Genomic DNA, 142,591 nt, shown 5'->3' on the forward strand with positions numbered 1-142,591 from the left:
CATGACCTGTGGCTTTGTGGCATGGCAAGGTGAATTATCTTCCCCAGAAGTCAATACCAGTCCCTGCTGCACCCAGAGCCCAATTGCACCTTTTCCCCCCATAATAAAATATAAGGTCTACTGTCCACTGCTCACTCCCAAATCCTGGAGTCAGTTTTGCCCAGAGTGGGTAGAGGAACTTATCCTCACTGGAAGAACAAGCGCAGGGCTAGCCGAAGGATCTAATTGGGTGGGGGTCGGGGGGCGGGTGCTGGTAGCTTGCGCACAGGGCACTTGGTGGGAAATGAGCAATCAGCAGCTGGGGCATGAGTAGGGGGTGGGAGGGCACCCTCCAGGGCAGCGGGCACCACTAGATCAACAGCATCGCCTGCTGGCCACGGGATGCCATACCACCCTCCTCCCAGTCTAGACCCCAGGCAGCCTCAGTGGGCACAAAGACCTAGAGGAGCCCCCTCCTTAGAATGCGAGGAGTCCTGGGCCCAGCAGGTCCTCAGGGGAGCCCCTCTTTGAAGCTCGTAGAGCCAGGACTCTGATTCTCCCTTGAAAATGTGCAGACCCCACCCTGACCAAACGTGAATCTCCGACAGCACACCACCCGCACCTACACTGGCTCCCAGATATTTTTATTTTTCCTAAATGTTTGTCTGTGGTTCCCCAGCATCTTCAGAGGCCCTCATAATCTTTCTCCTTCCAGTATAAGCTCTTAGAGGGCGGAGACTATTTCCTTCTGGACTGAATAGGTCACCGACTCACATTACGAAAGGCTTATGGGAGGGTTTTAGGAAAGTGAAGACCCACAGCCAGCCGTCATTGTTGCTGGAAAGGGCTGTGCTGTGGCTGGTGCCTCCTCCCGGTATAGGAACCCTCATAGCTACCCAGCACTGAGGGTCTACCAAGTGGCGGGCATGCGATGCCCTGTCTTCAGGGATACTACCTCACTTGATCTTCACCAGGACTCCAGGACACAGAATCCCAGAGAGGTTAAGCCATTTGCTAAAGATCTCACAGCCGCTAAGTGGTAAAGCCAGGATCCCAGCCCGGGCAATCCGAAGCTGGAACCCGTCTTAGCAGTTAGGCCACACTGCCTCCCAGGAGCCCGCAGGTGCACACCCGCTGCTAGTGAGTGCGTCCTCCTTGCTGAAAGCAGCACCCCCGGCTGCTCGCTCAGCCTTGCCGCCGCCTCCTTCTCAAGCAGAGGCTGCTGTGCCTGCCCTTCTCCCCCTAATCCTGCTCAGGTACCAGGCTTCCCTTGCATGACCCGCTCAGCCTTCATTTTCGGGACCTCTGGGCCTGCCTGTCCACAAACAGGTGCCTATGAGGACACAGAGAACGAGGGTCCTGAGAGGGCAGAGGAGGCAGAGAACCGATGTGAGCACTAACGGCAGCAAGGGCCCAGCCGGTCCTCCACTCCTTCCGCAAACGTTCACTGGGCACCGCTGTCCCGCACTGCGTCTGGGGCGCGGGGGAGCCGCAGGCGGTGAAGGAGGAGGCGGTTCCAGCAGCCGCGACGGTAGGCAGAGCGCGGCGGGCGAGTGAGCACGGACAGCGGCCGCGCGCAGGGGAGGCTGCCCCGTGGATCTTCTCCGCCCGCCGCCCGGCCGCGCCAAGTTCTGCCCTGTCCTCCGCACCCCGATCAAACCCACCGGCTGGGGACCTTCGGGCTGTGAACCCGGGGTCCCGACACCCTGAGAACGAGCTCGAAGGAGGCGGGCGGGGGAGGGCAGGGGCTCCGGGAGCGAGCGGGGAAGGGCGCGGGGCCGGGACGGGGGCGCGGGGCTGGGGGTGGAGAGTAGGGCGCGGGGGAGGAGCTGGGAGCGGGGCCTGGGACTGGGGAGGGGCGGCGGGAGAGGCTCGGGCCGCAGGTGCGGGAGCGTCGCAGAGGGGGAGGGGGAGGGGGAAGGGGGAAGGGCTGGGGCGGGTGGGGGAGGGGTGGGGGAGGGGCGGGGGAAGGGTGGGGACCCCGGGCCGCCCCGGGCCCCCTCCGGTTCCCGCTGGCTGCGGCAGTTTCCCAACTCGCCGAGAGCAGCTGCTGCCTCCTCTTGTCTTTGTTTTTCGCCCTCTCAGTTTGGAAAATGAATTTCGAGCATCGCTGCGGAGCCTGCCAAGTAATTGGAAACCATGTCCAACACCGCGTCTGGCTGCTCGGCGGAGGCGGGGTGGCCTCCTCTGTCCAGGTCCCCGGGCCCTTGCGGCGGGTCGGGCCGCGCCCTCCCCAGGCCTGCCCGCGAAGGGAGACCCCGCAGCCGCCGCTGGGCGCGGACCCGCGTGTGAACTGGGTCGGTGGCCGAGCGCTGCAGCCGCCGCAGAGTCCGCCGGCGGTGTGGACGCCGCGCCGCGCTGGCCGCTCAGCCCCGAGAGGGCCTGGGCTCCCGTGGGCCGCCTGCTGCGCGGCCGCGCGGCGCCCCGATCGGGGGTCTCAGGCCCCGCTGGAGCCCGGGGCGTCCCTGCCCTCTCCACTCCTTCCGCCACCCACCACCGCGCTCCACCTGCCTCTACTCTGCTGGGCCCCCGCCGGGCAGCCTCGTGCTGGGCGCCCTCTCCTGCATCTGAGACCACCCGCCTGGTTTTCAGGTCCGGGTTTGGCTGGGTGCCTAACCTCCTCCTCTAGGAATGGAACAGAGCCCCACCCCACCTCGGTGGGCATCCCAGGACAGTGGCTTGTTCTTCACAACACTGGGTGCGGTTCATGGAGCAGCACCTCGCAGCTCCCTGCAGTGACCCACGCAGGAGGCGCCTGCCCTGGTGGACGTGGGCACACCCTCCCTGTCTCCCTGGTTGCCTCTGCCTGGAGGAGTCTGTCTCAGAGGAGACCCTCCTGTCTCCGTCCAGAATTAACAAGGTCCTGTTAGGAAGTGACCCGCATGAAAGGACAGGCCAGCGCCGCACATTGCCACCACCACCAAGTAGTCCCTTGATAGACCTCCACCTGTGGCCTCCTGGAATGGCTCCCCGTGCACCCCCCCACCCCCCGCTGTCACCCCTCCCCCCAAAGGATCCATGACCCACAAAGCCTTGATTAGCTCTTTCAGCTCCATTTAACTACACAAATGGCTTGGTCACAGCTGACTGGTCCCAAATTTGCCAGTGATTTTCTTTTAATTTACGGTAGCTCAGTCCCCCTGTAATACAGGTAGAGGAGGCATATTTGTTCCCAAACTCCCCTCCTGGGGTTAATCATGCACAGAACAAAACTCCATTTGAGCCACATAATGATTTCATTTCCACCCTAGGTTTGAAGGAGCTGTGGCTATAATACTAACATGGGTCCCTCTCTCCCCAAACTCCAGATGCGCATGAGAGAGACAGAGTGAGAGCCTGTGGGCTCCTTCAGGAAATGTGCTTTTGTGTGGAAAGAGCACCATCTGGTGGTGTCCAGGGAAACAGCCTCTCAGCCGCAATAGTGGAGAGAAAGGACTCCCTCCCCTCGCTTGCCTCCCACAGCCACCAGGTTCAGAGAAAGGTGTTTCCTGCAGCAGCACCATGGGCTCCGTCAAGCCAAGCACCTGCCTTCGCAAGAAGCCCGAGTGAGCGTTTGGAGGGGGCCCAGCCACCCTGAGGGCTCTGAGGAAGGCTGGCTCACCTCCTCTCCAGCCGTCCGCTAACATCCAGGCTGCAGAACTCCCGAGCAGGCTGGACCCCCTTGCCAGCAGCCTGGACTTGTGCCACTTCTCCGCCTTCAGTGTTTCCCAAGCTTCCGCCTGGACCCGTGCCTGCTAGCAGAGCCCTGGGTGTCCATCACCAATGGGACAGCCTATGGGGACCCAAACTCAGGACCCAAGTTGAACTAATCTCCGCAACTTAGGCCCACCCACCTAAGCTAATGGCAGCACCATTCCCCAGCGGTGCTCCCCAGGACCTTTCTTCTCCCCCACTCCAGGAGCATGTATCCCCAGGTCGCCACTCCCATCTCACACGCACCTGCCACTGCCCAGTGGACCCTTTCTGGGCTCTCTGCTCTGATCCTTTGCCACATCTGTCTCCATAAAACCACTTTCTGCTTTAACATTCCTGCACATCCTGTTTCCTTCCTCTGCTAGGATGAGGCAGGATCCTTAACAAGGTTTCCACACCTCACATGGCCCACCCGGCCTCTGGACAGCCTCCCCCGTGGCCCCTCTCACTCCATCTCTCCCCCAGCCGGAGTAGCCTTTTGGTATGCCCATGAAGCCAGGCAGGCTTCTCTCCCCTCTCAGAGCCCTCTCACTTGCTGCTGCCCAGGGCTGGCTGCTCTCTGCCCCTCGTTAACTCCTACTCATCCTCTACCCCACTGGAGCACGCAGGCAGAGGGAAGCTGGGAGGGAAATGTGGTAGGGAGAGAAAGTCCAGGTGTCTTGGCCCCTAGGAAAAGTGGGGCAGAAGAGGAACCTCAGCCTCTCTCCCTTCCTTGTGCAGTGTCTGGTGGGTAAAGCTCACCATCAACAACAACCAAAGCGATCCTTCACCCAGCTCTGCTAGAGAGGGCAGAGGTCAAGGGCACTGGCTCTGACATGAGACCACTTGGATTCAAACTCTGGCCATGCCGTTTCACGGCTGGGTGACATCGGGAAAACTATTTAGCCTCTCTGAACTGCTATCCCTCCTCTGTAAAATGAGATGATGATTTTAATATAAAAAAGAAAGCTAGGTTTTCTTCTCTGAGTAAGGCAAGTTCCCATTATATGTAGGACTTCGCCTTTAGAGTAGTTATGGAAATTGTGACTCACAAATAACGAATTTGTGTGAAATTAATCTCCCCCATCAAAATGAAAGTTCTCCCAGGGCAGGGACCAGGTGGATCTTATTTACTGCTGTCTTCCCAAGGCTTGCCTGGGGCCCACGCACAGCATAACAAAGTGGTCAAGAAAGCCAGGCTGGGGTTCTAGCAATTCCCAGTCCCCAAAGTTACTCTGATCAAGGTACTTAACCTAAGCCTGGTGTTATCGCCTCTCTAATAATAATAATACTATCTATGCCAAAGGCTACTTGGCTTAGTGCTTGCATACATTTCAAGTGCTTAGATAGGACCAGGCATATAGAAAATGCTCAGTGAACATCAGTGGTTGTTCTTGTGAACACTTGATAAATACCTCAATAAGACTTCCGGGTTCTAGTCTCACATGTAAAGAGCTTGGAAGTCATCACTCCCATCCTAACAATAAGAAAAGCTGAATAAATTGAAAATCAACAATTCTTCTTCTTAGATCCATCAGAGAATTAAGCTCAGAAGGCAAACCACTAGCTTGAAGATTGGAGAGGCAGAAAGGTGGATACGGAGCATCACAACTTACTGGACAGAAGCCCAGGTGCAGAAACTCCACAGGAACCAGTGCTAGGCGGGAAAACCAAAACTACCTAAACTGTAACTGACAAATTGCTGGAGGCCAAGTAAGGACAAAGTTGACAATTTAAAAGTCCAGGGCCCAATCAAGTGTGGGGATCACACTTTCATGAGTTTGGCTTTTAGGAGCTCTACCAACTCCTCACAATGAAGACTGAAGAAAATCCCCTCATGTTTCCCAGGGCTGAAGGGGAAAGTAGCCATTTTTAAATATGTCCAAAGCATTCTGTTCTCCTTAACAAAAGCCCACCCTCAAGGTAAACTATTTTGCCAGGGCCAAGCCAGCCTGGGAAAAAGGAAATACCCAAATCCAGACTCTCCCATCCAGCCTTCCTGCCTTTCCTAAGGTCAGTGAGGAGAAGCTGAGAATCACACATAAAGGTCACAGCCCAGAGGCAAAGGCTCACTAAACACAGAGAACTAATCTTGCAACTATAGAACACTTCTCCTCCCACACACTTATCACAATATAGGGTCCCTGTATTGTGTTAGCATATTGTGTAATTATGTAATTTCTGGTTATATAACAACAGAGGATTACAACAGAAATAACTGTAAGCCTCAGACTCTATTTAAGAAGGAGCCCCTAGGGAAACCCCAAGACAACAAGAAAGACAAAGATGCCAGAGGAAACCTTAGTATCTGACACACTACAAAACTGTAAACACAGCCTCCTAGTCAGGTAAACATACAGCCTCACACTAATGGCCTATTTACCACAGCTCCTGTTCGTAATACATCATGTCTGGCTAAAAATAAATATACATAGCTTGAGACAAAGCAAGTATAGAAACCAGACAGACATGCTGGAATTATTAGACTGGGAATTTAAAACAGGTATGGAAAATATGCTAAGGGCTTTAATGGGGAAAGTGGACAACATGCAAAACAGAAGGGTAATGTAAACAGAGAGATGGAAACTCTAAGAAAAAAAAAGTCTAAAGAAAATGCCAGTAATCAAAAACACTATATAGAAATAAAGAATGTTGTTGAAGGACCCATCAGTAGACTGGCAAGGCTGGGGAAAGAATTGGAGCTTCAAGAAATGTCAGTAGAATTTACCCAAACTGCAAGGCAAAGAGAAAAATAGAAGAATGGGGGGAAAAAGTGAAACATTTTCCAAAAGCTGTGGGACAATCACCAAATGTGTAACATATGTGTAATGGGGAGACCAGAAAGAGAATAAAAAGAGAGAGGAATACACACAGAATTTTGAATAATAGTTGATAATTTGCCAAAATTAATGACAGACACCAAACAACAGATCCTGGAATCTCAGAGAATACTAAGCAAGATAAATGAAAAATATAAATAAATAATAATGAGAGGATCCAAGATGGCCAAATAGGAACAGCTCCAAGTGCAGTTCCCAGCAAGAACAATGCAGAGGGTGAGTGCTCACCACATTTCCAAACAAGTTTTCACTGCCCACAGACCAGGAGATTCCCGGGCCAAAAAGCACCTTGAGTTTTCAGCATGGTTGGTGCCACAGGTGGCACAGGGAAACTCACACAAATCTGGGTGGCCATTTCAACTGGTGCCTGAAATGTCTGGGAGACAGAGTCACCCATTCAACTGAAAAGAAGAGTGCTGAGACAGGGAACCAGGTACCACTGCCACAAAACAAGCAATCTGAAATGCTCTGGATTGAGAGTTTTGCAGCAAATGCAGCTGGACCTGGGACGATCCAGCTCAGTGGGGGGAAGGGCATATGCCACTACTGAGGCAGTCCGCAAATACCGAGGCAGTTCACATAGCAGTTGGGCAGAGCCTGCAGTCGCTCAGCAATACCTCTGCTGGCAGACCGTGACTAGACTACTCCATGAGGGGCAGGGCAGCTCTGAAAAAAGGCAGTGGCATGTCAGGAACTTATAAATAAAGCTGACTTTCCTAAATCAGAGCACCTGGGAAAAAAATCGGTTATAATTTCCACTGCAGCAGACTTAAGGGTACCTGCCCAGCAGCTCTGCACAGAACAATGGAGCTCTCAGCACAGCATTTAAGTTCCTGGAAGGGATAGACTGTCTCCTCGAGCAGCTCCTTGACCCCCATATACCTAAAGAGACACATCATAAAGGAGAGCTCAGGCCAACATCTGGCAGGTACCCTTCTGGGACAAAGATAACTGAAGAAGAAACGGGCAGCAATCCTTACTATTCTGCAGCCTCCACGGGTGATCCCTAGGCAAGCAGGGTCTAGAGTGGACCTCCAGCAGTTCTGCAGTAGAGGGGCCTGACTGTTAGAAGGAAAACTAAGAAACAGAAAAAAATAGCTTCAACGTCAACAAAAAGGACATCCACTCAGAGACCCTATCCAAAAGTCACCAACTACAAAAACCACAGGTAGATAAAGCCATGAAGATGGGAAAAAAACCAGCACAAAAAGGATGAAAACACCAAAAGACAGAACATCTCTCCTCCTCCAAGGGATCACAACTCCTCACCAGCTAGGGATCAAAGATGGATGGATGGAGAATCTGATGAATTGACAGAAACAGGCTTCAGAAAGTGGGTAATAACAAACTTCTCTGAGCTAAAAGAAAATGTGCTAACCCAGTGCAAAGAAACTTAAGAACCTAGAAAAAAAGTTTACATGAGCTGCTAACTAGAATAAACAGCTTAGAGAAGAATATAAACAACTTGATGGAGCTGAAAAAAAAACAGCACAAGAACTTTGCAAAGCATACACAAGTTTCAATAGCCGAATTGACCAACAGAAGAAAGGATATCAGAGATTGAAGATCAACTCAATGAAATAAAACAAGAAGGCAATATTAGAGGGAAAAATAAGAGTGAAAAGAAATGAACAAAGCCTCCAAGAAATATAGGATTATGTGAAAAGACCTAATCTATATTTGATAGGTGTACCTGAATGTAATGGATAGAATGAATTCAAGCTGGAAAGCACTCTTTGGGATATTATCCAGGAGAACTTCCCCAAACTAGCAAGTCAGGTCAACATTCAGGTACAGGAAATTAAGAGAACACAACAAAGATATTTCTCAAGAAGAGCAACCCCAAGACACATAATTTTCAGATTCATCAGGGTTGAAATGAAGGAAAAAATGCTAAGGGCAGCCAGAGAGAAAGATCGGGTTACCCACAAAGGGAAGCCCATCAGACTCACAGCAGATCTCTCCACAGAAACCCTACAAGCCAGAAGACAGTGGGGGCCAATATTCAACATCCTTAATGAAAAGAACTTTCGACCTAGAATTTCATATCAAGCCAAACTAAGCTTCGTAAGTGAAGGAGAAATAAAATCCTTTATGGACAAGCAATTGCTGAGAGATTTCATCACCATCAGGCCTTCCTTAAAAGAGCTCCTGAAAGAAGCACTAAACAAAAAAAGGAACAATTACCAGCCACTCAAAAAAAGTACCAAATGGTAAAGACCACTGACACAATGAAGAAAATGCATCAACTAACAGGCAAAACATCCAGCTAGCATCAAAATGGCAGGATCAAATTAACAAATAACAATATTAACCTTAAATATAAATGGGCTAAATGCTTCAATCAAAAGACACAGACTGGCAAATTGAATAAAAAGTCAAGACCCATTGGTGTGCTGTATCCAGGAAACCCATCTCACATGCAAGGACACACATAGGCTCAAAATAAAGGGATGGAAGAAGATTTATCAAGCAAATGGAGAGCAAAACAAAGCAGGAGTTGCAATCCTAGTCTCTGATAAAATGGACTTTAAACCAACAAAGATCAAAAGAGACTAAGAAGGGCACTACATAATGGTAAAAGGATCAACGAATCAAAAAGAGCTAATAATCCTAAATATATAAACTCCCAACACAGGAGTACCCAGGTACATAAAGCAAGTTCTTAATGACCTACAAAGAGACTTAGACTCCCACACAATAATAGTGGGAGACTTTAACACTCCACTGTCAATATCAGACGGATCAACAAGACAGAAAATTAACAAGGATATACAGGACTGGAACTCAGATCTGGACCAAGCAGACCTAGTAGACATCTACAGACCTTGCCACCTCAAATCCACAGAATATACCTTCTTCTCAGCACCACATTGCACCTACTCTAAAATCGACCACATAATTGGAAGTAAATCACTCCTCAGCAGAAGCAAAAGAATGGAAATCATAACAAACAGTCTCTCAGACCACAGGGCAATCAAATTAGAACCCAGGATTAAGAAACTTAACTCAGAACAGCACAACTTCATGAAAACTGAACAGCCTGCTCCTGAATGTCAACTGCATAAACAATGAAATGAAGGCAGAAATAAAGATGTTCTTTGAAACCAACGAGAACAAAGACACAATGTACCAGAATCTCTGGGACACATTTAAAGCAGTGTCTAGAGGGAAATTTACAGCAATAAATGCCCATATGAGAAGCAAGGAAAGATCTAAAATCGACACGCTATCATCAAAATTGAAAGAGCTACGGAACAAGATCAAAAAAATTCAAAAACTAGCAGAAGACAGGAAATAACTAAGATCAGAGCAGAACTGAAGGAGATAGAGACACATAAAACCCTTCAAAAAATCAATAAATCCAGGAGCTGGCTTTTTGAAAAGATCAACAAAATACACTACTAGCCAGACTAATCAAAAAGAAAAGGGAGAAGAATCAAATAGATGAAATAAAAAACAAAAAAAAGGGGATATCACCACCAATTCCACAGAAATACAAACTACCATCAGAGATTACTATGAGCAACTCCATGCACATAAACCAGTAAACCTGGAAGAAATGGATAAATTCCTGGACATTTGCACCCTCCCAAGCCTAAACCAGGAAGAAGTTGAAACCTTGAACAGGCCAACAACAAGGGCTGAAGTTGAGGCAGCAATTAATAGCCTACAAACCAAAAGAAGTTCAGGTCTGGAGGGGTCCACAGCTGAATTCTATCAGAAGTAGAAAAAGGAGCTGGTACCATTCCTTCTGAAACTATTCCAAACAATACAGAAAGAGGGAATCCTTCCCGAAACATTTTATGAGATGAACATAATACTGATACCAAAATCCAGCAGAGATTCAACAAAAAAAGAAAACTTCAGGCCCACATCCCTGATGAACATCGATGCAAAAATCTTCAATAAAATACTGGCAAACCTATTGCAACAGCACATCAAAAAGCTTATCCATCACAATCAAGTAGGCTTTATCCTGGGGATGCAAGGCTGGTTCAACATACACAGTCTATAAAGGTAATCCACCACATAAACAGAACCAAAGACAAAAACCACATGATTATCTCAATAGATGCAGAGAAGGCCTTCGACAAAATTCAATAGCCCTTTGTGCTAACAACTCTCAATAAACTAGATATCAAAGAAACATATCTCAAAATAATGAAAGCTATTTACCACAAATCTACAGCCAATATCATACTGAATGGGCAAAAACTGCAAATATTCCCTTTGAAATTTGGCACTAGACAAGGATGCCCTCTCTTACCACTCCTATTCAGTATAGTATTGGAAGTTCTAGCCAGAGCAATCAGGCAAGAAAAAGAAATAAAGGATATTCAATTTGGAAAGGAGAAAGTCAAATTGCCTCTATTTGCAGATGACATGATTGTATATTTAGATAATCCTATCATCTCAGCCCAAAATCTCCGTAAACTGATAAGCAACTTCAGCAAAGTCTCAGGATACAAAATTGATGTGCAGAAATCACAAGCATTTCTATACACCAATAACAGACTAACAGAGAGCCAAATCATGAGTAAACTGCCATTCACAACTGCTACAAAGAGACTAAAATACCTGGGAATACAACTAACAAAGGATCTAAAGGACCTCTTCAAGGAGAACTACAAGCCACTGCTCAGGGAAATAAGAGAAGATACAAACAAATGGAGAAACATTCCATGCTCATGATTAGAAAGAATCAGTATTGTGAAAATGGCCATACTGCCCAAAGTAATTTATAGATTCAACACTATCCCCATCAAGCTACCGATGACCTTCTTCACAGAACTGGGAAAAACCACCTTAAACTTCATATGGAACCAAAACAGAGCCCACATAGCCAAGACAATCCTAAGCAAAAAGAACAAAGCCGGGGCATCACACTACCTGATTTCAAACTATACTAAAAGTCTACAGTAATCAAAACAGCATGGTACTCAGACCAAAATAGAGGTATAGACCAATGGAACAGAACAAAGGCCTCAGAAGTAACACTACGCATCTACAACCATCTGATCTTTGACAAACCTGACAAAAACAAGCAATGGGGAAAGGATTCCATGTTCAATAAATGGTGTTGGGAAAACTGGCTAGCCATGTGCAGAAAGCAGAAACTGGACCCCTTCCTGACACCTTACACTAAAATTAACTCCAGATGGATTAAAGACTTAAACATAAGACCTAACACCATAAAAACCCTAGAAGAAAACCTGGCAAAACCATTCAGGACATAGGCGTAGGCAAGGACTTCATGACTAAAACACCAAAAGCATTGGCAACAAAAGCCAAAATAGACTAATGGGACCTAATTAAACTCCACAGCTTCTGTAAAGCAAAAGAAACAATCTTTAGAGTGAACCAGCAACCAACAGAATGGGAAAAAATTTTTGCAATCTACCCATCTGACAAAGGGCTAATATCCAGAATCTACAAAGAACTAAAACAGATTTACAAGAAAAAAACAAACAAACCCATCCAAAAGTGGGTGAAGGATGTGAACAGTCACTTTTCTAAAGAAGACATATATGAGGCCAACAAACACATGAAAAAATGCTCATCATCACTGATTATCAGAAAAATGCAAATCAAAACTACATTGAGATACCACCTCATGCCAGTTAGAATAGCAATCATTAAAAAATCTGAAGACAACAGATTCTGGAGAGGATGTGGAGAAATAGAAACACTTTTACACTGTTGGTGGGAATGTAAACTGGTTCAACCATTGTGGAAGACAGTATGGCACTTCCTCAGGGACCTAGAAATAGAAATTCCATTTGACCCAGCAATCCCATTACTGGGTACATACCCAAAGGATTATAAATAGTTCTATCATAAAGACACATGTACACGTATGTTCATCATGGCACTGTTTACAATAGCAAAGACCAGAAACCAACCCAAATGCCCATCAATGATAGACTGGACAAGGAAAATGTGGCATATATACACCACGGAATACTATGTAGCCATAAAAAATGATGAGTTCATGTCCTTTGTAGGGACATGGATGAATCTGGAAACCATCATTCTCAGCAAACTGACACAAGAATAGAAAATCAAACACTGCATGTTCTCACTCCTAGGCGAATGTTGAACAATGAGCACACAACGACACAGGGAGGGGAGCATCACACATTGGGATCTGTTTTTGGGGGGCCAAGGGAGGGACAGCAGAGGGGTAGGGCGGTCAGGGAGGGATAACATGGGGAGAAATGCCAGATGTAGGTGACGGGGGAATGGAGTCAGCAAACCACATGGCCATGTGTGTACCTATGCAACAATCCTGCAAGATCTGCACATGTACCCCAGAACCTAAAGTGCAATTAAAAAAAAAACACACAACAAAACAAAGTGTAAAAAAATAAAATAAATATAAATATAAATAAATAAATAATAAATAAATAATGACTTTACCTAGTCATATCATTTTCAAACTGCAGAAAATCAAAGACAAAATTTCTTGAAAGGAAAAACACCTTATCTATAGAGGAACAAGGATAGAAATTATATCCAGCTTCTCCTCGGATACCATACAAACAAAATGGAAGTGAAGTAAAATATTTAAGTGTTGAAAGAAAAAAGATTGCCAGACTAGAATTCTGTATCTTGCAAAATTACCCTTCAAAAGAGGGAGAAATAAAGACTTTCTCCAACCATCACAAATTGAGGGAAATTGTCACTAGTATACCTACCTTGCAAGAAATGTTAAAAGAAGTTCTTCAAAGAGAAGGAAAAGGATATAGGTCAGAAACTCAAATCTACATTAAAAAGGAAGAGTGCTAGAGAAGGAATAAGTAGGTCACATAAATGTCTGAAACGAACCAGCACACTTCCCTCAAAAAGTTCTCCATGCCTCAGCCACACAGCATTCCTTCTTATGTTCCAGGAGCACCCACATCGCCATTGTCACATTGCCGGAATGGCTGCTGTCTTCCTCAAGGCTACAGCCAGGTCTGTGAGGTGCTCAGTGTCTGATGAATGAATAAATGAATGACAGAGCACCCCAACCAGCAACTGGGTGGGTTATTAAATAGCATGTCTCTTTATTTGCAGTTCAGCAAGAAGACTCCGGTGCTGATACTGTTGCGTGAAGAGCTCACCTGCTGGACTCTTTCTGCCCAGGTCTGGCCCTTCTTCAGGTCAAGCAGGAGATGGATGTTCTTCTGACACAGGTTGCTCCTGGACCCTGAAGGACTTCCATCTAGGAGGTAGAGAAATGCCCAAGGGACACCACAGGGAGATGTGGCTGGCCAAGGGGTAGGGCTGAAGATGACTCCCTGTAACCCCACTGCTCTCCATGTTCCCAGAGCTCCATCTAGAGAGCAGAAACCCATGGAAGAACAGGCAGTGGTGCCTCGGGCAGCTGGGATTGAAGCCTGAGTCTGTTTCTCCCAACTCAGAAGCCCCCGCTAACAGTTCTTCATCTCTAGTCATATGGGCAAACAACTGATGTGGCATTTATCATGTGCTGGACACCATCACCCCCAAGACAACCCTCCAAAGTAGACACTTCCGTTGCAATAGGAAATTGAGGCACAGAGGCATTATGTAACTTGCCCATGGTGGAGCCGAATTGGAACCCAGCTTCTGCTCCTGAGTTTGGCTTCAGTTCTGCCTTCTGTATCACGGGCACAAACAGTGCCTCTTCTTAAGGTTGTTTTTGGATCAAATGAAAAACGCTGACAAACTACCTTGTGCAGAAACTGGCATACAGTGAGTGCTCAATAAATGCCCGTACTGCACTCCAACAGTCTTCCTGTAAGCAGGCTGAGGTGGCTGTGCCTGAATCTCTCCCTTAGCCCCAGGATGGTCGGCACAGCTGTTCACCACAGACAGGCTCAGGGGCTGCATCCTGGATAGCTCCCATGGTGGTTTCATCCTACCATCAGCCCTCCACCTGCCACGGCCACATAAACAGCCCCTGTGTGACCACTGGGCCAAGCACAAGGGAAAGAGACCATGGGACCCAAAGTCACATCCCAAGTTGGTGGCAGGTCTAAAACCTACACAGCATCACTCCTTATACTGCCATCTGTGACTGAAGGTAAGGTCAGCAGACCAGCAGTGACAATGCCCAGAAAGTGTCAGAAATGCGAAATTGCAGGCTCCACCACAATCTAAACACAGGAGCCCAGGCCCATGCATGACGGAGAGGCAGTGCTCTCTGACACCACAGAGTCAGGGAAGCCAATATGAAACCTGACTTCAAGTCCTTCCACAAACTTAAGAGAAGCCCTGCAGGAGTCCAAGACAGCCAGCCCCCCTCCACCCGCCTCTACCGGCCCTTCCCCAATAGGGAAAGGCTAAGTCTCTTTCCCAAGTGCCCCACTGCAGTGCCCCTTTCCACTGTCCAGGATAACCATCTTCTCTGCCCAGTCCCTCATCCGTCAACTCTCTCACCTGTTGCTCTTAGCAGTCCCAGTAGGAGGGTCTCGTACTGGAGTCCTGAGCTGAGCAATCTGTAAGATGTGATATGCTGCAAGGAATAGAGAAGAAGGGCCAGGTGGAGGGAAGCTGCCTGATAGCAGAGCCTTCCCAGACCACGGCACAGGGGCTGGGGTGGGAGGGCAGGCCACGCCTGGGCCGTGGCTGCAGTGGGCCTGGGAGAAGAGTCATATGAACAGGCCCTCAGCCTGGAGCCCTTCTGTGCACTGGCAGACAGCATGAAAGGCTGGCAAAGCCCTGTCATGTGAAGCACAGAAGACAGGACACAGCCCTGTGAACTGCATGCCCCTGCTCTCGATGTCGGCCAACCAGAGAGAGCATTGCTGGGTGTGGGCAGGAAACCCGGCAGTCACACCCGTCTACCTGCCCCCAGTCAGGAACACAGATCAACCAGTCCCAAACAGCTTACCTTCGTCTCACCTGCTCTATTCGATCTCGCATGACGTCCTCTGTCATCTCACTTGGCACTTGGAAGATACGAGTGTGGCTGCAAAAGGCCATTCATACATTGGCATGTGGGATCTGAGTTTCTTGCTTACCAGGCATAGAGAACGGCTGGAGTTGGGATCCTGAGAACAATGGCTCTTGCCCTGACACCATGAACTTTCGAGGTGGTCTCTTCCCCTTCTTGACTCATGAGCACAAAGCTTTTTTTTTACTAACCAGGTACCCTTGAGCCCCCAGCAATGCCGAACAGGTAGCAGACCGTCCCAGGGAGAGGCAGGAACACAGTTGGGCGCCCTTACTGAAAACAGTAGGCAGTGGTCTCGTGAGCCATGGAATTCACTCTTCTGAATTCACCCTTCTGAATTCCTCTTCAATTTATCGTCAGCTCTTGATGACCTGCATCACTCCAAACCCACTGTGGTTCAGAGATGATTCTAGAAAACCCTATGGCAAGGAAGCTGCGGGGCCTCCCGGGGAGCCTCCTCGCTTTGTTTCACTGTGCTGCCTCCACCTTCCTGCCTCTGGCCCACTTCACCTCCCTTCCCGCCATTCCCCTCATGAGGCCCCCCCTCTTTCCACCGAACACCCTAGTTCTGTCTCTGTAGGCAGCGCTCTCGCGGTAGTGCTAGGGACTTTTGAGAGTGATGACAGCATGAATGCTGCAGCAGTGACCACAGCCAATGGGGAGGTAAGGTGGGCTCATGAATGTTGCTCCTGCATGGCAGAGCCAGGTCTTTGGCCTGAGAGGAAGATAAAGAATGCAGGGATCCCAGAGGAGGCAGGGAGCCCCATCCTAAGAGGAAAGGGGAAGGGGTCAGAGAAGAAGGGGCAGTAGCGCTGGGCCTGGAGGCCATGTGGGATTGGCCAGCTTGCCCAGGCTCCTGTGCTGTAAAGTTCCAGACACCCTTCCAGCTGCTGTTTCTCCAGTTCCTGCCCAGGTCACCAGTTCCAGGTACAGTTCCAGCAAACAATCCACTAGCAGTCTTTCCTGAGTGCCCCGGGCAGTAGGACCCAGCACTTCTCTGACCTGGGTCGCCCACACTACACTCTCCACGATACTCCGCAGGGCTTCCCTCTAACTAGCACACACCTTATCCACGCAGCTAACTTCTAACTCTTTGAAACTCTTTGAAAACTATTCTTTTCTCTCTTTTTCCAAAAGTCTAGCAAACACCAGGTGATCAGTACATGCCTTTCAAACAAATGAATATTCAACAATGCTTCATAAAGGGATATATTTCCTGACTACATACTTATTTCAATAAGAGGGGGACACCAACACGAGTGGGCTGTGGAGGAAGGCAGGCAGAGGCTTTCGGTTTAAAATCTTTGTAGAAAATCCAGAGTGGAAAAATTATAAGTAGATAATTGACTGATTCCTGCAGGCTGTCTCAAAAGCTTAAACCTAGTCTTGTTATACAGCCAAGATTTGTTAAATATTGGCAGATGATGTGTGTGTTATCCAAATCAAGAGCACAATGTCTGCAGTTCCATAGCACACCCACGTCAGGCACAGAAAAGCCTGGATTATAACCAACAACATTTATGGTTTTAGGGGCCTCAGAAGGTTTCCCATCCAAAAAAAACTGTTTCCCAGGGAGGTCTCAAATCCCGCCATGTTATTCCTTTCGGTTATGTAATTACGGTGCATTTGAATCTTTTTTTTTTTTTTTTTTTTTTGAGACGGAGTTTCGCTCTTGTTACCCAGGCTGGAGTGCAATGGCGCGATCTCGGCTCACCGCAACCTCCGCCTCCTGGGTTCAGGCAATTCTCCTGCCTCAGCCTCCTGAGTAGCTGGGATTACAGGCACGTGCCACCATGCCCAGCTAATTTTTTGTATTTTTAGTAGAGACGGGGTTTCACCATGTTGACCAGGATGGTCTCGATCTCTCGACCTCGTGATCCACCCGCCTCGGCCTCCCAAAGTGCTGAGATTACAGGCTTGAGCCACCGCGCCCGGCCCCTTGAATCTTCTTAAAAGGCAGATGCCACTGAAAAGGGTAAGCACATGAAAACCCTTTCTTGAGAAATGGAGCCTCCTTGATACAAGAGATCAATGCCAATGATAAGGCGAGGAGAGGGATCCCTCAGTTTCCTGGAGGACCAGTCTAAGCCCTTAGTCCCTCTCCTGGGAAGGGTGGCTGATGTGCTCCAGAGACCCCCGGTAAATACAGGTGCAGGAAAGGAAATAGGAAAGCCTCCCCCCAGAAGAGTGATGGCTTCAGGACAGCTCCCTGGGCCTCGTGACTCAGCATCTGCAGAGCCAGCAGAGGCGGTGGGGACGGCTGCGCACTGGCAGGCACCCGAGAGGCTGGTAAAGCCACCATAACCGAGCACAGAATTCTAGCCCCGGGCGCTGGGAAGCCTCCACACACCTCAGTTGCAGATGACAACTTTGGCTTCTGCATTTTAAGAGCTTATTTTCGTTTAGCTCTTTAAAGTGCAGCCACTTCTGAGCAGCTCAAGTGCAAAAAGAACAGAAGTCTGAAATGTATTCAGAAGCATTTAAGAAACGGAGTGCAAGCCCAGTTTTCCAACCCCTCAAGTCATTTAAAAATGTAGAAATGAGTTGAGCTTTCAAGACAGCAAGAATATTCCCTTAAGACCCCAAAGCAAGGCTGAGAAATTTGTCAGCCAAAGACAACATCTCCAGAGAAGAGCATCTGTGGGTTTGTGAGGACAGGGGCTCGCACATGTCTCCCCGTCCTTCTCCCTCTCCCCGCTTCACCCAAGGAAAATGGGACGCTTTACCTCCATCTTATGAACTGGATTCGTGTTCTCTCCTCCAAGACCTCCTGGCTCTGATTTGCCGACAGATCAGACTTAGAGAGGTGGTGCTTCACCTGGGAAATCCAAAGGGGTCCATGTGATTCCTGCCCAGTGTGGTCCCCAGCTTGGCTGGCACAGAGCCCAGACAAGCACCTCACTCTTGCCCAGAATCACTATGGTGTACCTCCTGCCTCTCCCTTCTCCCTCACCCCCACTCCCAGCCAACATCTCAAACTCTTAGTTACCACATCTCTGGTCACATGGATGTCCTGGCCATGGGTGGGAGGGGAGTCGATGGACATCTTCTCCCTTAAGCCCTGGGAAGGGTAGTTGGCAGACAGCTTTTCCTTTATGCCCTGAGAAGCCTCTTCTTCTGTCTGCAAGGTGAGCAATTCCCTCTGAAAATGTCACTCTGCATCCAACCCTGAGTCTTCTTCTCCTCTTCCTTCCTGTTTATTCCTTCTCCATCACAACTCTCACACCACATATTCACACACACACACACACACACACACACACACTCCTTACCTCACTGTTCCTGCAATAAGCTACTTTCCTGTGACATCCTTGGAACTCCCTAAGTCCCCGGCCCTATCCCAAGCTGTTCCTGAGATACCCTTGAGCTGGAAAGGACGCAGGTGAAACCCTCAAGTCAGAATGCTTGAGAAGCAGGATGGCGTTAGTGGCAGTGCTAACACATTTCCTACCAGGACACAAGCCACAGGGTCCTCCAGGACATGTGAAGAAATTAGACTCAAATCTAGGGAGGGCGTCTGCCAATGAACTTGAGTTCCAGTTCCATGAAGAAGGAAGTCCAGATCCTCACACCCACTGAGACCAGCTCTTTAGGATTTTGGATACCCTGAGTCATAGAGGAATCTTACTCACTTTTTTCAACCAGTGCTGTACTACAGATACAGCCTCGCTTTCCACAACGTCAATGTCCTGGAACAAATTGGCAAGTTGGTGACCTCAGAAAACCTAGAAACCCAGCTCCACCCACCCACCCCCACCACTGTTACTCAAAATTATTTGTAAGATCTCTCTCAAGTGCAGCAGGACCCCAGAGGGGGAGATGATATATGAGAAATTGTGACTACCACCAAGCTGCTTACCGAACTGGTTACTGGTAGGAAGGGAAGCCCTACACCTTTCCGAGCAAGAATATACACAATCCAGGTTGTAATTATCATCTCTGAATTTATACCAGGCCCCCTTCTTGGCTCCCTCCTTCCATTGAAGCTGCCTGAGAACTCCTATGGGACAGGGAGGTCATTGAAGGGAGGTGTCCCCCTGATTGGCTGACCCGTGATGATGTGACAATGGCCTCCCTTTGAAAGTGGTGTATGTGAGTATAAATGCAGTTGCCAGGAGACCCTGCCTGCATTTTAGGCTCTGGGTGCAATGCCTGTGAGTTACCGTCCTTCAAAGAGCAGAACCATTCAATAAAAGACGGCTTTCTAACACCACTGGCTGGCCCTTGAATTCTTCTCTTGGGAAAGCTCTAATTTGAGAATTCACCTTGAGGCAGGAGGATAGGGTCTGGAGGCAGGAAACTTAAAGCCGATTCACTCTGACTTCTTAGAACTAAATCAAAAGGAAAACCCCAACTTTCCATGCCCAAGTAACAAAAGGACCAGATGCTACTCCCTTTGCAACCCTCCCCTCTTCTGCATGGCAGATGAAAAGCCGAAAGCACCTCTGATTGGTCCCCTACCACAACCAATCAGGCTGGTCATGGGCCAGGTCTTCATTTGCATAGAAGTATATAACTTTGTAACTTCACTTCGACCTCTGATTGGTCACTTTCCACAACAAATCAGACGCTGGCATAGGGTGTAATGTTGTAACTTCACTTCAGCCTCTGATTGGTCACTTTCTGCAACCAATCAGACTGATCACAAGCCACTACTTCATTTAATAGGGTGTATACCAAGTAACCAATGGGAAACCTCTAGAGGATATTTAAACCCAAGAAAATTCTGTAACCAGACTACTCCTACCCTGTGGCGTGTACTTTCATTTTCATTAAATCTCTGTCTTTGTTGCTTCAGTCTTTCTTTGCTTGGTTTGTGCATTTTGTCCAATTCTTTGTTCAAGACGCCAAGAATCTGGACACCCTCCACCCATAACAACCTGTTTGGTAACAACTTGTTATGTGCTCTTGACCTAATCATTAGTCCTTCTGGTCTGAGTTTCTTTGTCTTATACTGAAAGGGATAAAGTTGTGTCTCGTTGTGTCTCTAGTTTTCTTCTAACTGTAACATTCCATCAATTTTCCCATGTTTATTCTTCTCAGGACTGTAGAAAACCGTTTGTCATGTTCTCTGCTTCCCCTGATACAACCACTACACCTCTTTCCTCTCAACAATTTGCCTCAATTTTGTGTCATCCCTGACATAGTCAGAATAGACTAGGCTCTGCTGAGGACTAAGGCAACAAACCAACCTCCCAATCAAAAATGTTTATTTCTCACTTCAAAACTCTAGTGCAAGTTGGGAAACTTCCGAGCAATTGTGATTGTGACCCCCATGACTGCTAAATCAGGGAAGGAATCAGGTCAGTGTTCCAGGTTTCAGCCCAGAGGCTCCTACTTAGAGCCTTTGAGCTAGAAATAGTCCTATGGCCTCAACTATCTCCAAGAAAGACTGGAAATTGTAAAATAACAGATGAAATTACCTGTCAACATCTCTGTTTCTGCTGCTATCCCCTAAAATTTATGTTTTCAGTCTTACTGATGGAATTTTATTTTTGAATATTTAAAATATTAATGTGATTTAGAAATCAAAACTACATGAAGAGATATATTTAAGGAAGTTTCATCTCTTCCCCATACCTTCAAACTTGTTCTAACTCACTTCAGGAGTAAAATTTTCATTCGTTTCTGAACTACGCATCCTGTTTATGTTGACAAAATGAAGCTGATGCATAAATCTATTTGCTTTTTGATTACTATTTGATAAAATGCATACAGTAAAATGTACAAATATATGTACAGCTGAGAAATATTTTTACACACACACTCTCTCTCTGTCTCTCTTTCACCTGTTTAACCACGGCCCAGATCAAGATAGAAAACATTTTTAGTAGGCCATTTGTATTACATTTTATTTGATACTATTTAAAATAATGCTGCTGGCCAGGCGCGGTGGCTCAAGCCTGTAATCCCAGCACTTTGGGAGGCCGAGGCGGGTGGATCACGAGGTCAAGAGATCGAGACCATCCCGGTCAACACAGTGAAACCCCGTCTCTACTAAAAATACAAAACATTAGCTGGGCATGGTGGCACATACCTGTAATCCCAGCTACTCAGGAGGCTGAGGCAGGAGAATTGCCTGAACCCAGGAGGCGGAGGTTGCGGTGAGCCGAGATTGCGCCATTGCACTCCAACCTGGGTAACAAGAGCGAAACTCTATCTCAAAAAATAAAATAAAATAAGGCGGGCGCGGTGGCTCAAGCCTGTAATCCCAGCACTTTGGGAGGCCGAGGCGGGTGGATCACAAGGTCGAGAGATCGAGACCAACCTGGTCAACATGGTGAAACCCCGTCTCTACTAAAAATGCAAAAAATTAGCTGGGCATGGTGGCGCGTGCCTGTAATCCCAGCTACTCAGGAGGCTGAGGCAGGAGAATTGCCTGAACCCAGGAGGCGGAGGTTGCGGTGAGCCGAGATCGCGCCATTGCACTCCAGCCTGGGTAACAAGAGTGAAACTCTGTCTCAAAAAAATAAAAAAATAAAAAAATAAATAAAATAAAATAAAATAAAATAATAAAATAATGCTGCTATGAAATTTTTATATTGTGCTTATCTTTTGGTTGCCATAAGCACTAAATCTTCTGAGCATATACCAAAGATTGTTCCTAGGTCATAGGCTTGTGATCCTTTGGAGGAGAAGAGGCATTCTAGTTTTTGGGATTTTCAGCATTTTTGGGCTCTTTTTTCCTCATCTTTGTGGATTTATCTACCTTTGATCTTTGATGCTAATGACCTTTGGATGAGGTTTTTGCATGGGTGTCCTTTCTGTTGATGTTGATGTTGGTGCTTTCTGTTTGTTAGTTTTCCTTCTAATGGTCAGGCCCCTCTGCTGTTGCAGGTCTGCTGGAGTTTGCTGTAGGTCCGCTCCAGACCCTGTTTGCTTAGGTATGACCAGCGGAGGCTGCAGAACAGCAAAGATTGCTGCCTGCTCCTTCCTCTGGAAGCTCTGTCCCAGAGGAGCACCCACCAGATGTCAGATAGAGCTCTTCTGTATGAGTTGTCTCTGGACCCCTGCTGGAAGGTGTCTCCCAGTCAGGAGGCAAGGGGGTCAGGGACCCACTTGAGGAGGCAGTCTGTCCCTTAGCAGAACTCGAGTGTTGTGCTGCTCTCTTCAGAGCTGGCAGGCAGAAATATTTCTGTTGAAGCTGCACCCACAACTCTCCCTTCCCCCAGGTGCTCTGTCTTAGGAAGATGGGAGTTTTATCTATAAGCCCCTGACTGGGGCTGCTGCCTTTCTTTCAGCGATATCCAGTCCAGAGAGGAGGAATCTAGAGAGGCAGTCTGGCTACAGTGGCTTTGCCACACTGTGGTGGGTCACACCTAGTCCAAACTTTCTGGTGGCTTTGTTTACACCATGAGGGCTAAACTGCCTACTTGAGCCTTCGTAATGGTGGATGCCCCTCCCCACACCAAGCTCCATTGTCCCAGGTCAACTTCAGACTGCTGTGCTGACAGTGAGAATTTCAAGCCAGCGGATCTTAACTTGCTGGGCTCCATGGGGGTGGGACCTGCTGAGCAAGACCATTTGGCTCCCTGGCTTCAGCCCCCTTTCCAGGGGAGTGAATGGTTCTGTCATGCTACAGTTCCAAGTGCCACTGAGGTATGAAAAAAACACCTGCAGCTAGGTTGGTGTCTGCCCAAATGGCCACCCAGTTTTGTGCTTGAAACCCAGGGCCCTGGTGGTATAGGCACCCAAAGGAATTTCCTGGTCTGCAGGTTGCAAAAACAGTGGGAAAGCATAGTATCTAAGCCGGATAGCGGCACAGTCCCTCATGGCTTCCCTCGGCTAGAGGAGGGAGTTCCTCTGACCCTTGCACTTCCCAGGTGAGGCAACGACCTACCCTGCTTCTGCTCGCCCTCCGTGGGCTGCACCCACTGTCTAATCAGTCCCAGTGAGATGAACCAGGTATCACAGATATGCAGAAGTCACCTGCCTTCTGCGTTGGTCTCTCTGGGAACTGCAGACAGGAGCTGTTTCTATTCAGCCATCTTGCCCCCTCTCAAATTTTCCTGATTTTATGAAGTCAAATTTATTAATCTTTCTACATTGCATCTGGATTTTTAGTCATAGTCAAAAGATTTTTTTCCCACACCCCAAATTATATAGGAATTTACCCATACTTTCCTATAGTGCTTACATGGGTACAGATTTTTACACTTAGGTCTTCACTTCTTTGGGAATTTAATAAAAATATCAGTTTACCCTGTGCATCAGTGATTGATTGCCTCAATAATGCTGTATTAGAAAACTATAAAATGCCAGTGGCATATAACAATAAGTGTTTATTACTCATAAATGCTTGAAATCATAAACACTTGGAAATATGGGATTCCACCTCAGGCATCAGCTGGGTGTCAGCTAGGTATCTCTCCCGATCTTGACTGGGCTCACCTACATAACTGAGGATCAGCTGATCAACACTGGCTTCTCACATAGGCTGGTTCAAATTGGAGCAATTACGGCAATGTGGCTGTGCTCTCCCAGCAAGCTGCCATAGGCACATTCTCGTGGCAGTGGCACAAGCACAACAGAGCAAGCTCCAAAGCATGGCCCTATTTCAAGCCTTTGCTTGTATATCACTTGCTGACTCCCCACTGATCGAGCCCGATCAAGCCCAGAGTAGAGAGGGGAGACACCAGAAAGCTGTACAGCAAAGACTTTGAATACAGGAAGGGGTAAAGGAATGAGGGCATCTTTGCAATATACTACATCCTGCAGTCTCCTAGATCTAGCTCATCCGAGATTTCTCCTTATCATCTCAGGCTTCTTAAGAGTCTTTGTCATTCATTATCTTCCCTGTAAGTCAGTCCACTGCAATTTGGCTTTCTGTCCTGATTATTCTACTACACCCGTTTTCAACAAGGTTGCCAGTGGGTTCTAAACTGCCAATCTAATGTGCATTTTTTGGTTCTTATTTTTTGTGACAGAACATGTTATTTGAGCATCATCCTGTCAAACATTCTGTAAGCAGGTCATATTTGTGCCGGGTAGCCTCTGTTCATCAATATCCACTCTCTAGTCCTCCCTCCCTGTTCTGGACCACATCAGTGCAGTCCTGTGCCTTCTGGATACTGGTTAGCCGGTGGAAACCCTTGGCAGGAGATTGGAGGGCAAAAGGAAAATAAGCCCCAGGTATCTGCTCCCTTGGCTCCACACCTGTGAGGTTATATGGGGCTGTCTATAGCCCTGGTCACTACTATTCTCAAGGCCACCTGCTCCATGTGACGTCTTCTTGTTCCCAATTATGATGGCCTCTCCTTACCAGCCAGCCACTAACTGTCTGGATTCCTGCACCACTCACATGGTCTTCCTACACCCTCCCACACCTATGAAAACATCCCTTTATAAACACATCTTCCTCCCATTATGAAACCCCAGCTGATCCAGTGTGGCATCATTCATTGCTCCCCTCTCCCTCCCAGGTACATCCACTTGCATTTAGGACTTGGATGTTATTCCTTCTACTCATCTAACCAAATCCAAAAAAAAATTTATGGAGGCAAATGGGAAGAAAATGGAGAGAGACTGTGATCTCTACCCTTTGAGATTCTAGGAACTGGGTGTCCTGACAGGAAACGAAAACAAGCACACAGACAGAGCTAAGACTTTACATAAGCAGTGTGTGGTTCTCCCTGGCCTTCGGAGCACAGCACTGGAATTTAAATCCTTCCACCTCCGGACACATGGTCTCTACCCACGCGGGCACTAGCAGCAGCAAGAGCAGCAGACATCCGAAGACGCAAGGTCCACCATCCCAGACTCCTTTGAGCTGAATACAAACTCTTGAGTTTCTATTCCTACCTGCAAGCAGTGAAGATATCCTGGATTGATTCTGGAATTCATGCAAACACTCCAAAGATTCTGAGAAATGTAAGAATAAGGGACCCTGGGAAAATTGGCCTTCCTGTTTATGTGGCAAATGAGACAGAGTCATTGAAAAGTATAGTTCCAATGGAAAGTTAACTCAGTTTTCATCCCAGCCTGGAAGACATTTAGGTGATATTTACATGACCTTTCTCTTATACTTGACCCTAGTGACCACTTCCTCCTTCTTGGGTCCCCATTTCTCTGCTCGTTCCTTAAACATTGGTGAGCCCATGATGCTCTTTTCGGCCACTGCCCATTCCACCTGCTCTGTGCCCCCGTAAGTAACTTCAACTACTTTCATGATTTAGCCTGAGGCTCCATTTTTTTTTCCTCTGCAACACATTGGCTTAGGGACATATGTGAAAAAATCCCAGGGCCAGATGAGGAACTTGGTGGCTCCAGGAAAAAGTTTAGTGTGCAGAGATAGGTAAACCTCAGGGAAAGACAATAATAGCCCACGGGACTGTGCCGGTTCTCTCTGACCTCCACGGAGCTGAGAAAGAGCTGAGCAAGAGACTCCTATGCTTTTAATGCCTTGAAAGAGGGTTGAAAACCGCCTGCTGCTGCTGCTGCTGCTGCCATACTGCTGACACCAGAAGCCAAAAATGATATTTGTAGAAATGCATGGTCCAGAGATTATAGCACCTATGAACCTACCTAACAAAGACTTTACTCTCAAAAGAAATCCAAACACAAACAAAAGATGATGGAGAAAAGGAAGCGGTGAGTAATAAATATACACAAATCCATATATATGTACCTATATGCACTCAGAGAAATTTTATATATGCATGTAAGTACATATATATTGAAAATTAGCATCTAAAAATAAGTAATCCAAAAATAAAGATCTTAAATAAAAGAGACCTACTTACTGAAAGACAAATTATAATAATAGCTTAGAATAAATGTACCAAGGCCGGGCGCGGTGGCTCAAGCTTGTAATCCCAGCACTTTGGGAGGCCGAGGCGGGTGGATCACGAGGTCGAGAGATCGAGACCATCCTGGTCAACATGGTGAAACCCCGTCTCTACTAAAAATACAAAACATTAGCTGGGCATGGTGGCTCGTGCCTGTAATCCCAGCTACTCAGGAGGCTGAGGCAGGAGAATTGCTTGAACCCAGAAGGCGGAGGTTGCGGTGAGCCGAGATCGCGCCATTGCACTCCAGCCTGGGTAACAAGAGCGAAACTCTGTCTCAAAAAAAAAAAAAAAAGAATAAATGGACCAAACTCAGCAAAGCCTGGGTATTAAGATAGTGAGACATCAATAAAAATGTTCAAAGGTATCATTCAGGTTGAGGAAGAGAAAAGTCGAGAAGTAAAAATGTCCTAAAGTTTCACCTGACGCAAGGTGGAGAGAACAGCCAGATAACTGAGTGTCTTCATGGAGAAAAAGGTTGACATTTGCTACCATTTAATAGTGATGAAAATATGAATGTGAGTACTTAGAAATGGAACATTATCATTAATGGAATGGAAAATGATAGTTGAACTCCCAAATTTAATAAGGGAGTTAAAAAGCAGTAAATAACACCTGAAAAATAAATAGCAACCAGCAAACACAAGGAAAAAGATGATTGGGAAACCAGAAAGTAAAATGAATTTTAAAATACAAAATAAGGTAGAATGCTATATAAAGTATAACAGTCATTACTCAATGTGAATGAACTGAATGATCCTCTGAAAAACAGGCACCATCTGATTAAGAAATATTTTTACCAATACGCAATCTAGAAAAGTAAAAACAGTGTACTTTGAACAGACAAAGAAAAGATGGAGGTTTTCATTGTTGGTAACAAGGCTAACCAGATAGCTTAAAAAGCCTCCACCCCTTGGACGGGCGCGGAGGTTCCAGTCTGTAATCCCAGCACTTTGGGAGGCCGAGGCAGGTGGATCACGAAGTCAAGAGATCGAGACCATCCTGGTCAACATAGTGAAACCCCGTCTCTACTAAAAATACAAAAAATTAGCTGGGCATGGTGGCGTGTGCCTGTAATCCCAGCTACTTAGGAGGCTGAGGCAGGAGAATTGCTTGAGTCCGGGAGGTGGAGGTTGCGGTGAGCTGAGATCGCGCCATTGCACTCCAGCCTGGGTAACAACAGCGAAACTCCGTCTCAAGAAAAAAAAAAAAAGCATCCCCACCAAAATCTGGAATCCTGGATAGGATGTAGCAAGAATGCCTCTGAATGTATAGCTGAGTTGATAACTTCTTTACCCAAAAGTGAAGAGAGAATTAGAAACCAAAGCCCTAAGCATGGGCTGATGCTCCAGTTGATCTGACACAGAGAGAGGTAGGCAAGAGGGGAAGGGTCCGATCTCTAAGAAAAGAACAGGGAGTTGGCTCCTGGAGAGAGGAAGCCTGTGTAAGGCAAACTATCAGTCCTAACAGAAACCCAGGCCCTTCGGGGGACCACGTCCTCAGAAAAAGGACCCACACAGGGAGAAAGGGATACTCATCTGTCTTAATCGAGGTCCATGTTATTTTAGGGCTTCTCTTGTCTCTCAGTGAAATCTTAGCATTTCGCTCATAAAGGTCTTGCCCATTGTTTTCTCTTGTGTTGCTGTTGTCGTCGCTGTTACAAAGGTGCCTTTTAACACACCTCTTTTGGTTGCTGGTATAAAGAACTCCATCCACCTTGGTTTCAGCAGCCTTGCTTGGTTCTCTTAGTATTTACAATGGTTTTTCCATAGATTCTCACAGATTTTCCGTATATATATTCATCTCACTTGAAGATAATCAATGTTTTGTTTTACTTTCTTTTATCCTTTTATTAATTTACTTTTTAACCACATCAGTTGGATTTTCAGCACAATATTTCATGATGCCATTGATGCCATTTCTTTTCTTATTCTGGGCTTCAGAGGGACTGCTGCTCACGATTCCCCACGAATCATGACAGCTTCTGTAGGCTGTCAGTACACACCCAGTTCTGTATCAGCAAATGGAGCATGAGCCGCAGCCTCCCGAGGACAGCTGTGCTGAGCCACTCATCCGTGCTGGGACCCTCTCACCAACCCATCCTTTATCTCCCTGGTGAATGGAGACTCCTGAAGCCCAATCAAAAAGCACAGGCAGCTGGTGGGTCTTCTAGTTTTCTAGAGTAGGTCCTTTCTAGCGTTCCTACTTTCTTACGCCTTCAATCCCTTCAGCTGAGATCTGCAAGAGAGTTCTGACACATCTATTTCATCTCATGTGGGCCATCCCTCTTGGCAAGCCTCAAGAAACCACTCAGCAGCCATAAGAATTGCCTTCTGGGGCCCTGGCAAGATTATTAAATCTCATTTCACGGGTGGGTGCCCCGATATTAACAAACTCTCCCTTGAAGATCTCTCCAGTGTGGCTCCCTTGGCCCAGCACCCTCAGGATTCACCTCAAGTACACTGCCTGGTCTCTGCCCAGCACATACTAGCCAGACCCTTCCGTTCCGTGAAGAAATCCCTCTCCTCTCTTAGCAGACCCAATGCTTGCCTAGGGGGATATGCTGGGCCTTGACTTTTTTCAAGGTCTAAGTGATAAGAAGGGACAAATGGGACAGCTATGGATGGGAAAGCTGCTGAGGAAGTCACAAACTTCTTGTACGATACCTGCCTCATTCGAAGCATCTGCCTGTTCTTCAAGCAAGGAGGGGTTTCTGTCTTCCAGAAAGGGAGAAAGACCACTTCCATAGGACCAGAGGTTTTGGGGGTCTGGAGGCTCAAATTCGTCCAACACATTTCTCTCTCTGTTTCCATCCCAGGTCGTGGGCCTCAGTTCTTTCCTATTAGATCCTGACTTTGGTGTATGAGGCTCAAAGATTCAGCCTGCTCCAGAATTCTGCTTCTCTAACAATTAAGTCCCGGGTCCGGTCTTCAGCTTGGTCTGCCCTTCTGCTGCATATGGGAGTCTCCTTAAGGCCACCAAGGAGGCATGCTGACTCTCCTTTGCTTTAAATTGGAGATTGGCTGCCCTGATGCAGCCTCTTCTCTCTTCAAAGCCTCAAGGGCATCCAGCCGCTGCATCCCACAGTTCCCATCAGTACTCTTTCTTCAGAACCTCTCAAATGTAAGATGTTCTATGAACCAGTATATCCCTTTTCCCCGTACCTTGCCTCGGTTCCACATAGGTGACAATCTTAGCAATTGCTCTGTTAGCACACACCAGCGACTGCTAATACCGTACCGACCACTCTGATGGAGTCCTTTTGCCTGCCAGTAGTGAGTGACCTAACTCCTGAGTTCCAACCTCAGAGTCCCCTGGCACCCAGTCTTAGAAGGGGTTTTCCAGGTGCAAAGCCTAAGCCAGGCAATGGGATGGGGGTGTTTCATTGTGGAAACACCCAAGAAAAACATAAAGAAGTAAAGAAAGCTAGACAGGCCTGGGGAAAGAAGACATAAAGGATGTCATCTCAGGTGAATTCTAACCATGGCCTGATCCTGGAAAGCACCATAGAGATGCCTCCTCTTTAAGTCAAGCAGGTGGCCTTTTGTATCCCTGTGCGAGCCATTGGCTGAGGATCACTCCCGGGAGAGGAGCTTGTCATTTCTTGGGCAAGGGAGCTCCTATCAGCCAAGGGCACTCCCCAGTGATGGGCAGGGTGGGGAGCACCTGTGAGCTATGGGCCACCAACGTGCAAAGAAGCCAGGGTATGGGCACACCCATCAGTAGAGGGAAACTGAATGGGACACTTTAGCACCCACGGTGCTCCTGAGCCCGAGAGCTATGATGTCCTGGGAAACTTGCATCCAGCAATCAGCAAATGTCCCTGTGCTGTCAGAACATCCCCTCTGCCTCCCAGCTCAAGATTTGTCAACAGTCACTGTCTCCACTTTCTCCTCAACCCACTCCCATGGGGCATCTGTCCCCACCATGCCACTGACGCCACCCTCGTCAACATCGTTAATTACCTGCCTCTATGCTACACTCAGCGGCTTGTATGCCTGCCTTCTCTTCTCTGTCTCCCCCTCTCCTCCTAGGATTTAAATACCGTCTCTCCGAGGACAGTTCCCTAACTTGTATCTCCACTGCCAGGCTCCCTCTGGAACCCCAGGCCCACACATCTAGTGGCATCTGACTCGACACCTCCAAAGGGAAGTTTAATGACACTTTCAGACCTTACGGCTCTTGATGTCTGTCCCCTTTCACACCCCCTCCTCTCTCAGCCCTCTTTCTCGGTTGCTCAGGTCAAAAGCTGGACTCATCCTTGATTCCTCCCCTTTTCCTTATTCTCGTGGCAAGCCTTTCGGCAAGGTTGTCACCTCTTCCTCCCACACAGATCCAAACTAGCCTCCTTCTCTCCACCTCTGCTGTGGCTGTCCTGGTCTAAACGCCCCTCGGCTGGGACTGTAGATGGCATTGGCATCTCTCTGCTCCCTCTGCACTCACCCGCCTACAGTCCGCTCTCCAGCAGCAGTCAGGGAGGTCTTTCCAATACATAAAGCAGATCAAGCCTTTGCCCAGCTTAAAACTCTCTGGTGACTTCCCAGCACCCTAAGAATACCATCCAATCACTGATCCTGCTCTCCCGCCGCCCTCCCCTTCCCACTCACGACTTACTCTATTCCTCAAACAGAACGAATGAAGTCCTACCTTCAGATCTGAAGAAACAGCGCCTCTGCCTGGAAGGCTTTCCTCTGCTGAGCTGTACCTGACTGGCCCCTTCTCAGCAGTGTGACCAGGCTGAAATGTGACTTTGAGGCTGTCTTCCCTAGCTACCCAACCTAAAAGCCTCCCGCCCATCTCTCCACACCATCCAACTCGGTTCCCTTTATAATGCCCGTGACACTTTCACAGTTGTTGATTGGGTGACTGGCTGGACCCCCACAGCAGAACGTGGTCTGTGGGAACGCCGGGCCTCTGCTGGTTCAGGTCATTTCTCCCTCCTCACACTGCTCCTTTGAGACGTGTACCTTTGGGGTTTGCCGCCTCCCCTCTCATTGCTGACATCCCCGATCCTCAAGAGGCTCTCATTTGCTGAAAATGTTAGCCCCTGCCCCGGTCTTCCCCCTTCCAAGGCCAGTCATTTTTCCCAGGATGGACCCTCCCTGCAGGAAATCTGCACTCTACCCTGGCCTCTTCCCTCTGAGCACGTCTTCAGTGAACTCTACCCTACCTGAGCCAACCACTCCCAGTCACACACGGGCCCGCTCATTACCAGATGCTCTTCCTTTAAATGATGAGCACCAGGATTCGCCTGCAAACCCCCATTCTTCAAGCACAGAGACCCCACACTGCCCACAACACAGTAGCTAGTCATCACGTCTCGGATCCACTGGCCCCATCACTGTATTTGCACCTATGCCTCTCGTCCTGTCTCATGTACTCACCAACCTTGGACTCCATGGTTTCTCATGAGTTTTTTTTTTTTTTTTTTTTTTTTTTTTTTTTTTATAAAGAAGAGGAAGAAAGAGAAAGAGGAAGAGGGAGAGAGGATGGGGGTATTGCTTTATTGCCCAGGCTAGAATGCAGTCTAAATATGGGTATGCCTACAATTGTCCTCAATAATGGAGACATGAAAGAAAATGAGGGAAGAGAATAACAAACAAGGAGCCACCCAAGATTTCATTTAAACCTCTAAATTGATATGATGTGGTACTGATGAGAGTGTATATTTTGTATATTTAAAGTGGAGAGTTCTATAAATGTTAATTACATTTACTTGTTCCAGATCTGAGTTCAAGACCTGAATATCGTTGTTAATTTTCTGTCTCATTGATCTGTCTAATATTAATGTTGAAGTCTCCCACTATTATTATGTGGGAGTCTAAGTCTCTTTATAAGTCCTGTATGTCTAGGTATTCCTGTATTGGGTGCGTATATATTTAGGATCTTTAGCTCTTCTTGTTGTTGCATTGATCCTTTTATCATTATGTAATGTCCTTCTTTGCTTCTTTTGATCTTTGTTGCTTAATTGTAACTTCTGTTTTTTATTTATTTATTTTAGCTCTCTGTTTGGTTGGTAAATCTTTCTCCATCCCTTGTTTAGAGTCTTTGTGTATCCTTGAATGTGAGATGGATCTGGATGCAGCATACTGATGGGTTTTAGTTTTTCATTCAAATTGCCTGTCTTTGGATTGGGGGATTTAGTCAATTTAAATTTGGAATTAATAATAATATATGTGAGTTTAATACTGTCATTAGCTGGCTATTTTGTCCATTAGTTGATATAAATTCTTCATTATATTGATGCTCTTTTTGATAATTTTTTTAGAAAGGCTGATACTGTTTGTTCCTTTCATATGTGTAGTGGTTCTTTCAGAAGCTCTTGCAAAGCAGGCCTGGTGGTGATGAAATCTCTGAGTGCTTGCTTATTCACAAAAAACTTTATTTTTCCTTCGCATGTGAAGCTTAGCTTGGCTGGATGTGAAATTCTGGGTTGAAAGTTCTTTTCTTTAAGGATGTTGAATATTGGCCCCCACTCTCTTCTGGCTTGTAGGGTTTCTGCTGAGAGATCTGCTGTAAGTCTGATAGGCTTCCCTTTGTGGGTAACCTGACCTTTCTCTCTGGCTGCCCTTAGTATTTTCTCCTTCATTTCAACCCTGGTGAATCTGACGATTATGTGCCTTGGAGTTGCTCTTCTTAAGGAATATCTCTGTGGTGTTCTCTGTATTACCTGGAGTTGAATATTATCCTGCCTTACTAGGCTGGGAAAATTTTCCTGAATAATGTCCTGAAGCGTATTTTCCAGCTTGGATTCATTCTCTTCGTCACATTCAGGTACACCTATCAAGTGTAGATTAGGTCTTTTCACATAGTCCCATATTTCTTGGAGACTTTGCTCATTCCTTTTTATCCTTTTTTCTCTCGTCTTGTCTTCTTGTTTTATTTCATTGAGTTGATCTTCGACCTCTGATATCCTTTCTTCTGCTTGATCAATTCGGCTGTTAAAACTTGTGCATACTTCACGTAGTTCTCGTATTGTGTTTTTCAGCTCCATCAATTCACTTATTTTCCTCTCTAAATTTTGTATTCTTGTTGACATTTCGTCAAACCTTTTTTCAAAGTTCTTAGTTTCTTTAGATTGTGTTATAACAAGTTCTTTTAATTCACTGAAGTTTCTTATTATCCACGTTTTGAAGCCTGCTTCTGTAATTGGAACCCACTCGTTCTCCATCAAGCCTTGTTTCGTTGCTGATGAGGAACTGGGATCCCCTGCTGAGGAAGAGGCGTTCTGATCTTGGGTATTCTCAGCCTTTTTTGACCGTTTTCTTCCCTTCGTTGTAGATTCATCCATCTGTAGTCTTTATAATCACCGTCTTTGTAATTGGGTTTCTGAGTGGACGTCCAAGTTACTGATTCTCAGCGCCGAAATCTGAGCAACCCACTGCACCGACTAAATCAGCGGCGTTAAGATTGAGGGTGCTTTTCCGACTCTGCACCGAGAACCGACGCTCCGAGGCGCCGGCAAAACCGCCTCGCCGGTCACAAGAGTCGCGCTGGCGACCCGTGGGGCTCCTCCGCTGGGAATCTCCTGGTGCGTGAGCAACAAGAATTCACGTGAAGGTGTGGCGTCCTCTCCTTCTTTGTGCTTTCAGTGGGAGCTACAATCCCGAGCTGCTAGTGATCAGCCATCTTGGATCTCTCTCATGAGTATTATTTCACCCTTTCCCTCCACTGCCTTGCCCCACTCCCTCCATCACACTTTCCTAGAAAATCCACAACTCTGGATAAACCACCGCACATTCATAATCACCAACCCCAAACTGACCCCGCAGCCAGCAATCCTCAGCGCCTCCCCAGCAGGTTTCTTCCACACTCCTATGGCCCCTCTGTCTTCCTGCTGACCCCTGCTTCTCACTTACCGGGAAATGCAGGCCATGGCAGGAGAGCTCCCTGCTGGCCCCTGGCTGCCCAGTGCCTTCCCCTGCAGGCCAGTCCTGCTCCTCTCTGCTCTTTCTCAGGGACCTTGTTCCTTTGCTGAGCGCCTTTCCCTCTGGTATCTTTGGTCTCTTCTGTGGGATCATTCCAGAAGCATGGAAGCATGTGTTAATCCCTTCCAACCAAAGCTGAGGCAATGCCCACCTGTAATCCATACCCTGCCAGCTGCCATCCTGTTTCTCTGCCCCTGTTGCTATGTGGTATATGAACTCTGTCTTTAGTTTCTGTCTTCTGATACTTGGGAATCTGAGGACTTGCTGATCCTGGAGGGACTGCCCCTTCCAGATTAGCCAGTTCCTAGAGCCAGTATTTGTTAAATACAAACCCACCAAACCCAGAGCCCACACCCTACAACCTCCTCCACGGGTCCTAGACTCCTGCCCTAATCACCCAGGGCCTGGCACTAGACATCTAGGCTGCCAGTGCCCCGGAGGCCACTACCACCATTGAAATGAAACAATCCTGAGCCTGCTCACCCTACCTCGCCCATTCTTCGCAGGGAAACCACAGTGAAGGCCCCACCCGCAGCGTTCGGGTCCCCCGCCTCCCGGCTGACTCCAGTGCTTCCCCAAGTGGGCCCGTGGTATGGCGTGGTGTGCCGCTTCCTCTCGGGAACTGTAACAAACTGTCTTTTCAGTGACAACTGTCTTCTGATGTGCGGGCATTGCTGTGCCTCAAATACCCTATGAATAACAGGGTTAACACAACGTAGTTTAAGGCACTCGGTGTCTGAAGTGTCGTCTGCATAACAGTCCCCCGTGGTCTGCGCCCACTCCTCCGTGAGCTCCCCGCCGGCCGCTGCTCCCATCACACCACTGAAGCTGCTCTCCCAAGGGCACCAACAACCTCCAAATTAAATAACGCCAAAGATCATAGGCATTTTTCTGACCAGTCATTCATTCTGTCAATAAATATTAAGTCTCTCTTTTATGGCAGCCGCTGGGGCTCCAACAGCAAAAAGGACTGATGGGGGCCCCACACCAAGGGGCTTCCGCACTAGTGAGGCGGACACGCAAGGAGCCAGTGAGACCAAGTGCAGAGAAAGGCTTTATTTAGGTCGAGGAACTGCCACTGCCCAGACCCACACCCATGATAGGACGGACGCAAGGGGCCTCAGGTGTGAAAGGGCACTTCCTGTTGTCATTTGGTGATTAGGGCCCCAAACTGAGGACCCACAGGAGCTAAGCGCCCCTCTCCGTCCAGAGCACTGGTTACCACCCCCATCCAGAGCACTGGTTCCCTCCCCCCACCATCCAGAGCACTGGTTCCCTCCCCCCCATCCAGAGAGCTGGTTACCTCCCAGTCCAGAACACTGGCTCCCCCCCAACTCCCCATCCAGAGAGCTGGTTACCTCCCCCCACATCCAGAGTGCTGGTTACCTCCCTGTCCAGAGCGCTGGTTCCCGCCCCCCCCCCATCCAGAGCGCTGGTTCCCCGCCCCCTGCCCCACCCCGTCCAGAGGCGGCACAGCTGACTCTAGCGCCACCCAGGACGGCGGCGGGAAAGAGAAGGTTCCAGCCCAGTCGCTGGCCGCCTGAGGAGCGCCTGGAAGCGCTAAGAGGTGTTTCCCTCCCCCGCACGTGGGTGGAAAGGATGTGCTTCCCCGTCAAAGCCAAGTGAGATAATGCCCCACAATCATCTGGTAGAGAGAGGGGGTTTGCCAGCAAGAAGGAGCAAGTGGCCTTTCTGCTCGGAGGCCGCCGCTGGGCCGCACATCCCTGCGCTCAGCCTGTGCCGCGAAGGCGTCCCCAAGAGCTGGGCAGGCACCCTCTGCGTCTGTCCAGACGCGAAGAACGCGTGCCTCCTGCCGACGAGGCTGGCTCCCTCAGAAAGGCCAAGGGACTTCCCCAAGGTCACCCCTTTCTCAATGGCAGAACCAGGACAAGGACTTTTTCCAGGGTGGGGGGCGAAGGGAAGCCATTGTAAATGCAAACGATTTCTCCCCCGGGGCTGAGGAGCGGTTAGAAAGCAGTGATGAATCTGGGACCAGAACTGCAGGGCGCTGCCAACCTCTCTCCAGTGAGGAGCCAGGGTATCGAGACATTCTTCTTGAACAAGAGGTTTGTAGAGAGAGGCCTCGTAGGCCTCTGACCACAGAGGAAAAGGGCTCCATGGAAATAGGGAAAACAGTCCAAAAAGAGAGGCTGGGGACACCGGAGACTGGCTAGACTCTGCAGCACACCGTCTGCATGACGATGTGGACCTGAGTGCCCCAGCACCAGCCCCGGCAGAGCCTGGGCCCTGAAATGGGCACTGTCTCAAGGGGGAGAAAGCCCGGGAAGTTTGCTGTCACATGGTCTCCCCCAACCCTTTCTCTGGCACCGTCATCTACCTGACCTTCCACTAATAAAAGCCCTGGCATTGCTCAGCAGGGCTCCCAAGTGCCATCTCCTAGACTCAAGGAGCTGCATGCTCTCACTTGAGGAATACAGGTGTCCTGGGATGACCTGAAAGGGGACGTAAGGGGAAAAGTCATTTTTATTTTCTAGGCAACTTCCTACTGCCTTAAAGCCTTTGAGCAGCGGTGAGGGGGGGGGGGGAAAGGATGACGGGAGAGAGGGAGGGAGAGAGGGGAAGAGAGGGAGAAGTGAAAGGGCCATTGATTGCCTCATTCGTTGGTCTCACCAAAACAGATAAATCAGACCTATTTAACCTAACCTGTGAGGTTACCGTGAGCATCAAATGAAATAAAAATGAAAGGATTTCTTCAAGTACGGAGCACATCAAGTTAGGGCCAATCTTAAAACAAGGTGAAAGTCTCTTAACTTTAACAGAGACAGTCCTCCTGACCAAAGCTTTTTTTTTTTTTTTTAATTTAGCTTTGCCAGAGAGCCTGCAAGTGTTACAGGATTGTGAGGTCAGCCAGCTGCTCCTGTAGAATGCTGATGCGTGATGGGAGTGCACACCGCCCCGCTCACGGCCTGGTGCAGGAGCCTAGAGCTGGCTCTCAGAGGGTGCAGCTGGTCACCTTGGCCACGCGCACCTGTGCGTGAGAAAGAGACGCAAGACACTCCACGCGCCTGCTTCTACAGATTAAGACCAAATACATACGAGACATCAAAAGGATTTCCATCACGGCCTGCTAGGAGCAGGGGAGGGCAGAGGAGAGCTCAAATGGGAACCAGGAAGGAAAGAGGATTGCGGCAGATCACTGAGGCAGAGCAGAGCCCAGCGGCCCTCCTGGTGGAACGTCCCGTCTCACAGCTGTTAGGGAATTTCACATGGCAGAGGTTTTTAAACGTGGAGATGGGCCTATTCCTGTCCGTTTGCTGGTTTGTTCGTTTGGTTATTTGTTTTCTTCTCTCGGTAGGCATAAACGGGAATATCATATTTTCACATCCGATCTCCACCTAGATCCCAAATAAAATGAGAAGCCAGCCTAGTAGGTGTTGCTAGGGAACCAGGGGAGTATTGCCTACATCCAGCATGAGGTGGGAAGGAAGTCAAGTCCCTCAACTCAGCCCTGGGGGAGACAGAGTGAAACACTGAAGCCTGAGCATCCCTCCCTCTCAGGGAAAAGAAAGGCAGAGACACAGGGGCTATCGCACCCTTGACTCTTACATGAGACTTTGCCTAGGGTCAGCAGGACCTAAATGGACTCATTTAGACAAAAGATGGAGTCCAGCTAACAAATTGCCTTCACTGCATAATTGAGAGTCAGTGTAAAAAGCCTACAAGGTAAAAGAGAAGTGTGTGTGCATTAATCAGACAAGCTACCCGCTTTCCGCTTTTGCTCCAGTGCTGCCTCCCCATGAGACCCTCTCTGAGCACTCTAAAAGTGTTCCAAACTCCAGCCACCTCCCTCCTTCTGTGCATCAGCTGCCCCTTACTCTGCTCATTTATTTTCCCAAAGCACTTATTACCTCATGCCACTCGATGTCATTTTCTTAGCACAATGACTCATTCTCTCTCCCTACCACTAGAATGAAAGCCCTCCAAGAGCAAGAGCCTTGTAAAGCTTGTTCACTCATGCACCCTAAGTGAACTCAACAGTGATTCACACACAATATGCCCTCAGTACGTGTGCTCAATGAACGAACCGCAACCCCTTCATCTCCCAGCCTCAAATCCTTTCAAAATCACGTTGAGCCGTTGAGTTTAAAACGGGTTGATTAGGGAGACCTAGGGCCAGGGGTCAGATGAGATAACCTCAAGAAACACTTCCTAGGTACAAAAAAAAAAAAAAATTAGAAAATGAACTTTTTTAAGCAAATGTTTATTTATATCAAAATACAAAACATTTCTGAAGCAGAGTAATGTTACATGAGGAGCAATTAAATACTAAACGTCTTTTCATCGGTTCAACTTGCAACACTCCCGGGGAACCTTCACTGGCTGCACATCACGCCATTTGATGTGCCTTCTTTTTTCTCTTTTTGTTTGCTTATGCACTTGTTTGCTCATTTTGATTTTTAATTCAGGATATGAACATGCAGTGTTACTGGGGATGAGTTGGTTAGTACTTAGCAAGCCTGAAAATACCAGCGAGTGGAGCCTGGCGTGGTAGCCTGAGCTGAGGCAGGCTGCAGGTTCTCTTCCTAATTCAGTCTGGGGTGTCACTCCATTTTTAACTGGCAGGTCTAAGGCCAAAGGGATCACTGTCTTCAGTAGCCAGGGCAGACATTATTGCTTAGGGTTGTAGAGCAGGCGTGGCTTTGGGGTCATCTCCAATGGGGTCTTCTCAGCGGGTTGGGAAGAAGGAGCAGGGCAGTCTATAGGCCCAGGCCCAGGAGCAGGGTGCCCAGGGGCCCTACAGGGAGAACCCTCTTCCCCAGGAAACCAAGAAAAGGCTGGGGAGGAGAAAGCTCCTCCCGCTCTTGGAAGTCTGTGATTTGGTGGCTGGGGGTGCCTGCCCATTGGAAGGGCCCCTTATAAATGCTTTGAGTTTGGAGATTTTCAGGGGGAAAAAAGCACCTGATTGAGAGTATAGCTGTTTCCAATACACCTCCCTTCCCTGATGGAGAAGGGAAGGAGGTGGGAAACGGGGGAGAGAGCATCTCCCCTTCATTCCCACACCGCCCCACTCCCAGAGCCAACCTGGGTCACCTTCAAACTCCCACTTAGTACATTCACTTTGGCGTTGTGCACCTGTGAGCTCTCTCTCGCTCTGTCTCACTCTGTCACGTACACACGCACGAGTACATACACATATATATATGAATATGCGCCCGCCCACACACGCGCGCGCGCACACACACACACACACACACACACCCACCCCTGGTTTCCTTGCAGAATCTGCTCGGGTAGGAGAAAGGTATCCCATCCTCACCATCATCTTTTGCTTCCAAGGATGCCCTTGGCCCACAGGTCCCCAAGACCCAGCCCCAGGCTTGGCACGCACTGGCATTCCCAGGCTTTTGAAAAGAGGGTGATAGAGCAGGGAGCTCCTCACAGACAGGTTATACAGAGTGTAGAATATGTTATATAAGGCTTTGGTACAGCACCGATTTCGTGTTCTTATAGTTTGATTTCTAAGTTATCTTTTAGAAGAAAAAAAAAAGCTTACTGAAAAAATAGTGTTTTTATTTACTTTTGAGTTACATACCTGAAGTTCAAAAAGTAAGCCTCTAGTTGCCATTCAAGTTCACACTCGAAGGTGTTCTGTGTGCAGCTGTACAATTTGTTGGTTTGTCTTTAATATGGAACAAAAGTCAGCCAACCGATACCATAAAGTCAGCTGCCCATAACTCACTTTAACCAGTCCATACATACATACAGAAAAGAGAGAGAGAGAGAGAGAGAGGGAGAACACAAAAGTCACCCCTAAGTCACCCACCCCAAACCCCCAGGGAAAAACGAAAAAGAAGACACAATACAGCAAGATAATCAGGAGCCAGTGGCAGGAAGGAGATTCGGCCCACCTGGCCTCTTCGAGAACAGCACCATGAAGCACCCTAGCGCGGTGATGTTGTAATACCCAACATTCAAGAAATGGAAACGAGGTTGGAGTGGCCTTCACAGGAAGGCCTGGCATGGATCGGGGGGCAGCCCCAAAGAAAGTGGAAGAAAGAAAGAGTTCGAAATGAGAACAAGAAATCTCATGACGAAACTGACAGCAATATCCAGAAAAGAAGGGCTACAGCAAGAGGCTGCGGCGCACCGAGAGGTACAGAGTTTGTGAGGGGTCTGGGGGAGGTCGCAGCAGGAGCCCCTCTCCACCCACACGGCCCGCTCACCCCCACCAGGCGAAACGGAGGAAAGACGCTCATCTAAAACTTGCCTCCAGGTGTGCAATGGGAGAATTCTAACCCGCGATCCAAGTCCCTCCTGCGGAAGAGAAAACGCTGAAGACCAAGGGCCAGGGATCGCTGATGGGAAGCAGGATGTGGCCCCTCCACGTCAGTGGCTGCGGAAAAGCCCCCTTCCAGACCTTCCATCAGTAGCCCCACAAATGGCAGTTAGGAAATTAAATCTGAATGGGACCTCAAGACCTCTTGAAACTGATACGTACGACTTAGTAAGTGGAGCGTTAAACGGCTGTTCTCCCCTAGCCAACAATTCCCCTTTCTAACACCTCGGTCTAAAGTTCCAGAATCAAGACTATCCCATAAAGTACCCTCCTCCCAGTCCCTGGACTCTGAGGCCCCACCCTCCGGTGCCACAGCCGGCCCTACTGGCAGGAGGAGTGCTGCGCAGGCTTGCCCTTCCCCCACTCCTCCTTTCAGACTGCCCACGTGGGCGGACGTGAACATCTGTGGCAAAGAGGAGTGGAGGCGTGGCAGAAAGCCAAGACGAGGCCTCGTCCCCAGGCTGTTGGCTGGTGACAATGGGGAAGAGGGACGGGGCACACCGATCCACGGGAGGGCGATTCCCGCAGATCCGCCTATTCCCAGCTCTTGCTCTATACAGCAGACAGAGGTAGCAAGACGAAATCAACTCCTCAGATACCCCCACCTTCTACCAAAAGGGAAAAGCACCAAAATTCAATGTCCATTCTGCTATGTGGGGACCAAGGAACATGTCCCAAGCATGGGAAAGAGCTCAGGCTCCCGGCAGTGGCTGTGGGCCGTAAAGGCTCCATCAGAACACACTCATCCACCTGTCCCATCAACTGATGCCCCAGGCCGTTACCAGGCCTCCTCCTTACTCCACACAAAGCAGATCTCAATGTCCTTTTCTCCAAGTGCCTTTGGGAAGGGCTGGCTCTTCAGAGAAGCTGGAGGTCGCTGTTGGGCTGTCCTTTCCCCTCGGACACCCACCCTTACTTCGTCTTGCTGAGCAGTAGGGCAGAAAGGTCACAGGGAAGCAGTAACGTCCCCCCCATGCTGTCAAATTTCAAGGTAATGGCTATGGCCCCATCTTCCCTTTCTCTCCGCAAAACAAAGAGTCCAGTTGGAGGCTGAGGAATGGAATGGTGACATACAGGCCGCTGGCTCTCCCAGACCTTGATGCTGCGGAGGACTGAGCCTTGGGCTGGCCCTGGTGGGAGGGCGAGCCCAAGGGCATGCCCATGGTGCTGGAGCGACTTACTCTGCTGGTTGCATGTGGCCCAGAAGTCGGGCAAAGTCCACGGAGAAAGAGGGGATGATGGTTCTAGGAGCCAAAAGAACGGTGATGGAAGCCTCCCTATAGAGACTGCTGTCCTGGGAAGGGAAAAGAATTTGCAGCTCTTCTTGCTCAATCTCCCTGAAAACTCTCATGAGAAACACCCAGCTACAGGAGCCTGCAGGAAAGATCAGTCAAGGCAAGGATGGACACACTGCCAGTGGCCCCGGCAGGGGGCCCTTCCAGCTGCGTGGACAGAGCCCATTTCCCATCAGCATCCTCGGAAAGTGGGAAATGTTCTCAGCAGTTCATCTGGGGACCCAAGAACAGTGCCTGAATGAATGGCAGGGCCTCACAGGTCCATGTAAGGATCAAGAGTTAGACTCAAGCTTCACCCCAACCTATTCTTCCCGTAATGCCCCAAAACTGCCAAGCAAGCCCTTCTCACGGTGAAGACATCTGTGTTCCTCTTAGGACCAAACTCTGTAGACAAGAGCTCCTAGGGAGTGCCACATCTTGGTTAGGAAAGGGGTTAGTATTGCCCTTTGCTGAGTGATGAGCAAGAATAAGGAACCGAAAGGTTGCAGTCCTGAATCTCTCCTTGCTGCCAGCACCATCTGGCCCAGCACCGGCTTCAAACACATCACTCTGAGCTCCCAGCAAGTCAGGAAGGAGCTAGCACCCGGGAGACACTTGCTGAGGCTCCAAGGCAGGGCCCTTGCATATGTATGAGGTCTGGAATTTATTTGCTCAGAGAGGTATTCTTCAGGGCACACTGCTTCCTGCTCAGATATAAGTGAACTCCTGCTCCCCACAATCTCCCATTCTGGATCCGGTTCTGCCAATACATTGTGAAGTTCTGCAAGTGCCCGGATGGAGGCCAGAAAGAAGGACCCACTAAGACCCATTCTCCCAATCCTGCCCGAGGTTTATCTCTCACTCCTGATCCTCCACTCACTGTCCCAGGATTGGACCATGCCATTCGCAATGGCACTTGATTTTCCAATTAAGCGAGACCCCGTTCTAAAAAAATAATAACTGAAAAAAAAAAGATGACATATTTATAGTATATATATCACATTCACACTGGCTCTAAGAAGCTGCAGTGACACTACCCAGGGCATGTGTTTTCCAAGACCAAGTCCATGCAGCCAGCCTGGCAAATTCTCCCACCGCCATGCCCTCTAGGAGCTGTCTGAGCTACAGTGCTACAAACCAAGACAGGTGTCACTGTAGGTCCCTAGGTAGTCTCAACCACTTGCTTTCTAATGCTGCAAAGCTGGGTTCTCTGAGAAACTGGGCACCTTCCCACCGAGCACCTCTGCAAAGAAGTCCAAGTCAACATCCCTCCCAAGAGGCAAGAGACGCGTGAATCCTGGTTCTTTAGGGCCACCAGATCCTGCAGCTCCACACAATCTTCGGCTGACTCGTCCTTCCTGAAGGTGGGTTATCTGTTTTGTTATTTTACCAACTTTCCCTATATATGCATTTCCATGAGAAAGACCCAATCAACTCTGAGCAGAGAGAATATCAGAATATCAAAGGAAGAGCAGGGAAGGCGGCGGCATCAAGGCATGAGCTGGTATCCCAGGCTGCCTGGGAAGTCAGCACTGCTCTCAACACCTCGAAGCAATGAGCTGGTATCCCAGGCTGCCTGGGAGGTTAGCACTGCTCTACACATCTCTAAGCACAAGTACAAAAATAAAGCGAACTATGACTTCATATAGATATAGAGATATAGAGATAGACTTTACATAGGTTTTCTTTCTATATATATGTGTGTGCAGAGGGCACAGGCCCCTGCACATCTTGCCTGGCACTCATCCCTTGCCCTCCCGCTCCCCACACCCCACGTGTGCCACTCACCCGAAGATCCTGGTCACCACAACTGCATCTGATCCTTGCCCCCCACATACATTCCCTTCTCTCCTTAAAATAGAACCAATTTTGTAGATTTATATAATTTTAGGTACAATCTCCATAAAAAATACACTAAAGATGGTGTATTGCTAATTTGAACCTCCTACCAGAACAGAAGTTGTCTAGCAAAGGAGCCAACCAAAGGAGGGTCTCCTGGGCCTGACGCTATGCAGGCAAATGAGCATGTCTGTACAAATCTCTCTCACACACACCACATACACGCACACCACACCACACACACACACACACCATACACACACAACACGCACACAAAAGATGTGCCACACCACACACACACGCACCACAAACACACATGCATACCACACACAACACACACACTAAACCACCACAACACACATACCACACAGATACACACTGCATCACACACCCACATCACACACTTGCCACAGACACACACACACCACACACAATACATTACACAACACAACACACACCAAACTACCCACAACACACACACCACAGATACACACCGCATCACACACACCGGCATCACACACACGTACCACAGACACACACACACCACACAGCACATGTAACACACCACACACAATACACACACAACAGACACACCACACACATACCATACATGCACACCACACACAACACACAACACAGACATGCACACCACACACGGATACCACACATAATACATCAAACAGAACACACACACCACCACACAGACACATGCCACACACAATACACACACCATACACACCAAGACCACACACACAGTACACCCACCACAGACCCACATCACACATTACATACCCCACAGAAAAACATACCACACATACCCACATCACACACCACACACGCACACTACACCACAGACAGCACACATACACAAATACAGGTATCACACACCCCACACACCATACCACATACACCACACGAACACAAACCACACACATAACAGATACAACACATGCATACACAAAGCATACTAACAAGCACCCCACAGACACACACATCACGTGCACGCACACACACCTTACTTCCTGAAAAGAAACACTGGACTAGACAGCTGGCTGGGAATTCAAAACTAGGGGGACAACCTGGTACCTGCAGAGAGACACGTGAGACAATCCCCTTTCTCTGTCGGCCAGGGCACACCTCTCGTTCATGGGAGGCCATATAAATCCTCATTAATAGAGTGGCTGACAATTTCCCTCTCGAGAACTGCAAAATGACCCTGAGGGGAGTTTCATAGACCCCTATGCCAAAAGGAGGCCAAACCTCTAAGTCCCACCACCAGCACAAGGAGGGCTGGGCACTTGCCCCTTCCATGACTTCCGTGAAAACCCCACACGTGGCCCAAAAGCATACCCGTAGCATTTCTAAGGCCGAAAACCCAGGTCTCCCTCCCCGGCCCAGCCCCCTGCCCTCCCAGATCCCCTGGCCCTCCCACGACCTCCCATCTTAAACCATGCCCATGTTCACGATCCCTGGAGTCATACAGAAGTGGGGAAAGAAGACAGGGGAAGGGAAGCTAACTGCCGTGTAAATGGGGTGGCGAGGGAGAGTCTGCCCTGGTTCCCAAAATAAATTCAGGAACTCCAGTGCCACGGAGAGGTAGGATTGGTGGAGCACACTTTAAGACCCGAAAGAAAGGCAGGCTCAGGCAGCCATTCGTGTCCCCGTCTAGTGCGATGGGAATGGTGGCAACCAAAGACCCAGGGACAGGAACTGAGCATTTGCGCCACTGGGCTAGAACTGTCCAACCTAGCTCTCCCAGCCAGGGCTCCAAAGCTGCCAGCTTTTCACCAGCTCTCATCCAAAACCCTAACTACTACTACTGACCTTCTGCAGAAGACAACACCCATGTGGTTTTAAAGACTGGCCAGTGTTCCACCCAAGTATTTGGCAACCAAGACACCCGGACTCTTCTTTCTCTAAGATGTGGACAGCTGTTAAAACCCTTGTATGGATGCTTCATTTGTCGTCATCCAACGCGGGAACCCTCAAGGAACGGTGGTGTCATTGGACCAGATTCAATCTACTGAGTGTTTTTCTAACAGCTTAAAATGAGGTTGGAAAAATCTTCCACCTTCTTAGCAACCCAACACACAGAACATCGGGTGGGGTTATTTTACTTGCCACTAAAGGGTTTTGAGAGTATAGACAGGAACTCAGAAGTAAGGCTCTGGACCAGTAGAGAGATTCACTCGCAGTCAGAGGGAAGGGTGGTGGTGGGTACCCCTAGCGGAAGAGCAAGCTGTTAAGAGTGCGAAAGTCCAATCTGGGCTTTGATCCTTGGTTTGCTGACTTCTTCTAAAGAAGAGATGTTTAATTCTGCCTCTTAATCTAAAAAGAAGCAGAGCTGGAGACATTAAAGAGAGAAGAATGGCTGGTCAAGCCAAGAGTTTCAGGTGAAACTCTTGCCCTCCCACTTCAACCACAGACTAGTGACTTTACCCTATCAAAAGAATAGAAAGTAAAGAGAAGGCCTCATGAAGCCTCATGGCCTGAAGGAAGCCTCTATACCTCAAGAGGAAAGGGTGATGAAGGCACGTCGGGCTCCTGTTCCTCCTCTCTATCACCATCACCGTCGCCACGGCCCACAGACATTCTCAGCTTGTGGACGGAGAGGCGATCCGCCACTGCAGCTTAGGAAGACAAGCACGAGAAGCTTGCAGGAGTAGAGCTTCTTCTCCACTGATGAAGAGCTGGAGATCGGATGGGCATCTCAAGACAAGTCTCTCGGCTCCGGGCCTGAGGAGCCCCCCCAAAAACAAATAAAGTTGAAATACGATATAAAGATGTTCATGTTTGCTTTGGGCACTTAGTGTTAGAGGCTAATTCCAGAAGAAGCAAGGGAGGTCTAGCTAAGAAGCAAGACCTCTCCCAACATCCAGTCTGGGTCCACATGCAGGACCCCACCCCACAATCTGTCCCCGATGCCTCAGTCCCCCTCCCACACACCCTGCATGGCCGCCACTCTCCAGCCAGACGCCCACCAGGCAATCATTCTTCGTCATCTTGGGATGATCCCCCAGTGTACACCCTGCACCCTTACAAGTAACTAAGTTATCACAAGTCTCCAAGAGATGCTGAGACCTGACGTCCCCTGGGGTGGTCTCGCCATCCTAACCCATGCCTGACCTCACCCTCTGTGCTCCTTCCAGTCTCCCCAACACCTGTCAAAGCACACAGGCTTCCCCTCCACCCTCCAGTTCTCCAACTCCTCCTCCTGAAACACCCGTCCCATCCATTAACCTAGTCAGTCTAGAACTGGCCAGTAAGACACCCCTTTAGCCCTTTCCCCAAAGCAGCACACACAGCCACGCGGGGCTCTACATACTACCTATCAGAGCCTGTTTCACTTTATCTGAAGAAGATACCCAGGCAGGGCTGGGTCAGAAGCCCTGGTGGGGATATGCACAGCTCCTACGAAGTGCTGCAGAGGTTGGACTCACCGGGCCCCCCCATGACCCACTCAGCTTCGTTCTCTGCCCCTTCCTGTAGCCCCCCAACCATCCCTGCAGCGCCCCCAAAGCTCCTTTACATGCAAGCAAAGCAAGCCCAAGATTAACCATTAGCTTTTTCTTTTCCTAGATTTCTCTACATAGTAATAAAATGTACTTTATGTACAATTCTTCCCCCACCCCACCCCCAAGCCTGGAAAAGGCTTTTGCTAACAAAATGGGAAGAAACAGATTCCAGCCACGCAGTCTTCAGCCCTGGAGATTCAGATCATGGCCAGTGCCAAAGACGCTGGAGGCTCCGTGAAGTCTGTTTGCCCCCGGAAGCTACTATTTTGTCAACCTTGTCCCCCACCCCAAATAAAGTCAGAAAAGTTCACATTTGAACCTTAACCTAGTTTCCTCGGCATGAAAAAGGCAGAGGAATAAACAAATTAAATCCGTTCAACCCCAAATAGTTTAGACCACAAATCAAAAATAAAAGACAGAGAACAGGGAAAAATATGAAGAAGCACTCAGCTCTCAATCCACCCGGCTTCAGTCTTCCCCCAAGCGCACGGTTGTGGGACTGGGCCACCTGAAAGGAGGGCACAGACCCCGTCAGCCTGCTGGGAAAAAGGCATCCTTCCTGTTAAGAAAGTAGGATCTCAAAAGGCCTGTCCTATCCCCAGTCTCGAGGGAAGCTGCTTAGAGGCAGGCTGGCAGCAGTCAGGGCCACCTCAACAATCCAGCACAGAACCCCACTCGGCACCAAGGAGAACGTCAGCAGCCCACCAGGAAATCGAGACAGCCTTCACCTCCCCACCTCGTCATCTGTCTTCTCTTCCCACACGAGCACAGGCACCCCTAAGAACCGTTTCACCCTCTTCCCGGTCTGTGGGTCACCTGACACTACGATAGCCACAGTTCCCGGCCATGATGCAGAAGGAAGAGGCAGACAGACATCTGAGAGGCAGGAGCACTTCTACTCCAAGGCCACCAGACCGTAAAAGGGGAAGTTTGGATCTGGTAATCTCTCACAGAGTGAGCACGGAAGTCCTAAGAAGCTGATTGGTGGTCACTACCATTGCTCAAAGGCAGACTATGGAGGACACTGGTCCCTAGAGGTGGCTATAGCCCCATCACGCACACGTTCACAAGCACTCTGTCACACACACCCACACCCAGCACCTAGGCCTGTGGCATCTTTACCCTCGATCCCACGGAGAGAGGGGACTGTGTTCCATCAATGTCCACTACAAGTCCATGGGGTGCAGGAGTTCTGCTGGCCTCCGAGGACACTGTCACAGGAGGAAGCCCTCGTGGGAGCGGAACGCGCTCCAGGCCACCAAGAGATGGGTAGACCTCACGTCCTTGCCTTAGCCCAGGGAAGCCACAGCACAGCGGCCACTCAGTGACCAGCAAAAAGCACAGCTCCCCATGTTGGGTCTACGTGCCGAGGTCACGGGCACTGTCAGAGGAAAGCAGGAGTCAGCACCTTGGTAGGCACGGGGGGTGCCCTGGAAGGCACAGCCACAGCCTGAGCGTCTCAGCTCCTCATCAGGTCCGAAAGAAGCAAAGCCTTCTACCCCATCATCTCTTCTTTTCTAACCTGAGGGCTGGAGTTCCCAGATGGTGCTCAGAAAAGTTGGCCAAACTCATCCCGAAGGCTGACCGCCTGACGCCCATATCTCAGTCCATCCCAGGGCCTGGCTGACCCCCCTGAGCTCCGCAACGGAGAAATCCCACACTGCCAGTGCACAGAGACTGCACGCCAGCCCACAGGGAGCCCGCACCTCCTACCCCAACATCTCAGGTAAGCTGGGTCCCATCATCCCCCAGGAGAGACGCCGAGTGAGCCGCACAGCACGGCACAGAGGCAGAGGGTTTGCTGCCTTGAAGAAAGAACACGAAGAGTTGTGCGATCTTCCCTCTTGCAGGGCAGCTGCTCAGTGGTCAAGTGGATTCCAATGCCCCAGAGATGCCCATCAGCCGAAGGCCCAGGCTCCACCCGGAGGGTGCAGGGCCCAGTCTCAGAAGCCCCTCTGTGCCTCTCCCACCACAACCCCTTCAGACGTGTTCAGAAAGGAACCTCGGTGACGTGACTTGCATGGTAAACCTCAAGGATGGGCTGGTCTTCAGCAACCTGCGTGAAAGCAGGACCAGGGCCTGTGTAGCAGAGAAGAAATCCCTCCCCTAAGATGGAAATGCCAAGAAGAGACAGCAGCCATCCAAGGCCCCATGCTGCAAGGTCACTGGGCCAACCCCGTGGCAGCTGCGTAACACCAGCAGAACCATCTAGTGCTGTGTGGCTCACGTCCAAGCAGGGAACTCGGGAGAGGTGGGTGCCTCCAAACCCACCAAGACAGCAGCACCGAGAAGGAAATACTTCAAGGGACCTTCGTTCTAGGCCAAGCCAGAAGGGGGATCCTACACAAGAGTAGGGGAGGGGCAGGCCTGCCCTCAGCCTCGCCCTCAGGGCCTTCTGCCCTGTCCTTGGGCAGCACCATGTCTTATGGGCACAGAGACATCTTAGTGGGAAGATGACCTCAGGAGGCTTCTGGATGCTAAGAGTTTGAACCAGGACAAGACTTTGGCAGAGGAAGAGTTGGTGCCCAGACCCTACTCGTCACCCCTCCCACCTTCATTCCTACACCTCAGCCACAGAATAGAACTGGGCAAAGAGGGCGGGATCCAGAGTGTCCCAGGCCCCAGCAGCTGAAGGTGCCCCGGCTTCACCTGGGCCCGTCTTCCAGAAGCTCGGGTCCAAGGGCGGAGGAAGGCCCCAGGGCAGAGAAGAGTCGGCAGGCAGCATGTGGTGAGTATGGGAAAGCCACAGGCGGCTCCGCACCAGTGGTAATTAATCAATCTGGAGAATTAGCTCCCACAAAAGGAAAGGAGGATCCAATCAGCCGCTGTAGAACAGCGCTGCGGAGAGTGCTGAGCCGGAGACAGTATAAATAGAGCCGGCAGCTTGGAGCCAACACAGGTGGCTCCACAGTGGGGGAGACTTTGGCCACAGAGCTCCAGCCTGGCTGGGTGGAAGGGTGCCGCTGGATGAGCTGGATTTGTGCACCAGGGGCTTGTTTTAGCCCCACGGCTGAGTAGCCTCTGCTTCTGCAGCATGAGCCGCGCTAGAAGAAAGATGAAGGTCTGGCTGCCTGGCCACCCCTTCTGCACCCAGGAACCAAGAAATAAAGGCTTGGGTTTAGTTCTGCAGTAACTCATTGCTGAACCCCCACAGAAGGCAGCCAGTAATCACAGCAAGGCCCCATTTCTGTTCTGGGTGGGAGAAGGTAGGAGACAAACAGAGAATTCAGCTGAGAGGCATGGATCCCGTTTCGGGAGAAAGAATCCCCCAAGACAGATCTCAGGCACCTGGCCAACGCACAGCCAGCCCCGCTCACAAACCCCCGCTGGCCACTGCCCTCCTCCTCCTGCCTCCACTGACCGCAGACAGCAACAGCACTTGCCTCAATGTACATATATATACACATAGAGAAACCCACACACTACAGACATATGCATCTGTATCTATATCTATATATATGCGGGGTGTGGAAGACGGACATTAAGTCCAGCCCTCTTCCAGGACTTGAAAAACTAAAACAGAAGCAGCGCAGTAGAAGCCATTGCTTTCCTCTTCACTTCCAAAGATATTGGAAGAGATGAGAAAAATCAATTTAGCAAAGCAGGGGGCAGAGGGAGGGAGACAGGTGTCACCCGGTCTCCAATCCACTTCCTGACCTCAACCCACAGGAGGTCTGCCCGCCCTCCATCCTGAAGACAGGTGGCCAGGATCTGGAGGGAGACACCCACTCTGGCAAAAGAGTGGGCATGCAGGACAAAGGTCTGGGCCGCCCTTGGCAGGCGGAGGAGGACACACCCCCACACGGTGGCCCTCCCTGCCTGAGCCCAGCAACCTTGCCCAGGGGACACCTAGAGTGAGGTGGAGTCACAGCAGAGTGGCATGGCCTGGGTCATCGTGGTCCACGCTGTTGAGAATCGCTGTCTGGTCTTCCGGAAGCTGGCGGTGGCACAAGTCTGAGAGCCGGGCAAAGGGGTCAGGACGAGAGTGTCTCTTCTTCTTTCGGAGGCAGACAGCTTCGTCGGGCCACAGAACCTGAGAGTTGGGAAGCTGCTGAGCCTGGGAGGCAGAACCATCTAGGGAGAAGGGAAGAGGAACACAAAAGAGAAGAAAAGCAAGCAGGTGAAAAGGAAGCACGCAGCCCCACTCACCTTTTCCTCCTGCACGTGTTCTCAGTTTCTAATGTTAAAACAAAGGAATCGCCAGGCGCGGTGGCTCAAGCCTGTAATCCCAGCACTTTGGGAGGCTGAGGCGGGTGGATCACGAGGTCAAGAGATCGAGACCATCCTGGTCAACATGGTGAAACCCCGTCTCTACTAAAGATACAAAAAATTAGCTGGGCATGGTGGCACGTGCCTGTAATCCCAGCTACTCAGGAGGCTGAGGCAGGAGAATTGCTTGAACCCAGGAGGCGGAGGTTGTGGTGAGCCGAGATCGCGCCATTGCACTCCAGCCTGGGTAACAAGAGCGAAACTCCGTCTCAAAAAACAAAACAAAACAAAACAAAACAAAACAAAAAAACAAAGGAATCACCTGAGTCTAGAGAGACCAGACCAAATTGCTGCAGAGAAACCACCTTCTTTACCACTAAGGCAACCAGTAACCTGACCCTGCTACTTTCACTGGAATAAGAGTTAAGAAAGTGGGATGGAGAGGATTTTCTTTCTCATTCATTTCCTTCTCAATCGGTCTAAACATATTTCTTTTAGTGCCTCTTGCGTACTAGGCATCATTCTAGATACTGGGGATCAGGAAGGAACAGGTGGGACTCAGGGCATCTTTCTCATCTGCCCCAAGCAGTGACCAGCTTTATACAAGATTTTAATTACATGCAACAGTCAGGCCTTGGCCCTTCCTGGACTGCCTGGGCCTCTCCTCTGTCTCATGCCCCATCTGGGGATTAAGCAGGAACACCTTTGCTATCTTCAAAGACGATGCATCCATGTTAGGGTGCGGAGGAAGAGACAAACTGTCAAGATTTTTAAAATACAGAAATAAAATCTGCGGTTACTGAAAATACTACAAAGATAAAACAGGGTCAACTAAGGCACTACTCCTGCTCCTTAAAGGGTTAACACTTGAGTTGAGTCTTAAGAGAAGTCTTATGAGCCTTCCACAGATGTGAAAGAAAATTATGCCCACCAGAAGTGTGCAAGCCCCAAGTTAAGAGTAAATGTGGCATGTCCCCGATACAGAAGGGAGGTCATCTCATTTGGAGAAGTGTGAGACAAGAAAGACAGGCAGGGAATCTAGGAGCTTGAAATCTGTTCTGGTAATGATGGGAAGCTTCTGGAAGGTTTTGATTAGAAGCGTGTGTGTGTGTGCACATGCACACGCCTGCACACGTGTGCTCACGCCTAAAAGAGGATGCTGGTACACGCCCTACAGCTCACTCTGGTGGCCGTGAGTGGCATCTGCAGTGCAAGGTACAAAGCTGGGGCTGCAACACTAGCTGCAAAGTACTGCAGTCGTCAAGGCGGGACAGACAGTGACTCGGAACACAGAGTTAGCAACAGAGACAACAGGAAGTGGCCAGATTCAGGACGTGTTGCAAAGGCTGAACTAACAGGCCCTACTTAGTGCACTGGACATAAGATGTGAAGGGAAGGAAGAATCTGGGATGAAGGGACCTCACACCCCAGTAGGTACCAGTGCCAGTGACTAAGCTGAGGAACAGCTGAGGAGGAGCAGACCTGGAGAGGCTGACCAATAACTCCGCTTTAGACACCAAGGCATACGAAACACCCAAGTGCATGCCCAGCTGGCAACTGGAAATACGAGCTGTGACCTCAGGGAAGGGACCTGGGCTAAAGACAGACATTTGGGAGATGCTGACATAGACCTGGTCACAGGACCACTGCCATCAGAGCAAGAGAGAAGGCAGACCTCTGATGTGACTTTTTTTTTTTTTTTGCAATAAAGAAATACACAAGTTATATATAAACTATATGTTGATGGGTCATAAATGAGTTAAGAATGGGCTTAAATAGGTTGAAAATGCAGCTTTGAGTTCGAATTTCTAACCCAAGCCCTAAAAAGATCATTTTCTCTTTCTCTGCCTCAGTCCTTCCATCTATAAACTGAAAGGGTACTAGCACAAGCCAAAGGCTGTCACTGGACATAAGATGTGAAGTTACTGAAAATACTATCGTTTTCTGTCTCCCAGAGATTCGTGAGGCTTTGAGTTTCTGTATAACACTCTCCCATACTCCTGTCTGTATATAAAGACAGTTCCTGTACAACAGTTATCAAAGATATGCAAAGAAACTGTTCAGCATTCTCCCCTGACAGCTTGCCACAACACTCCTAAAACCATTCAGAAAAAGAGGGTGTTTAACAAATATTAAGAAATGTTCTATTCTTAAAGAGGGCTAAATTCGTTTTGCACTCAGAAGCTACCTATCCCTGCTGGATACATGTTGGACATACTTCGATAGAGACCCTCTCTGTGGGGTAAGGAGGCTTCACTCCATCTCACTGAGAAGAGTGTAGCCACCCTGCAGAGGCTGTGCCCAGCCTGCAATGTACCCTGAGCTCCAAGTGGGGTCACATCATGCCTGTGTTCCCTAGAAGGCCTGAAGTGATAGAAGGCAAGGAAGTAAGGAGACGGAGTTACGTGCAAGGTGAACTGCAGAGCGGAAAACTCTACCTGTACTATTTTGCGTTGTTTGAAAACACACTAAAACAATAGGATACATTTTTCTGAAGCTATAGGCGCAGAAAAGACTCTGAAGGCACACACTGAAAGTGACAGTTCTCCAGGTGAGAGGAAGCAAATTGGGAGGGCAATCAGAGATATTCCCCTTATCTCTCTCATTTTGTATATGCAAATTATGTTTGTGTCTTGCTTGAAAAACAGTGTTAAAAAGGAAACAAAGATCAACAGAAGCTTGTGGATTCGATTCTAGAAAAAGCCCAAGGTTGGACCCTAAGCCCAATAACCCTCCTGACAACGTTAAGGCAAGGTGGCGGTGGGGCGGGCCTCTGCCCATCATTACCGGATCGTTTCTTCGACTTTAAAGAGCCCTTGGATGACTTTTTGGGCTTCTTTATCCGTTGGTATTTCAGAGCCTCCAGCCTCTCAGGTGCAGCAGCGTTCCCGGGTGCAGGTGGAAGTGTTCTGGAAGGGATAACCAGAAGAGGCACAGGTCAGCTCCCAGATGTGTGAGGCTTTGGAAGAGGGGCTGGAAGAAAGCCGAGTAGCTGACCCATAGAAGGAAAGAGTCCAGTCCTACAGAGCCTGAGGTGCCCACGATGGCTCCATGACACCCGCCTTTCGGCTGCTCCTGGAAAGAAGAAAACCCAGCAGAAAGCTCCAGGGGAATGGCCCACCTCGGATGGGAACCAACCTGCAGAGCAACCAGAAGACCCCAGCAAAGGGAGAGAGAGACTTTTACTAGTAAGCCCCTTCTCACGTAACTCAAGCTGGGATGCATTCAGTGTCAGAGACACAAGACTCAGCCTCTGGAGTTCCTCGAAATCACCACCATCAAGACCTTTGAACGGAAGGTAAAAGGGCAAAGTAGAGCAGGAGGGCAAGCAGCTCCCATCCCAGTGAACCATCCTCCATCTCCAGAAAAGGGGGTGCTAAGTGAGAAACACAACCCCCAGTGAGACAGCCTGCAAAAAAACCCAGCCTTGCCAGCTGCTTCTCCTCAGCCGCAAGATTCCCATGGAACAGCAGCGGCTAACAGCAAGGAACACTTGTCACACACCAGCACTCTCAGAGCAGTGAGCTCTCCTCAGCCATGTCAGAGAACAGGAGGGGTGGCAGGGGGTGACAGCAGAGCAACGGAATCTGGCGGCCTCCCAGAGCCCTCGCCGTCTGTAACAAGAAGGTGGTGAACCTCCGTATTTTCAGATTCGGCAGAGAAACGAGGTTGTTGGAACAGAAGACCACGTCTACTGGGCTCTCTTCCTCCACCCTGATTGTCAGTTGCCTGGTGGATCAACTGCGCAGTTAGGACAGGGTCCCCAGTCTGGCCACAGCCCGGGAGCAGCCCAGGAAGGCAAGGGTGCCAAGAGAGCTGAGAGAAGGGGAAGTGTGTGACACTCGGGGCGTACTGGAGAGAATCTTTAAAGAGTTGTAAAAGAAGAAAACCTAGGAGACATGTTCTCAATACCGTATCTTCTCAAAGTAACCCAGCTGGGAGCCTGAGGAATGAAGGGGAAAGAGACAGAGACAGGTCACCCTGTCTTCCCAACCAGCACTGGCATTAGCATGTGACTGGAGACTCAGGGGCGCTCTGGTGCCATGGTGGATGGACGTGCCTCACTCTTCTCCTGAACCCCCCAACTTCTCCCCTAGCTCCACTGCAATCAGGTTTTGGAAAATCCTGATTAAAAGAGGTAGGACAGACAGTGCTGGGAGGGCAAATGAAGTCCCAGCAGGTCAGCAAGCGGTCTGAGATCAAAAAACAAAATTGTTAGAGGGTCCCTCTTCTCCCCAACATCAAATATCTTGGCAGCGAGGCGGGAAGAGGAGACTTACAGACTAATTGCAGTATATAAACCTCTGGTCTCGGGTTTCCTGCATTCACTGGCAATGCAGTGACTCCATCTTCCTTGGGGAATGTCATCATAGTCCTTTAGTCCATAAAGTTTCAAAAGGCTCCCTCAAAGTTCAGGTCAGGGTCAACCTCGTGACTTTCCATATCCCCTGACGGCAGAGCTAAAAAGGCCACACAGGGCCCCCTAGGTGCACACACAGCCCTCTCGTGAGAAAGTGGCCCAACATGCCCGTCTACCCAGAGAGATCCCACAGTGCAGCAGCAGCTGGGAAGGAAGCGGGAAGGCAGGCAAAGGAGGCAGGTGCCCAGGCGGGAGGGAGAACACCTTCCCGGTGCGGACGGCACATCTTCACCCCTTCTCATCCTCGACTGAGGCTTCTTCATGCTGCCTAAAAGGAAAGTCAATGTGAATCCACCTGTTCAGCCAATCTCCATCTCCCGGCCGGCCTCTTCAGAGGAACCACACAGCGTGAGTGGCATGTGGTCAGGGAGGCGCAGGGCAGCAAGAACAGTGCTCTCCAACGTCATCAGGGGCGACCGCTGGGGCACGAGAGAAACCAGTACAGGGTGCCCTGAAAACTGTTAGGAATTCTTTAAGCCGGGTGAAACTTCCAGGGGTGATATGATAGTTAGAATCAACATCTTAGCGTTGTCATATTTACCACCTAGCATTGATTTACCACTTACCATGGCAGGCACTGTCCTACATGCTGTACAATAATTGCCTGTAATCTCTACAGCCAACCTAAGAAGTAAATACTACAATGCCCCCATTTTTCAGATGGAGACACTGAAGTTTAGCGAGGTAAGCAACCTGTCCAATAACCCAGTCACCATGGGACAGAGCCAAGACTCTCGACATTAGGCTCACCTCTCAGCTGCCCTTCCAACGTCTTCCCAGTGAACACAGGTAGAACAGCTACAAAGAAGAAAAGCATGGCGTCCCCACCACACCTGAGAAATAGACCTGCCTTGCTAATGTACTTGAGGCTAGCACTGATGTTCTCTGCTTCGGTGGAACAGCCCCGGTAAGACAGACCACGGCTGGAGAGGAGCCTGCTTAAGTTATATCTTCAGGCAAAAATTCCCAAACAGTAATGATTCAGTGACCAGAAGCAGCTGATTTTCCTTTGAGAAACTGCCAAGTTCCAGCCCTTCCAGGACACCTGCTGTTCACCTGTTTAGCTCTGGGCTCAGCACCCAAGCATGGCCACAGGACAGAAGGCAGCTCTGGACACACCAAGACCCTCACCCAATACAGGAGGAAAAAACTAAAGCAAGTGTCTGGCAGAACGGGAGGGAGGAAGCGGGGCAGGCAAAATGAGTCTATTTTTGGCACATGGTACAGAAAAGACGCATAGAATGTGATCTAACAGACTTTACCAACAGCATGTAAAGCCCTGTGCAATGGAATCACCTCCCTGTTTTAGGAAGAGTGACCATGTCTGCTGCCAATGCCAGTCCCACCTGGGGCCCTTCAGTCACGGAGCTCTTGGTATCAATGTCTCAGACAGGAAGCTTGAGTGAAGCAACTCCATTCTCTCCCTGGAATTCAGCTGTCAGGTAAACCTAAGTTTGATCTGTAGATAACCCCACGACACCAGAAGCCAGTCCTGGGCTCTCCAAGAATCTGAGGTCACAGCTCTTTTCCCAATGAGCCTACACTGTTCTAAAGCATGCAGGAATGCTTTGAACCCTGGGAATCCCCTTCTTCCAGGAAGTCAGGGATTACTGAAAGATGAGGGCCTCAAAGCCTCAGCACACACGTGTTTTTTGCAGTTCAGAACTACCAACAATTGCCTGGAACTTACTTCTCTCTTTTTTTTTTTTTTTTTTTAAGACAGGGTCTCTGTTTCCCAGCCTGGAGTGAGTGGTGCAATCTCAGCTCGCTGCTGCCTTGACCTCCCCAGCTCACATGATCTTCCCACCTCAGCCCCCCAAGTAGCTGGGACTACAGGAATGTGCCACCATGCCCAGTTTTTTTTTTTTTTTTTTTTATTTTTTAGTAGAGACAGGGCTTCACTATGTTGCCCAGGCTGGTCTCGAACTCCTGGGCTCAAGAGATCTGCCCTCCTTGGTTTCCCAAAGTGCTAGAATTATAGGAATGAGCCACCACACCCAGCCAATTCTCTTTCTCTTTTCAAAAAATCCACATAAAACCCAAATCATGACCAGGTAGCCCAGGAGGTCTTATTTGCTTAGCTCTCAGCTTAGCCAGAAGAGCTGAGGAAAGATGCGCCCAGGCCAAAGTGGAGGCAAGCCTTAGGACAGGGAAAGTCAAACCCCCTGCACACTCCTTAGCTCAGCGCCCAGGAACTGACCATCATGACCCTGTTCAGGTGTCCCCTGGCCAACAGGCCGCAGCAGTGGCTTGATGGGCATTTTCTTCCTCTTCTAATCGCCTGAGAGCAAATACCACTTGCCTGATTATACCCTGATGGAGACAGGGGAAAGCCACTCACACCCGGGCCATAGCCAGGGAAGGGTGGGCCCACTGCAGGAGCCTGGAGGCCTGAACCCACCCCGCTGACCACAAGACAGAACCCTTCCGGAGGGCCACGCTCAGGCCGGTGCTCTGCCTCAGAACCCGGCAGAGGCTTGTTTCCAAGGGGGCCCCTTCCTAAGGCTGACCCAGGAAAGGGGCCACTCCATGCTCCGGACCCACCTGCCTCCCTGCACTGACAGTCAGCCTGAATGGGAAAGGGAGTGGAAGGAGAGGTGAGGACAGGGCATCACTAGGCTCAGAGGGGGGCGAAGAATTGGCTCGGCCTCCCCGCAGTCCACAGAAAGGACAGGTCCACGCAATACAACTCCCCATGTTGAGAAGGGAGTTGGGAAGAGGAGAAAAAAGGGAGAGAGAAAAGAGGAAAGGCAGGGAAACAACTACAGGTATGGCCCAAAGGAACAGGAGAGGAACTGAAAGGAAAAGAAACAGCGAGAACGCACGTGGACAAGAGCTGCCACAACTTCTCCAAGCGAGACCGAGAGGGAGCACATGCAAAGGTGCAGCGGGGAGACAGCGTCGGAACAGAGCCTGCGTCTCCCCAGGGCCCAGCAGCCGTACCGGGGAGGCTCCCAGCAGGCAGGAGAGCCCAGCACCGAGGGGCTGACTCAGGATGGGGAGGGTCTCCTTCTCCTAGGCTGGGGATGCTGGCCAGGCCCGGGAGAGAAACGATGGTCCCTCATCGCTGCCCCTGGTTTCTGGGTTTGCCACAGCAGTGAAAGGAGAGCGGGCTTCTCTTGGATCTGGCACAGTGGGGACGCTGGGAAAGGAGAGGGTCAATGGAGTTGAGTGAAAGGGCGAGGAAGTAACACATGGGAGTGGAGTCTAGGAATTTCCAGGAGCTGGGGTGAGGGCTGGTCTAGGGCTCGCACACCTCCGGGGGCTGTGGAAGAGTCACAGCTGGGACATGGAGGGAGATCGGGAAGGTGAAGGACCAGTGGGTCTCTGGCCGCAGGACGGCCCCAGAGCAGGTGAGCTCATAAACACTACCTGATAGCCCTCACACTCACCCTGTGCCAGACAGCCTCACCCACAATTCCAGGGCCTACGGGCTGCTAACGATTTTATAGCTGCAGATGATAAAGAAATGTCAGGGCAGTCCTCTTTCTAGAGGCCACTCTTAAGACTAAATGAGAATTACAGCCCTGGTTAGGAAAACCAGCCTCCCTTGACATCTCTAGGTGGGGAAGGTATGTGTCTCCTTCTCGCCTGGGAAGCCAGAACCACCCGGACTGGAGGCTCGCCGTCTCCCATGCAGGCGCCTGATGCCTGACTGTGGGTGCCCAGGCACAGGCTTGGGGGGGTCCACGGTGGTAGGCAGTGCCTTGTTAGGCTACTATGAGAAGGAGCGAGCTTCAGGTGGCCCTGAGCCTCTGTGAGGGACTGAAAGTCTCCCTGAATGCCCACGTTCCTTTGGCTTCCACCTGGAAGGACACTCAAGGAGAGGTCAACGGCAGGGGCAGAGGGAGGGACACAGTGCTGGTCCCTGGGGGTTTCACTCCTTGCCAGCTCCATGCCTGTCTGCCCAGGGGAAGCCTCCCTTTGGGGAGGTCCTCCTAAGGTCCTTTCCCTACAGTGTGACCCGAGGAGGTTGGCAAGGTTGTAACAGGGATCTTGAAAGCAACATGGACCCAAGCACGAGGTCACATTTCAGTCCTGTGACTACCAAGGTCAGGCTGCAGAAGGCAAGGAGCACAGGGGAGCACATTTCCCTACAAAGCCCTGCAGGACTGCAGGGACCTGACCCTAGAGGACCCCACTGGCAGGTAAGAAGTGGGGTTCACCCCCAACCTTGTGCTCCTCCAGAATACCACGAAGATCCCAAGAAGCTGGTGAGGGGCCAGCTGCCCCAGGGGAAGGGACGCTATGCCTGGAGCTGCTGGGAAAATGGGGGTTGTGGGGGGCTCTCCCTGGATACCAGAGGGGCCACAGAGAGGTCCCCAAGGGTGCAGAGATGCAAAGCAGATCTCGGGCATTCTGGGCTCCTTCGGGGTGCATGCAGGGCCCCAGGGCTTCTGTGGGAGGCCCTGGGTGTACTGGCAGCAGGCTGGCGAGGCGTCAGAGTGAGGAGAGCCGCAGGGGGCTCTAGAGGGGCCGGGGCCGGGAATGGGGTGGGGGGCAGAAGCTGCAGCTAGGCGGTGCCGAGCATGGCTCGATGTGGGGAACCCAGAAGCCGTGGGGATCGAGGAGCGGCAGCGGCCACCCCACGGGGCGGTGAGGGGACATGGTTTGGATCCCCTGTCCAGGAAGCAATGGCCCGGCCGAAGCCCCGTCCGCCTGCCCGCCCCCGCCCGCCCAGCCGAGGAGCTCCCTTACCTATTGAGCTGAGGAGAGGCTTGTCTCGACAACACTGCCCAGATAGCTGAGATCAATCAGAAACAAAGCAGTTATCAACACGGGCCGGGGGGCACCGCCCACGCACACCCAGAGGGAAGCAGGGGTGGGGCACAGCGAGCACCGGACAGGCGAGGCCGGAGCATGGGGGAGGGAGGAGGAGAGAGACGGAGACCCAGACACGATGGAAGGAAGCAGATGAGCTGAGCGCGCACAAAGCACAGAGACAGGGCTGCCGCGGCACCTCCCGCGCACACAGAGGCGGCGGCTGCGGCTCCTCCACCTCCCTGCGCCCTAAGCCCCGCACCCCCTTCACCAGCCCGGGAGCAGCCCACCATGGGGCTGGGGTGGGAGGTGACCTTGTACTTCCAGGTACCAGGGAGGGTGGGGGACGGGGCAGGGGGAGGGCGCTGGGCTCCCTCCTCCTCGACCACCTCCCATCCTGCCTACCACCAGGCCAGCCTCCTCTGGAACTCTCTGCTCCCTCCACAGGCGGCTACATCAAGAAGAGAGACCAAAGGACGGAGCCAGGGAGAGAAAGAGAGAGAGAAGAGGGCGGGGAACGGGGTATCCAGGGGCACTACCGAGGCGTGGCCGGCTCTTCTGAGCAAGTCAGGTCAACCCAAAGACGATGGAGAGGAAGGAAGATAGGCAGAGAGAAAGACTAAAGGGAGGAGGGGCAGGGGAAGGAGGAAGGGAGGGCCGGGGAGAAGGATGAGAGAAGAGGAGGCACAGACAGGCGTCCAGGCTCTGGTACCTGGAATACCAGCTGCTACAGTTTAGAGAGTGCGCTCTCAGGCCGGCTGATCACGGGAGCTTGTCTGTCTGTCTCTGCAGCTTCCTGCGAGGTATACAGGTGGGGGTGGGGGACGTGTCCTGCACACGGTCACAAGGCCTGACACTTTTCTCTGGGCCTCCAGGAGAGGCTGAGGAGGGGGCTGGAGTCCGGCGCTCACTAGGGCTGCTAAGGGCCAGGAGTTTGGGAACAGGAGGCCCCTGGCCTGGTGGTCCGGAGAAGTCAGGCTCTGGGGTCCTGCTTAGCAAGGAGGAGGGGCCAGGGAAGAAAAGGAGGCTAGACACGAGGTGTGTGTGGGCAACCCCCAGGGCCACGGCCCGATGCCAGGACCACAGGGACACGAAGAGCCGTCAACTCCAAGAGGGACTGGGGCCACCCTCACAAGGCCACTCGCTGTGATCCGCTGCTCCCCGGTAGGTGGTGGGCCCGCTGAGAGCTCGGGGCTTGCTGGAGAAGATGCCTCATGCTGCCGGCAGGACACCTGAGCAGGTGAGCCCGCTCCACCCCAGCGACTGCACCCTGCCAGTACCGCGGCGGCCAGAACTCCTCTCCCGAGGGATGCTGGTGCAGCATGTCCACACAAGCCCTGTCGCCGGGCGGATGGACGGGGCGGAGGGCAGGGCGAGGCGGGTGGGGAAGGAAGTTGACCAGGTGTGGGTGGCGGAAGAGGCGGCGCACTCACCCTGAAGTAGGTAACGTGGGTGGTGGGGGCTCTGGTCGGAGCAATTCCTCCCCCATCCTTCGAGGGGAAGGCGTCTGTCCAAACACGTCCAAGCTGTCCCCAGGCCCCGCAGGGGCGGGGCCGGGTGGAGGGGAAGGGTAGCCTGTGGCCAGTGTGGTGAAGCCCATGGCGGGCCGGTAGCTGGGACTCCCGCTGCGGCTGCTCTGGGACGGGGAGCCCGTGGACGGCGTGGACTTGCGAGAGAAGCTGACTGCAGCCGGCGGCTGCAGGGTGATCTCTGACATCTCTGCCTGCTGCAGGAGGCCTGGGCGAGGCCGGGCGCGGGCGGCGAGCTCAGGGGAGCCGGTGCGGGAGCTGAGGGGGCTTTGGGTCAGAGGTGAGAGCCTGGAAGGCTGTAGCACCACTTGATGTAAACCGGGCTCGGCGCGCCTGGCCTGCCGGGGGCTGGGCCGGGGCCGGGGCTGGGGCTCGTACCACCGGGTGTCCAGGCCAAATGTGCTGGGGCCGCCGTGCGCCCCCGGCTCGGCCGGCTCGGGGTAAGGCAGCACGGGTATGCCCATGCCTTGGCTTGTATGTCGCAGCTGCCCTTGGCTTACCAGAGGTTGCATAGGTCTGTCCTGCCACTTGGCGGCGGGGGGTGCTGGGACAGGGCCCCTGCCGGGCGACTTGCCTGCCCAAGCCTTCGGTGCCTCCAGAGACAGGATGCCCGGGTAGGCCGCGGGCACCTGCAAGGAGGTGGGGGGCAGTCCTCGGGGGAGGCCGGCCTTGGGCTGCAGACTCTCGGGCACATCACAGGGTGGCAGCTGGTGGGGGAACATCATTGCTGGGGTCTCCAGTCCCCCAAAGGGGAATTCTGGCCGGCCCCAGGGCTCAGGGGAGCGCCCTCCTGTAGGCGTCTGAGTCAAGGGCAGCGTGCTGTTAGATGCGTTCTCTCCATTCTCCTCGGGGATGGTGGGGTGGCCAAAGGGCCCCTCGGTGTGCAGGGGTGGGGACGACATGGCGGAGCTGAGGGGGCTGCCCACTTCTGGCACGTAGAACGGGGGTGGCTCCACCTCCCCAGGGCTGCTGCTGCTGAGGTACCCATAATACTGGCCATGGTGGAAGGGCCGTGGGGCAGGGGGCCGGGCCTGGCCTGTGGCCTGGAGCCGACCTTCCAGGCCACCGGGACCCTCCAGCCCGCGGGGCTGGAACCGAGGGCTGTATGCTGGTGGTGGCAGGTAAGACTCCTGGCTGGATGACAGAGGCGTGAGCTGGGACTTCAGGGCGGCCACAGACGTGGGCACCAGGGGGTCCTCGTTCTCCTCGTCCGACTGGCGGAACTCGGGGTACATGTCTGTCTCCTCGGCGAAAGGGAAGCCCTCGATACGTCTGGTCTTCAGCGAGGGCTCCATCTCTGCAGGGTCCATCACGAAGCGGCCATCAGGGCCCCTGCTGATGAGCTCAATGGGTGTGGTGGCCTCCGCCTCAGCCTCTGCTTTGGCCACGCTGTACTTCTTGCTGCTGATGGCCCGCTTGGTCTTCTTGTACAGCGACAGCTCCTTCTCGCGGGTGGGGCTCAGCATCCTCTTGGCTGCGGGCTGGCCCTGGTCATCCGAGGACTCTGATGGCGCCCGGAGCGTGCGGATGCTCTCGGGGCTCACCTTGCCAGAGGACAAGCTGTAGGGAGGAGCGAGAGCCGGGAGGGGATGAGGCGGGGGAGTCTGCTGGCCAGGACTTCCTTTCCCTCTCTTGGCAACCACCCAGCACCCAGGATCCTCATGCTAAAGAAAACTGGCTTTGTATCGTGGTGTGAAATGCTTTGGCCAACTCTCCACTGTCTGGACGTGCATCCTTCTCCTTCTTTTTTTTTTTTTTTAAGACGGGGTGTTGCTATGTTGCCCAGGCTGGTCTTGAACTCCTGGCCTCAAGCAATCCTCCTGACTCAGCCTCCCAAAGCGCCGGGATTACAGATGTGAGCCACCGCGCCTGGCCCCCCATCATCCATCTTTCCAATGAACACCCCCCTCTCCACTTTTGTGCTGGCCTGCCCCTTCTCTGGTGTGCTCTAAGCACACCTCCAGCTTCATTTCCCAGCTGTTCAAGACAAGCCAGCTCACATTAATATCAACTTAAGCAACACATATTAAGGAGGCAAATCTGCTAGGGTGGGAAAACACTAGAGAAATACATTCCAAGTCTGAAGAGAAACTGATTACCGGCTAATTTGGATCATCTACACTGCCACTCCCTCTACCACTGTGGACAACTTACAATTAACACACAGGTCAATCAAGAGGAAATGGCTTAAAGACACTGAGATGGGGCTGGGCAAAGCAAGCCGTCCACGCACACACCCCCTGCCATGAACAGCACAGTCCTCCCAGGATCAGAGACACTTACGGAGACTCCAGGCTCTTCCTGCAGTGGGTGATGGAGAGCGGAGGGTCTGGAAGGAAAGAGAAGGGGAGAGGCTGCTGAGGCTGAGCCAGCAACCACGCAGCACGCTCCTCTGCAGGGGCTGACGGGGCCAGAGCTCCGCCGCACAGGGAAGGAGCTACCCGCAGTGGGCATCTTCGGCCCCTGCCTTCATGCTAGCTTGGGCCCCAGCAGCCTCTCCCCACCACCCGCTTCTTAACCCCACTCTCAAATCAAGTCTCACGGGCAGCTCTACCCACAAGATCTCAATGTCCCTATTTCCAAGCGGGGGGCCATGCTAAAAATGGTCCGTTTCTCTTGATGGGGAGCATTTGAAACCGGGCCAGGGAGAGCGAGGGAAGGGGACAGACACCCACCTTTTTTGCGCTTGAGCTTACGCTTGCGCTGCTTGTTGACAAAGCAGGCGGCCAGGGTGCTGAACAGGATGGCAGCTGCCAAGAAGCAGATGGTAGCTACGATTCCCGCCAGCACAGGCCGCGCCAGCCCGTCCTCAGTCAGGTCCGGCTGCGGGAAGATGTCTGCAGGGAGGGTAGGGAGCACTCATGAGCCCATCCTTCCCCGGGTCCTCACCTGCTCCGACCTTCAGTCCCCCAGCGTTTTGCCCTGCCTTTGTAGAACAGACAGTATCAAGGCTCAGGCTCCTCGCCGAACCCTAGCACTGAAGAGGTTTGGATGGCTCAGGAACAAGAAGAGAAGAGAGTCTACAGAAGTCAGTCTCTACAGAGTGTGTAAGGAAGAAAACACCCGTGGGGATGATGACATCAAGAGTAATCTATACTCATCTAGGGTGTTACCAAAGTACCTTCATACATGTTATCAGCGCTTCTCATTTAACCCCTTGAGCTAGACAGAGCACACACACTGCTCTCATCCTCTGAATGAAAGAGCTCTGACCCACTGAGTTGGAGAGACCTGCTTATGTGGATATTGCCATCAGTGCTCAAACCAGAATGCAGCAGCCTGCTCCCAGTCTGGATTTCTTGCCTCACACCATGCTGTCTCTACAAAAGGACAGCCCAGGTGTGAAGGCAACTTAAGGATAAAATACTACAGCAGGAAGAGGGATTATTACTACAAAATTCAGATCCAAATGTATTTAACCCCTTCCAGCACAGGCATGCACCTCAGGTACAGAAGGACCCTCGAGCTGGCAGGGATGGCAGAGATGGACCCAAATCTCCCGTTTCACAGCAAAGAGCTGAGCATCCTCCTTTCCTGCCCAAGGCTACAGAGCTCGTGATGAGAGAACCAAGACCAGACCCCAGCCTACCATCTTACAGAAAGTGATCGCGGTAAGTGCCACTGCCTAGGTTCAGCAAAGGCAAAATCGATAGATTGTAATGTATTTGGCCAGAACTCATTGCTGCATCGGTAGTAATAACGGATAAAAATAATCCAAATTATGCTGATTGTCTGAGTGGAAAATGAATGCAACAGCCTTTGGAAATGGTGGACTTAATACGGGGAATGCTGAGGCTGCTGCCTCCTCCTTCCCCCGCGTGCGAAGGTCTGACGAGGCACATTTCTTGCCAGGAGCCAGCATAGAGCTACTAAGCCCAGAACGGTCTGGGGTGAGTCCACACAACACCCTTCCTCAGCTCCAGTCTTGGCTGCAAGCCCTCATCCCAGTTCCTCCATCTCTGAGTCTTTTCCCCAGAAAGTCAAGAAGGACTCTGGGTTCTGCTACCTATAGGACACAATTCTGCTTTTTTTTAAAAGCCCGCTGGTGCCTAATGCCTAATGTATGAAGCAGAAATCCCACTCCACACCCGTCCCTGCTGGTGCGCTGCTGCAGCACGCCCTCCCACAGTGTGCCCACACCGGCGCTTCCCCAGCTCCACGAGTCCTGTTGCATGAGCTCCTCAGACAAGGCCACCACCACCTGGTCCCAGGGGTCTCGGGGTGAGTGGTGCCAAGGGAATTGATGCCATCACTTGCTTAGAGGCAAGAGCCTCTTCCCATACCAAGGATACCCCTTCACTGGGGGAGGGACCCTGCTGTGTCTCAGGAACTATATAGCTGGAGAGAAGATGTGTAGAAATGGGACCAGGGCCAAGAAAAAGAAAGATAAATGGAGAAAATGCTAGGGAGTTGGCTTTATTTAGCCTTAAAAATCTAGAGAGAGGAAGGAAAGGAGGAAAACAACACCAAACAACAATTTTCCAAATAAAACCCACATAATTATAAAGAAGTCTATCACAGGCGTTCAATAAACACTGGCTGACCTGACGTTTCCTCTGGTACACAGCCCCTCCCCTACGAGGAAACTGACAATGTACAGCGAAGAACACTTCAGTCAAGTCCTTTCTGACTACCAGAATGAGAAGATTAGTTGAATTTCTGTGGCCATCTTATAGAAGCGTCAGAAACTCAGCTTCTGAGCTTCACGAAATACCACGCATCATGGAAACACGGGTTTGGTGGGCTTAAGAAAGGCTACAGCTCGCACAGTTGCAACGAGACACCTCCTTAGTTTCCAATCCAGCCTCTCCTCCTGGAGTAGCTATTTCACAAAACAACTTCCATGCAGCTCACCCTCAACCCAAAATACCTGTGCTGGAGACGCCGGCGATGTTGCTGGGCTCGCTGATCAAATCCTGCATGACGGCCAGAACCCGGAACTCGTACCACGTGTCCTACAGCCCCAAGGACAATACCCAGTCAGCCGAGGGGCCTGAGATGACCACTGCCCCCACAAACACTCATCCTGCACAGAGCCTTGCAAAGGGCAGGGCACCCACGGCACAGGAGGACTGCTAAGTATCTGCTAAGTGATGACCACACTGGCCAACAGCTGTGATGCAAACACTGTCACGACAGCTGACTTCAAGATACGAACATGAGGTTACCAAAAGCGTGGGGAAGAGATGTGCAGTAGGCTCTCCAGGGCCACTGTGAGCTGACTCTAGCAACCACTGTTAATAAACGAGTGTCCAGGAAGGCAGGCAGAAGGACAGAGGAGATTGTCTGTGTCTTACGAAACCAGCTGCTTCCCCTCCCCAGCTAGATATGGAAGATTAACGGGGCTATTGGAAAAACAAATAATGCACTTTCTTCCAGGGACTCTAAATTATTGGAGGAGGGGACCTTCCCTGGAGAAACCTAGAAGAGAATTCTTCCAGGAACTTCTCTGCCCACCCCAGGCGAAGCTCAGCAAGGGGCTGGAGTCAGTGCTCTGATGACGCCTGCTGGCCTCAGAGCCTGCCCTGCCCAGCTTGTGTCAGTGCTGGGACCCTCAACAGAACACAGGTCCCCGCTGTCCCGGAGCTGGCCCAAAGCCTGTGAAACCTCAGCAGCCATGGTCTGAGTCCAGGCCTTGGTAGTGAATCTGGGAGAATCCAGGACCGGTGGTGAGGAGGTACAGTATGTGGCTGGCCTCACACGCCCAAAGTTGGTCACTCAAATCTTCCAGTGGCTCTGGAGTCTTGTCACTTCCAGGATCTGGGAAGCAGCACCGAGGAAGAGCAAAGCCCTCACCTGTGACAGATCCTTGGCAAAGAACTCTCCATCAGTGCCGGGGATGCCGTCATCCAGCATCTCCCAGTGCTCCCCAACGCGGAACTCCATGACGTAGCGGTCAATGGGATAACTGTGGTTGGCAGGCGGAAGCCAGGACAGGAGCACACCCTGCTGAGTCCGATTGGCTATGAGGCACCTCGGTGGGGTGACCAGCACCAGGGGTTCTGGAGTTGTAATAGGGAATGCTGCAGCAGGGGAGGGAGAAGAACCACAGCACATCAGCAAGGCCCAGAGCGGCCATCGCACTCCCACGCTGCTGTGCACGCACATCAGGGCCCAGAGGGAAACGGAGTCAGGGCCCAGCGGCCCAGGACTTCAGGGTTCTGTCTTGAGAGTACTTCTAAAGAACATACATGAGGGAATCATGTACCGCAAAAGGGAAGAGAAATGGGAGCTACAGGGAAGGAGGAATAATTAGATGTCATCAAAGCATCTCCTGCACTCTTCCAGGGAGCCAGGGATATCTTCTTTCTCAAAGCATAGCAGTCGCTCTCCCCATTCCCTTCTTGGCCAGAGTTTGGGGGTCGATACGAGGCCCCACAGAGGTGCCAAGGACTGGGGGTGAGCATCCCAGCCCACTGCCCACCTTGGAAGCCACTCAGGAGTGGATTCTGGGAACAGGGCTGGAGTCGCGCCACCCACACCACGTGGGAAGAGCCTGTTCACAGCGGCCCTTCCTCTGGCTCCAGAGCAGAGCAAACACAACTGTGGCCAGGCGGGGAGGAGTATGAGGCTGCCTCCAGGAAGGTGGAGTGACCATGACCTAGAAGATTCCATGGCGGGAGGCAGCGCGTGCCTACCACCCAATGGGGCTGGAGCCAAAGGAAAGAGCCAGCAGGCGGTGCCAAGGAGGGAGAATGCCCAGTCTCCCCTGAAAGCCACAGAAGTGGCAAACGTGGCCTCACAAGGAAAGAGAAAATTCTAAGTGTCTTTCTTCCAACCAAAAAAAGCAATAGGAACTCGGCCAACGGCGCTCTGATGCGGGACCAGCAAACCCCACAGAGGCCACGACAAATCCTCACGGGGAGATCGGACGGCACAGCTCTGTGGAGCACTCAGCAAGGTGCCCAGCACGCCGGAGACCAACTGCTGGCTACCTGGGCCGCTGCCCCCACCACCTCTACGACCTCCGCTCCCGACATCCCACCCCGGGCCCTTACCTAAAGTGCTCACAGTGACCACCTCACTGAAGGCGCTGGTTCCCAGCTTGTTCTGGGCCAGAACGCTGAACTGGTACGCTGTCTCAGGCTCCAGGGCGTCCACCAGCAGCCAGCTGGGTCCCGGCGGCACTGGCAAGGACAGCCAGTCATGGGGCCCAAACTGTGCCCGCTTCATCCTGGCCGAAAGAGAGAGAGAGGATAGGGGACGAGGGGCGGGGTGGGTTACGCTGGAGAGAAGAGGGTGTATGCAGGGTGCTCAGGGAGAAGGCACTGGTGGGCCTGGCGTTCCCAGGTTCAAGGGCAAGAAGAGGGCATGGCCCAGGGTGGATGACCTGCCCAGCTTTGGCTGTGCCAGTCCTCCTGATGCCAGGTCACCAACCACAGCTGGCACCTTCTCTATCGAAGGGGCCTTAAGGTACAAGTCATGCTCAGGACACTGGTCAGATTAATTACCAGCTGCATTGTGGGAGAATCGCATCCTGGTCACAACCCTAAGAGCAAGCTCTGCCTTGGCAGAGTAAGGACACTGGGTTGTGGGGACAAGCAGCTCAACAGTGGCAGGACGAGGGAAGGAGCCCAGGGGATCTGGATGCACACAGCCCCAGGGACAGCCAAAGTAGGGCCTCGGGTCCCCCACAGGGCTCACTCATCCGACTGCCAGCACAACAGGGGATGACAATCAACAGCAACGTTATCAGACTTGAGTCATCTGAGATGCCCAGGTTATAAGACCATAATGACCCGGGGTTTCCCCACGGGGTCGGGGGGCAGGATCCCTAAGGCCATAAGGGTTGGAAGTCACAATCCCAAAGGTCACACTGTGCATGGAGAGCAGGAAGACAGGGCCGAGGGTTTTCCCTTGTTCCGCAGGCCCCCAACTCCCAGCAAAGCCGGCGGGCCGTGGGTGCAGTGCCGCCATGTCACCACAGGGAGGAGACGTGGGCCTGTGGGACGGACCTGCTCCTTGCAGCCCTGAGCTGCAGCCTGGTGGGTGCCCAGGGCTCCCGGCTCACTGCCATGCACGCCCAGGAGGGCGAGCTGAGGCAGCGGAAAGCAGAACGAAACGAAGCCGGTGCCCAACGTCGGAGTCAGTACATGAAGTTAGAGGCAGGCAGAAGGAAAGGAGACCTCCCCAACCTCGGCCCCGCCCCTCCCCTCCCCGCCCCTCCCCGCCCCAGGCAACAAAGCATCGAGCCAGATGTGGAAAAGCGGTGCGGATGAGCAGCAGCGTGGAGCAGCGCCACGAGCAGCAGGGGAGCCCCAATCTATGCCCGAGCCCCCACTGTATGCCCAGCCCTCCCACCCAGGCATCTCCAAAGACAGCCTGGCCATGCCAGACCTCCCTCCCTGGCCCACCAAGGCGCTGGGCAGCACCAGTCTCCCAGCGGCAACCGGGCGGGCTGGTTAGGGCCCCCACGCTGCTGCGGGAGGAACAAAGGGGACGGGAGGCGAGCTGCTGCAGCTCCCCTCATCTAGGAGCAGCGCTCCAATCCAGAATCAAGACCCCAGGACACTCCACCTGGGAAGCAGCCACCGAACCACCATGACGGGAGACAGGGCGGCTTCCCCTCTCAACTCCCCTCGCTGCTGAGAAGTGGATTACGGGGTCTCTGCGAACCTCCGGAGCTGCCCCGGACGCCTGCCTTTTTCCTCCTCCTCAGGCTCGAGTTGAGCCTGGCTGGAGAGACATGTGCAGGTGAGACAGGCCTAAAAGAAGGCACTGAGGGGCTCGCCCTCCTGGCTCAAGGTTGTCACCCCCGGGGCAGGGCAGGTGGCTGCTGTTCTTGGCTCAGGACACGAGTGTGGGGAGGAGCAGCCCTGGGTGGGGGGCGGGGAATGGGAGGAGTCAGCTAGGCTTCCATCTCCTCCCTTCCTGTGCCCCGCTTGGCACAGTTTTGAGAGCGCTATGTACTGAAAGGTTTATGCAAAGATCTCAAATCACTGCATCTGGCTAAACTGACAACAGAGGGATGAAAACAATCGAGAAATACATGATCCTAGGGAGAAAATGCCCGGGCTGACCGCAGGGCTGGGAAGTGAGCATCACCTCTCCACACCAGTTTCTGTGGCCACTGGGGAAGAGATAGAATAAAAACTAGACTACAGGAGGTAGGGAGGGTGAGCACATAAAAACACAGTGGGAAAGAACGAGTAAGACCTGGTATTTGCCGGCACAATGGGGGATCACAATCAACAATAATGTGTCATACATTCTTAAATCACTATGAGTAAAACTGGATTGTTGTAAGACAAAGGACCAATGTTTGAGGGGTGATACCCCTTTACCCCAATGCAATTATTATGCATCGCATGCCTGTATCAAAATAGCTCATGTACCCCATACCTATATATAAATGTACTACGTACCTACAAAAATTACAAATAAAAAAATACCAAAAAAATTTTTTTAATTCTAAAAATCAGACTCTACACTTCAGGTTGGGCAATTTCACAAAGTTCTGGAAGAGAAGGAGTCTCTTCCAGACTCCAGAGGAATCCAGAGGATGAAGCAGGATGCAGACCAAAGCAGCAGATCAGCAGGGAGAGGGCTCAGAGAAGCCCGGACCACTCAGGCCACAGGGACCCCCTCCCATCACCCACAAGGACCTCGTCACTGTCTCAACCCACCTCACTGTGTGCAGGGCTGGTGGGCCAGGAACTACAGCCTTCTCCTACCTCCCCCCACCCAGGGTGGCCTGCAGGCAGACGGGGGAGGGGAGAAGCAGAGAGCAAAGCATGCCGGGGTGACTCACAGAGGTCCGTACCAAACTGAGAATGTCTGCTCGTAGCCTCCATCATAGCCTGGTTCCCAGGACACGTTGGCAGTTGTCATGGAGACCTGGACCCGGACACTGCCCGGGGCATGGGGGCTGGTGCCTGGAGATCAAGTGGAGACCTCTCAGACTGAAAAGAACTCAGCCACGTGGCTGGGCACCCACCTTCTCGCTGTGGGGAGCCCGAGAGGCTGAAGCACGTGGTAGCAGAGCGCAATACTGCAAGTGAAGGGATGGGGGCGAGGGGAAGTGGTCAGGCACCGACTCCCCTGACCCTACTGGTTAGTGGGGTTGGAGCAGGAAACCTGTCCCACTATGCATTCTAGTCCAACTGGGAGATCACACAGCATCAGGAGCGGGTCCAAGGGAAACCAGGGCCCTCCTCATCCTGGCCCAAATCCTGTGCTGCTCTGGTGAGGACAGAAACACTCCCTCCTAAGGTGTAGGCATGGCCACAGAGTCCCGCCCCACAAGGTTCTCTGGTCTCATGAGACAGCTCCATTCCACCACAGTGCCAGCGTGTGGCCAATACAGCACAGCAGTCAGGAGCCTCATCCTGGTTTTGAATCCCAGACCCACCACTTCCTAGTGATATGACGCCAGAGAAAGCGTTCAGGCCACACCAACCTCTGCTTGAAGGCACATACACCAGGGAAACCCCAGCTAGCACCTCCGGAGCTGTGCAGGACAATCTGTGCAGACCACTTGGAACAGAACCTAAAACTGGTGGCAAAGGCTCAAAAAGTGTCGGCTGTGGCCACGATTGTAGCCGTTGGAACCCAGAAGGACAGGCTGAGAGGGGACAGGCAAAGGCCCCGGGACACACACCTTGGGCAACTGGAAATGGGAATGCCTGGACACCGAACACCAGTAACTTCGTCCTGCCCGCCTCGGCACACCAGGCCTGGCCTGCAGCTGTCAGCTCTGTGCCCTCATCCGAGATGCTGCACGGCCCTGCCTCCCTCATTCCATATTCCTGCCTTCCCCCCAGGCCCTTCAACTCGAAGGCTCCACAGTCCCTGCCAGCCACACAGACACCTTTCTCTCAGCTGGGCTGCTGTGTACATTAGGCCTGTTCCCAAAAGACCTCCCTGAGGACAAAAGCCACACTGGCCTTCCCTGACAGAGCCCACAGGCCAGGGCTGCATGTGCTGGACTCGGGGTTCAGGGCTGGACTTAGGAAGCACCCCCCCAGCGTCCAGCACCCCACCCCCAGCCAGCCTGCCAGCCACGTACCAATGACAGTGAGGTGGGTGCTGGCAGTGATGCTCGTGACCACGTTGCTGGCGACACATTCCCACTCCCCGTGGTCCTCCTTACTCAGGGCGCGGAACTGCAGGCTCCCACTGGGCAGGGCACTGTGCTTGCTTCTGCTGGGCTTCCCTACCTTGGCCAAACAAGGGGCAGGGAAGAGGGTGGGAACAGAAATAGGGGTGAGAAGCCCGAAGCGAGTGGGGAGGACGGGCCTGAGCCCCGCCCCCCGCCCATGCTGCCCCTCCTCCTGAGTGCCTGCTGCTCTTCAGGGTCAGCTCACTGTGGTCAGGGCAGGTCCAGAACAGAACTGCTCGCTGGGTCCTCACACCTCCCCAAAGGCCCCAGGAGCTCCAGGGCCCAGGTACCTTTCTCCATGTGATGATAGGAAAAGGGTCCCCTGCGGCTGCGCAGGGGATGAGCAGCTCCCGGCCGGCCTCCTGCCTGTACTCCCAGCCTGGTAGCACCGTAAAATATGGGGGGTCCTGGGGAGGAACGCACAGGCACCCTCATGAGACCGGGGATCCAGGTACTCAGCTCATGGAGGCCATCACAGCCCCGGGACCTCACCTTCAGGACAAGCCTCGCAGGGGCAGACTGGCCCATGGTCCCCAGGGTGTTGTAAGGCACACAGGTATAAGTGCCAAGAGCCTCCTCTGTGGCCTCCTCAATTCGAATGGAGCCATCCTCCATCAGGGTCCAACCCAGGTTCTGCCAGACACAGATGAGAGCGGGGAACACTGGTCAGAGACTCCGCATTCCATGCCAGCTCTCCCCAGGCTGGGTCCCGGCTGGGCCAGACAGCACGTGGGAGGGCACAGCAGCTCCAGCCTAGGGAGAGCGGCACCCACAGACCACAGGAGACCACAGACCCCTACAGAAGCAGCTGCTTTCCCAGGGCTTTTGGAAGGGGCCGGGAGTCCTGGTAGAAATCCAGAGCCCAAAGGTGGCATCTCGGTACCGGGGGGAGCCCTCACTCCGACCCCCAACATGCATCTCTCTAGCACCTTCTCGACCTGCAGGGGGCGGCCGTCCTTGTTCCACTTGACCACGGTGGCCGGTGGTTCTGCGTCCACAGGGCAGCGGATGTAGCCATGGATCCCCACGGGCACGTAAATTACAGGGGGCATGTTGAGGACACGGGCTGGGTCTGCACACGGGAAGCGCAGGTGGGAGAGCAGACAGACACAGGGAAGCCAGGTGAGAATCCAGGCTGAAGGCCGCCCATGCACCAGCCCAGGCGCTCAGAACTTCTGCTCGGAATGTCTGGAGGCACTCAAAGGCTCGTACGTCCAAGCCTGCTCCAATCCTCAGCGCCCCTGCCATGCTTCAGCCCTGGACTTTACCCGCTGGGCGAGGACTCTCAATGTCCATTTCCCTCAGTTCCTAGACCCCAAACCTCAAAGCCGACATCTGCCCACACCCTTCCCCAACCGCTCCTTATCCTGGTCTCCCGAGCAACAAGCAGTTCCCCTCTCCACATCCTGAGCCAAGAGGAACACCATCACAGGCTTAACCTTAAGAGGGGTATGTTTCCTCCCACTCTGCTAGCCATCCAGCCTTCCTGGGCATCACTTTTCCCCATCTGATTGTGCAGCTGAAATGCAGAATCAGGCCAGGTGCAGTGGCTCACACCTGTAATCTCAACACTTTGAGAGGCTGGAGTAGGAGGGCTGCACGAGGCCAGGAGTTTAAGACCAGCCTGGGCATCGCAGCAAGACTCCAAATCTACCAGAAAAAGATTTTTTTTCATTCTCTGGGCATGGTGGCACACACTTGTGGTCCCAGCTACTCTGGAAGTTGAAGCAGGAGGATCACTTGAGCCTAAGAGTTTGAGGCTACAGTGAGCCGTGATGGCACCTCTGCGCTCCAACTCTGATGACAGAGCAAGAAGCTGTCTCTAGGAGGAGCGACAAGGACCCCACACCTCTGGTGGTGCAGGATTTCGCCTCCTCTCAGTACTCCCATTTCCCCTGAGGGCTACAGAGGAGAAGGATCCAGAACTAGGAAGGCTTCAGAGAACAGCATTACATAAATACCAGGCCGAGTTATATATTTAGACACAGCTTCCTACTTTTGCATGGTAGAGTTGTTTTTTTTTTTTTCCCTCCAAGGTTTTCAAAGCGTTTATGAATGGGAAATACTCTGAACACTGCTTTTTAGCAGAAATAAAAATCCTTGTCTCACCCACCTGTAAATCTCAACCCCCTGGATTTTCTTTGAAGGCAGGAAGGAGGTAAAAAAGGACAAGGGGGAGTGGGTGGTGACGCTGGCACCGGGGAGACAGGGAAAACCAAAACACGTCTCCAGAAAGACAGATGGCCTGCGGCCTTGAGGAGGGGGCCTTCGTTCTGGCCAGCTCGTCTTCCAAAGGCCACCACCTGTTGCCTCCTCCCGCCTCACCAAGGCCACCTCCTTGCCAGGTGGCGCAGACTGCATCCAGTGAGGAGGGACGGGGCGCAGCTTCCTGCAGTTCTTCCCCACCCCAGCACAGCTCGGGCCCATCCTAAGTCACGTACGAATAACTTCTTGCTTTTTCCCCGCTGCAGGTCCGGGGAGCTAGATCTGCTCTCTTGGGCCTCACGGCTCTCTAAAGCATGGGCCTGGGAATACAGCACACCAAAAGCCCTTTAAGGGGTTGACAGCTCAAGCAGAGAGGCAATGCACTCCACAGAGAGGAAACGGTGAGACTGCGAGGTTAGGGGTCCCGTGGGGCTCGGGAGGGGCAGCATGCTCCACCACCGCGACCAGTGGTGGACACGTCCACGTCCAGCTCTGGGCCGCAGCAGACCAGCTCCACTTCCAGGGCCACCAGCCGTTGTCCGTTTGTCCTCAGCTCATTCACTGCCTCCGGTCTTGTCTCCCAGACTGTTCCACTTCTCACCCCTGCCACTCCCTGTCACTGGGTGTGAGCAGTCTGCCGACACCAGCCGGCAAATGATGGAGAGTCTGTCGTCTACAGCAACAACGCCAGCCTTTGTTGCCTGAGTGACAGGGCCATCCGCAAATCAAAAGGAGGACATTACTCCTCATTACTCATCCTTGTCTGTCTCAGGGCTCGGCTTGCAAGGGGGCCGGAAAGCAACTGGCTGCTCAGTATTAAAGATCAGCAAGCTGAATAGTGGTGCTTGCACAAAAGCCCTCGAATGTCTGGGTGAGGAACAGCTCATTTGTCTGGATCTCCAGCCACCCAAGGAGAGAAGCCCCAGAAGCCAGAAGGAGCAGGCACAGGAGCTGGATCACAGCGCCCTCAACACAGATGCAGTGCGAAAGGCAGGGAGTGAGGCTGGGAGAAACCGAACCCTGCCCAGGCCTGGGCTCCACTCCATCAGACACCTGAGAAAAGGGCGCCAGAGAGCAACAGGTTCTGGGCACATAGGGGCAGGCAGCTTTCAGCCCGCCCGAGGACCACTGTCCAGAAGGAACTGCTCGAAGGTGTCCTCCTGAGTGCAGCCTGCAACGAGCTGATGAGATGTACTGGCTGAACAGTGATGCCAACGGAGGAGGAGCCGGTCCACCCCGACTGGCCAGGGCCTCGGCCTCCTCTCCAGCCATCCTCCTTCTTCCCTCATTTGTTCCTCCACCCACATTCCCCCAAATGATGCTTGGTCTTTGCTGCCCTCCAGCCTACAGTCTGGTTAATACCAGAACCTTCCGGGAGCCCCAGCACCCAGGCTCCCCTGCACCCCTACTCACACTGCACTGTCAGGTACGCCGAGGCGGAGGGGGAGCGCCCCAGGCTGTTGCTGGGCACACAGGTGTACTTCCCCGAGTCCTCCGGCTTCACCCGGAAGATGATAAGGGTCCCGTCGATTAGGATACGCACCCTCAGCTTCAGGTCGCTGCAAAGCGGCATGGAGACAGGGGGTTGGGCGGGCAGAAGGGGGTCTTGCCGCAGACACACAGTCACCGTCACTGCCCCAGATGTGGCAAGGAAACCCCATGCCCCTGGCATTCCCAGGGCCCTTCCATGCAGACCCTGGCCTTGGCATTTGGGATACACGGACCAGACCGCCCGCCTCCCCCCAGCCCCCAGAGCCGGGGGCAGCCTGCCGTGCGGTTTCTTCTCAGGGGCCCTGCCCATGGGGGCCGGGGCGGCGACCCCAGTGAGAAAGTCAGAGCACAGTGCTCACTTCTGAAAGTAGACGTTCTCGTCCTGCCAGTACCAGGTGTAGGTGAGGTTGCCCGGATACGCCTCTGCCCGGCAGGTGAGCAGAGCATCCTGGGAGATGTTGACGGTGATGTTCTCAGGAGGGGAGACGATGAACGGGGGCCCTGGGGAGAGCAGGGAACAAACCCCACCTCACCTGATGAGGGATCGCAGCGGCACCCAGGCCCCCTGGGAGCCCTCAGTGCCCAGAAAGGGGTGCCCTGAACCCTGAGATGGGGACAGCTGTCAAGCAGACGCTTCCAGATGCTATGTGTGCTCCGGCATCCTGTCCACCACCCCTCCACACCTGGCTCCCCAGACCACCCCCAGATGGTCACACACACACCCTTCCTGCCCGCCTTCTCCCAGCAGAGCCCGGGCCAGAGACGCAGCAGGGAGAAAGGCAGCTCTTTTCAAATCTGGAGCAAAGAATACGGTCTCAAGGAGTCAGGGCTATGTGCCGCTCCCCAGCCAGAAATAAAGACGGCAGGTGGGGGTGCAGACGCCTAGGCGTAAGCAGAGGGTGAAAGTCCAGCAGTCTTGGTGCTGGATGTGCAGACAGAGTGGAAAGCTGTGGCCCAGTCTCCCCTGAGAGGGAACAGCTTCCATCCAGGCTCCTGAGGGACCTCTGGCCCTGGCTGCTGCTCAGCACTCAGAGGCAGGAGGAGCATGCAGCTGCCACCAAACCCCCGACCCCAGAATTCCTCCAGGAGGCGGGGCTGGGGAGGCCAAGCAGGAGGCCGAGCTCAGCACAGGGTGGAAACCCCCTAACCTGGATGCTCCCCTGTCCTGTGCAGTTTCTGGCCCATCTTGGGGAACTCTGGGGCTCCAGACAGGTCACACTGGCATCTCCCCATGCTGACTGTACAAACCCCAGCTCTGCCAAATGCCCACTGTGTTATTTAAATGTCTGGGGCTTGGATCGAGTTTCTATCTTTATTTATTGATGCTATCACTAATGGATAGATGACCCGAGGGAGGTCTCCTCTCCCAGGGAGGCAGAAACATGGTAGAGATGCTATCTGAACAGAAGGAGAAACCAGAAACCCATGCAGCAGGGACCCCTCTGCCACGCCATGTGGTGCCCAGCCACAGCCTGCAGGCCCAGCCCTCTTCCAAGCAGCCCACGTGGGAGCTCTGACCCAGACCGCAGGTGGCACACAGGAGCCCCGCACGGGTCTTCATGGATGCCTGCACCTCCACCAGCCCCAGCTGAGCCCTGGGAAAATGCCTTCCGTACCTCACCCGGACTGGACATCCCTGCAGAAGCCCGGGGGTAAAGAGGTTGAGGAAGTGGCTCCTACCTTGGACAAGCAGGTGGGTCGTGTGGATAGCCTCCCCCTGAATGCTGTACGCTCGACAGGTGTAAGCACCTCTGTCCTCCCGACTGACCGATGTCACTGTCAGGCTGCCGTCACTCACCTGGGGGCCCAAAACAGACAGAGCTCAGCACCCACGCTCGCACCCAGCACCGCTACCTTCAAGCAGGGAGATGCGGTCCGAAACACTTAAGGAGGGGATGAACACAGGGACACACGCATCTGGAGGATACGAAGGCCAGGTGCCCCCCTGCCCACCTCCCACCAGTGCAGCTGAGCCAGGCCATGGTCTTCCAGCCTCCTCTCTGCTTGTGCACGTAGCATCAGGGGTCGGCTGCAGTCGGGGACTGCCCTGGGGACAAGGGGGAAGAGCCTGCAGGGGTCCTACCTAGAACCACACTTACCTGGTATTTCCCACTAGCACCGAGGAGCGTCCCCTCCTTGAGCCAGGTGACGATGGGCTTGGGGTTCCCAAAAGCTGTGCAGGTCATGGTGATACTACCACCCTCCTTGGCTTCGATGTACTGGGGGGGTGTTTCTGTAAAGGTGGGAGGGGCTGCAAAGGAGACCACAAAGGTGAAGGACACGCCTCAGCCAAGTCGCTGCCCTGCAAGCAGTGCCTCCCCCACACAGCACCCTCACCGTGGCTCTGTGGAAGGAAGGAAGGAAGGTCGGGATGGGCAAAACTTTCTGCCTACCAACATTACCAGCAGGGAGACCTGCATCCAAACCCAGTCTGGCTGGTACAGTACCCAGCTTCCGTACAAAAGCTCATTCCCAGTTCACTGTTTAGTGAGCAGCTACTCCAGGTGGCCGTTACAGCACTGTCTGCTCCCAGCTCCCCAGGCTCTTCCATCCTCCAGCCCTTCCCCTTATGATGACCCATGACACCCAGAGCTCCTCCTTCTTGAACTCCAGCTCAGCCAGGCCCCCACATTTCCAGAACACTTGCCATCTGAGCCCCACCAAGGCCTAGCACAGGTCCGGGCCAGGGCTACACAGAGCCTCATTTTCCCAGAGTCTGCAGAGAAAATCATCCAACTTCCTCCCTCTCTTGCTTCTGTGGATGAAGGTGGACAGCCCATCCCAGAACCACTCCCTTCTTCATTTTTCTGATTATGCCAGGTCATCTTCCCCCTTGCATTGGAGATTTGATTAAAACTCCATCCTGTGTGGATAATCGGCTTCTAACAGACTCAGTCCCATTTGCCCGAGCTGCTTGTAGAAGCAATCCGGTCAATCTTAACCCCTTGGACTGTCAGTCCCACAGTCTTCTGAAATGGCAAGGAGGCCCCCAGTTCTGAACTCCAGCCCTGAGGCCCACAGCAGTAGGCTGGCACAGGTCAAGCTGAGCTCATCTCAAGGTACCTGAAGCTCAAAACCCAAGTTCGTGCACTGGCCTGCCACTTCCGGTACCCTTGACAAGTCACTCAGCTTCTCTGGGTCTTACCTAAATCTCCCACCTCCAGAAATGATGTGAGGAATAAACGTGTAAAAAGTGCCAGTATCACCACCATCACTATCATCTCTTCAGGAGCCAGCCGCTCAGCCATTCATGGGAAGCTTTGTGAGAGGTCTCTCCTCACCACACAGCCCTGCCCCGAGAAGCAGAATGCTGCTATAGGGTCTGGTCCTGCCTGCAGCACCAACCTCATCTCCCTCCCAGCACACTCTAACCACACTGGCTGCCTTCGTCTTCCTCAAATGCGCCAAGAACGTCTGATGTCAGGGCCTTTGCCTGTGCTGCTCTCCCTGCCTAGAAATGCACACCCGAGCTCGTCTGGTTGATGCAAGTCTCTGCTAAAATGCTGCCTTACCCGGGCAGCCCATCCCATCTCAGATAGCCCTTCCAGCATTCTCTGCTCCCTCACACTGTTTCATTTTCTTCAAAGCATATGACACAGACAAGTCTCTGTCTCTCTGTGTGTTCACCTGCTTCTTACCTGTCCCCTTTATTAAGATGGTGGCTCCTTAAGAGCAGCCCCCTTTTGGGTAGGTCACCACATGCCCAGCTTTTAGCATAGTTGCTGGAAGTAGCAGCCAAGGGCTCAGCAAACACTTGTCCAATGAACGAAGGAATGAAACAAATAAATGAGTAGTGCTCACACATACACACACCTACAGACCAATGCCAACACCAGCTCAAACACAAAACTCTTCCTAAGAGCAAGGTGATGGCGAGACCACTTTCATCCCTCATCCCCAAAGCCTGCAGCTCAGTGTGGGCGGGGCAGGGGCATGCGGAGGGTGACCACTGAAAGAACACGGGAGCACGCATCATCCCACGCAAAATCACACACCCCGCGCGTCCTTGAAAAAATCAATTCTCATCAGTGTCTAAGAATATGCTAAAAATCATGGCAAAAAGGCATTCGAAGCCCTTATATAGGGCTCCTGGGATCCCAACTTGCGGGCCTCTTCCAATTGAGGTGTGCTCATCTCCGACACAGACCCTTCCTGCCTGGCCTGCCCCTTGAAATATGGTTAACACGGACACTGCCTCTATCACCTCCAGTGCCAAGCTTAAAAGAAAAGATAGTAAATTAAATTTACATCCTGAAGTGACACACTACTTACTGATTACATAATTACTTTATTATTTAGGTGCTAATCAGGAAAGTACTTTGAACAATTTCTAGTTTTCAGGAAAATAATGGTTTGACTCTCAATTATTTACTGAATTAGATGTTAGCTTGCCAGCTGCATTTCAAGACTTAATTCTTTTTTACAAGTGCCCTATAATTAATAGTGCAGGTTAGAAATAGGCTGCTCTCTCCTCCATGTAATTCACCAACCTAAAGGAAGGCTTGGCTCAGGCTTTTGGGGTATTTTATATGTGATAAAGAAATAATTGGGTCTGTTTCCACCCAACTGGTCTTCAAAGAAAATACGGAAGGAAAATGAGACAATTTGTAATTCTAATTGTTCACTGGCCTTTCATTTTTCCAAAGGTGATCCACGTCAGAAAACGGCTGACATTAAACATTCTAGTTTGAGAGCAACGGAGTGCTGGTGCTTGGCTTCCTTCCTTCAATAACAGAAACATTTATGCTGGAAGGAGCCTCGGAACTTGGGAAGAAGGAAAGGGGGAAGAGGAGAAGGGAGATCTCTCACCTCGGAAGGGTCTGTCCTGTTCTGCCCGTGCGCAGGTAGCTGCCTGGACTATGTTAAAGCATCTTTTAGCACCAGCTTGGTTCTCAAGCCTGGAGCACATGGTGTGCCGTCCCAGCACTTCCCTATGAACAACCTGCCCGTGTTCCCAGAATGCACTGCTCTCCTCACTCTGAGCTTCCGAGCATGCTTGTCCGCTCTGCCTGGAGGACGCTACCCAACTTCCCACCTGCATGTGACCAACTCCCCTCTCTAGCCAGGTCTCTGAAGACAGGCCATCCCTTCAGATAAGCTCTCCCACCTTTGTACTCCCAAAGCCATCCTGCAGTCATCTCTGGATGTGACAGTCTCTTGAAGTCTCCTTAAGACCTGGGACAGGGTCATGCCTCCTGCTGTATCCCCAGAGCCTGCCACAGAGTGGACATCCAAAAATATGTCTCAAATGGACAACTGTTGGTGGAGTCACAAGACTACCAAAGTCCTTTGCATCTTCCAGCCTAATAGCCCTGCTACTAGATGTTCACCTGACTCTGTTTTTTCCCTCTGGAGAAGGAAGGTGGCCAGCATCTCACACATAATTACCCACATGTAATTAACACTCCAGACTACTGTACAAGATCCTTTCTCTTGCAGCATTCACTCAGTCCTCACAACAGATCCTGCAAATCATAGGCACTGCTTTTTGTAACTGAGGAACCTGCCATCCGATGGGTAAGTGATGTCGCCCAGGGCCACACAGCTAATACACAGTACGTTTATGAAATGAGCCTCACCTTTTAAAGGTCTTGCTCCATGCTTATCCCACCCAAAGCAATTAGGAATTCCCAAAGAACCAATTCCTACTCACGCAAACTGACACAGATATGCTCTAGAACAGGCATCCCCAAACTACGGCCCGCGGGCCGCATGCGGCTCCCCACCGCATATGGCCATTTATCCAGCCCCCTGCCGCACTTCGGGAAGGGGCACCTCTTTCATTGGTGGTCAGTGAGAGGAGCACAGTATGTGGCAGCCCTCCAACGGTCTGAGGGACAGTGAACTGGCCCCCTGTGTAAAAAGTTTGGGAATGCCTGCTCTAGAACATACAATTTCAAGTGAGATTCGACTTTCCGGTGATACGCACATGGAGTGAATGCCTGGTTTCTCAGATTCCTGAAATGAACACTGCCACCCAGGATGAGGCAAAGGAATGGAGGCAGTGCCCCGAGATGATTTCGCCCGCTGTTCAGGACAGAGCACGGGACAGAAGGGCAGCAATGCAGAACACTCAGCCTGCTGTTCATCGCAGCAAGACTTTAGCGGCTGGTTTGCCTTCCTAATTACAGTTTGCTTGGGTTCCTATTCCCTCCTCATGCAACAGCTGGCACCAAAAGGGGGTGACTCAAAAGCCTGCCAGGTGATCAGAACAATCCCCCTCAAGATTTCAAATGTGCTTCAATCAATCTCTTGGGACTGACTGACAGGAGCCAGCTACCTCCCACAGGGCAGGCTGGGCTAGGCAGTCTGGACCAACACCAGCTTTACGGTTTCTTTTCCCAAAGCCAGTGATCTTGCTAAAACATAACATCCTCTGTGCTTTCAGGACCCCGGACAAGTTCTCAGACCCAAAAGAAACACAGGTCTGGCCGAGTACCCACTAGGCAGGGCAGACAGAGCCACCCTTCAGGGTGGATCAACACTGAGAGAAGCTCCCAAGCAGGAACATCAGTTTCTCTCTTCTAACCACAGCATCTACGGTCTCGAGCATCAAAACCAGAAGGACCTAAGCTGTATGCGGCACACCCCAGCACCCACGCTGTTGAAGCGTCAATAGCTAGCACAGTATCTGCAGCACAGTGGTGGCTAGATACACTTTTGTCATCGATAGAATAATGAAGGACACACTGTTAATTTTGGGGCCAAAAAATGAAATGAAATGTTTTTTTAAAACCCGCTCCCCTCCCATTACGGGGACCACTTCTCATTCATCATTTCTCCATGGTTCCAGCCTTCTGGCTCCTCCAGAGCACCTCCTTCCAGGGACACAAAGAGGAGATTCTCCCTCCAGGGAGACCCTGAGGACCCAGTTCCTAGTGCTGTCACTGCTAGGAACCCAGGCCCTCGGCCTAGGCCAACTCCTGGAACTCTGCAAGCTCTCGGGGCTTCCTTGCCCTTACCCAGACCCCTGAAAAGCAACTTACCAAGCACAAGTCATTTAGCCTGAGCTGTAAGTAACTGATGGCCATTAAAACTGTGACTCTTCCCAGGATGCCTGCATTTTATTAGCTGGTAAGCCCCATATGAGCAGGGACTGGGTATGGGTCTTCTTGCCAGTGTTTAGCCATCATCTGCTACACACTACACCCTTGGTACATACTACTCAAATGAACACAGTTAAAGAGAACCAAAATATCAATCTAAAAAGAAAGACTCACTCTGGGACCCCAGGAATTCCACCAGAATTGGGGTAGCAGGGTCTTCCCGAGGCTCGGAAATAATCCCAGTAGTGACCTTAAAGCCTCAGCCTTCCTGGTTTGAAGCAGCAGCTTCCCGTGTCCCTCTAAGGACTCTTGACGGCACCAGGCATGCAGAGAGCTGCCGCTCCTGGGCACCTGCACTGCCTGCAGAGGCTTCAGGAGGACGGTGGGGGTGCTGCAGGAGCGAGCTGATGTCTTATGGGACCACCGCAGCAGGGAGGGGGCAACGGGTAGGGTGCGTTCAGGAGCAGAACCTCTGGAGCAGGCCCTTGGGTCAGTCCTCCAGAGCTACTCCATTGATGGTGAGGTGGACCCACCCTGGAAGGAGCCCTCACTCACCGTTGATGGTGAGGTGGACCCAGCTGCCATTGTGGAAGGTGTCATACTGCTGGTCCAGCATGAGCACTTTGCACTCGTACCAGCCCTGGTCCTCAGAGCGAACTTGTTCCAGCCGCAGAGATGCCTTATCATGAAGACTGGCCCGCCCTGGGGGAAGACAGCAGACAAATGCCCCACAGACCATCAGGGAAGGCCAGCAGCTCCCCACCCCCTGCCGCAGCTAAAGACAGAGGACCCATCATAATCTTCACACCATTCCCTATGGCAGGGCCCTGGAATAACAGCTGGCACCCACCTCCAGCAGCAGGTGGCAAAGGAAAGGGCATAGCACCTTGGCCACGGAGCCACTCTCCTGCCCCAGCTGGCCCTGCCCCAGCCTGCAAGGCAACTCAATGTGCTTGGCACTGAGAGAAGCCTCAGTTCCTTAGAATACTCCCATTCTTTTGGAGATCTCCTGGGACAAAAGTTAGGCATGATGGATACAGAGCTGAGAAGAGATGAAAGAGAGGGAAAGAGAGAAAGAAAGAAAGAAAGTACCAACAGAAGGTGGGGGGGGGGGTCTCCAGTGTACCCAGGAGCACCTCCATTCAGGTTGAGCAATGTCCCTATCCCAGCAGGGTGCCCAGGACTGGCTCACCTAGCTTCCCTCCTTAGGGCAGAGGGAAGGCAGGCTGGGGACCAGGATGCTAGGGTCCCCTCCCAGTCCTGCTGTCAGTGCCAGAGAGACTTCGTATCCTACCAAAGCCCATTGACCCAAGGAACTAAGGGCGGAAGGGCCCAGAAATCCAAGAACAAGGAAAGGATTGGCAATCAGAGCAAACATCCCGGAGCCCCCCTTCCTCAACTGCAATCCCCACCCCAGTAGGATGCCATCTGTGTCTCACTTGGGGCAATGAGGAGGCTGGAGGTGCAGAAGCCCCTTCCATGACCCCAGCAGGGTGGAGCAGCCCTTGGGGTCGGCCCCCCACCCCACCACTCTTAGCTCACCCCTCACCGCAGCCAATAGCACAGCGCCTCTGCTCTCCTCCTTGTCCTGACACTGGCAACCTGCCTAAAAACTAGACTCTCAAAGCCAATCCTGGTCAAAAAGAGAGCATGAGACATAGACACAGGAGCGAAAGACAGACAGAGACGGAAGCATTCTGAGAAAGGCAGGACAGACCTCAGAAGCCACCAGCAAAGATGAAAGTGAAGGCAGTGCCCTGCCTGCTTCCTCCCTTCCTTTCAACCCCAGCACACTCTCACTCAGTGACACGCACACACACCCACGCCCTCCTCTCCCGAGGGCTGGGGGGCAGGCAGCGGCAATGAGTCACGGGGCCTTTGCCGGCAGGAGTAACTGCGAAGCAGGACGCAGACAAGGCCAGAAGGAGAGGACAGCAGGCAGAGGAGGCAGAGACCAGGCACCCGCAAATGGTGGGAGGCCGGAGATTCATCTGTCCACTCAGGATGGGAAGGCGCGCTGACTTCAGAGCCAAGTGGGAAGGGGTGGGTGCAGCCAGCAGGGCGAGCCACCCTGGCCCAGCGCTGCCTGACGGCCTGCTGTCCTCTCCATCCCACTCTCCCACCCAGGCCTCCCCAGCTTCCCCCGTGGCTCGCAGCCCTCTCACACCCCAGGCGGTAGTGTTTAGAAGGCTCTCCCCTGCAGCACCTCCACTTCCCTCTCCTCCCACCGCTTAATTAAAACCTACCAGAGGACAAGGGATGGGAGAACCCTGGGAAACAGAGATAAAGAGTGGTCAAGAAAAATCAGGGCCCAGAGGGGAACCCCAGAGGAGCTGACTCCAGATGGGGAGGGCGTGGGAAGCCGGGCGCCCAGACCTTACCTGCATACTCAGGGTCCACGTGCGGGGGGTAGTAGCCAAACTTGATGAAGATAGGGATGGGGACCCCAAACTTGAACCACTCTACAACATAGGGTGGGGGCTGTCCCGTCACTGGGTGGATCACGTCGCATCTCAGGACCACGGACTCCCCAGCTCTTGCCGTCACAAATTCGGGCTCCTCTCGCAGGCCGTGGGCGCCTGATGGGGACAGCCAGGTTGGACACAGAAAAAAGGTGACAAAGAGATCCTGCCTCGGCAGCCGCAAGCCCATGTCACAAGGTTGCCCCCTCTCTGACCAGCCACCCTCCATGGGCTACCGGGCCCTCCCGGGAGGGTTCCACACACACCCTCCATCCCACTCCACCTTGCTGCTCATACCTCCCTCTGTCCTGGGGGCCCCAAGCATCCACAACTTGGGGGAAAGGAATGGCAGAGGAAAGGAGAGAGAAGCCATTCTCTTCAGTACTACATGCCAGATCTTCCCTCCCCAGTCTCAAAGAGCAGCAGGCGTCATCCAGCCCCACCCGCTGCTGCATCCGGCCCCAAGAATTACAAGGAGTCGAGGACACGGAGGTGAGGGGCCTCCGCCCCCTTTGGAGGCCCACAGTACTGCCCAGCTGTGGCCGCCTGTGCACACGGAACATTCTTTCTGTACCAGGATGCTTCCCACTACAGCCTGGTGGGAAATGACAGAGCCAGCCTTCCTCCTCCACCCCACCCCCAGCTCAGCCTGATGTGCACGGCACAAAACAAGGGTACTCCATGCAGGAGCAGGGAAATCCCTAACAAGCTCAGCCGAGGCTGTTCATGGCAACACCAGAGGGAAAGCCCCGCAGGCCTGGCCAGCCTCTCCAGCCCCTCCTCCCAGCACAGCTCTCGCCAGCCCCGCTGCAGAGGGGGCAGTGGGAGGGGCCCAAGCTCCAGACACCACCATTAGAACAGGATGCTGGGGACGGAGACCAGCTGGGGAGACCCCAGGGCTGCCCCTACCTTGGGCAGAGGAAAACAAAACCAGACGGTGGGATAGGGCACACCCACCCTGGCAGGCAGCAGAGGGGGCCAGCAAGGCAACGACCAGGAGGACCACCCCGCCTCCACCCCACCGCAAGCCGGAGGATGCTGCAGAAAGGAAGAGCCACTGGCCCCAAGCACCGTAGCCCCGCTCCTGGGCTCAAACAGGGCATGCAGCCCTCCTCCCAAGCCAGGCTCCGCTGCCAGGCAGTGCCAGGGAGACCACAAGGTCACCTTGTCCAGCTACGTCCTAGGGAAAGGGATGGCTGAGGGGAAGCCTCACCTCCTTCGTTCCCTGGTCCTACCGCCACCCCCGCAATGGGCCACAGCTTTCCCCAGCCCCAGACCCTCCGGGTCCCAGGCCAGGCACCGGACTCTCCAAGGCAGCACCTAGGACAGCAGCTGCAGTACCAAAGCCCAAAGACAGGGAGCCGGCTGGGCCTCTCACAGGAGAGGATGCCCAGAGGAGGGCAGCACCAGCCCCTGCCATTCCCCATTCTGGTGGCTTGGTCTGACTCCCTCTGCGTCTCGGGCCCCCGTGTGCACCTTCCTGTCTCCATTCCTTCACATCTGTGTCTGGACACTTTCGTGTGTGTGTGCACACACACACACATGCCGGGCTCTTCTGCGTGTGTTCTCTCTCTCTCTTTTTGTGGGCTCTCTGGCTCTCCCTCTCACTCTGTCTCTTTTTTTTGCCTCTCTCTGACTTCTGTGTCTGTGTCTCTCTGGCTTCTTCTCTGCATCTCTGGATCTCTGTCTGTCTGTCTTGCTGGCTCCTCTGTGTGTGTGTCTGTCTGTCTGTCTCTCTCTGGCTCCTTCTCTGGATCTCTGTGCATCTGTCTCTCTCTGGCTCCTCCATCTGTCTATCTGTCTGCCTGTCTGCCTTGCTGGCTCCATCTCTGCATTTCTCTGTCCATCTCTCTCTGGCTCCTGCTCCTCCTCCATGTCTCTCTCTGTCTCTGTTTCTCCCTAGCTCTTGCTCTATGTGGGTGACTATCTACCTGCCTATCTTTCTCCCTGTTTCCATCTACCAGCGTGCCTGTGTGTGTGTGTGTGTGTGTGTGTGTGTGTGTGTGTGTTTCAGTTGGCTCATAGAAGGGGAGGGGCTTTGCCTGCTTCTCTGTATGCAAGGGCTCTGTCTCTGCATGTGTGTACTTTCGTGTCTGTGGCTCTCCGTGTCTGTCTGTATGACATCTCTGTGTGTCTCATTCTCCCTCTCCCCCTCCCCTGCAAGTTGCGGAAGAGGGAGGAGGCAAGCCCTTCCAGAAGCTGATTGGCTCCCGGTGACATCACTGTTTTCTAGAGAAAGAGCTAAGATCACAGAGTATTTTTGGATAGAGCAGAGCACTGCACTCACCTGCCTGAGGCCCCAGCAGGTTTCCCAATTCCCCCACCCTCAACCTTGCTTCAGGATGTTTGCATCCCCGCCCCTCAGGGAAAGCGGGGAGAGTACCCAGCTGCAGCCTCACCTCCCCCACAGCCCCAGGGGCCCTCAGCAGGAGAGCCTGCCTCCCAGCAGCCAGGAGCAGAAAGGCAGATGCTGGACCAAGAGGAATGGGTGAATAATAGGCACCATGAGCTTGGGTGTGTGTGTGTGTGTGTGTGTGTGTGTGTGTGTGTGTGTGTCTGCAGCACAGACCAATGAGGAGATAAGAAACTACAGGAGCCTAGGGGAAGAGGAGGAAGTTTTATTCCCAGGGGCCAGGTTACCTAGAGGAGGGCAGAGTGGGCCACAGAAGGTGGTTCCTTCCCAGGGCTTTGGCCCTAGGGCCCAGGCAGGAGGAACAGAGGCCTAAGGAGACAGCAGGGGCCTCCAACAGTGAAGTTTTGCTCTAGTGAGCTGGCTTCCAGGTGCAGGGCTCTAGGGGGCAATGCCAGGAGGTGGGTGGGCTTTGACATGGGCTCCCGCTGTGAGGCTGCTCATTTGCACCTAGCCTGCCTAATTCTCAGTGCATAGAAATGAGGCAGCCTCTTCACACCTTCCCCAGCACCGGGCTCCCACCCCAGCCCCAGCCCCTAGGCTAAGTGCTGAGCACCCAGCATAAGGCCTACCCCCAAGGCAGGCAGTCCCCTCCCTGCATCTCTTCCCAAAGACTCTTTCAACCAGGGAGAGGCAGCTGCAGAGAGAACACACCCCAAAGAGGATAAGTAAGACAGAAATGAGAGGGAGCTTCCCCAAAATACAGCAGTGGTGTAGGCACCCATGTCCTGGCCTCCATACTCAGTCCAAACCCTCTTGCTTTTCTGAATCCTAAAATATTTATCAGTTTTCCGCCATCTCCTTCACACACATCTGCGCATGCGCGCGCGCGCACACACACACACACACACACACACACACACACACACACACACACACAAACACACACACACGCACGGCATGTTCTCTCACTCCATCACCCACAAACACTTCTCCCTAAGCCTGATCGTTTCTGAGCCAAAGTATGTCTAATAACACACTCTCTCCAGAAAAGCTCAACGTGAAAAAAAGTAATCAGGCTGGCAGTAAAGAGGAAAGATGGAGGAGAGATAGAGAAGCCCAAATATAGGGGGAAACCACACCCACATCCAGGAGTGGAAGCGCTGCAAAGCCGTAAAGGAGGAGGGCTGGAGGATGGGCCAGGTGCAGAGCCTAGCCCTGGGAAGGAGAGCTCAGGCCACCTGAACACTGTCAGAGCACCCCAAAGCCTGGATGGGGGCAGAGTGAGACTGGAAGGGGGAAGGGCTGGCTCCTGAAGGGAGTCAGGAGGAAGGGGAGGACCAGGAGGAAGAGGGAAAGGGGAGGCTGGAGTGTGCTGAGCCCCCCTCCCATCACAGCAGCCCAGAGGGGCCAGGCTCCTCCCTCAAAGGGGGAACACTGGCACTGTCAGGGGTGGGCATAGTGGAAGGCAGCCATGCGGTGCCATAGGTCTCACACTGTTTTTAGACAAGGCCAGAAATAGCAGTGCCTGGAGCCTAGTAAATCTGTATCTCAGGGGTGTGCCAGCTCCCTTTGGTCTGGCTGACCTTTTGGGAAGCCCACAGGGTATATATCTTCTGCTCTCTGGGACAGGTGGTACCCAGTGGGGTGACTGAGTCCAGGGCTGCCGTTGGACCCCCTGTGCAGAACCATGAGGCATCTAGGGCCTGGCACAGCCCCTGTCCAACACTCACAACCTGGAGCTCCTCCACCAGGGAAGGGCTAGGGAAGGACGGTACCTGAGAGCAGGACTGCTCTAAATACGGAGGAAGGTGTGCAGGGGAAGGTGTGAGGCGCAGGGCCGGGACAGCATCAGCTGGCACGCAAGCCTCACATGCTGTGAATGCCTGCTGCACACCAGGCTCGGGGCTGGGAACGCAGGGAATCTCCGTCCCTGCCTGCAATGGCCTCCTGACACAGGCACTGCTGTCTCCCATTGAAAAATGAGCAAACAGGGAGCTGCGGAGCTCACCCAAACTCACTCAGTTCCAGCTGTGCCCAACGCATGGCTGGCTTCCCTGTCCTTCTCAGAAAGCAGATGGGGCAGAGGGCATCCTGGCCCAACCCAGGCCCTGGGATCAAGGCCTCTTGATCCTCCTGTCCCTCCCTTTTCCCTTTCTTAGGGCCTGAGACAGAGGTCGGCAACTCCGACCCCACACTTGGGACAGGTTTTGCCAGTCCAGACCCTGAAGCCTAGGGCCATAGGGTGGGCCTGTCTCAGAAGGCGGCTGGGTGGGTTCCAACCAGCTCTGGGGACTCTGGCCTTCTGCCTGAGACTCTGGGACCCCTACCTGGGTCTAGCTGGTAGCTGGGGAAGCAGGGAACGGAATGAGCACCAGCCTCTGTTGCTCATTAGTACAAGTCCTTATTGCGGCCTCCTCCTCCTCCTCCTCCTCCTCCTCCTCCTCCTCCTCCTCCGGGCACCAGACTTCCAAACCACAGGCCTGTTGTCTAATAATACCAGCGACAGCCACCGCCACCTCCATCTGCCAGCCTAAAAATAATCCCTGCTGAGTCCAAAAAAGGCACAGCCCCCAATAGTCCCCCAACCCCTCCTCCCTGACAAGCCAGGAGGCTCCAGGAGATTCCAGGAAGCTGGCAGAGCCGGGGCTCTCGCAAAGTGGGAGGCACACGCCCAGAGGACAGCGCAGACCCAGAAAGGACGAGGCGGGGGAGAGACGTGGCCCAAAACGCTGACAGGCAGGTACAGGCCGTTCTGGACACCGTTCTGCCTCCGGGGAGTCCCCCACACCCAACCCGGCAGCGCCTCAGAGCATGTCCACCCTTCGTGGTCTCCCCTTGGGACCCTCACGGCCCTCCCAGCCCCTGCTTGCCACCAAACCTCTCTGGTTCAGTTCAGAAGCCAGGGGTCAGGGAGACCCAGCTGCTCCTTAGGGAGAGAGGGAGAGAGAGGCACTGGGGAGGGGCAGGCTCGGCAGGCTCCTTCCTTCTGCAAGGGCTGCTCTGCCCTGACCCTTCTCAGCTGGGCTCCCCAGGAGCTGTGAGGCCGGGATGCTATTAGCAACCTTAATTTGCTCTCTGCTAGATTGTATTTCCAAGAGCCCTTTCCCCAGGAGCCACTGGCAGGAAGGAAGTCAGTAATTCAATCTCCGCTCTGCTCCTTTAATGGCTACTCAGCAGAGGCAAAGCCACACCCCCACGGCCCTTCTCCCCACCTGGGCAAAGGCCTGCCCCGCACTCTCAGGGCCCAGGTGCACGCGGCCCTGCAGCCAGCAGGCAGCCTAGCAAAGAGAGGGCGCCATGGGTTCGGCCCCCAGGAGGCTGGGCTCCGTGGTAAGGTGCCAGATAGAGGCGGTAAGTCCGTGGGAAGCCGAAGTCCCATGTTTACTCCCCAGGCAACGTCAACATTCCTACTCTGAAGCCAGAAAACGAAGACAGTGACTCACCTCGTACAGTCTGTGCCTGCGTGCAAGTCACAGGCCCCTATTCCATCTCGGGGGCACACACAACCAGGAGGGAGGCAAGGGGACTCAAGGGACGGAAGGCCAGGCTGAGTGGGGCCTTCTCAAAGGACAGTCAGGCCAGCTGAGGCTCCGGAGCCCAGCCCTGGCCCACGTGGACCCTTTCTCCAGAGCCCTCTCGGAGGCCCCATCTCCTGCTTATTCACGCAAGAGAGAACAGAAAAGCAGGAAGATTCCCAAGAAAAATAGGTCAGCTGCCTCCAGCAGACTGGGCTCACACCCGTGGGCAGTGCCTGGTGGGGGATGGGCAGAAGCTGCCTCTCCAACCCTTCAGTCCTCTGGAGTGAGCAACTGAGACCACAGTCACACCCTCAGGGAGACAGACAGGCCCTGGGCTGGGGCCTGCCACTCTCATAACCTCTAGGCTGCCTGGAGGCCAGCACCGAGGGTACCACGGCATGGCGGGAGAGGACAGGAAGGCAAGGAACTGGCTCCAAGGCTCTCTCTGCTCTCAGGCTGCAGGGGAGAGGAGTGGCCCTACCTCGTGCCTGCACACTGACTTCCCCACCCTGTCACACTCCACGAATGTGCACACAAACACACAGGCACTCAAGCACTTGGGGGCATGCACACATACAGGCTGCACGTGTGTGTGCACACAGGCATACATGCATGGACATGCACAGGTGTGGGCAGAGGTCCACACACATACAGGTGTGCACACATATGCAATGCATATACATACAGGGGCACATATATGCACACATGCAAGAGCACACACATATGTACACGCCTATAGGAACATATGTGTATGCGCGCGCGCGCACACACACACACACACACACACACACACACACACACTTCTGGACAGCTGGAAGCTCTCAGCAGTTGTAGCTTTTTGACCATTCAGATCCACTCTTCACACAAGCTGCTTAACCTGTTCGAGGAAGCAGGTGGAAGGGGACCGCTCCCTGAGCATCCTGCACCCCAGCCCGAGAAAGCCACAGGATATGGAGAAGTGAGCTACCTTAAATCTCAGGCCCAGCCCTCTTTGGACCTTATCTCCCACCCCACCTACATCTTGGCTCAGCAAATAGAAAGGCTGTGGGGACGGGATGAAGCACCCAGCAGGGCTGAAAAAGAGAGAGCCGAGGAGGAAGACACAGCCTGCCAGGCCCTGAGAACTGGCTCCCAGGCTTGGGAGAGGGCAAAGGCACAGGAGGTTGGAGTGAGGGCCAGAGAGATGGCGGGGCTCAGAATCTTCAGCGAGGCAGCCTCTGCTCCTTTGTAACCAGATTCCAGCTTTCTGTCTCAGAACCATAAACGCAAAACCACTCCAGGTCTGGGACCCTGCAACTCCAAGACCAGCACATGCTGGGCCACAGGCCCACAGCTGAAAGCTGATTTTGCCCCTGCCCCTCAGCCAAGCCCCCAACTCCCCAGCTTCCCCCAGGGCACACAGTGCCAGATACACTCCTGTCCCCAGCGTGTGTGTGTTGAGGACACACACACAAATCCACCCACTGACCACTTTCGGAGTTCAGTCCTTCTCCGCCAACAGGGTCACCACGGGGTCTTGACAGCAACCTCTGGGTCCAAACCTCCACCCTCCCATCTTCATTACCAAAAGGAAAAAGAGTAGGTCAAGGCCAGGTAGAGACTAGAGGGCAGTGGTTCAACTACCAGCAGGATCTGAGTCAGAACGCCACTGTATTTGGGGACACTGTAGTCAGGCATAATGCAACCACAGAATCTGTGGCAGACAGAGGAGGCAGCCGTGGGAGTAAAGTCCCAGACTTCCTTCCCCTATCCAAGGTCCACAGTCGGCTAAGCACGGCCCAGGGTCCTCCCACAGAGCGGGAACTCCCCGCGGCTGGCTCAGCAGCTGTCTGAGATACTGAGTCTACACCAATCACTGTCTTCCAGGTTCTGGGTACCACTCCAGCCCCTCTCTTCTCCACACTCCCTCAACCTGTTCACTGACCTTCATCACCTCCCAGGCACACACACTCAAAGTCAAAAGGAGGAGCCCATTCCGACCTCTGTCCCACACCCAAGGGCTGTTAGAGTGGAGTCCCAACATAGCACCATCCGTTTTGTCCCTCTGCCGGAGCAGCCCCTGCCATGGCCAAATCCTAAGAGTAGCACCTCAAAGTCCCTCCTGCTGAGGGATTTCCCCAGAAGTCACCTCTGCCAGTCAGGGAACAGCTGAGCCCTCACAGGGAGCCTCACCAGCATCTGAACACTGGCTGGTACTGCTCACTCGAGCGAGCGCCCATCCTCTCCCTCCAGAGGCTGCGTGCTGGGAGCCCCTACCTCCCGGGCTGTGTCCTTCCATAAACCTCTGGCCACTGACAACATTTCCGCTTCGGAGACCTTGCAAAGGACTTCCGAGCAGCTTTAAGGCCTGCACACGTGTCTCTGGGATGTCAGGTCCAAGAGGTTCTGCCCAGAAAAGGTCAGCCCAGAAAGGGGTCTTCCTTCCTGGCACTGACAGCCTTTCAAACTTCCCTGCAACACGTTCCCAGCTCCTGGTGCCCTGAATGGCCCAAGGGAAAGAAACTGAGGAGGATCCTGAAATCCCAGGGACATTCAATAATAATGCTAATGTTTACTGAGCACATACTATTTAACAGGTAGTTGGTTCTTTCCTTATAACACTAATGCTCACCTAAAAACCCTAAAAGCACATACTGTTAGCACATTTTCTATTGAGGCAAGCGACATTGGCTGAGAATTTGTCCAAGGTCACAGGGTCAGCAGGTGGCAGAGCCAGAATTCGAATCCAGTCTTATGGCTCTAGACGTAGGTCCTTAACTACCACAAACAGAGCATCTGAGGCTAAAAAAAAGACCCTAAGACCAGTAAGGTCACCCTCTGCTTCCAGACAGGGGTACACGTCCAGCCATTCCAGACAGAAGGACCCCTCTGCACCCTGAAAGAGGGCATAACCTTCATGCCCGACAACCTTCAATTTTGGGAAGCCCTTCCTTCTATCTTGCAATTCTGTGTGTTGCTGCAGTATAAACTCATATTCCTTTATTCTGGGTTTAAACTTGCAAAGAAGTCCATTCCCCCCACCCTGACTGGGGTTCGGAGGCTATTTCAGAGCCTTTCTACAGCGTCTCTTTTCTATTCAAAGATCCCAGCTCATCCTTTTGTGCTTTCAGGGACAGTCCCATAGCAGGAACATACCAAAAACGGGAGGGGAGGAGGATGCGGGCATTGGAAGACGACGAGGAAATGGGGGAAGAGGATGAGGCTCCAGGCAGACTGTCAAGCGCAGCCCGACCCACCTCACATCCACCCCGGTTCCGTAAGCTTCCGCCACCACCTTGGCCTCAGTGTTCCCACCTGACAAATGAAGAGTTTTAAAACCACCCGGACCAACATGTCAGTTAATAAAATCACCCTCCCCTTCGCCCTCCGCGGTTTCTGTTTTCAGACACCATCACCCCCGACCCCAAGCAGAGGCGACATATTCATTCCATTCCAGAAAGTTTCTTGAAGCACTACCCACTGCACAGACGGATGACAAGAGAACCCCGTGAGAGGTGCCTCCAGCCCACCCGGTGCCCCGCGCCGCTGGGAGTGGGTACTCCGTCGGCGGGTCCTGCCTGCTGACTCCCACCCACGGCGGGTTCTCTCCCGCCGCCATCTCCTCCGGCTTGGTGAACTTGCCCGCAGCCAGGTCGTGTCTGTGGGCTGACAGCCCTGAGCTCACAGTCCTGGCACCCACCAGGCTCCGCTCCGACTTCCATACAAGGGCCGAGAGCCGGGGGTGCCACCCAGAGGCTTGCAGGTCGCTCAGCTCATCTCCAAAGCAAAAGCCGCGCGCTCACGCACGCATCACCCAACTCGGTGGCTTCCCCCCTTGCGTCTCCCCCAGTTCAGAACCAGGAAAGAGAAAAATCCTCCCTCCGCTCGGATTCACAGCGTAGGGACCCCCCTCCCCTCCCCCCGCCCCCAGCCAGCTCTGCCTCGCAGCCCGGGAGGGCACCGTGGGGCCTGCGCGGCTGCGGCGCGCTCCCGGGGAACTTTTGCCTGGCAGGTGCCGCTCAGAGAGGCGCGGGCGCGGGCCGGGTCCAGCCAAAAGCGGACACTCCTCGAAGCCAGCCTCATCAATCCTCCTCCTCTCACTGGGTGCCCCTGCAAGGGGGCTCAGACCTCCGGCTGCCAGGATGTGTGGGCAGGAGGGGCGCGAGCAGAGCTCCGGGCGCCCGCAGGGCCGCGAACCCGGAGTCTTAGACGCGTGTGCTGCGAGTCCCAGGGCTCCAGACCGCGCTTCCCGGCAGGCGCTCCTCGCGACGCGGGGCTCGAGCGTGCTGCAGCCTGCCCAGAGACCGCAAACTCCCGCAGCCGGAGTTTCCCACACCTCTGGGAGGCGGCCACCGGGGCGGGAGGCGACCGGCTCGCCGCGCGGGTGTGTACCGTGGGGCCCGTGGCGGGCGCAGTCGACCTGGGTACCACGGCGTCCTTTCCCCGAGTGCCCGGCAGCCCGTGGACTCGGGCGCCTTTCCTCCCACCCCTCCAGCCCGCGGCCCCCAGTCGCTCCCCGACAGTGCCCCAGGGCGCGCCCGGCCCAAGCCGGAGCCCGAGTCTCACCCGCAGGAAAGAGCGCCGGGGAGCCGGGGAGCCGGGGAGATGGGAACCCGGGGTCCGGGGAACCGGGGGACGGGGCGCGAGGGGCCGAGGGCGCCGGGAGCGGTAGGGAGGGACGCCGCACTTCAACTCACCTTGAGCCGCAAGCCCTCGGGTGCCGATCACACTTGCTATGAAAGTGGCCACATACCAAATCATAGTACTACCGCGCCAGCCCGGAGCCTCATCCTATCGCAAAGTGCTCCCGCGCCCGCACGCGCCTCGCGCCCGAGCGCCCGCCTCGCGCCCGCCTCGCGCCGCCTACGCCCCGCGCCGGTGCTCCTGCAGCCCGGGCGGCCCGCTCTCCATCCCTCCTCGGCTCCGCTCCGCTCGGCGCGCGCCTCCCAGGCCCCGGCGCAGCGGCACCTGCACTACTCGCCCGGGCGGAGCGCGGCCAGGTCCGCGGTGCAGCCTAGCCGGGCCGGGCCTCCGGGGCCGCCCCCGCCGCGCGTCTATTGGGCGCCGCCCGCCGTCCGGGGCCCCGATTGGCTCGGCCGTCCGCCCGTCGCGGGGCGAAGGAGGCGAGCCCATTTCAAGGTGCGTTGAAGCGTGGCGAGCACAGAGCCGCAGAATCATGCGCATTGCCGGGGAGAAGGCGGTGTAGCGTCTCTGCCCGCTTCTCTCTCGGCGCACACTGCATGGCAAGTTTCTGGTGAAGGAAACGGTAGCTTCTAACGGGACCCTGACGGGTCTCCATTTCCCGGGACAGGTCTGAGGGGAGTGGAGCCCCCGCCCCCCCCTGGAACCCAACGTCCGGTTTTCATCCTGCAAAAAGCAGTTCCCGGGAGGACCATGCTGATTCCGTGATGGGGGAAACCCGGGAGCCGGCGGCCGGCGAGAGCCGGGGAACGTCCTTTGCCGGAAATCTTTCCAAAGAGGTCACGCGCCGCTTCCCCACCCCCACTCCCACCGCACCCAGACACGTCCCCAGAGCGGCGCACCACCCCCTCCAAACGTGATGCAGGCCGGGGGATGACTAAAATGACCTCTCAAAGTCGCTAAGATTGAGTGAGTCATTGGCTCAGCTGCGAAGTGCCACAGATCCCTCAGGAGCACGCGTGCACACACACTCCACCCCCGGTGCTGGTCACTGCTGCTCATCATTACTGAATCCCCACTCTGAGCTGTCAAAGTTGGGGGTTTCTTCCCCCACTTCTCCTGATAAAGGCTGCTTCCTCACGCACATGGTTCCTCCCCTCCCCACCTTACTCGGAGCCCAGCCCCGTCTCGGCCGCCCGAGGCCAAGATGGGCTTGGGGAACGCTTTAGGAGTCTGGGATAGAGGAGACCCAGAGAAAGGGAAGGGGCTTCTTATCCTACAAAGAAATGTAAATAGGATACTGGAAGGTCTTCGTTTGTCCCAATCGCCCTACCCTAGCTTCTCTCCCTCCCCTCCCCCAATACAGTTGTATTTGCAGAAGAAATAAATGAATGTCATGGAAACATCTACTACAAACAATCACCTCACACCAGCGCTCGGAGGCTGCAGTGAAGATGTTTGTTCTTTCAAGGAGTGAAGGCAGTGGTTAAGAATCACACCACTCCCTGGGGTGGGCTGTTGGCCAAGGCAGGAAGACAGAGGGTCAGAGAGCCAGAGCACAGGAATTTCATCCTTTCAAAGCACTCATTAGCCACAAAGCCCTGGCTCCAGGACACAAAGCTCCCAAAAGAACAAGAAGGAGACGTGCTTCTGGGACATGCACAGAAAGTGGCCTTGAACACTGGAGGTGCAGCCTTCCCTGACACCGGAACCCTATTAGCGCACGGCCAGCTGGGAGGCAGAAAGCAGAGCAGTGAGCACATGGATAAATGTTGAGGGTCTGGCTAGACCTGGAGAACTAGGACTCTTGAATAACCTCCTACCCTACCCACCCCTCCACTCGTGCAAACACACTCAAGATGCAGAACTTGGGGCCATCTCTTCCTGAGCCATGATTTTTGTTCTCTTCTTGAGCAAAGATGCCTTTTTGGGGACAATGAAGTGAGCTGGAAGCTCCAGGTCTCATTGATGTAGTAATTTCCAGGTGGCATAACCTGGAATAACTCCACCACCAACACACCACACACACACACACACACACACACACTCTTACACACTTTCCCAGGGTCCCGAGACTGTAAAGACATATTGGAATCCATTTGCAGAATTGGTCGTAGCAGGATTCTTCTCCTCCCAAAACCTCTAAGCAGCTACCTGTCGCCTGGAGAGAACTGCTGGATCCCCAAAGGCTGGCCCCAGTTCCTAACCATTGTTAGGTGTGAAGTGGGAAACATCAGGTCTCAGACAAACCCTCTCCTAAGGGCCTGCGAGGCAAGAAAAAAGATGGAGTCAATCTCACCACCCAACTTGACTGCCTTGTTTGACCATCCATTTGTCCTACTCTGGGTTGTGGCTTCTACTAGAAAAGTAAACCTGTCTATCAGAATGGATGGCGTGGACATGGAGGCTCATGCCAGTAGTCTCAGCTACTCGGGAGGCTGAAGCAGGAGTATTGCTTGAGCCCAGGTGTTCTAGGTTGCTGTGATCATGCCACTGCACTCCAGCCCTGGTGACAGAATGAGACCGTGTCAAAAAACAAACAAACAAACAAACAAACAAAAAAGGTGTCAGGTTGGAAAGAAGAAAACACATCACAAGCTTTACAACATGAGTTGGGTTGGGAAGGGGTTTAAAGACACTAAAGAGGAGAATACATTTCTTCTGGATAAGTCTACTAAAAATAGAGTAGAACAAGGCAGAGAGGAAGGAGAGGAAAATTAAGATAAAAAGGGAAAAGGTCATCATCGTCATCATCATCATCATCAGACCGGTCTTAACTGGGTGTCAGATCAGCTAAAGAGAGATATACTGTATCGGCTTACAGTGAGGAGTGAGTCTGATCAAATCTTCCTTTTGGCATATGGCTGAGCTTTGGACCCAGAAAGGATGGCTGCCCCTTCCTAGCATAGACACATCCAGTTGAGAGTTCAAGGGGAGCATGGATCCCAGATGTCGAAGAGGGACATGAGGGAGGAACATGAGCCACTCCCCTGAATAGCCCCCATCAGGCACTAGGTGTACTGATAGTCATCAATGTCACTGATAAATGCAGTAATCTATCCAGGAATGCTATATATCTCAGGTATGGGAGTGTCTGTCATCTTCTTTTAAGAGACATTGACTTTTTGGAAATACAAAACAATAGTCTTATCAGTGTGTCTATGAAAATAACCCTATGTAGACACCTACCTGCACATCCCCAGAGGCCTCTGGAGGACAAGTGAGAAAGGGGGCGGAGCTTCAAGTGTAGGAGAAGAGGAAAGTACCCCCATTCCCTCTTCATAGTCACTGAAAAGGAGAACTCAAAAACAAAAGTTTACTCACCAGTCACTTCTCACCTTCCTCAGTGGTTCCAGACCTCATTGCAGAATCTAGGGCAGAACAATTGTTGAGACACTGCTTGTGAAAAAGAGAGGCAGCTCTAAATCAAAGCAATTTACTCAACACGAACACCCAAGAGCATGCTTAGTGTTTACGTAAATAGGGAACTGTATCAGTCGTCTTGCCACGTAAAACCCCAGCCCAAAATATCATGGCTTAAAGCAATAAGGTTCATTCATTTGCTCGTGAATTTGCAATTTGGACAGGGGTTGGTGGGGACAGCTCTTCTCTACTTCATGTGGCATCAGCTCCACGGTTGTATGGACCGCTCTCCTTTCAGAATGGCTCGTTCACGTGGCTAGCTGATCGACGCTGGCTCTTAGCCAGGGCTGCCAGCAAACGGCTGTGGTTCTTCGGTTCTTCCTCAAGTGGGTCTCTCTGCAGGCTGCCTGGGCTTCCTCACGGCAGAGTGGCTAAGTTCCAAGAGCTGGTGTCCCAATAGAACCAGGCAAAAGGCATATTACCCTTTATATCCTAGCCTTGGAAGACACATAGCATCACTTCCATCAGGGTCAAAAACCTGCCTCAGTTCAAAGGGAGAGGACACAGTTCCCCACCCGTCACTAGAGCAGTGTCCCTGTCACATTTTAAGAAAAGCTTATGCGATAAGGGAGAGTGTTACAGCCATTTTTGGATGATACAATTCACAGTGAAAACAGTCTTCGAAATTGAAGCAAAAAATGACCTCTAGAAGAAACATCTAGAAAGAAAGGTATATTAGAGTTCTTCAGGAAAACATAACTAATAGGATTAATGTAGACATCAATATTGATATCAGTCTAGATACAGAGATGTAACCGGATGTATTATAGAAATCAGCACATGCAATTATGGAGGCTGAGAAGTCCAGTGATATGCCATCTGAATGCTGGAGAACCAGAGGAGCTAGTGGTATCATTCGGTCTGTGTCCCAAAATCTGAGAACCTAGAGTTCTAATGTCCAAGCAACAGGAGAAGCTGCCCCAGCCCCAGAAGAGAGCCATTTGCCCACCCTCAGCCGCTGTTGTTTCACGTGGGCACTTGATGGAGGATAGGCTGATGCCCGCCTGCACCAGTGAAGACGGACTGTCTTCACTCAGCCTTCCAATCCCATCACCAACCTCTTCCAGACGCACCCTCACAGACACACCCAGGAGGAAGGTTTTATGAGGCATCTGGCAGCCCTTACCCTAGTCTACACCTAAAACTGACCATCACAAAAGGGCTTGGCATATTGTATCCGATCTCAGAGTTTTCTCCCTTTGATTCAAGCTACCACTACCAGTCCCAGGTATCAGGGATATGCCCTTGGTCCTTACAGAAGACTAGGCTGTTTGTGAAGCAAATCCTTTCACCTTGCTTACTCTTAATACACCAGAGACCAGTCAGCATATTTTAAAAGAACTTGGGGCCGGGCGCGGTGGCTCACGCCTGTAATCCCAGCACTTTGGGAGGCCGAGGCGGGTGGATCACGAGGTCAAGAGATCGAGACCATCCTGGTCAACATGGTGAAACCCCATCTCTACTAAGAATACAAAAATTAGCTGGGCATGGTGGCGCACGCCTGTAGTCCCAGCTACTAGGGAGGCAGAGGCAGGAGAATTGCTTGAACCCAGGAGGCGGAGGTTGCGGTGAGCCGAGATCGCGCCATTGCACTCCAGCCTGGGTAACAAGAGCGAAACTCCGTCTCAAAAAAAAAAAAAAGAACTTGGAAGGAGAGAAGAAAATAAAGAAAGAAAATAGCATTTCTGAAATATAAATATCTAATTTTAAGTCTGATACAGAAGCAGAGAAAAGCTTTGCAAGGGTCTCAAGCCCTCTTACCATAAGAATTTTTCCTGTAGGCTCAAAATCCTCCCAGAACGTTGCAGGCAGTTATCTGTCTCTCCTGGCTCCCTGCGTGTCTCTTGGGTGGGTGGCCTTAGGTCTTAAGTTGTTTTTCTGGGCCCAAGTGGGTATTCTAACCACCCATCTCGCCCTCTCCAAATATAAATTCCTGAAGACTTGTTCTTATTCAAACATAAACTTCATTATGAGTCAAATTTACCAGGTTGAGCACGGTGACACACGCCTATAATCCCAGCACTTTGGGTGGCTGAGGCAAAAGGATTGCTTGAAGACCAGCCTGGGTAACAAAGCAAGGCCCCCATCTCTACAAAAAATTTAAAAATTAGCCAGCATGGTGGCATGCTCTTGTCATCACAGCTATTTGGGAAGCTGAGGTGTGAGGATCGCTTGAGCCCGGGAGTTCCGGGGCTGCAGTAAACTATGATTGCGCCACTGTACTTCAGGCCAGGTGATAGAACAAGACCCCAATTCAAAAAAAATATATACTAAAATACCCAGAGTTCTACTTACGTGCAATTTCCTCTGAAGGCCACAGCTTGGTTAGGTGGTGGTAACTGACCTGGAGACTGATCCAGCCCTTCCTAGCTAAAGATAACCCATTCGAACCACCACAGGGTCATTTTATATTCCATCCAGCTGAGTCCATAGCCCAGGAAAAGGGTCTACCTGAATCCCTCCATTGCAGGGCTGCAGCCTAATGTTACTTCCCTGTGCCCTCACTATCCCCTGCATATGGCAGAGGTAGCATGTATGCCAACCGCTGCCCACAGACGCAAGTGGACACTCTCTCACAACACGTCCTGGTCATGTGTGTGTGCACAGGTATAAACATGCAGCTCTTCACAGCAGAATTCTCTCACGCTGAGCCGGAAGCCCAAGTTCTTAAAGATTTGTTTGTGGCAATGTAGGAGAAGTTAATGATAAAGAAACTAGAATTTAGCTGAACTGTAGTCATTTCTTGCCTGGCTGAGAATGGAGGAGTCCTTGCCCAAGGTAGAAAGGAAACTTATCATTTAGGATAAGCTTATTTGAAAACCAGGTGGACAGCACCCTCAGCCGTATTAATCCGTCCCCTCTTCCTCTTGGTGTTCCAGCCCAGCTCTGAACCATCTCAGAGAAGACATTATTTCCTTGTTGGGTGGCTTCAGCTAGGAATGCACAAAGGAAGTTCACCGCTCTGCATGAAATTTGTCCCGCAGAACTTGGGAGTCCTATATAGATAGCCCTGCCTGTGGACTGCCCCCCAGGAACATGTCACCCTCACTCTTCAGCAACAGCCGTATCATTAAAAACATTGTTCTCACACCTCCTGGGGCTACTCTGGCCCACCTGAGTATGACCTTAGCCTGTGGCCACAGGCCCCAACTGCAAGGCGCAGTAATAGCGGGGCAGCAGCGAGCTTCACTCAAACTCTTGGCATCCAGAAGTCTAGAAGACAGCAAGGAGCACGGCTCCGCTGCATGATCCAGCTCCAGCCCCAGCGGCCCAAAGGTCCGGGTTGTCCTCTGTTGTGTGAGTTCTACTTCTTCCATCTGGAGAAGGAACCATAGAGGGTAGAAGGCCGTGGGGACTAAGGCCTCAGGAGAGAAAAATCTGAAGACTCTAAATGGACCCTCCAGCAGCCCAATGCCATGCCCTGTGATATAATACAGGAAGAAAACGGGACCTGGCTTTCTCCCCGAGGCTTGAATGACCGGGAATTCTAGCACAGCATGGACACTTCCACAGAGGCACATGAAGTCCTGGACTCAGGCAAACAGCAACCTTGAAACTGGCAAAAGGTAGACTAGAGCAGTGGCTCAAGAAGCTCTGAGGAGTCAGCCAAGGAGCAAGCCATGTCAGAATGCCAGAAACAGACAGGCCCAGGGCCTGCGCTCCAGGAGCGCCAGCAGAAGGGATTCCCTGATGAATGAGTAGCACCTGGACACTAGCCTGCAGTCAGCACTGCACTAGGCCCTGTGGAGAACACCAGTGACCAGCCAGTCTCAGTCACTCAGGAGCTTAGCACCCGGATGGAAAAACAAGGCTGACCGCATGAACAGCACTTCCTAAACTCTGTGTACACCATCTCAAGAGTGCTAATAGCCCTGACTTGAATTGCCGTAGAACAAGAAAATGGCACAATGGCTTACACCTGTAATCCCAGCACTTTGATAGGCTGAGGCAGGCAGATCACCTGAGGTCAGGAGTTCGAGACCACCCTGGCCAACATGGCGAAACTTTGTCTCTACTAAAAAAACAAAAAATTGGCCTGGCGTGGTGGCGGGCACCTGTAATCCCAGCTACTCAGGAGGTTGAGGCAGGAGAATCGCTTGAACCCAGGAGGTGGAGGTTGCAGTGAGCCAAGATTGTACCACTGCACTCCAGCCTAGGCAGCAAGAGCAAAATTCCTTGAAAGAGAAAGAGAGAGAGAGAGAGAAGGAAGGAGGGAAGGAGGAAGGAAGGAAGGAAGGAAGGAAATGAAGATGGCACAGATGATGAGGGCTGAGTGAAGGTAATGACGTCTGAGCTCAGTCTTCGAGAAAGGAGAGGAGAGACAAGATGGAGGGAATAAGAGACTACCAGCCAGGAAGGCTGCTGCTCTGCAATTTGCTGAGATCGAGGGGCTGGTCTGTATAGCACCGAGCCCCAAATGGGCATTCCCTAAAGATTCGTGCCAACTGGACCTGCAGAAGTGGCAAGGAGGTGGCCATGCTGGTCAGTGTGTGGCACGAGGGAACAGGCTTCTGTGTTTGGAACGGAACAGTATTGGGGGAGAATGAGTAAATAGGTCCAGTCCCTCCAAATTAACCCCCGACTCACCCCATGGGTGGGTATGCAAATGGGGTGAGTTGGGGGTTAATTTCGAGGGAGGCAATAAGAAACTGGTCTGGGTGGAAGGAGAAAGCAGCTCTCTCAGCTGAAACAAAACTGAAGCACAGGGCACAGAGGTGGGGGCTGGGGAGAGGAAAGAGACCCTTGAAGGGGTGTGGGGGGCCTGGGCTTCTGCGATGGGCCTGCAGATGGATAGGCTAGGGGTGGGGGAGGAGACTGGGCCCTGGAGCCACAGCTGGAGGGCTCCAGGGGGTTTATTCTGGTACCCATTCGACCCCCAGACCTCCCATTCCCGGACCTCTCCACACAGAGCTCTCAACACCAACACAAAAGGGCCTTGTGTGGTATTACTGGAGATGCCAGTGCAGCTTTATCTCACTGCCCCCACCCTTCCCCAGAGCCTTGGCATGCACATTGCTCCAGCAGGTGCAGGGGACAGGAAGTGCTGGGGACCGGACAGGGGCCAGAGGTCAGATGGAAATGTCAGCCTCCCTCCCTCCCCTCCTACCCCTCTGCCCAGCCTCTTTCACAGCCTTCTATCCCAGCCCCTCCCGTCTCTGTTTCTCTCCTCTCCTTCTCACTGTCCCTCCCCTTGCCGGGCTTCAGAGTGGTATGGACAGCCTAGAGACAGATCTGGATTTATTCTTGGAAAACACGTCCATGGCAGAGGGTACCACAGCAACAAGTTTCCATGGTGCTTGGACACAAGGCAAATATGGCATAGAGGAGAGATTCCTGGACTCCGAGTCAGAAGACCTGGGTCCTGTCCCTGCCTCTCCTCACCACCAGTGGCATCCTTAAGCAAGTTGCATAACCTCCCTAAGCCTCATGTTCTTTGTAAATGTCCAACCATTTAATCGGCAGTCTGAACCCACCAATATGTGTCGAGCACCTACTGGGAGCCAAGCACTTTACTAGATGTAAGACAAGTAACACGAACGTGGTTCTTGCCCTCACAGAACGTACAGCTGAGAGACAACAGGGTTGGTCGGAAGAATAAGTGAGCTAAGAGGTTAGTATGGTGGCCAGTCCACAGCAAGTGCTCAAGAGGTGCTGTGCACGTGAGGTCTACCAGAACCCCAGCGAGGAGAGTGCCCTCAGACCTCTATCTACCCTGTGGGATGGGGCTGCAATGGCTCTGGCTGGAAGCAGAGGGTGGTGCTGAACCTCTGACCTTGTCTGCAGCCCAGCGTCCATCCTCGGTGATTAAAGACCAGGGGAAAATAGGAAACAGAGGATAAAGAGGACTGCCCAACCCGGGGAGACACAGCTGTCAAGATTTGGGTGTGTGCATGAGAAGGGTATGTTCCTGGGGGCAGGGTAGGAGGGATAAATATAATGACAGGAACTGTTTGGGAAAGGAGAGTGGACCCAGAGCACTGCCTGGGGAGGGCTTAGAAGCTGGACTCCCTCCCCACTCCCTTTCTAGGAAAGCAACTTGGAAAAGCAGAGCCTGTGCCTTGGTGGTGGGCACAGCTGCCAGGGAAGCCTGGGGCAGTGGGGGACATGTGGGAGGAGGCCAGTTGAGGCACTGAAAAGAGAGTCTTATGGGGAATCCGGGACAATGAGCTGATGGAAGGGGGAATGTGGGGAGAATGGAGGAGACGGAGGGGCTGGCTCTGTGAGGGCTGCTCTCCTGGCAGCTTCCCAAGGTTAATTGAGGGGCACGGAGCAGCCTCTGCGACATTCCAACAAGAGGGAGGCTGGTTTGAAAAGAGCATTTGCTGTAAGGAGAAGGGGCCTTTCTCTGCCCTGGGCTGCCGTCCCTTTGTGGAGTTTCTTTGAGGCATGAGCCCTGTGAAAAAGCAAGGAGTGAGGAGGGGCAGGGGGGCGGGTAGTGGTGGATGGTTCACCATTCATCATCCAGGCCAACGGGCTGCTCTTGGCAGAGAAGAAGGGGTCAGTGGCTGGTTCAGCCACCCTTGGCCCTGAGATTATGGTAGCTGGGATATCTCTGTACACGGAATTCCACCGAGTCTGACTCTAACATGAATTATGAACATTTAGAGAAGGCCATGACGGAAGAGAAGAGGAGGAGGCTGAGCATCAACTGAAGGACAGGCAGCACCCTCGGGGGGAGCAGGAGTTGGCAGTGTAAAAGAAAATGTTGACAATTTTTCAGAGCCCTGTGTCTAGGTTGAAGGGTTTGGCGTAATCGGAATGCCCAGGCTTTTGCCATATGGTGTGTTAACACAACTAAAACCCACATGTTTCTGCAAACACACACACACAAGCAACGTGCTGCACACACAGCCCTTGTAGGAACACACGCATATGTAAAATCGCACGTACAGAGGTCCACACAGCAACGTGGACCCTCCTGCGCACACACTCACACGCAGAATCTCTTCAGATAACCACACGTATGTGATGTATACCGTCTGCCCCTCTGGGGCTGCTCACATGTGCAGGTGTGTGCGGCATCCTCACGCATCGCGAGGCTAACGCAGGCTGTGTGCAGGTAGGACGCGTGAACACGTGTGTTCGTGTGCGGGTGGGCCTCGTGCTCTCCCACACCAGAACTCCTGGCGTGGACGTCCCCAGAACACGCTCCTCGTGTTGCGCAAGTCAGGCACCATGGAGACCTGTCCTCCCGAAAGCCGCCCTCTGCAGCCCTGCCCCGGGACCCGCGTCCGGGCGGCCGGTGCCCCACGCAGTCCTGGCCTCGGGGGCGCGCGGCTCCCGACCGCACGGGCCGCAGGCGCTGGGGAACGGCCGCCAGCAGGTGGCGCCGGCAGGAGCCTCGCGGAGCCCAGACGGGCAGGAGGAAGACAGATGCGCGTCTCGGCGCGGAAATACGGCCGGCGGGTGCCTGGCCCTCCTTACTGTGCCGGGACCGAGCCCCGGGATGACCTATCAAGACCACCAGGCCGAAGAAAGCCATTCCCGAGAGAAGACAGAAAGGACAAGACCCCGCCCCCGGGAGGAAACGGGAAGCGGAAGATGAGGGACGGGGAAGTGGAGGGGCGCAAGGAGAGGGCCCCGGTGTGTGAGCGCTGCGCTCTAATTCGGGGGTTACTTGTGTGTCCGTGGATACGGAAGAAGGAGGTGTGAAAAGCTTTGAAGACCAAGGTGTGTGTTTGCACACGCGTGTGTGTGTGCATATGTCCATGCGCGTCTGCACATACTACTGCGCACGGGGTGACTCAGGGAAAAGGTAAAGATGAAGCCAAGCAAACCAGACCTCACAAACCAGTCGTTAGCCTCCTCCACACACTCCCCACACCATGCACACAGCAGGGACACACACTCGCACACCACCCACACAGACAGGTGCTGTGCCACCCCATAGAGACCTGCCGCCCACACATTTTCTCACATACACGCAGGCCAGTAGAGAGCCTGGAGATCCATATAGGTACAGCAACGGCACACCGGCTGTGCGTGCACATGCATGTGTGTGCCTTGCACACATGCTACGGTGTACCTGTAGATCCTTAGTGTCCCCACACACCCAAGAAAGGGAAAGAGAGGTTCGGGGCAGAGAGATAACTCCCATCCTGTAAAGCACCCTGCTTTCTGAGCCTCTGGTGATCAGAGAGACGTGTGGCATCAAAAAGCCCCTTGTCTGAGGATAGGGGCGCAGGGGAGCGAACAGAGAGCCTTCTACACACACACTGGTGTGCCCCAATCTGGGGGCAGTGGTGGTCCAGCCGAGTCCCTCAGCACTATGGACAGCGCCTCCATAGCCTGGCGAAGTCCAGAGCAGTTCTCAGAGGGGCAGGACCCCAGAGGCCGCTTACCGACATCCAGAAGACCTGCTAAGTCAGATACATTCATGTCCAGCTCTGTTGACCTGGGAGTCTTATAAACAATACCTACCTCTCAGGACGGTCGGAGGATCAAATGACTGGAGACCATACACCACCCAGCACTGTGCCTGACGTGTGCTAGAGTACACTCGATATTGCTAACAACTGCTCTGGCTCCCAGCCCCAGGCACTTCCAGGCCAGGAGGTGAATAGCCTGTGCAAAGCATATTGATTTTTTTGGTGACACAGCATTTCCATGTTGTGGGACTATGAACCAGGCGGTCTGGGTTAAGCCCCAGTCTTGCCAAATTTCTGAGACCTAGGCAGGTTACTCACCCCATCTGAGTCTCTGTTTCCCATCCACTAACCTGGACTAATCACAATAACGCTACCAACTCAAACTGAGTTTCCTGAATGCCAACCCCTGTTATAAGCACTTGACAAAGATTAAATCCTTGAATCCTTATGACATCAGATGGAATGATCTGTTACTATCCCCATTGTATAGAAGAATAAGCGAAAGCACTTGCCTAAGATCACACCAGTGGTAGGGGTAGAAACTGGATTGGAACCCAGGAAGCCCGCCTCCAGAACCTGTATTCTCAGCCATGACACTGTGCGACCTCCTTCGTGGCATGCCGTGTGCATCCAATGACGTCATGAGTATAAAAGGAGCCTAAGGACTGCACAGCATTATACGAATGTTAGGGTATATTGTTATGCATCCCAGCCTGGCTCATGTATGAGTAATTGTGCAAGGAGTGAGAGCCGAAATGAATACAGGAAACCGGGTGGGGACGGGTGCCATCTGGGACTGGCACATCACACCGAGAAAGGAGAAATGGGTAGAAGACGGGCCAAGAGGGGCGGGCAGCCATGTGCACCCTCGCATGACTTTTGGCTCTCTTTTTAGTCAGTCCATGACTAGCTAAGAGATCAAAATAGTTTCTAGAAAATCAAGAAAATAATTTAAAATCACCCTGAAATCCTTCTAATCCTTCTGTTAAATATAACCTTTGTCTTGCCTGACATCTCTCTTTTCCTTCCAACCCCTAAAGCTGTATTCAGTCCATTTATCTCTCCGCTCCTCCCATCAGCACCCCTCAACCACCTTCTGTCACGTGGAACCCGTCACCTGGTCTGTGGCTTGAGAATCACTATGCCAGGAGAACCAGTGCTACGTCAGGGCATCCTAGGACAGGTCCCAGAAGGACAGTCAGAATTCAAGAAGTCACTTCTGATGTTTCAAAGAGTAAGACGTCGAGACTGGGAACTTCTTTGCAAAGGAGACCTCTGGACACTCCATCCCCAACCGGCCTCATCTTATAACCTGCTGCTTTCTGTTGAAGGTTCTCTGATGCTCCGAATTGAACCATTTCACTTACATGAGCACAAACTCCATCTTCCTGGAAGCCCAATACATCTCGTGCTTGCATGGCTACTGTCCAGGGCAGAACAGTCACTGGCCAGGGACGGAGGGGCTTCCAGACCCTCACACTGCCCCATCTCCTAGGCTGTCCCTGTCTTCCTTTCCTTCCCAGAATCCCGGGCGGTCTTCCTAGCCTTGAGCTGGCCCCACTTCCTTGCCCTCCTTGCTGATGAATCTGTCAGGCAGAGTTCTTTCCTCGTGCTCCTCACGGTGGCAAATGATCTCAGCGTTTAACAGCAATGGCTGTGAATCTGTCACCATTAGCGGTCAGTGAAGGCACCCAAGCACTCTGCTCTCTTCTGTTCCTGCTCCTTATCTGTCTCCTATCATGTTCCTCTCCTGCTTCCTGAACCCCATCCTGCCTCTGTGACTCCCCGACTGCCTAAGAAAGATGCAGCCACTTCTCATCCAAAGCCCATGGAACAAGAGTCTTAAGGAGCCTCAGAACAGCCCGGGTTTTCAAGAATGGTCATTCAGTCCCTCCCTCTTCACTCACAGCGGGGACGGCCCCACTTCTCTCTTCACCTGCCACAGGCAGGCGGGATGTCAGGCACTCAGGCTTCCCTGAAGCAACCCCTGCCCTGAGCTGGTCCTACCTGCTTCCCAACATCTCTCTTTGCTTTCCACCCCCTCAAGCTGCTTCTGTTTCCCCAAACCAGGCTCATGGGCCACCTGCATCAGGGTCACCTGGAGCACATAAGAAGAACAGCCTCAGATCTCCCCAGACCTGCTGAATCAGCCTGGAAGCCGGGCCTGAGAGTGATACCTCTGCAAAGCCCCTGGGGCTCAGGCACAGCTTGGGGAGCCACTGTCTTTGCAGGAGCAGGGACCATCCTCCGAACCACTCACCTTCTCTCCAGATGAGCAGGGCTCCTCGGACATACACAGTGTCTATGACCTGTTGCTAGGGGACCCCCGTGCTGGCCTGGCTGGGCCTGGACTGTGAGCCTGGCTCTGCCACTCGCTTACCTTGCACGTGTGCCTCCATTTCCGCAGCCACCAAATGGAGCTTGGTACTTGTTCTGTCATCTCATGATTATGACGTATGGTTCAAAGGAGAAAAGACAAGTGGAAATCTGTCGAAAGGCAAGTTGAATAAATGAAGTGTGATTCTGCTATCATGTAAGAGATGGCTGGTGGTGAAAGACTCAGTGTCTGTCAGAAGATGCTGTTCCCATCACGCCTGTAGACCAGCAAACAAGCAAGCAGCGTGGCCTCCACCTCACCACTCCCTGCGGGCTTTTTCTCAAAGCTCATCCTGAGCCCAGGAAAGGAAAGGAGGCTGGACATCAGGCACTCACAGGAAGAGTCCCAGAACCTGCTGAACGAGGCTCTGCTCCATGCACGCTGCCCCCATCTGCCCACAGGCCTGCAGCCCCTACCAACCGCAGTGGGCCCAGCCTTCTGCATCGGCTCCTCTCCTTCTAATTACTCCTCACACACTCTGGCGCCAGGCCCTCCAACCAAATTACAATTGATTCTTCACTCCTCTTGGATCAATGCCATCGACCCTGGAGCAGGGAGGACAAACCCAAACTCACCCTCTGGGAACCAATGGCCCAAGGCAAAGCCCAGTGAGAGACCTGCCCATGCAAACTTGGAACGTACATGCACACATGTATGTGTACAGACACGCACGTTCATCCCCTTGCCCAAGAAGCATATAGATCAGTGTGTGCATAAAATGCACTGGGCCACACATGGGTATCCACATGTAGACACATACACAGTTTGATATAGACAGAGACTTTCATTCACATCTACATGTGTGTACACAAAAAGCACGCATGCCCACTTACACACAGAGTTACCGCTGGCTAGAGAAGAGGACACTCTGAGGCGCACAGGAAGCATGCTTCAGCCAAGTGAGGAGCTGGATTCTTGCCCATCCAAGCCCCCTCCCCAGCTCCCGTCCTAGCTCCACGTGTGAGCATGTCCACCATCAGTTATGGTGGGAAGGGCCAGCACACCTGTGCCATACACCCCCGAGCAGAAGCTCCTCTGCCGTTGTGGAGGCCTGTGGCGTGCTCTCCCCTGCGGTGGGCCCTGCCTCCTCATCCCTTTGGGGTGTTGGAGAAGTGCCTAGCCACTTCTTCACCAGGCAGAGCCCATTATAACACAGCTGGGCTCTCTCTACCCCTCAGGCCTCAGAGGAGCTTGGAGCGCGTCTGCACCTGAGGCCCCAAACCATTGGAAAGGAGGTGCCAATCCCTACAGATGCCAACACAGAGTGACAGCCACCAGCTCACTCCCCTCCCACACAGAATGGGAACACGAATGCCAAGTATAGAGGAGAGAGGAGACAGAGTGGGACCAGCCATCCAGTATGGCCCAAGCAGACACCCAGGGCCTCTGACTCTGCTGCCCCTTTCCTGTCGCCAAGTTCTCTGCTCCACACCAATGGCCAATGACCTCCTGCCAGGCCCATCTCTCGGTTAAGTCACAGAAACACAGAGCATCAGAAGGAGAAAAACCCTGAGAGATTCTCATCTTCCTCCTGGGCCACATTCTCTTGGTCCCTAACTTTCCTTAATGACATCCTCAGCAAGGGACTGTCCCTCACACCAAACATACAGTGCCCTGGGACACCATGGGGAGCAGAGGTCACTCATCACACAGCCGGTTCTCTGCCAAACCACTCTAAAATTTTCTCTAAACAGAGTAAAATCTCCCTCCCCAGAATGTTCCCCAGTTGGCGTGAAGTGGAAGGAAAGCCATTTCCATAATAAATGGTTGGTCTGCAGCTTGTCTGAAGGACGCACCACCGTTTCGAATTTTCACTCATAGTTCTCAGGGTGAGGCTCTGCAGAGGCCGCGGGCGAGACCTGGGGGTGATCTGACCTCTGAAGGAGGTGAAGGGCACCGTGGCCTCCTCTATGCAAACAGAAGAGCTTGAAAAAGTCAGATACCTGTCAATCATGGAAGAAGACTTATTTGAATTTTGTCCACTTATTTCCCTTTATTACACTAATATACTACTAATATTCCTAGTGAGTTCCTGGCCTCCACCTCCTGGCAAAGAAGCTGCATTTGCAGGGTTCCAGCAGCTGAAGACAGATGTGCATGGTCTGGGGAGGACATCTTCAGTGCTGTGGGTGCCCCAGAATCAGAAGCCTGGCATGTAAAGCAGAAGCTTCTGTCCTCACGGTCTCCACGTCTGGGGTCTGAACCTTCTCTGTGTACCCTATTTCCTGTCCTGTATCACACAGAGCTTTTCCAATACCCTTGAGGGCTTAAGGACCATCAATCAGCTCTGCCTCCCAGACCCCCATACCCCCATACCCCACCAGTTATAGCTGTGTGGACTGAGGGATTTGTCATTTGGCGGTCCCTTGAAGGCCAGAATAGCAGGGAGAAGAAGCCTGTGGGGGACCCCTGTGGCCGGCTCTCTCATCCACCATTGTATTCCCACCACCCCACCATCGACCCAGAAAGGTTGGAAAGCATCTCGCGAAACACCTTGCACTATGTTTCTGGGTGTGGGTTAGATGCCACCAAAGGTGCGCACTTGCACAAGATTTGGCAGACAGATGGGGGAGGGGTGTCTTCCTGTAGCCCTAGCTGTTGGTGGTTATCAATGTCATAGCAGGCTGGCAGGAGTTTCCGGCATTCATTCTTCATTTTCCAAGATTCAAAACGTTAGCCTGCACAGCCTCTCCATCTGACGACCAGCTCCCTGAATTCCACTATCTCTTCTCCCATCTCCAGGTCTCCAGAGGCCTCTCTGGGGCCAGCGGCAGCTCTGACGTCCAAGGGCATACCCTCGATGGTGCCTCTGAGTCACAGCTTCACTAATTCTGTCTTGTTCTGGGAGCCACTGTAGTAGCCTCAATGCTGAATCCGATAGTGTGAGCCCCCAAATTCCTGCACTCAATCCCTTTTGGCTTGAACTGCATAGAGTGGAGACTTTTTCCTTTACTGAATCTTGACTTACAAAATGCAAGCTGAGGTGAAAACAGTTATGGTGTCAACTTCATTCAACAGACATTTAATGAGTGCGAACTATTTCACCTGGCGCTGTGCCGGGAACAGGGATCTAGCGCAAGCTGGGCACACCGTGTCCTGACATGATGGCGAAAGGCAGGCAAGGGATCCATGCCCAGTCTTCACCCAGTCAGCCCAGCTCAAGGGAGCAAGGCAAGTGGGAATACAGCAGCCCTGGCTTCAGACAGGCAGGGTTGAGTCTCGCCCAGTTCCAGTGCTCACCCCAGATGCCGGTGGTCAGCCAACCCTCTCTCTAGGGCTCAGCTGCTCTGCTTCAATCCCACAGCACCTTCTTCCCATTACACTTTCGTCCCGCATCCTTCAGACTCAGGGGATGTGCTCTCCCCTGGAGGTCCTCCAGGCCCTCCTCCCTCAGTGCCTCCGTTCCGTGCTTCATAGAAAGTGTTCGATGAATTGAATTCCATCTGATTCCCATCCCAGCATTTCTTCTTTCCTGCACGCACGTGCGCACACACACGTGCACACACTGTCACACCCACTAACCACTGGAGTAAGCTGTTTGTCTTGGATGGGGTTCCCCAGATGCTGAGTCCGAGATGGGGGTTTCTGTGTCAGGGAGTTATGGAGGGAGGGCTCCTAGGAGAAGCCTTAAGGAAGGGAGGAAAGCAGAAGGCCAGGAAAGAAGCCAAGAAAAGACACGGCTTTCTCTGGTGTCTCTGTTCCAACTGCCCTCACCCAGAATCCTGGGGCAGGAATAGCACCGCGGACTTGTTCCACGTTGGGGAAAATGCTGACCTTTAGTAACCTGCACCAGTCCCTCATGGCCACAGGTCACCCTGGTGTGGGGTGTGGCCTCTCCAGCATCTCCCTGCAAGAAAGAGTGCAGCTCTGGGCAACAGCAGCCCACACTCAGAGAGAGGCGGAGGGACGGACTGTGGCAGCCCAAGAAGGAGACCTGGGAGGCGCACCGACTGCAAAAGGTATCACACCGCAAATGCACTGCCGGATTCCTAGAGAATAAGAACTGGACAGAATGGGGTCGAGGGAAAGGCAGCAGGTTCCTAATCCCGTTGCCTTTCTCCCCACCAGCCAAGCCAGAGCTGGGCCAGGCCTATTCCCAGCAAGACGGCACATGGTCACAACAAAGAACTGGTTATGCTTGCGGGTGTTTGGGGATTCATAATGAGCTTATTAAAAGAGTGACATAGAGCTGCAGGGCGTGCTTTTACTCTATGCCACAAACAGAGCTGTTGTTTAGACACCGCTGAATTCTGCCCGTGTGGTGGGACCTGTGTGCTGCCCATGGGCACCAGGGCATGGCACAGGGAAGACGCCCCACTCTGCCTGAAAACTTTGCATATCTTCTGAGTGCCTCCTCAGGAGGTTTCAGCATCTGGCACCCTGTAGGGAGACTTCCTTCACTCTAGCTAGAAGGTGGTGGTGTTCCACCCAGAAGCCGGGGCGGGCAGGAACAGCTGTATCGGGGAGCACTGCAGCCCTGCAAAGACACAGTGAGCAGAGAACGTGTCATCTGAGCCCAGAAAGAAAGGGCAGAGCCGGTCAAAGCAGGCCTTGCCCAGAGAGAGGAGACACAGCCCCAGAGCCTGCAAGGTGACCTGGATACCTTGTACTTTGGCAAGGAGGGACAATGCCACAGTGACCTGATGCCCCAGTTCTCTGCCCAGGGGACTGACATCAGGGTGCCACCTGCCTTGAGGTGGATCTCCAGTCTTCTTGTTGTTACTGTTGTTTCTTCACGTCTAAGCCAGAAATCCGGAATTTCATACCCCCTACCAAAGACTTCAGTGGGGGCCAGCATCCGTCACCAAACCAGCAAAAGAAGCCGTCTGGGAAATTCTACAGAAGCCTCTTCTAACCTGTACTCAGCCTCAGTACTTCCCCTCCTGCTTCCTATCCCTGACTTTTCTTCCTGCCTTAATAGAGCAGGTGGTCCCAGAAGAAAAAGTGACAGCAACAGGTCCCGAAGAATCTGTCTCCATATGGACACATTGGATGCCAGAGCAGAAAAGCCTGCACCAGATGCCACCAGCCTGGAGCCCCTGGTGCATGTCCCCCTCCTGTCCCCAGTAGATGACACTGGTGGCTCCCTGCTTACCAGGCTGGGGTTGTACATAGTCTTTTTTTTTTTTTTTTTTTTTTTTTTTGAGATGGAGTTTCGCTCTTGTTACCCAGGCTGGAGTGCAATGGCGCGGTCTCGGCTCACCGCAACCTCCGCCTCCTGGGCTCAGGCAATTCTCCTGCCTCAGCCTCCTAAGTAGCTGGGATTACAGGCACGCGCCACCACGCCCAGCTAGTTTTTTGTATTTTTAGTAGAGACGGGGTTTCACCATGTTGACCAGGATGGTCTCGATCTCTCGACCTCGTGATCCACCCGCCTCGGCCTCCCAAAGTGCTGGGATTACAGGCTTGAGCCACCGCGCCCGGCTGTACATAGTCTTAATTTACTGTATGAGCGACATCCACATTGGTTCTTACCTGCATGGTGAGCACTGAGTTGGGGCAGTAAAGAAAGAGTGACATTTTGCAATAGACCTGGGAGGCTTCTCCTGCAATGAGAAACTGCGAAAACTAGGCTTAGCCAGGAAGATGGGACTCCAGCACCAGAGAATGAAGGGAGATGTAGATGGAGTGCTGGCGGGGGACAGAGCAGAGTCAAGCATATAATCTGCCTGAACCAGCTGGTTGGCCCTGGTCAGCCTCTTGGGCTGAAATCTGTCCTCGTTACTTTTATGTTCGCCGGGACGTCTCCCTCCACTCACCTTGGGGACACTGTTCCTCACACAGCAAACACGCCATCAGCTCCGCACAGCTGCTCGGAAATACTGTGTCCTTCTCTCTTGAGCGATTGCAATGCACTGGAGATGCCAAAGCCTTGTGAATTGTGGGATCGTGCAGAGTCAAACTGCCCATTCCCTGCCTCCAGAGCACACTCGCCCTGGAACTCAGGTGCCCTCCAGTGCCTCCACGAGTCATGTGAACGTGGAAGAGAAGGCTTGGCCAGGGCCCCCAGTCCCTGCACACCCGAATCCATGCTGTGCCAGCTGCCCCAGTCCCCCTCCCTGGCCCTGTGGTGCTCCTGCAGGGATACATGTGAGGAGGACAAAGGCAGGCCAAAGCGTGCTCTTAAAGTTTGTGCTGAAAACCCCAAAATGGTCCGGGAGGGCAGCCTGGACACAGACGTCTCCTCTGGCCAAGACCAGAGGCAGGTGTCCTCTGTTCTTTCTTGTCTCCAGGTCCACACCCACTTGCCCAGAGAGGGGAGGGGAGCCTCCTCAAAGCAGCATTGAAAGCAGAAGCACTTCCTTCTCGTGCCAGTGCAGAGCCCCAGCCAGGCACGTAGAGGTCAGGATGGCCCACCAGTAGGAGGGAGGACAGTCCTAGGCACAGAATCCCCAGAGAGGGGGATCAAACCTACAAGGTGGCCCCGGACCTCCTTCGCCCCAAACCACCCTTAACCTTGGCCCATGGAAACCCAGCTTCTTTCCACTTACGCATGAGCTGAGGGAGGGAGTAATGGGCAGGGAAGCCCCGAAGCTTCCCCTAGGAGCTGGCGTCCCAGCTCAGATGTGGTCCCTCCACTGAGCAGCACTTCCCACACGAAGGAGTTAGGAAGCTGCCTGTGTTTCCAGGGCCCTCAGGGACTCCAGCTCTCACCCGAGCTAAAACAGAATGAGAGGCCAAATTGCAATGCCATGGGAGGCTTCAGACGGTGTTTCCTGCGGGTGTTATTTCCAGCCTAATGCTGTGTTCACATGGCTCCGCCCAGTGATTACTATATTACGGCATATTAATCATAGGCTAACGAGGCATTCCACCCCACTCCTCCCTCTGGGCTGTACAGGATCCCACCCGGATCCCACAGCATCGCCAGCTGTCCTATATCTGCACCCCTAACCCACCCTCAGGGCCAGCCCTGGGCTCAGCCCCCTTGCCTGCAGATAAACTCAGAGGAGGTTGTTTCTTGCGTCCACATCCAAGCTAACAATATCCAAAGCTGGGGTTTGGAGCCCACGAATCTTTGTGATGCAGTAACCCCTCCTCTTCACTCTCTGGTGACAGAAGTCTGGGAGACAAAACAAAGTCCAGGAGGGAGGAAAGTGGTTCTGATGGTTTTCTCGGGTCCAGGAGAATGAGATGGAGCTGTGGCTCTCTGGGACCCGTGAACTCCCCCAAGTGCTGCATGAACTTGACTTGTTCCTGGGGAATTGGTTCACTCAATAGCATTTAAGTCTTTACGCGGCAAGCGCTGTTTTAAGCAGAGTGAACAAGAAAGTTCCTAACTCCCGGAATTCCACTCCTGACAGAGGTACAGTGTCAGGCCTTGGGCTGCTGCAGGGCAAGATCTTGGTCCTTGACTGTCTGGTGAGGACAGTTCAAACCAGTCACTTCAGGGTAGGGTCTGAGTCCTCAGTGGGTCTCTGGCTTCAGGAAAAATAGAGAGAAGACCCAGAGAGAGAAGACTCAGTCCCTGATCCCAGGAACAGAGTCTAGCAGGAAAGAATTACAAATGAATGCAGTGCCTCACATCAGGACCAAGGAACCAGGGAACATGCCACTGAGCTGGGCCTGATGGCGCCCAGGGACGATGTCACTATGTGTATCTGTGCCTGTTTCAGGAGTCAAACTCCTCACCTGTGACTCACACCTTGCCCTTACAGGCCTGTTCATTTTTTTAGGAGTCCTTCAATGGCATGAGGTCATTTCTATGTGCTCACCCACAATATGAGCAGGGCATAGAACGTACCCAGACTTGGGATATTATGCTTTGGGCTTAATACTATTAGTGGGAACCATGATGAGAAAACAGAGGCTGGTGTGGTGATGATACTGAGGAATAAGAGGGCTTCCTAGGCAGGAGAACTGGTCACCTGGAGATGATGTGGGCATATGCTGAGCCCAAGTCACAACAGTATGTTTGCAAAATATGAGCACTACTAATAATTCATTCATCTATGTATCTGTTTCCTCAGGTAGGTGGTCTACCATGTGGCTCCCAGTGCTCCCAGGCTTCCTGGTGTTCACACGTTTTTAAACGATCCCCTTCCTTGGGGCTGACTTACATTACTTACCAGTAGAATCCCATGGAAGTGATGATGTGTAGCTTCCAACTTCCACTGCTTTCTCACAGAGGCATTGTGCCTTGGTCTTCTGGATGACTCACCTGGGGAGAAGTCACTGCTGTGCCATGAGGACACACCAACAGCCCTAGGGAGCTGAGGACTCCTGCCAAGCGCCAGCATCAACCCCCAGCCACGTGAGTGAAGCTCCTTGGAAGCAGGTCCCCCAGCCTCAGCCAAGCCTTCAGATGATAACAGCCCAGGCTGACATCCAATTACAGTCCCATGAGAGACCCCAGGCCCGGAGACCCCAGCCAAGCCACTCCTGAATTCCTGACCCATAGGTATTGTGAGAGGTTAAAGAATTGGTATGGTTGCTTTAAACCACGAAGTTGTTTTTTTGTTTTTTTGTTTTTTGAGACGGAGTTTCGCTCTTGTTACCCAGGCTGGAGTGCAATGGCACGATCTTGGCTCACCGCAACCTCTGCCTCCTGGGTTCAGGCAATTCTCCTGCCTCAGCCTCCTGAGTAGCTGGGATTACAGGCATGCACCACGATACCCAGCTAATTTTTTTGTATTTTTAGTAGAGACGGGGTTTCACCATGTTGACTAGGATGGTCTCGATCTCTTGACCTCATGATCCACCCACCTCGGCCTCCCAAAGTGCTGGGATTACAAGCTTGAGCCACCGTGCCCGGCTTAAACCACTAAGTTTTGAGACAATATGCATTGCAGCAGACATAGCTAACACATATCCCTAGCAATAATGTAGTTCCTAGAACAGAGCAGGTGCTCAGGAAATGTTTAATGAATAAATGAATGAAGCTTCTAGAAGAAGGGCTATAAGTCAAACATGACTACTGATGAGAAAGAGGGAACGGATGGCCATGGCCAGGAGAACTAACGTTCCAAACTTGGAAAGATAAAATGTAGGCCAGAAACTCGAGAATTCAAGAAATGTCGTTACACTTCATTTTCTTCAAATCTGCATAAATTGACCCCAAGTCATTGTTACCCAAGACCCCTCTCTACCCCACCTCAACCTCACTCAAGGATCTGGGAAAAAGTCCACTGCGGGAAAAGAGCCTCTCCTCCCCAAGTCTATGATGGCCATAGATGATAGCTTCAAAGCTCACACACCGTGATTCCTTAAAGCCAGGTTACACTACAGCCATCAGGACTACCTTGGGAGTCCCCGTGTCTACAATACAGTCTCTTAGACCTCCAGGAAAGCCATTCTCTTCTGAGGTCTCACACTCATTCAGTCATTCAACAAATATTTATTGGGTGCTCTATGAGTTAGAGTCCTCTAGATAAACAGAACAAGTAGGATATGTGTAAGAGATGGTGGGGAGAGAGAGATTGATTTTGAGGAATTGGCTTATGTGTTTAGAGCTGGCAAACCCAGAGTCTGCAGCACAGGCCAATAGGCTGGAGACCCAGGGAAGGGCTGATGGTGTAGCTCAAGCCCAAAGGCTGTCTGCCAGCAGAATTTTCTTTCCTTCAGGAAAGGTCAAGTCTTTCTTCACTTAAGACCTTCAACTGATTAGATGAGACCCAGCCACATTACTGAGGGCAATCTGCTTTACTCAAATTCTACTGATTTAAATGTTAATCTCATCTAAAAGATACCTTCATGGTAACAACCAGATTCGTGTTTGACCAAATATCTGGGTTCCATGGCCTAGCCAAGTTGACACATAAAAGTAACCATTGTGGCCGGGCACGGTGGCTCATGCCTGTAATCCCAACACTTTGAGAAGCAGAAGCGGGCGGATCACCTGAGGTCGGGAGTTTGAGACCAGCCTGACCAACATGGAGAAACCCCATCTCTACTGAAAATACAGAATTAGCTGGGCAGGCTGGCACAGTACCTGTAATCCCAGCTACTCGGGAGGTTGTGGCAGGAGAATCGCTTGAACCTGAGAGGTGGACGTTGCAGTGAGCCGGATCATGCCACTGCACTCCAGCCTGGGCAACAAGAGCAAAACTCCGTCTCAGAAACAAACAAACAAAAACATCGTAAGATGCATGAAGTGATGTGGGCAGTGGGGACACAGCAGTGAACCAACACAGACCAAAACCTTCGGTCTACTGGAACTTCCACCTTCCAGAAGTAGTAAAAATAATAACAAACAATAATCAAATACATGCATCATATGTTAGGTAGCTCTCACACTAAGAAACCCCAGGTGATGTGAAGGAAATAACGAAGTTTGCTGTTTTAGATAGATTGGTCAGGAAGATCTCAAGAAATAACATCTGAGCAATGACCTCAATTAAGCGACGAAGAAGTCATACAAGTACCCGGGGCAAAGAACCTTCCGGCCAAGCAAACAGCAACCACAGAGGCCCTCTCACCGGAGGGTAAGGACCTGGCCCCGCTCCCAGGGTCCTCCACCCCCTCCCCACCACGGCCATCACTCTCCTCAGAAGTTCTCCTTCCACCTCCCCCAACCCAATTCCTCCAAGGAGCCCAGACTCAGAAAACAAAAGCCAGGAAGGAAGAACATCTGTGAGGAACTTCTCTTTTGGCGACACACATCTCATCTGCGTAAGCAAGAGAACACAGAAGACCTGGCTGCTTTCTTGGAAAGGGGTGCGGTGGGGAAAATATAAATAGACCAAAAATTAATTTCTCAAAAATTCAAGCATCCACAGAAATAGCAGCTGCTCCCCACATCCCACTCCCAGCCAGGCTCTTGAGGTAGGATTGGGGGTGAGGAGAGGGGAGGAAAGGAGAAGAAGCCGGAAATCTCTAATTTTTAGAACCCTCTGATTCAGGAGAATTCACTAATTTCCTGACAAAATAAGAGAAATTCTCCCCTCCAAGCTGTCAGACTTCTCCTTCCCAATACATCCAACTTTCCATGGGAAAGGCGAAAGGAAGTCTCTCTACTCACACCCGCTCAGAGGCACTCCCTCGAGAGGAAGCCACTGTGAGTCCCCGCACCCACCTGCAGCCAGATCATGGGAGCCACCCCAGAGAGAGCTGAGGCCGTGACAGCTGCACCCGGAGAGGGGGAGGCAGGAAGGGGCACTGGCCTCCTGTGACTGAGCTGCTGTGGACTTGACGCAGGAAAGCTGGAGGGGCAAGAAGTAGGCCCACACCCAGTCCCCTCCTTAAGCACTGGGAACTTAAACCAGACCTGCTGCAGGGGAGGGTGGGCATGGCTCCAGGCCAGAGAGCCATGAAGACACCTGCTTCTAACCCTCACCTTTCCCTCCCTCCCCATCTCATGCTCCACGCACACAACACCCTCAGAGAAGATGGTATCTGGGAAATTGAAATCAATTCAGCCCAACAAACCTGTGCGCATTAAATGTTCTTCTCCGTGATAGGTGCTCTGCCACGTGCCGGAAATGCCAAGAGAAATAAAATGCAGCCCTGCCCTCTGTAAGCTGATCCAAGGTTACGGCATGATCGCTGGTATACCACTCATACGCATAGTGCAATAAGGGCGTAGAAGAGGAAAAGCTTAATTCAGCCCAGTGGCTGACGGGGGAGGCAGCTTTGTCAGAGAAAAGAGCTGGAACCTCATCCCATTGGCAGTTTTTAGACTTCGGTGTTCTTAAACAGGGACATGTGCCTGTGAACTCTTTGAGAAAGATAACCCAGGTATCCACAGGGGATGGGCTGGGGTGAGTTAGACACAAACTGCTTGTGAAGAGCGAATATGGGCAACTGCAGGAGTCCAAGTCAGTGATCCAGGTACGAGGTGTTGCCAGCCCCTTCTAAGGCAAGGGCAATGAGGACAGGGAAGAGAACGCAGATCAGAGGGAGGTTTTAGGTGGATACCAAGGCCTGGGGGACGGCTGGATGGGGTGGATGGTGGATGCAGGGACAGATCGCCCCCAGGTTTCTGACTTGGAGGAGAAAGAGTCCTAATGCAAGCCTGGCTCATCCTAGCCTTAGCACAGTGGCTGATGCTTAGAAGGTATGGGATCACGTGTGTGGGCAGAATGGGCAGAAGAATAAACGCACAGCCATAGAAGAGGAAATGTGTGGGAAGCTCTCCCGGTGCCTTGCAGGAACAGCTGCATTTCACCAAAGGGCACGTCACACGCAGCATCCTGGAGGGAGAGGTTTCTTGCTGGGGGAACCTGGCACTTACTCCTGCTCTGTCTGGCTTTGAGGCTAAATGGAAAGCTTGGGCCCAGTGGTGAGTGAGAACTGCAAATCCTAGAACGGAATGGGAGCGATTAGAAGGCAGCGGGCCCAGCGAGGCAGTAGAAGCAGCAAGAGGAAGACAGTGAAAGGGCTAAAATCTATTAATGGCAAGAAATCCATCATTGGGTCTGAGGCCAGGAAAAAAGGATTTGCAGAGAAAATTCTATTCAGGGTGTATTTCCCTCTTATCGCAGTAAACGGGCTGCTAAAATATATTGCTCTGTATTTAAAAACATGCTGTCCTTTTAAAATGGCACAGACACCGGTGCATTCTCTCTGTGTGTGTACATAAAGAGAGAAACGGATCCAGGGCTCCCATTCATAAACGCAGGGCCTCACGTGCGCGCATCAAGGTGGCAGCACAGCCGCCTCCACAGCAGACACCTCTTCCCAAAGTAGGACTGACACTCCACCTAGGGATCACCCTGCAGCCTGTGCCTCTGCATAAACTCCACCCCTTCCTTTTCAAAATCGTTTTTATTCATTTCAAAATTACTATACGGCAAAATCAGCTTTTTTTTTTCTGTTGGTCCATAGCCCTATATACCACGTGGATTTCTGCCCGTGTGTAGAGTCACGTGGCCACCACGCAATCAGGACACGTAGCAGCTCCATCACCCAAAACACTTCCTCACGCTGCCCCTTTACCTTCCAAGCCTCACTCAATCCACAGCCCCTACAACCACTGACCTGTTTTCTATCACTGTAATTTTGTCTTGTCTACTATAGCAAATAAATGAAGCCTCAGGACACAACCTTTTGAGACTGGCTTCTTTCACTCAGCACAGGGAGATCTGCCCAAGCCATTGCCTACCCAAGCCTCTCTCCGGAGGTAGCCCCTTCTGTTTTCTCTGGAGCTGTGTCCCATGGCGTGGGTGGGCTACAGTTTGCGCCGCTGCCCTTTGGGTCTACTTCGCAAAAGCTCAGCGCCTTTCTCACAGGGCAGGCCAAGAAAGAAAGAAGGGAAGACGCCGCGCGACCATCCCTCTCCTTCGTTATGTAGGAATGGATTGCGTGTCCTCCGGATTTTCACTGGACGTGGCTGGGATGTGTGAGAACAAAGCAGGCTGCGGTTCTTGCCCGCGTGGGGCTTCTGTTCTCGCGGGGGGAGACGGGGTGGGGGTGGTGGACTACGCACAGACAAAGTAAGCGGTGTGGTGTTTCGGGGTGCGGGGTGCTACGGGGAAAACAGAGAAGGGGAGAGGAGTCAGAGGTGTGTGCAGGAGGCTGTGGCTGTAAACGGAGGGGGCCGGAGTCGGAGACGCCTCTTTGAGAAGGGGACCTTCGGGCAAAGACTTGAAGGGTGTCAGCCTCCCGGCACCCCTCGGAGCGGACGTCTGCCTGGCGGGGGAAGCACTGGGAGGAGAAAGGCTGGACAGACCTGGCCGGAGCGAAGTCAACTCAGTAAGGTGCACTTGGGGGCAGAATGCGCTCGGCCGCCCAGTGCTGCCCCGGTGCCTTCTGGCTGCGACATCTCAGAGCACCCAGGACCGCAGCCTCTGACTGCTCTCGGTAGCCATGGCCGGGAGAGATCCTGGAAGCCGGCCCAGGCAGATGCAGGATGCAGTGCACAGCCCGCCGCAAGGCTCCCCAGCTTCGGGGGAGCTGCAGCACCCTCGCATCCTCACCAGCCCAGGACTCCAGGCCCTGACTCAATGACTTCATTCTCCTCCCAGGTAATTGGCATTCTGGTCAAACTCTGCCAGCAGCAGCCTGAGCTGCTGAGAGGGCCATGGAGAAAATACCAGGGCTCCAGCACAGCTTTAGTCCTGGGGCACAGCCTCCAGGGGCTCAGGGGATAGGGATGGGAGTCCCCACAAGGGCTCCCATCAAGCGATTCCCCTAGAAGCAGCAGAAGGGCACTAATCCTCGTTCGTCCCACTGGCTAGGGTTCCAAATCTCATTAGCATTTACAAAAGTGGAATTAATCTTCCCTTGGTAATCTGGTCGTTATTGATTTTTATTTTTAACTCTTGTCTTATGAAGACAAATAAAGTGCCTTCGGCAGCACAGATGTTCCCAGGGGTGCAAAGGAAGCAGAGGCTGGGGAAACCGGCCTTCCGACAGGCTCAAAGAATCTCTCGTGGCTCCGTCAGCAGGTTCCGGAGCGAGACAGGAAATCAGATGTGTCCCAGTCTTCCAACTATCATAAACGGGGAGGACCCCCAAAGAGGACAGAGAGGCCCAAACCTCCAACGCCCCAATTAGGCCCATCTGCAGCTGACAGAGACAGCTCTGATTCATCTTAATCACATGCAAGTTAAAAATAAACATCAGGCCGGGCGCGGTGGCTCATGTCTGTAATCCCAGCACTTTGGGAGGCCAAGGTGGGTGAATCACAAGGTCAAGAGATCGAGACCATCCTGATCAACATGATGAAACCCCGTCTCTACTAAAAATACAAAAAATTAACTGGGCATGGTGGTGCGTGCCTGTAATCCCAGCTACTCAGGAGGCTGAGGCAGGAGAATTGCCTAAACCCAGGAGACGGAGGTGGCAGTGAGCTGAGATCACGCCATTGCACTCCAGCCTGGGTAACAAGAGCGAAACTCCGTCTCAAAAAACATATATATATATATATATCAATAACCAGTGGCGTGAAGAAAAGGGGTGACATTTTTAGATGCAAATGAAGTGGGAAGTCCCAAAGCCAGGCAAGGAGAGTCCCAACCCCCTGAGTCCCCGAGCACACTTGGCCTGCAGACATTTGGAGACCCCCAAACCCACCACTATCCCCATCTCCACACCTCTTAGGACCAGGTACAGAATGTCAGCTGCTAGTTTGTCATTGCCAGAACTGTGATGGCTTCACACACATGACACCTTCATAGCAGCAGCAGCAGCGGTGAACGAACAGGCCTGGACCTTGGCGGTACAAGAGGTGGCCTGACACCCAAGCTTGCTGGCTCGCCCCCACAGCATCTCCGTTCCAAGAGGCGATTCTGCACAGCACCCGAAGAGGCTTAGTGTGGGGGGCACTCAGAGAGTAGGTATCTGGTCCTGCATTTTCTGCTTCCCTCAGAAGCAAAATCCAATGGTTAGAGGAATTGGTTTAAATTGCAAAAATAAAAATCTTGATTAAACACCAAGCATGAGAACTTTTTCATACTAAATCAGGCACCAAGGATTCTACAGGAATATATGAGGCCCTTGGAATATATATGAAATAATAAAATCCCAACTCCCTCCCACACAGAGCTTAAAAATCTCGCAAGGGCGTTTGTAAACAGTCCATGGAGCATGAGGGGCATAAGAAGCTGCTGGAGACTGTGTCGTCTACCTCCACGTACATCTCGCTGTCTAGCTTCCAGCCCTTCCTGCCCAGTATCGAAGACAAGATGGGGGGAAGCACCTGCCACTCTTAGGATATCATTTAATTCCCACAGCTGCCCCACACCAATCAATATTCTCAGATGAACCAATGGGGTTCAGTGAACTGGGTGATTTGCGCAAGACGGGGAGCCGTCGGGGATTCTGAGTGGCATCTGACAGCCCAGAGCCCATTCCGGCTCTTCCTTCCCAGGCTTGCTATCAGGAGGAGCCTCAGTCCGAGCCCAGGGGCCTCTCAGCCCAAGAGTCCGGGATTCCCTAACTCGCTGCACCTCCCAGCGCATGACGTCTCCTGACTGTGCCCTTGCTGTGGCTTCTCCGAGGTCCCACAGTTCAGCCTCTTTCTGCACGCATGCCCTCAGCTTGCAGCTTGCTTTTCTCTGTTCAGCTCTTGAGCCTAAGGGCCTGGCTGGTTCTCTGGTGCTGTCATTGCAGCCAGCTCACAGCAGGGTGGCCGGGCTGGGCCAGGCTCAACCCACTGCGCCACCGCCCACCTCTGCGGTGGGCCAGGTCACCCCGACACAAGGGAGACAAGGCTAGAAACATTTACCTATCGAAAAATTATCATCCTCCCTTTCCTGGTATGGGGGGATCAGCTGCAGCATCGGCTGATGAGGAAGGCCACATGCACATCCAGTCAAAACAGCTCTGTAAAACAGGCTTTGACAAAATTGTCACATTAGATGTTTCTGAATAAAGTCAGCCGGGCGGCTGGCAGAGCACAATTCTACATCATTTTGACAGCCTGCATTACGAAGCTGCAGGCACCACCAGGAAATTACCTCCAAGCTAAGCCCAAATTATAGCCAGTGCAGCATAGTCGACCCTTGGCAGAATGAGAGGCGGCCAGGAGAAAGGCTTGGCGGGCTAAGAATGAACACTTTCCTCTCCTCTTATCTTCTCCCTCAACCAGAAGAGAGAGAGAAGCAAAATGGGTGTTCACGCAGTCGTGGTGGGGAGCGTTCCCCTTCCCCTTAGGTGGGAGCCCAGGGCCTGCATTTCTGTCTGTCTTCCCATTTAGTGGCCTGGGAAATGTCCCAGTCAGGGAGGCTTCTGCTTCTCATGAGCTTGTCCACCTTAGGCGATTTACCTCCCCTCCCCAGCTCTTCATTTTCTTTCCTGGGTTGGGGTGGGAGGGAAGGACTAGCATCAATGTTTTTGAATTTTTTTTTTTTTGAGACAGAGTTTCGCTCTTGTTACCCAGGCTGGAGTGCAAAGTCGCCATCTCGGCTCACCGCAACCTCCGCCTTCTGGGTTCAGGCAATTCTCCTGCCTCAGCCTCCTGAGTAGCTGAGATTACAGGCACGCACCACCATGCCCAGCTAATGTTTTGTATTTTTAGTAGAGACAGGGTTTCACCATGTTGACCAGGATGGTCTCGATCTCTTGACCTTGTGATCCACCCTCCTCGGCCTCCCAAAGTGCTGGGATTACAGGCGTGAGCCACCGTGCCTGACCTCATTGATGTTTTTAAAACTGTGTTCCTTAGATTTGCAGAAGGTGTCCCAGAGGTGACCTGATGGGAGGGTGGGGTGGAGAAGCAGAGTGTTTTACACCCTCAATTTCAGATGAGCTAGAATGTGCTCTTTCCATCTGTTACAGCTACAGAGACTCCAGGGAAGATGCCTTTGAAGGAAGGGTTCTGTTGCTAATTTCTTCTTTCCAAAAGGAAAAAAGGAAGAGAGGAAGGCAGGAAGGAAGGCAGGAAGGAAGAAGGGAGGGAGGAAACCACTAGACTTCTAATTGCTTCCGTGGTCTGTGGAAAGAGTTCCCTATTCTAGTGCTTAGGGTGGGGCTTTCCAGCAGCAATCATTCCCACAGCCTTCACGGCAAGTGCAGAAACTCTGCTGTGCATCTGTGCCTCCTGCATCTCAGACGAGACTATCTGACCGCCAAGCCCTTTGCCCCTGGATGAGGAGGGGCAGTCTTGAGAGCAGTGACCTCAGGCCTAAGTCCATCCCAGCCCCCAATAAGGCCAGGAAGATGAGAGGAGTCTGAGCTCCATGGGTCTCCACTCCCACCCCAAAGGGTGTCACCAACGCATTGACAGGGCAGCCTAATAGGGAGAGGCTGGGGGGGAGGGCATTCAAAAGGGCATGAGGACTTTGAATATTCATGATGCTAATTAAGCAACAGCTAATTGGAAAATGTTGGATTTTATTAAGACCCCAGATTTATATCATTGCAACAGGCACCAACATAATAACAATCATCTAATGGGCACTTTGGGTCCTTTCCAGAGTTTCTTTCCTCTCTTGCTGGCTGTTAATGTGCAGGGACAGCAAGCCAGTGAATGGATGCTCTGTTGCTGGTTTGTGCAGCCCAGAAGCAGGAGACTGGACTGAGCGGTCTGTCCCGGCTCCTTCCACATCAGCAGGAGTGGGGCTGCTGAAAAGAGGGCTGGGAGAATTTTGTCTTTTCTGCATTTCAGGATTTCTGAGACCAGGGAGGCAGGGAGCAAACTAGAACGAGGATGTTTGCCAGCCACAGAGGTGGAGGGAGGCGTCACCCTAGCCTAATACCTTGCCCTCGGCGGACAGTTGAACACTAGTGGTAACCGCAGGGACCAAAGGGCCTTAGGCAGGAAGCAGGGCAGGCGCCTACAACCTCCTGGTGTGTTCTTTGTGGAGCTCGGAACCGGCTCTTCTCCGTCCTGGGAGGGCACTTCACAAGGTCCACGTCAACCTGAAGCACTGAACAACGCTCAGAAGTTGGAGGAAACTCCACACTACTGGTTCAATTTCCCTGTCGTGCAGAGAGAGAGAAGCATCACCTTTAAAGGAAAGAGCATAGTAAAAGATGACTTGGATCCTTTGAAAAATGTCTGCTGTGTTACTGATGTTACCTTAGAAGACGGAATACAATCACACCTTCTCCACTTTGAGATTTGCCAAAATGGGAGCAGGTGTGAAATGAACAGAGCGGGGCCGTCTGTGAGCCCCTTCAGAGTGACTATCTCCGTTATTTATGAGCTTATCTGAGCTCAGACGTACTCCAAGTTAACAGTCTCACTTTTATCATAGAAATAACAAAGAGGGAAGAGTAGTAAATGTCTATTTAGAAAATAAAAACTGAGCATTAGAATCGGGAGAAATGCCCATAAGGAACCCCTGATGAATGGTGTGTTTGATTAATCCTTCTGCTTTGCAGAATGGTGTGGTCGCCAGCAACAGGCAGCTGCGACCGCTCTCCTCACACCTAAGACCTAGCAAGTGGGCCGAAGGGTGGCCATCCCAGCTCTGCCCCCCATGCCAAGCAGACCTACCACCACCACACTGCTCTGCCCGGGCCAGTCAGAGGCCCTTTTGAGTGGGCTGGTGGCAGCTAAGTCCTCTCAAGGCTGGGAGGTTTCCTCGGGGGAGCAAGGCAGGACTGAAACCCCACACCCAGTGCAGGTGAAGGAAGGCCGTGCCCACACTCGACATTTCTGAGGGTGCCTATGAGGGCATTTCTGGATGGGATTCGCATTTGAATCAGTGGACGCAGTAGACTGCCCTCCAACGGAAGGGCCTCTTCCAGTCCACTGAGGGCCTGGGTTGAATGTAAAGGCCACGGAGGGGGCTTCGTCCTTCCTGCCTGCCTGCTAGGGATGTCTCCTTGCATCTTCCGCAGCTCCCCTGGTCCACAGGCCTCCGCATTCAAACTGGGACTACACTGCAGGCCTTTTTGGGTCCGCAGCTTGCAGACAGCACAGTGTGGGGCTTCTCAGCCTCCACAGCAATGAGAGGCTCAGCACAAATCTCCATGTATGTGTAAATAAACTTACACATACACTAGCCTGTCGGTTTATTTCTCTGAAGCACTCTGACTGATAGACTGTCACACCGCTAATATTCAAAACCCCAAGAATAGTCTGCTGAACTGACCCAACAGGTCTCCCTTTGGTCTGAGCCTCAGTTTCCCTCTCTATAGGAGGAAGAGTGACTAGTGACTGGGGTCATGGGGAAGCGTCTGGACACCTTTATGTGTAGTATCCTGCTCAGAACTCTCCACAGGGGATGATGGTGGGGCATATGTTCCTCAGCTGGACTGTGCTGGTCGTTACACAATGCATATTTTGTCAAAGCATCATGGCGTGCAGCTTAAATAGATATAATTTTTGTTTGTCAATTATACTTCAATAAAGCTGGGTGGGGGAAAGCACATGTTACTCCAAAACAATCTGTGTATCTCCTTTGTCCTCTTCCAATTCATAACTTGCTCTTTCAAGAAAAAGATTTCAATGGATCCAAGATGGCCGATTACGAGCAAATCAGGATTGCAGCTCCCAGCGAAAGCGCGGAGGGTGAGCGGACGTCACATTTTGAGACGGATTTTTATTGCCCACAGACCAGGATATTCCCAGGTGGATGAGCTCCACAGGTCGCCAGTGCAGCTGTTTTGGCTGGCGCCCCAGGGCGGTTGTTCTCCATACAAAATACATGGGTCAGGGCACCGTTTTAGCTGGTGATTGGAGCTCTGGGAAGTCAGAGTCACCCATTCAACTGATAGAAGAGGGGACTGAAACAGGGAGCCAGGCCAGGAGATTCCCAGGCAAAAAAGCACCACAAATCTCAGTGCCACTGTTTCAGCCGGTGCAGTGGGTCACCGCATGGGAAATGACACAGATCCCAGCACCTTATCAACAGGCAGTTTGAACACCTGGGAGACAGAGTCAACCATTCAACTGAAAAAAAAAGGGGAGGGGCTCTGAGGCAGGGAGCCAGGTGTTCAGGCTCGGCTGGTCCCACCCCCACAAAAAACCAGCAATGGGAAATGCTCTGGATTGAAAGTTTCAAAGCAAGCACAGCTGAACCCAGGATGGTCCAGCTCTGTGGGGCAGGGGCAGCCGCTATTACCGAGGCACTCCACTACTGCAGAGGTAGTTTGCCATTGCTGAGGCAGCCTGCCATTACACAGAGAGTCGCCAATATAGCCGTCATTGCCGAGACAGTTCTGACGATACCCATATAAACAGGACTGTAGGGAAGTTCACATGGCACCTGGGCAGAGCCCACAGCAGTGTAGCAAAGCCTCTGCAGGCAGGCAGTGACTAGGCTGCCTCCTCCCTGGGCAGGGCAGCCCTGAAAAAAGACAGCAGCACAACAGAAACTCATAAACAAAGCCATAACTCCCCAGGACAGAGTACCAGAGGGGAAAAAAATTTTAAAAACGAAGTTTATGAGTTCTGCTGCAGCAGACTTAAATGTATCTGCCCAGCAGCTCTGAATGAACAATGGAGCTCACAGCTCAGCACTTGAGCTCCTATAAAGGTCAAACTGTCTTCTCAAGCAGCTCCCTGACCCCCATATATCTAAAGAGTCACCTCATAAAGGAGTCAGACTGACATCTGGCGGGTATCCTGGGACAAAGATAGCAGAAGAAGAAACTGGCAGCAACCCTTACTGTTCTGTAGCTGCTGCAGGTGATCCCCAGGCAAGCAGGGCTTGGAGTGGACCTCAGCAGTCCTACAGCAGAGGGGCCAGACTGTTAGAAGGAAAACTAAAAACAGAAAGAAATAACTTCATCATCAACAAACTGGACGTCCACTCAGAGACCCAATCTGAAAGTCAACAACTGCAAAGATGACAGGTGGATAAATCCACAAAGATGGGAAGAAACCAGCACAAAAAGGATGAAAACACCCAAAACAAGAACACCTCTCCTCCTACAAGGGGTCACAACTCCTCACCAGCAAGGGAACAGGGCTGGATGGAGAATGAGTGAGATGAATTGACAGAATCAGGCTTCAGAGGTGGGTAATAAGAAACTTCTGTGAGCTAAATGAACATGTTCTAACCCAATGCAAAGAAACTAAGAACCTTGAAAAAAGATTTGATGAAATACTAGCAAAAATGGACAACATAGAGAGGAATATAAGTGAATTGATGGAGCTGAAAAACACAACTCGAGAACTTCACGAAGCATGCACAAGTTTCAACAGCCGAATTGACCAAGCAGAAGAAAGGATATCAGAGGTCAAAGATCAACTCAATGAAGTAAAATGAGAAGGCAATATTAGAGGGAAAAGGATAAAAAGGAATGAACAAAGTCCCCAAGAAATATGGGGCTATGTGAAAAGACCTATTCTATGTCTGATAAGTGTAACTGAATGTGTCGGAGAGAATGAATCCAAGCTGGAAAATACTCTTCAAGATATTATTCAGAAAAATTTCCCCAACCTAGCAAGGCAGGTCAATATTCCAGTCCAGGAAATACAGAGAACACAGCAAAGATATTTCCCAAGAAGAGCAACCCCAAGGCACATAATCGTCAGATTCACCAGGGTTGAAATGAAGGAGAAAATGCTAAAGGCAGCCAGAGAGAAAGGTCAGGTTACCCACAAAGGGAAACCCATCAGACTCACAGCAGATCTCTCAGCAGAAACCCTACATGCCAGAAAAGAGTGGGGGTCAATATTCAACATCCTTAAAGAAAAGAACTTTCAACCCAGAATTTCATATATAGCCAAACTAAGCTTCATAAGTGAAGGAAAAATAAAATCCTTTACCAACAAGCAAGTACTCAGAGATTTCATCACCACCAGGCCTGCTTTACAAGAGCTCCTGAAAGAGGCACTAAACATAGAAAGGAATAACCAGTACCAGCCACTCCAAAAACATACCAAATGGTAAAGAGCATCAACACAATGAAGAAACTGCATCAACTAAAGGGCAAAACAGCCAGCTGGCATCAAAACGGCAGGATCAAATTCACACATAACAATATTAACCCTAAATGTAAATGGACTAAATGCCCCAATCAAAAAACACAGACTGGCAAATTGGACAAAAAGCCAAAACCCTTCAGTGTGCTGTATCCTGGAAACCCATCTTACATGCAAGGATACACGAAAGCTCAAAATAAAGGAATGGAGGAAGATTTACCAAGCAAATGGAGAGCAAAAAAAAAAAAAAAAAAAAAAAAAGCAGGAGTTGCAATTCTCGTCTCTGATAAAATAGACTTTAAACCAACAAAGATTAAAAGAGACAAAGAAAGACATTACATAATGGTAAAAGGATCACTGCAACAAGAAGAGCTAACGATCCTAAATATATATGTGCCCAATACAGGAGCGCCAAGATACATAAAGCAAGTTCTTAATGACTTACAAAGAGACTTAGACTCCCACACAATAATAGTGGGAGACTTTAACACCCCATTGTCAAGATCGACAAGACAGAAAATTAACAAGGATATCCATGACTTGAACTCAGACCTGGACCAAGCAAACCTAATAGACATTTACAGAACTCTCCACCCCAGATCCACAGAATATACATTGTTCTCAGCACCACATCCCATCTACTCTAAAACTGACCACGTAATTGGAAGTAAATCACTCCTCAGCAAATGCAAAAGAATGGAAATCATAACAATCAGTCTCTCAGACCACAGTGCAATCAAGATAGAACTCAGAATTGAGAAACTAACTCAAAACCTCACAGCCCATGGAAACTGAACAACTGGGTCTTGAATATTGACTGGATAAACAATGAAATGAAGGCAGAAATAAAGATGTTCTTTGAAATCAAGAACGAAGACACAACATATCACAATCTCTGGGACACATTTAAAGCAGTGTCTAGAGGAAAATATATAATAATAAATGCCCACATGAGAAGCAAGGAAAGATCTAAAACTGACACCCTATTGTCAAAAATGAAAGAGCTAGAAGAGCAAGATCAAAAAAACTCAAAACCTAGCAGAAGACAAGAAATAACTAAGATCAGAGCAGAACTGAAGGAGACAGAGACACAAAAAACCCTTCAAAAAAATCAATAAATCCAGGAGCTGGTTTTTCGAAAAGATCAACAAAATAGGCAGACCACTAGCCAGATTAATAAAAAAGAAAAGAGAGAATAATCAAATAGATGCAAGAAAAAAACAATAAAGGGGATATCACCACACATTTCACAGAAATACAAACCATCATCAGAGATTATTACAAACAACTTTATGCACATAAACTAGTAAACTTGGAAGAAATGGATAAATTCCTGGACACTTGCATCCTCCCAAGCCTAAACTAGGAAGAAGTCGAAAACTTGAATAGACCAATAACAAGGTCTGAAGTTGAGGCAGCAATTAAGAGCCTACCACCCAAAAAAAGCCCAGGTCCAGATGGCTTCACAGCCGAATGCTACCAGACATACAGAGAGGAGCTGGTACCATTCCTTATGAAACTATTCCAAACAATCCAAAAAGAGGGAATCCTCCCTAAATCATTTTATGAGGCCAACATCATCCTGATACCAAAACCTGGCAGAGACTCGGCAAGAAAAGAAAACTTCAGGCCAATATTCATGATGAACTTAGATGCAAAAATCTTCAATAAAATACGGCAAACCGATTGCAACAGCATATCAAAAAGCTTATCCACCATGATCAAGTAGGCTTCATCTTGGGAATACAAGGCTGGTTCAACATATGCAAGTCTATAAACATAATTCACCACATAAACAGAACCAAAGACAAAAACCACATGATTATCTCAATTGATGCAGAGAAGATCTTTGACAAAATTCAACAGCCCTTTGTGCTAAAAACCCTCAATAAACTAGATATTGACAGAACGTATCTCAAAATAATAAAAGCTATTTACGACAAACCAACAGCCAATATCATACTGAATGGGCAAAAACTGGAAGCATTCCCTTTGAAATCTGGCACTAGACAAGGATGCCCTCTCTCACCACTCCTATTCAATATAGTACTGGAAGTTCTAGCCAGAGCAATCAGGCAAGAAAAAGAAATGAAGGGTATTCAAATAGGAAAGGAGGAAATCAAATTGTCTCTATTTGCAGACAACATGATTGTATATCTACAAGACCCCATTGTCTCAGCCCAAAATCTCCTGAAACTGATAAGCAACTTCAGCTGAGTCTCAGGATACAAAATCAATGTGCAAAAGTCACAAGCATTCCTATACACAAATAACAGACTTAAAAAGAGCCAAATCAAGAACGAACTGCCATTCACAATTGCTACAAAGAGAATAAAATTCCTAGGAATACAACTAACGAGGAATTTAAAGGACCTCTTCAAGGAGAACTACAAACCACTGCTCAACGAAATAAGAGAGGACACAAACAGATGGAGAAACATTCCATGTTCATAGTTAGGAGGAATCAATATCGCGAAAATGGGCATACTGCCCAAAGTAATTTACAGATTCAACACTATTCCCATCAGGCTACCAATGACCTTCTTCACAGAACTGGAAAAAACCACCTTAAACTTCATATGGAACCAAAAGAGAGCCCGCATAGCCAAGTCAATTCTAAGCAAAAAGAACAAAGCGGGAGGCATCACACTACCGGACTTCAAACTATACTACAAGGCTACAGTAATCAAAACAGCATGGTACTGGTACCAAAACAGAGATATAGACCAATGGAACAGAACAGAGGCCTTGGAGGCAACACAACACATCTACAACCATCTAATCTTTGACAAACCTGACAAAAACAAGCAATGGGGAAAGGATTCCCTGTTTAATAAATGGTGTTGGGAAAACTGGCTAGCCATGTGCAGAAAGCAGAAACTGGACCCCTTCCTGACACTTTACACTAAAATTAACTCCAGATGGATTAAAGACTTAAACATAAGACCTAACACCATAAAAACCCTAGAGGAAAATCTAGGCAATGTCCTGAATGGTTATTCAGGACATAGGTATAGGCAAGCACTTCGTGACCAAAACACCAAAAGCATTGGCAACAAAAGCCAAAATAGATAAATGGGACCTAATCAAACTCTACAGCTTCTGCACAGCAAAAGAAACAGTCATTAGAGTGAATCGGCAACCAACAGAATGGGAAAAAATGTTTGCAGTCTACCCATCTGACAAAGGGCTGATATCCAGAATCTACAAAGAACTAAAACAGATTTACAAGAAAAAAACAAACAAGTCCATTCAAAAGTGGGCAAAGGATATGAATAGACACTTTACAAAAGAAGACATACAGGAGGCCAACAAACACATGAAAAAATGCTCATCATCACTGGACATTAGAGAAATGCAAATCAAAACTACATTGAGATACCATCTCACGCCAGTTAGAATGGCAATCATTAAAAAATCTGGAGACAACAGATGCTGAGACGATGTGGAGAAATAGGAACACTTTTACACTGTTGGTGGGAGTGTAAATTAGTTCAACCATTGTGGAAGACAGTGTGGCGATTCCTCAAGGACCTAGAAATAGAAATTCCATTTCCAGCAATCCCATTACTGGGTATATAGCCAAAGGATTATAAATCATTCTACTATAAGGACACATGCACATGAATGTTCATTGCAGCACTGTTCACAATAGCAAAGACCTGGAACCAACCCAAACGCCCATCAGTGATAGACTGGACAGGGAAAATGTGGCACATACACACCATGGAATATTATGCAGCCATCAAAAACGATGAGTTCATGTCCTTTGTAGGGACATGGATGAACCTGGAAACCATCATTCTCAGCAAACTGACGCAAGAACAGAAAATCAAACACCGCATGTTCTCACTCATAGGCGGGTGTTGAACAATGAGAACACATGGACACAGGGAGGGGAGCATCACACACTGGGGTCTGTTGGGGGGAAATGGGGGAGGGACAGTGGGAGGTGGGGAGTTGGGGAGAGAGAGCACAGGGAGAAATGCCAGATATAGGTGAAGGGGAGGAAGGCAGCAAATCACACTGCCATGCGCGTACCTATGCAACAATCTCGCATGTTCTTCACATGTACCCCAAAACCTAAAATGCAATTAAAAATATTAAATAAAGAAATAAATAAGAAGGCAAAAAGAAGTAAATAAATAAATAAATAAATAAATAAATAAATAAAATAAAAAATAGCATGATATATCAACATGGAAAAGAAAAAGAAAAAGATTTCGTTTCTTGCTGAAAGTTACTTGAAATTGGATGTTGAAGTTCATATAGAAACCTAGAATATATATGTGTGTGTATACATATGTATAAAAATAGAAACATACATGCATGCACACACATACATATATAGAGGAAACATATTTGTTTGTGTGTATACAGATGTGTATAGGTTGTATATTTTTCCTTTCTGTTCTTTTTTTTCAAAGGTTTGGTAGGCCTTCCAATTTCTTTTTTCTTTTTTTTTTTTTTTTTCTTCTTTTTGAGGCGGAGTTTCGCTCTTGTTACCCAGGCTGGAGTGCAATGGCACGATCTCGGCTCACCGCAACCTCCGCCTCCTGGGTTCAGGCAATTCTCCTGCCTCAGCCTCCTGAGTAGCTGGGATTACAGGCACGAGCCACCATGCCCAGCTAATTTTTTTTGTATTTTTAGTAGAGACGGGGTTTCACCATGTTGACCAGGATGGTCTCGATCTCTCGACCTCGTGATCCACCCGCCTCGGCCTCCCAAAGTGCTGGGATTACAGGCTTGAGCCACCGCGCCCGGCAGGCCTTCCAATTTCTAAGTACGAGCTTCCACAGAATGAAATGTCCTCATGAGTCAGATATTATACACTCTCGAGATTTCCTGCAGGCTTGTCCTTCTAGATATTTTAAAGTAAAGCATTTCTCCAGCAGTGAAAAAAATAAAAACCTCCTTCAAGGACCGGGGGTCAGTTGCGAGCCAATACGGGCACCAAGGCACTGCGTCGGAGGAAAACCGCAGGCTTCTCACTCAAAGGTCTCAGGTCAGCCAGGAAGGTGCGTAGAGTGACAGCCCTAGGGAGGGGACCCAAGCAGCTGGCGTCAGCAAAACTGGCAAGGAGGCAAGGGTGCCCACGTGTGAGTCGAGGATCAATTTGAAGGTCAGCACAGAGGATCGGAAGGAAGGGAGCTTCAGGGTCTAGGGCACAGAAGACCATGGAGGGAGGGGCCCTCTCGCCTGCACCTGGACACTGGGCACCCATGGGTTCAGCACCATGAGATGCAGATCCAGTGGAACCCTGTCCCCACGCCAGGTCAGACACTGGAGCCTGTGCCTCCACAGAAGGCAGGGGAAAGGGCCATTGTTTCCATCATTTCCCGAATCCCTTCTTCTCTAGGTGGCTGTGTTTCACTGGGTGGAGCTTCACCAGCTGCTCAGGGCTCCCGCACTCACCTCACCCCTTGTCCCTCCTCCGTGGATGTGGCCACATCTCACCTCCCTCACCCAGCTGCCCTTCTCTCCTGCAAGTCAGCCCCACTCCACTCTCCCTCTTTTCCCTCGGGCCCTTCTTCTCTGCTTGCTGGAGTCTCCCCGGGGCCTGCTCTGCTCTCCCCGTTCCTGGGAGTCTTCGTGGGTCCTCGGTCCGCAATGCTCTCTGCCTCTGGCCCTGCTCACCTGTCCCCGAGGTGGCAACTGGTGTCTGTCAGCATCTTCTCCCTCCCATACTCTTCACTGGGCACCAGGCACATGCCCGCCTGTAGGATTTTCTGATCTCTTCCCTCCGCAAACCTGCATCGAGGGTCTCCCATGCGCTGGGCACCGTGCTAGGCAGGAGGGCTTCCAGTATGACACCACTCAGTACCTGGCCAGCGGACGGCCAAAAGATACATCAGCCAAAGAAGCAGTCCTGAGCTCACGCGCCTTCTCTGTCCCTTCGCGGTCAGTAAGGAAAGGCCCAGGAGCAGCGGCCCCCAGGCAGGCACTCAGCACAGGCCTCTAGGACAGGGTGGCAGAGCCAAGGCTGCCACCAGAGAGCCTCTCTGGCCTCCTTCCGAGGCTTCAGGCCTGTCCTTGACTTAGTGACAGATTTGGCTGCTCCTCACCCACCGTCTGGCTGCGTCCCTGCCAGCCCTGGGCTTCTGACCTCAGCTGCCACTGCCAGCAGGCTTCGTCGGCCACAGCGGTCTCCGCGCCTAAGTGACAGCCCTGCTTGTCACTGTGGCCGGGCGGCAGCACGCTGTGTCCTTGGCTCTCTCCTGCCCGCGGTGCACACCATGCTGCCCCTTGCCAGCTGCAGCTCTGCCCACACTGCAGCCATGCTGTTCTTCCCACCCAAGCTCCCTAGCACCTGGGGAAGCTGACTGTGTCCAACTTGGTGTGTGACCTTGGCAAACCTCTTACTCCTTTCACGCCTGCCCTCTCCTCTGTAGAATGGCAGTAAGAAGGCACAGGACTGCTGGGAAGGAAAACCAGGTCATGGGTGTAGAAGTGCTTTGCAAATCCCAAAGCACCGTAAGGCTCCAAGATGGAGTTCTTCCAATTCCTATGTTACAAGCCACCCCAAAGCTGATCACCTTACAGCTAGGCTGTGCGAACCCTTCCTGCCTAGAGACACTACCTCCATCCCCAGCTGGGTCCTGCAGGAGTCACTCATAGCTCAGCCCAGCAAACTGGGCTTCCTCCACAGGAAGCACATGAAGACGCCTCACAGCTGTGCTGGGTAATTTTACCTGTCAGTTTGTGTGGGCCACACGTGCCCAGCTATTTGGTCAAACACTGTTCTGGGTGTGCCTGTACGGGGTCTCTAGATGAGATGAGCAACTGAATCTGTAGACTGAGGAAAGCAGATGGCTCTTCCCGGTGTGATGGGCCTCATCCAGCCCACTGAAGACCTGACTAGAACAGGAAGCTTGACCCTCCCTCCAGGAAGACAGAATTCCTCCTGCCTGACTGCCTTCAGCCTGGGGCAGCAGCTTGTCCCTGTCTTCCGACTTGAACAGAAACATCAGCTCTCCTGGGTCTCAGGCCTGCAGCTTTGGATGGGAACTATACCATCGGCTCTCCTGGGTCTGCGGCTTGCTGACTGAAGATCTGGGGACTTGTCAGCCTGTATAATTGCATGAGCCAATAACACACACACACACACACACACACACACACAGACACACACATACACACACATACATATACACACACAGACACACACATACACACATATACACACACACACAGAGACACACACACACAGACACACACACATATACACACACACAAACACACACATACACACACAGACACACACATACACACATGTACATATACACACAGAGACACACACAGACACACACATACACACATATACACACACACATACACACAGAGAGACACACACACAGAGACACACACATACACACACATATATATACACACACAGACACACACATACACACATACACACACACACACACACACACGCTGTTGCTTCCGTTTCTCTGGAAAACCCAATACAGCAATCTTACTGTGACCTTCATCAGGCCATGTGTCACATGGAAATGTGTTGGGGAATTTGAGGGTTGTCAGATGATTTAGGAGAGCAGGCACTACTAACATTTGGGGTGCAGTGTGCGAGACACCAAAGGTCACCTCAAACCCCTGCTTGCCTTTTTGGACATTCTGGAGGCCCTGCCAACCTTCCCAAGTCCCTGTCCTCTACTTGAGAGCCACACAAGCAGCCCTGGCTTCCTTTTCTGTTTCTCAAACATACCAAGCTGGTTGCTGCCTAAAAATTTCATGCTGGCAGTCTTTTCCCCTGGAGAAATCTTCCCTGCCCACTCCCAAGAGTTAAAGGGCTGGTTCTTTCTTGTCCATCCGGTCTCAGCTGTGACGGCACCACCTGAAAGAGGTCTTTCTTGACCACTCGATCCAAAGGGGTCCCCCCACCCAGAGCCACGCTTCACTCCACCTGTCTTTCCACCCGCACAGTGCACATTCCCCTGGGGAAGGGCAGTGAGCTCTGCCTCCGCTTCCCTATTGTCTCTCTAGCCCCAGCAGTGCATGCGCCCCACAAGGACAGGAGCTCTGTGCTGCTCACCCCGTATTCCCAGAGCACGGTAGGAGCTTAGTCCATGTTTATTAGACCTAGATTTGGAGCCTGCAACGTGCCAGATGCTGCGCTGGGTGCTGAGAGATGCAAGGTGGAATAAGCTCTTCCCGCTATGCGGAGCGGTGTCCCTGGAATTTGTTTGGCAAAAGCCCTGTTGGCCTCTCGCATTCCTAGGGGAAAGCGCTAGGTACATACCATTGGCACCATCGGTACAGTACCCAGACATTGCTCCTATGACCAGGCTGCAGTCTCGGCCCACGGGGGTGCTGGGCCCCTCTCAACCTCCAGCCTGCTTCATCAGAGACACACCCCCACGGCCCTTGCCCTGCCAGGTCTCATCCCTCCTCCCACCCCACCCTGCCCCCCACATCTTGTCTCGGGAATCTGTAAGTCTGACAGTGCGCAGTCCCTCAGCAGAGCTCTGCGGCTACCCCCTGCTGGGCCCGTCTGCCCTCCCCCTGCCACCCTGAGCACATCATCAGGCGTGGCTGTCAGCACAGGAAGCAGTGGCTGGACGTGGGAACGTTCGCCACAGCTCCCACTTCTCCAGATTGCCTGCGATTGCAGCTTCCAGAATCCCAGCTTGTCTCATGCACAAACCGACTCAGGTGCAGGATAGACCCACCCTGACCAGGCCGTGATCTTAAGAAGAGTGTTTCCAAAACTGCCTGACCTTCAACTTGATCCCAAATTTCCCTTGCTGGCTCCATGGGACTTCAGGTGGGTCGAGCCCCTGGGGCTTCTTGGCAAATCTCACCTTTGATGGCGCATCTGGAAGCAGCTTTGGCTGTTTGCAGAGGGCAGTGGTCTTGAGCAAGGCAACCAACGCTTTTGGAAGAGAAGGAATTTGGAGAATGCATGGACTCACACACAGGGGCCTGTCGGCCGGCAGTGGGGTGGGGGGAGGGAGGGCATCAGGAAGAATAGCCAGTGCCTGCTGGGCTTCATCCCTGGGTGCTGCAAACCTCCGAGGCACACCTTTACCTGTGTAACAAACGTGCACATCCTGCACATGTACCCCTGAACTTCAAAGTTACAAATTTAAAAAAAAAAGAAAGGAAAGGAAATGCATTTCGAAATGGCAGTGAGCTGGCCCGGCTGGGCCACAGGTAAACACCCACTTGCTGTGACTTGAGGTAGCTGCTCCTGCCTTTCATTCCGGCACTGACTCCGGAAGCTTTTTGTTAAAAATGTAAATGTTATTTTTCATATGCAACCTGAAAGGAGTAAAACATTAGTATTTCCACACTACCATTTTATCGCCCTAGTAGATCAAATACCTCAGGAGAAAAAGCCAGAATAGGGTATCTAGGAAGAAGGAGGAAAAGGAAGTCCTGGAGACACAGATTAGTGTTTCACAATTTTGCCTGAGGCCACACC

At 52.1% G+C, this 142,591-nt stretch overlaps 2 protein-coding genes across 9 annotated transcripts; both read right to left on the reverse strand.

The window, feature by feature from the left end:
• Window positions 1–13,521: 13,521 nt before the first annotated feature.
• SPATA19 (spermatogenesis associated 19) lies at window positions 13,522–19,421 on the reverse strand. Of its 2 annotated transcripts, none has more exons than XM_010330798.3 (7): window positions 19,277–19,421; window positions 19,050–19,106; window positions 18,407–18,538; window positions 18,144–18,235; window positions 15,355–15,432; window positions 14,901–14,976; window positions 13,522–13,701 (listed from the first exon to the last, which is right to left on the reverse strand). In XM_010330798.3, the coding sequence occupies exons 1-6, from the start codon at window positions 19,352–19,354 to the stop codon at window positions 14,910–14,912; spliced, it is 504 nt and encodes a 167-aa protein (XP_010329100.1). In that variant the 5' UTR covers window positions 19,355–19,421; the 3' UTR covers window positions 13,522–13,701; window positions 14,901–14,909. The 2 variants fall into 2 exon arrangements, with proteins under 2 accessions (XP_010329100.1, XP_003943005.1); XM_003942956.4 differs by having other exon boundaries at window positions 13,522–13,815.
• Window positions 19,422–39,643: 20,222 nt separating this feature from the next.
• Window positions 39,644–97,123, reverse strand: IGSF9B (immunoglobulin superfamily member 9B). Of its 7 annotated transcripts, none has more exons than XM_003942969.4 (20): window positions 96,830–97,123; window positions 86,202–86,399; window positions 84,376–84,522; window positions 78,874–79,025; window positions 78,455–78,572; window positions 77,134–77,275; window positions 76,697–76,842; window positions 74,008–74,150; window positions 73,571–73,711; window positions 73,369–73,485; window positions 72,986–73,136; window positions 71,741–71,852; window positions 68,976–69,151; window positions 67,774–68,000; window positions 66,848–66,932; window positions 64,653–64,814; window positions 64,261–64,306; window positions 61,882–63,537; window positions 54,055–54,176; window positions 39,644–51,132 (listed from the first exon to the last, which is right to left on the reverse strand). In XM_003942969.4, the coding sequence occupies exons 1-20, from the start codon at window positions 96,891–96,893 to the stop codon at window positions 50,924–50,926; spliced, it is 4,314 nt and encodes a 1,437-aa protein (XP_003943018.2). In that variant the 5' UTR covers window positions 96,894–97,123; the 3' UTR covers window positions 39,644–50,923. The 7 variants fall into 7 exon arrangements, with proteins under 7 accessions (XP_003943018.2, XP_010329096.1, XP_074256530.1 ...); XM_010330794.3 differs by having other exon boundaries at window positions 71,729–71,852; XM_074400427.1 differs by lacking the exon at window positions 39,644–51,132 and adding an exon at window positions 60,386–60,431 and having other exon boundaries at window positions 54,083–55,955; window positions 71,729–71,852.
• Between the last annotated feature and the right edge of the window lie 45,468 nt (window positions 97,124–142,591).

This window comes from Saimiri boliviensis, chromosome 6, assembly GCF_048565385.1.
Source record: "Saimiri boliviensis isolate mSaiBol1 chromosome 6, mSaiBol1.pri, whole genome shotgun sequence".
In the NCBI taxonomy this organism is placed as follows: Eukaryota; Metazoa; Chordata; class Mammalia; order Primates; family Cebidae; genus Saimiri; species Saimiri boliviensis.

Bases quoted from the DNA above. Each gene is read 5' to 3' on its own strand.
- SPATA19 (XM_010330798.3), bottom strand. From the start codon at position 19,354: ATGATAATTACAACCTGGATTGTGTATATTCTTGCTCGGAAAGGTGTA. The intron at 15,433-18,143 runs GTAAAGCGTCCC...GGCCTTTTGCAG, and splicing joins ATCCAGTTCATAAGATGGAG to CCACACTCGTATCTTCCAAG. The intron at 14,977-15,354 runs GTAAGCTGTTTG...TATTCCTTGCAG, and splicing joins ATAGAGCAGGTGAGACGAAG to CATATCACATCTTACAGATT.
- IGSF9B (XM_010330794.3), bottom strand. From the start codon at position 96,893: ATGATTTGGTATGTGGCCACTTTCATAGCAAGTGTGATCGGCACCCGA. The intron at 69,152-71,728 runs GTGAGTCACCCC...TCTTTCGGCCAG, and splicing joins TCAGTTTGGTACGGACCTCT to GATGAAGCGGGCACAGTTTG. The intron at 63,538-64,260 runs GTAAGTGTCTCT...TCCTCCCTACAG, and splicing joins AGGAAGAGCCTGGAGTCTCC to CTTGTCCTCTGGCAAGGTGA.